A 127,943-nucleotide genomic window follows, 5' to 3' on the forward strand; every position below is an offset into this window, starting at 1 on the left:
AAGGTTTGAGGCTCTTTGGCAGATGTTTGCTGTTCCAGCCACTTCATTAATGTTGGAAACTAAACCCGGGGACTATTCCTGACCAAAGCCTCACTTTGTGATTGACAGCTGGGGTGTGCTTCCTTCTACGGAAGCCCTTTACAGTCTGAGATCAGGAGAAAGGGAGTGAAAAGAGAGAGATGAGAGCAAAATGGGAGCTGGGCTGGATGCCGTTGTTGAAAAATCAAAACTACAAAGGAAGGAGAGATGGATTTAAGGAGAAAGACAAATTCAGTACAACTAGTTATGATCTGAAGTCCTACCAAGTTCTCGAGTCTTACACACATTATATAATGATCCAAACTGTCATGCATTAACATTTTCATGACATGTACTGAGAACCTACTATGTGCCAGGTACTATGCTGGTCTTGGTGATACAAGATGAATTGTTCAGTGGGTGACATTAACACACAGAAGACAGTAATTTGGTAAAGAAACCCCTAAGATAGGAATAGCAACCACACTCTTGAGAAGTGGGGGATATTTTTTCAGAAGAGGTGACATATGAGATGGGCCCTGAATTACTTTTTCAGGCAAAGAAGGAGGGAGGGGATGGGGTGCCTTGGACATTCTCATTGAAGTCAAGAGCTGTAAAAAAAAGGCACGGATCATGAAATGCCAACCTTGTGAAATAGATATTATGACGGTCATGTACAAATGAGAAAACAGGCTTGTCTTTGATTATAAACAACACAGAGCTGGAGGCTCCAGACTCCAAGAATGGGCATCCCTCTCCTCTCCACCTGGAGACTTGTGCGGTCAGACCCCTTCTGAGATTTCTTGCGTCTGTGGTAGAAAATAGAAAAGACGGAAAGTCCAAGAATTATTACTTAATTTATTATGTAGCTATTTGGATACGCTGCAGATTTCCAATGGCAGGACCAGTTGCGAGAGAGTCTGAGCGAACGTTGTGCAGTGGTCGAGGGCACGCCGGGAGGAACGCGGGCTGGAGGGCGCGGCGGGCAGAGGCGAGGCCGGCTCCCCCCAGACCCGGCGGTTGGAGCTTTGGCGCAGTCCAGTCCCGCGAGCCACCCGCAGCCGTCCGGGTGGCAGAGCGGCGATACACGGGCACAGGAGCGCGGCTTCAGAGGAGCCAGGGAAGGAAGAGAGGAAAGAAAGAAAAAGAAATTAGGCTGACAGATGGGGAGAAGGGGAGAAGCGGGAGTTCGCTCGAGCCGAGGAGGCCCGAAGGGCTGGGAACCGTGGGGGAAGGAGAAATGGGCGCAAGCAGGGGAAAGGGGCGGTGGCGGTGGAAGGGCCAGGAAGAGCCGGCCAGGGGACGACGGGGCAAGAGGTGGAGGAAAAGACAGGGTCCAAAGGGCGCGCGTGTTCCGTGAAAGCCCGACAGAGAGTCCAACGCTCGATCCCTCTCCAGGGTCGCTGGGTGCGATGCAGAGCACCCTCCCCGCCCCCCCTCCCCCCAACGCTGAGCCCTCCGCTCCCACCAAACAGTTTCTCGTCACTGCAGACAGCACTGCACTTTCCAGCAGGAAATTTAGCTCCGCACCCAACAACGTCCTCTGTTTTAACGCCGCACCCCTGGGACGGTCCCCAGCTCGTGGCGCAGCGTGTCCTTGCTCCGCCAGCGTTCGGAAGGCGCCCTGCGGCGCTGCCCAGACTGAGCCCGGAGCATCCTCGGCCCGGTTCCCGACAGCGGACAGGCCGTGGAACCCGCCACCACGGCCGGGGGCGCACCGGGGCCCAGCAGGGCGACCTTCAGGCCTTGCGGCGGGACGCGCGCCGCCACCCGGACACGTGGCCTCAGCTCCCACGGGCCCTCGAGCTGTCTCTCTTGAGGGGAGAAGAATGAGCATAAGGAGATATGAGAATGAGAGATACGAGATAAGGAGATATGAGAATAAACGAAAATCGTATTAAATGGAGGGGAGGGGCGGAGGGGAGCCAGGGTGGACGCAAACACTTTGGGAATGAAGTTCCTCAAAGGCGCGTAGCGGGCCACGTCTAATGTAAGGCTATAATTCGGTTTATTACTACTTTTTTCTAAGTGCCTCGTTATTAGTTCTCCAGTCGTGGCGCTTCCCTCGGAGTCGAACCACTCGCCCAGGCGCGCGCGTTCACTTGCTTCGCGGCGACTTGGGCTCCGGGACAAGCAGCTCCGCGGGGAGCCCGCCGCGATCGAGACCGCGAGATGTCACCAGCCACAAACTCGGTTTCGGCGAAGGCCATCCGCATCTGTAATTCTTAATACCCCTTCCGGCCCCGCACAACCCTTTTCCCAGACAAAATCGCGCGGAACTGGCAGCACCGACAGTTTCTGCAGAGCGCGGGCGCGCGGGGAGGATGCCGGCAGAAGGACTGTCAGTCTGGGTGCCTAGGCTGGGTGGGGTCCCCTCGCCCAACAATTTCAACTGAAAACAAAAGTTCGTTCAGCTAATAACTGTAACAGACTCGGAAGTTAGGCATCCAGGAGGCAAAAGACAAAACACTTCATGAACGCGTGTCCTCGAGACTCCCCGAACACTGCGCGTCGCCAGGGACCTGGGGGAGGAACGCCGCGGTGTCCGAGTATTCGGTTCCAGGAGCCACCACCCGGCCGGCTGCCCGAGGACCGGCCGCACCCGCAGTCGCGCTCCGCTGGCCCTCCTGGAGGCGAAAAAAGGTTTATAAACAGAGTTAAAGAATAAAAAAAGAACACATGTTTTTACTGATTCCTCTTTTTTTTTTTTTTAAGTTTACTGGTGGGATAACGGACAGCGCTAGGGTCATTGCTGGCTTGGGATCTCCGTGGAACCATTAACTTCGCGATTCCAGCGCACACTCCGGGTGCTGGAGCGCGCGGGCTGCGAGCCTAAGGAACGCGAGGGATGCCCTGGTCCTCGGGAAACGGCCTCCGGAAGTCCAGATGGGGAGGGAAGAAGGCAACCAGATGCTGGGGGGCGCGCGGTTCAGGGGTCCGCAGTCTCGGGAGCCACGGCGAGGTCTCCACTTCTTTCTACTAACAGACCAGGACGTGCCGGCCGGCTGGGTGCTGGCGATGGGAGCCGGATCGGGAGCGCGGCATGCCCGGAGCGCCGGGCTCGGCGAGGGCAGCGGCCAGCCGAGGCCGGGCCGGCAGGCGGGGGCGGCGCGCGCTCCCCGCACCGCGCGCACACACAGGCGCGCACACTGCACACACGCACCTGGAGCTCGTCCCGGGAGGGGGGCGGGGAGGACAGCCAAAGCAAGTGTCTTAAAATAGGCAGGCAGAAGAGCGCTAGACGCTGAGAGGCGGGAGGAGGCGATCGCGAGCGGCAGGCACTAGGCGCGCAGGTCCGCGCCGGGTTGCACAGGCGGGCTGGGCGGGGTGGGCGCCGACGCCCCTCGGCGGCCAGCCCTCGGCGCAGCTCCGCACCCGGCCCCGCAGGAAGCGCGCGCTGATTGACAGCTGCGATGTCCCCAAAAGGCTCCGCGAAGATGCTGATCCGCGGGTGGGTCTAGACGCGCGGCCGGCGCGCCGGGTGCCGCCTCCCCTCCGCACCCCTCCTGAACCCCGCCGCCTCCCGGACGCGGAGTAGCCGGGCCGAGGCCCCCGCCGGCGCGCCAGCCCCACGGCCCCGGCTGGCGGGCGCTCGCCCGGGCTCACCATGCACTGCCACGCGGAGCTGAGGCTGAGCTCGCCCGGCCAACTCAAAGCAGCCAGGCGGCGCTACAAGACTTTCATGATCGACGAGATCCTCTCCAAGGAGACCTGCGATTACTTTGAGAAACTTTCCCTGTATTCCGTGTGCCCGTCGCTGGTCGTGCGACCCAAGCCCCTGCATTCCTGTACCGGTAAGACGGCCCGCGGGGGCGCCGTGGGGTGCGGCAGCGTTGGCACCGGGGTCGGGCGCTTGGCCACTCTGTTCTCCCACCCGAGGGCGAGAGGAAGCAAGCCGGGAACTCGGGGCCCCTGCAAGGGAACTAGGCTTCTCCGCGGCTAGCATGGCAGAGGCCTCTGCAGCTGGGGGAAAGGCCCCGCAAGGTGTCGATGGCCAGGTTGGAAACGCAGTCACGGCAGCGCGCCCCGGAGAAACGGCGGCTCCGCAGCGCCTGGGATCCGCCGCGCCTGGGATCCGCCGGCAGGAGAACCTTCCTTCTTTCCCGCGCCGCTGTGGTTTTCCGGCAGAAAAGGCTCGTTTTCAGGCACAAAGGGCTGACCTGGTTCAGCGCCTAAATCATTGTTTCAGGAAGTGGTGGTGTTCTCACCTGAGTTAACTCGTCCAACCGCCTCCTGTCTCCAGTGAGAATTTTACATGTAAATCAGTAGTATCCTGAGGTTCCCAGAAAAATCGTGGATCCACTAAAGTTTGCTTTTAAAAGATCGCCTTCTGGGGAAGTAGTACTGGGGAAGTGTGGCGTTGTGCGGCAAGCTGAGGTCAGCCCCCTGAGTTCTAAGCGAATGGGAAACAATGCTCACAATAAAAACAGCCCTCAGGTCTGGTTTCCTTTCTCCATAAGAGCTAAGACCCTTGGGAAAGATAAACAGCACTTAATAAATATATTTTAGAAGTCGTAGGTTTATGTAGAAAATAAATCCAAAGGTATTAAAAAAAAACTTTACATTAAGAGAAGCTCCAAGTTTCATAGTGCCCTGGTATTATAATTATAAAATCATTATAATTTGGATTTAGACTATCCAAACGTGGGTATAGCAAAAAAAAAAATTTTTTTTTAATCAAAAAAACCTGTTGACTGTGCCTTCAACTGAAGGTAAAAAGTTCAGTATTTCCAAACTGAAAGACCCTTTGAGGTTATGTTTGTTGCATGGGTGATATGAAATAAATGAATTTAATTGTACTAACATTGAAAAAGTAAAGGGAAGTGTCAGCAGTGGTTTTTAAAGACAATTTTGTAATATTCGGACCAACTGCTGGTACACAATGCTTGGAATACTACATTTTCTGTTGGCTCCATTGATAGGCTCTTTAGGGAAATCAGTAAATAAGTGTGTGAATAAATACAGTAAAGTTCTTTCACAACCAAGTTGTTCCTACATGTGTTTGGTAATAAATGAATATTCTATTCAGTTACTCCTTTGTAAAATACAATTTGTGTGTTAGGTGGAGTTAGGTCTGATAGCCCAGAGCAAGACTTGAAATACTGAATTTCAAAAGCCAAGAAATTTGTGAAACAAGAAATGAAGAAGAAATTTTAGAAACAAGACAGATATGGTTGATGTTGTTTTTACTTTTGTGTGTCTGTTGTGCGTTAACCCTGGGATGAATTGTCCACATAGATCTTGAAGAGAGGAGGTAGGCTGAACCTTGTTTTGAGTGTGTGGAATCATTTCCTGAAAAAACTCAAATCCCTTAAAGGAAAAAGAGAGAATCTGTTTTAATCATAAATCTCCATGAACCCTGCAAAGACTTTGCATACCTGGGGGTCCCTAGGACAAAGCAGAACAGCTTCTCCTAAGCACCTTGGCATAGGCTGATGCCTGCAAACTTTTTAGTCACTTTGTACCATGCGTTGACTTGAAGGCAGCTTTTCCTGGCTTTTAGCAGTCACAGAGTTGGACCAGAGAAGAAATCATGCCAGAAAAAGAGTAATAAATAGCCTCCAAAAACAATGATCCAGTCATCAGTTGAGGCTGAGTAAGTTCTTCATTTTATTGAACCTTGTGCGGGACATAAATCAGAGAAAAATACAGTGATTCATATGTACTTTTGTGAGTGTTAAGAGTGAATTGCACATATTTCACAAACTAAAAGTTTTGCTCAGTCTTGTGCTCTTGAAGTTCTTTGATGGTTTGTCCGGAAGCATGGTTGTTGGCACTGACGTTCTTTCCCTATCATTCCCGCTCTTGATTTTTTTAGGTTGTTCTTTTGAAAAGTGTGTTATGATTTTGCTCTAGTTGAGATTTAAAATATAGAAACTGGGTTTGGCCAGTGGAATTAAACTCAAGAAAACTGGCTACAGTAGTCCATCCTTTCAGATCATAAGCTTTCAGTGGGTTTACGATTACAGTTAAAGCCTTACATGTATTAGATCATGGGAATACCATTAACGACTTCTCAAAGGCTTTGCAAATACCATGCTTTGAAAGTTTTGCTTTTAACAGTAATATTCAGGTTCACAAATCTTAGATTGGATGAACTTAATTTTTTTTTGAACTTAATTTTTATTGAAAAAAACAGCAATAAGTTGCTGGCATCCATAATGAAACTATATATATGTATATATAGGATAGAAATAAATACCTTAGCACTTTTGGTGGAACCAATGAATAAAATGTTCAAATCAAGTGAAAGGCATAAATTGGAATTAAAGCTACTGAACTGTCTCATCCTTTGGTTTTGCTGTTTTAAGATTTAAATAACTAAGAGAAGTGAACTTTGTCAGATAAAATAATGAAAACTAAGATAGTAAAGTGACCACCCTCCACAGTAAGTACATAAAATTGTAGAGAAAAAGCTACAGCATTTTAAAAGCCTCTACATAATTAAGCAATATGTGTTGTTTAGATTTAGCAGTCCAGATGTCAATTTATGATACCGATCTCCTCAGGCAGAAGAGCATGTATTCAAGTAAAATGAGAAATGGAAATGTTTTTCATCAGGCAGATAATCGCTTGACAGTAATTTATTATTAGATACCCTAACCTTGACGGAATACTCATCTTCAAAAAAACTGTTTGAACAGGTCTTTTCTTATTAAAATATAGTAAGGTTAGTTTTAGAAAGCAATTTCTAAATGGATTTAAGTTTCCTAATAGATCTCTTACATCATATAATAGATACTGAGTGAAGCAATCCTTTTCTTAAAGCCAAACTAAAGGAACATTTGTCACTAAATTTAAAATGAAATAACTCAGTCTCCATTTGAAAAAAAAAATTGTTATTCCGACCATTGATGAATGTGGAACATGTTTAGAATTGAGTTTATAGCATGTTGTTCATATTTTAAAATCTGATAACAGTAATCTTTATTCAGAGGGGAACGATATTGTCATTTAGAAACCAGTGATATCTCTTATGAATATTAGAATGTTGACAGTGATTGAAGTGAAATATGACTTGTAGTGTATGATATCATATTTAACTCTCTGGTGCATTGTTTTATTTTTCTGGTTGTGATGACTGTTTCTTGGTGGGAGAGTCGCTTGAACTGGCTTCTCAGGACAGAACATTGCAGAGGTATCGTCACGGTTCCTTTGGAAGAATCTCTGTTTCAGTTTGATCTTTAGAAATGGGCAGAGTTTCTAAATTTGAGGAGTGTTTGGAAAAAATGAGTAACTTGCATCACAAAAATGAGTTGTTGCAATTTACCCTAAGAGTTTTCATACGAGGATACTGAGAAACCAGGGTACTGTGCATAATTACATATAGCATTATAATTATTGATATTTATAACCTAGAATTACCCTAGGTCTTGGACACTCACATTTAGGGGGAGCTGACTATGATATTTGAACATTTTACAACTCGTGACCACTATATGACTTTTAGTGATCTTACTGAAACCTATAGTTAATTGCCTTTCTCTTCTCTGGGTTCTGTTGACTGTCTCCGGGACCTTCAGTGGCCAGTCTTATAGAGCTGACTGGTGAGTTTTAGAGCTGGAAGGAAACATATCAATAACAGACCAAGCTTCCCAAGGAGACATACTTTTATTTTTTGCAAAGTCCCCAAACTCCCCTCCCATCCAGGCTGCCACACAATATGAAGAAGAGTTTCATGTATTATATGGCGGAGACCCTTCATTTCACCTGAAGCTAGCACAACATTGTCTGCTAATTGACTATACCCAGTACAAAATTAAAAGTTAAAAAAAAAGTGCTGTGATCACATCAGTGACATATGACAACTTAAACGTACTTTCAGCCTGCACTGTACACTGCTGTCTTTCATATTAGGGTACTCAGAACTCAGGAAGATTTTTCCAACTCAGTTACACACCCGGGATAAATCCGCACAGTCGCACCCAAGAGACAATCAACCAGTCAATTAAAAGGGGCATGTGGGGAAGGGTGTTTATCTTAGGAGGTGGCTTTGAGAACATTTTATTCTTTGGTGGGTCTAAGAGAAACAAGTTCTTTTGGGTGGTGTCCTTGGGTTCATTTTTTTATCATAAAGATTGAGTGTCATCCTGGTTAAGAATGAAATGAGGTGTGGACATGTGTGATGACTTCTTTGGGAGTTAGGGAGCTGGCTGCTGCTTCGTGAGTTGGCTCTAATGAGTCCCCAAATTGTAGCTCAGTTTTTTAAAATTAGAGCCCAAGCCCGTTGGATCTTGGGAGCCTGGCTGCTGGGCCCTGAGATGTTGATGGAGAAATTTAAGCTGTGGGTTTGGAAAATAGTCTTTATCAACAGGCATTTGTATTTCTGCCAGAGGCAAATGGGCTTTTATTAGAAATTACTCATCTCTGTCTTTCCTGTGCCCATTCTCAGGGTAAATAAACTGAGGAATGCGTGTGGTAGAGGACTCAGGGTCAGAATATATTTGGAGCGGAGCTCTTTTGGGATCCTCAGCTGTCGTCTCTTTTCTCTTTAAATTTTATAATGCCTCTGCTAAATAGAGAGGCTAAGGGGATTCCTTAGGAGTCAGTTTTAAGGAGTTTATTAGCAGTTTCTTCTCTGGTTCTGCTTTTTCTAATAGGAAATGGGAAAGTGATTCCAAATTTAGCAAGTTAAAAATGCCTTTCCAAAAGTCTATAATCTTCAGTATCATTTAACTCAGTAATTTAATTCAACAAATATTTACACTTGGTTGATGACGGCAGTTCCATTATTTTTATTTTAAGTCTTGACTAACAGTGGGGATATTTTAAACCTTTCTCTGAAGCACCTGTAGAGCCACTGCCTACCTTTCTTCGTGGTCCTCTGAAGTCTGTTTGGGCACTTTCGAGTTGTGGACATGAAGGGCATGGTAACCCACTCCAGTATTCTTGCCTGGAGAATCTCATGGACAGGGGAGCCCGGCAGGGTTGCAGAGAGTCGGAGATGACTGAACTTCATGACTGAAGCGACTGAGCACGCACGCATGACAGTTAAATCCTTTTGCTTACCATCAGGAATTTTCTCTCTGAGCTCCACCTGAAGGGTATTATCAGCACCAAAATTGTCATATTAACCTCCTTAAATGCAGCTCAACTGACCCTGTATGTATAATAAATCTTTTATGAAACCAGTTTCCTGCAGTGTCAGTTGTACCTCTGGATTGAAAATAGAATTTGTGATCCCAGCATAGCCCGTATACAGTTGCTAGTTTTAACATACCTCGGAAATCTAAATGAAAAGATTGTTACTTTTTTACATCCAAGAAATCTATGTAAAAAGCAGTAAGGATGGTAAGATGTTGTTGAGATTGTAAAGAGAGATGAAAATGAGAAAAGAGATGGAATAGGGAAAAAGAAAAAGAGTAGGTTTCTTTGAAACTCTTGAAGCCACTTGATTCTACCTTGTATGTAGCACAGTGTCCTTCAGGATGACCGTAGGGGTGACCCAAAGGTGGCTTCTAAGATTCTTCTGTTCCTGTGTGGAGAGGAAATGACCAACGCGGATTTTACTTAGACACCTCCCTGGAGACCCGTTGGGGAAGAGCTTGGCGACAGTGCCCTGCCTGGCATTTAGGCCTTACAGTGCAGGACTGAGCCCGTGTGAACCCAGGGCATTTTAGGTGCTGTTTGCACTTTGTTTTGAGGTCAGAAGGAAGAGGATCGGGGGTGGCAGCTAGGCAGGGCACGGACCAGAAGCGCCCTTCTTTGTAGGAGCTTGGGGGCTTTGGTGTTGGTGCCTACAGGCCGCACTCACCACTCATCCATCCAGAGTGAAGACGCTTTGGGTCCCCTGGTGACACCGTTGCTGACCTCTTAGCTGGAATATGATTAGAGGCCTTGGGGCTTTGGTTAGATGGCTAGATAGAGGCCTCATTCTGCGTTCTCTTGGGGAGTGTCAGTGTCCATTCTGATCTTGAGATGGTGGAGTTTTTCTCATGGACCCCCGACTCTGCTAGATTCACCCCCTTCTAACCCAGAACTTGCCAAAACCAACAGGTGCTCTCTGGCCTGTTGCGAATCTCTGGGCTGCAGGTCTTTTGGGAACAGTACAACAAAGAGGAGGAAAGAGAGAAAGAAAAATAGAGAACCTTCGGGTATAGACTTCCCATGTGAGGCAAAGGCCCTCCGTCCCACCCGGCATGCCTGCCTCCGTTTCAGCTGCTGTGATGTTGGAATGGTTGTTTCTCCTTCTGTAACACAGATGACAGGATTAGAACTGGCCTTAGGATTGATCAAGAGTGGGGTACAGACCAGGATCATGCACCAACTTAGTGACATTAATAAAATCAGAAATACTCTTGGTCCAGGAGGAGAGCTGTTTGTTTTTCACCAGAAATGCCTTGCACACCCTCAGAATTTGATTTATTTTTATTGCAGTTTAATAACAGTTAGAAAAAGAAATGTCTTGTTAAAATGAATGCTCTAAATAAAAACACAGTTAATTTTCCATTACAGTGTCTAATTACTTATCATCACCAGGGCATTTTTATATGGCGATTTAACTTCTTGGAAGCGGAAACTTGGCACACATTTAAGGAAGAAAGCAGTACACCCAGATAGATATCAGAAGAGGGTCTAATTATATTTGGGCTGGAGTTGACGCTTACACATAATTGCTCTGCAGAAGGCAGGAGTAGGGTCACTGAGGAAAGTCTCTGGTTTCTTGAGTGCCGGTGGAAACTGAATCTGGAGGGAGATATGAGGTGCCAGTCACCGGTTGAAGCTGATGTCAGGACTTCTTGATCGGCCTGGAGATCAGCTGTAAATGCTCCCTGAATCCCCTGGCAGCGTTCATGAAGATGAACATGGCCCTTCTTCAAGGAGAAGCCAAGATGCAACTGAGTAGAAGCCAACCTGGGCACAAAATTAAATATGTTAAGAGTCTGAGCAGAGAGGCTTACGTGATTCCTTTTTATTGCATCTCTCTAGCTCACCACCATGCCCTTAGAAACATGTGCTTCTGGATAGTAGGGATAGATAAGTATTTTCACAGAGTGCTTGCCAACCGAGGTAATGTCAGTGTAGTTTTGGTCACTATTGAAAAAAAAACACTTGTGTGTTTGATACGTGATAGGATGATTGTCTTTTTGCTGTTCTTATGTGAGGGACATGCAGAGGTCTTGGGCTTGGTGGCATCTCATGAAGTCAAGGTGTGCTTCCATCCCAAGAACACCAACACGTCTCTAGCACTGCCTTACCTTCCAGCTTCTACCACCTCCTGCCCTCCTCCCTTTTCATGCAGGTACTTGAAATTCAGGATCATGGTCCTTTTGCAGACAAGATCACTGTCACTTGTAGATTGGAGGATGTGTCACTTTGATGTTTCATTTAAGCTCTGTCTGGGAGAATCAGCACGGCACACGTTCCTCACAGAAACTTGTAAACAACAGAATCCAGATATGTTCTTGTATCTAGGGGAAGTTGGAGTAAGAGATGCTCAGAGTCCCCTTCCTGAGTCCTACAGCATTTATCCCAAAGGAGCTGTGAACTGGGGAGGAAGGCTACAAATGCACACTCTAAACCTCATTCTTCATCTTCATCACAATAATGGAAATAGTGACTTGTTTTGAGGCTCTACGTGTAATAGGCACTGGACTCAGTGCAACAAGAGAAGCCACTGCAATGAGAAGCTCTTGCACAACTAGAAAGTAGCCCCTGCTCGCTGCGCCTAAAGAAAAGCCCACCAAAAGTAACAAAGACCCAGCTCAGCCCAAAATAAATTTAAAAAGACAGCTTAAAAAAAAGGAAAAAATGCAAGTAGAAAAATTGGCAATTCATAGAAATGAAGATCTATGTCCAGTGAACATGAAAAGGACTTTTCTTCCTGGTAATCAAGAAAACACAAATGAAAACGAGGTACCGTGTCATACCCATCAGACAAACAAGTCTGATGCTATCGCTTGATGACAAGGGTGCAAACAGTAGGCACTCGTGTCCCCTGATGGTGGGAGTGTTGTTTGGTACAATTACTTTGGGAGCCATGTGGCAGCACTTGAAACTGCGCATACACACAGAAGCCCTCGATCTGGCGCTTCCACCTCTGTTTATGCCCCGAGAAATCACTGCATGTGGGCAACGGGATACTGGGAGAGGAGTGTTCATGTCTCTGTTGTTTATGCTAGTGAAAAATATCAAAAAGTCTAACTGCCTTCAGAGGAAAAAATCATGTGTATTATAGTCATGCAGTTAAATTCATGCAATAATGAAAATGAACGTGTGTGTGTGTGCACGTGTGTGCTCAGTTGTGTCCAGCTCCTTGCGACCCCATGGACTGTGGCCCACCAGGCTCCTCTGTCCATGGAATTTTCCAGGCAAGAATACTGGAGTGGGTTGCCATTTCCTTCTCCAGGGTATCTTCCTGACCTAGGGATCAAAACCTCGTCTCCTGTCTCCTGCGTTTCTGGGCAGATTTTTTCCTACTGCGCCACTAAGGAATCCTGAAAATGGATGTCCCAGATCTAACTGTATTAAGATAGATAAGATTTAGAAATACAAGGCTGAGGAAAAACAAGTTGTAGATTGATACCATGTGTATAATGCTGGAGAACATGCAGACTGATACTGTTATATTGTTTAGGAAAGCAGGTGCATGGAATTGGGAGGGCTGCACAGAGATTTTTTTACTTTCCTGTGTAGTTATTTATTCATCAAGGAAAATAAAAGGCCTAATGTCGGTATAGCCAGGCATAAATATTGGACAAAGCTTGGTCACGGGCACAAAAATGTTCCTTACATTATTTTCTGGACTTTTCTGCATGTTTGAAATTTTCTATAGTATAAACTTTGAAAATGATAGTATAGGAGACTCCACATATTCATACACCTCTTGATCTTGGGGACTTTTGATGGTTTTCTTAATAGCTTTCTATCCTGAAACAGAAACTTTTAAATACAAGCTTCCTGTATTCAGACTCATAGTAGGGAAAGAAGAACTTTATAATTAGACATGTATGTACCGCTCATCCTGAAACAACCAAAGTGGCTTCTGAAATTGGGTTTTGGATCTCACTCACCTACCCTGGCTGGATGGGGATGTCGTTTATCACCAAGATAACTGCTGTTCCCCCAAGTAATGCATTGGCATCTGAATAAATGGGCTCTGAGTTGGGCTTGGAGGCAGGAGGGAATTGCTGATAAACTGTGTGTTTATTTTCTCTAAATACCCGTCATTGATCATGCAAGCAAGAGTCGTGAGGTTCTTTCCCCTCTTAATGATGTTTTCAAAATCCCAGTAAATTGCCTTTGATTGCATCCTGCTTTGCTATTTATCTGCTCAAATGATATGCCACCCTTGGCTTTTGACCAGTGGTCATTGCTATTAACAGTTTAACTTAAAATTTATCTAGGGACATTGGTGAATGTCCAAAGAACCCAAAACTGTTTTAAAAAATGTAGCTTCTTAGCTGGGAAGAGTTATGTGGATGTTGGCACATAAGCTGGTGAGTTCTCTTTATGATTTGATTTTAAACCATTTTTAACCATGATTTGATTTTAAAACTTTGATGTGTGGTGTCAGGGATTGTTAGGAAGGAATGAGAACTATTACCATGGTAATCACACAGTGCGCTGTCTGTTAGGGGTGATGGATGGTCGTCCTGTGGTTTGGAGAGGTTAACCTGAACCACATTACTCTCCAGTGACAACTGTGGTGGCAGGTGCTTTGTTCAGCCTTTCTTAACAGCCCACACATTCTTCGTTTCTCTGCAGAATAGTTGCAGTGTATAAATGTTGCTTTCAGGTACTGTGACAAAAACCTGACACTTTGGGAGCTCTATCTTTCTATGTCCCTTCAGAGGGATTGCACTCCTTGGTGTGAATGAAACAGTCTGTACAGTCAAGAGTTTGCCAAAGCATTTCTCCTTCCGAAACTACCCCTCTGTCCAAAGGAAGGTACAGGGTGCATGAGTGCTCAGTCATTTTTGACTCTTTGCGACCCATGGACTGTAGCTGGCCAGGCTCCTCTGTCCATGGGATTCTTCAGGCAATAATACTGGAGTGGGTTGCCATTTCCTCCTCCAGGAGATCTTCCAGCCCCAGGGATCATACCTGGGTTTCCCTACATCTCCTCCATTGGCAGGCAGATTCTTTACCAACTGCACCAGCTGGGAAGCCTCTCTCCAAAATCCATATATAAACAGAGAAGCAAATAGATTAAAGCACCCAGAGCCCACATCCCATCCCTACCGTCCATAGCCAGGGTTGCTGTGCTATCTTTGGTTCTTGGCAGTGTGGCGAGGTCTGCAGGAATTAGTGACCGCATCTGGAGGGTGGTGGCCAAATGGGACATGATTGAAAGGCCGATGGATCTAGCAGACCTGCTGCCAGTAGACAGACTTTCAGGGCTACAGAAGCGAGGCCTTCTGCATTTGACCTTATCTGTATGGAAGCACAGAACAGCCGCAGTGAGAAGAATAGATTGAAACTTCATTTGTGCCACACTCTATCCCCTTCCTGGGTCTCTCCAGTGAAATCTTATTCTTTTAAGATGGACTTTCCAGGCTCAGGCTCTGACTGGAATGAATACTATCGAGAAACACACTCCACGGGCTGTGTGGGGCTGTCCAAGGAAGATAAAATGCAAGTCTTCCTCCTGCTGCCCTGACTGCCCACTTAGTGGCAGCAAATCTAATGGCTCCACCTTTGATCTTCTCTTTGGAATGACTTGGGAAAGGATGAACAAGGATTTGGGGTATTTATGGTAACTTTGAACAAGTTTCACTAACAGAAGGGGATGTATCTTACTAAGGTTCCAACCCAAGTCCTTTCTTTGTCACCACTGAACATTTGATTGAAATAATTGGTAACTCACCCCAGAGATGTTTTTGGGAGAGAATGTTGTTAATTTTGTTATCCCTGGATATCATGGCAACTCATTATTGCTCTTAGCATGTTAGACAGCTGTGTGTCTTGGAAGCATGCTCTCAACCCTCAATTTGAAGGACGGCAGAAAAGAATGTCCTACTGGAGGGCTGGATTTTTACTTTTTTTTTTTTTTTAAATGGGACATTGAGCCCGGGCAGTTAGCTGCATAAACAAAATGTGTTTCACTTTTCAGAGAATGGGAAAGTAAAAATAATAACAATTATAAATGGTAACTGTGAGCCATTTGTAGAGGAGCCAATGGTGCTCCTCTATACTGAGGAATTTAAACTTATATGGAGACCCTATAGGAAGTAGTTATGGTTATCACTGTTTTTCAGAGGAGGACAGTATTAATAAAACTTAGAGAGGTTAAGAAAATCATAACACGATCCCGTGAGGAAGTGGCAGAGTTGAGACTGGAACTCAGGTCTGTCTCTTTCAATATCAAGTTTCATCCTGTGATCATATGTTGTTGTTGTTCAGTCACTAAGTTGTTTCTGACTCTTTGAGACCCCATGGACTGCAGCATGCCAGGCTTACCTGTCCTTCACTATTTCTTGGAGTTTGCTCAGACTCATGTTCACTGAATCGGTGATGCTATCTAACCATCTCGCTGTCTGTCGCCCCCTTCCTCTTTTGCCTTCAATCTCTCTCAGCATCAGGGTCTTTTCCAATGAGTCTGCTCTTTGTATCAGGTGGCCAGCTTTAGCATCAGTCCTTCCAGTGAATATTCAGGGTTGATTTCCTTTAGGACTGACTGGTTTGATCTCCTTGCAGTCCAAGGGACTCTCAAGAATCTTCTCCAGCGCCACAATTCGAAAGCATCAGTTCTTTGGCACTATGCCTTCTTTATGGTCCAACTCTCACATATACACATGACTACTGGAAAAATCGTAGCTTTGCTTATATAGACATTTGTCAGCATAATGATGTCTCTGCTTTTTAATATGCTGTCTAGGTGTGTCATAGCTTTCCTTCCAAGGAGCAAGCGCCTTTTAATTTCTTGGCTACAGTCACTGTCTGCAGTGATTTTGGAGCCCAAGAAAATAAAACCCAACACCTTTTTCATGATCATATGAAGATGTGTCAATTAGGAGTCAAGTATGCCTTCTTGCGTGGAGGCACCATGCTCTGTGTAAGGAAAGGTCCAGTGAGTGCCAACTCCCTAGGGATTTATTTTGAATGCATTAACTCCTTTACACATGTATTATACAAATGTATTTATGATCATGTCACATGTTTCTGAACAATTCCAGATGAGTCTTAAACAGCAGTGCCATCTTTGGAGGAAGTGGGTGGTGGGCAGATTTTGGGCCTGCTGCCGTCTGGCTGGGTCACCCTGAACTCATCTCTCACTGTTTCTGGACATCAGTATTCCCTGACCAGGGACCAGACTGACACCCCTGCATCAGAAATGCAGAGTCTTAACCACTGAACACTGGGGAAGCCCCTGGAAGCTTCTTCTTCTGGATAAAGCTTTTCTGTGGGAGTCCAGAGTAGAATTCCCAGGCATGCCTGTGTTCATTCATTTATTCATTCTTGTGAACCAGAGAGAAAGTACTGAACAATGGAATGCTAGCCAGTTGCCTTGAGAGTTAAGATTTGGAATATTTTTCATGAAATACTCATTATTAAGTTCAATGGAAAAAAAAAAGAAATCTGGGACTTCCCTGGTGGTCCAGTGGCATCTGCCTTGGAATTCAGGAGACCTGGGTTTGATCCCTGGTTGGGGAGCTACCATCCCACATGCCAAAGGGCAACTAAGCCTGGGCAGTATTACTGAGCCAAGAGAAATTCAAAGTGAGAGAAAAAAAATCTGGCCATTTTTTTGGCATTGCTGAAAGCAAAAGAATAAGAGATTCATTTCTTTCATATTCTATCCAGTCGGGTTGGGGTGAGTTCTGGGAATCTCTATTTTGAAAAAGAGATTGTAATGAAAAGTCAAGTTTGGGAATCACTGTAGTAGATGGCAGCTTAAGGATGAGATTGAGGTAATTTATATCCATGACTCAAATATATGAAGCTGTTGAGCAGAATGATCCTGCTGGATGGATTTTGAGTCAGATGGTCCTGGATTTGTTTGTGTTTTATTATTGGTGTGACCTTAGGCAAGTCATTTAGCCTTCTGACACTCAATTTCCTCATCTGTAAAAGGAAGATAGTAATAACCACTTAATAGGGTTAGTCATATAGGTTAAATGAGATAATGTGTATAAAGCAGTTAGCATTAGTTCCTGGCACGTAAGTACTTGGTAATTGATAGCTTCTATTACAAATAATTGTCTTATAATAATAACCTCATCTTGGTTGGCTGAAGCACAACCGTTTAGAGAATGATTACTATTCCTGGTGAATGAAACTCAAGAAAAATTAAATATCCTTTAAAAACCACTTCACTCTAGGGCATTCTTGTGGGTTATGTCATTGCACTGGCTGCCTCGTAAGTCCTCTGCAACCTGGGTGGTCTGTGAGCTGTTTAAGTCTTCATGAGTAGGTATGTTTCATTCTCTCCACCATTCTGGTTTATAGTGTGAATTCAGAATTTTGTGAATTCATACATGAGTGGCACAAACAAGTCAAACACTACGGCATCACAAAATGTGCTTTGTTACTTTACTTTTTACAAGAATTGCTTGGGATTCATTTACCCCTAGGAAATGTTTCATCATACAGCTGTGCATCTCAAGAACTGTTTTAGAAAAGTGGCAGAATTTCTCAGCATGTTTTTTTTTTTTTCCTTTGAAGAATAGAGTTAGGAAAAGTCTTTACTTTTGAAAGAGAATATGAGTGTTTTTATTTTCTTATCTCAGAGTACTAAGAGAAAGAAAGAAATGCAATTGATACCTTTCTTTCTAATTGGTGCTTTGGAAAGAGGTGGCAGGTTGGAGGGTAATCCTTGTCTTCCCATATTATTGAGTCTGTGATTCAGGGGGAATTCTAAACGAAACCCCTGTATTTCAGCTTACAGTTGCTAATGGGGATCTTTTATGATTGCCTTCTGATCAGTAGTGATGACCGCTGTATAGAAGGGGCTGAATGCACAGGGTTCTGCATGGATTTTTCCTGGAATTGTGTTTCTTAACTAGTCACTGGTATCTTAGGAAGCCAAGTATCTGCCAATGAAACTAACTGGTGGATCCCCTTCATAGGGTGAGAAAAATCCTTTAGATTAAGAAGGGTGATTGAAGTTCTCCCATGGGCTGAAGAAAGTCACAGTGACCAGGGCAGCAGCTCTGTCCAGCTGTTTATAGTGGTGATTCCTGTAGGCAGTTTCTAGTGACGTCATCCAGGTTCAGCGGGTGGGGGCTGGCTGGCAGCAGGTGGATAGGAAGGGGGAGGTATCCCCCTGGTGCCTTGGGGTGGTATTAATTTGCAGAGAGAATGCCAAAGTGGTCCCTTAAGCTCTTCAGAACCATTGTAGAAATAGGACTCAGTTGGAGATATGGATCTTTCTCCCCCCCCTTTTTTTGTTTACTTTTTAAGACCATTATTTATTTATTTATTTGGCTGCGCTGTGCCTTAGTTGTGGCATGTGGGATGTAGTTCCCCAACCAGGGATCGAACCTATGCCTCCTGCTTTGGGAATGAGGAGTCTTAACCATTGGACTACCAGGGAAGTCCCTATTTTCATTATTCTTTTAAACCTTTTATTTTGTATTGGAGGATAGCCGATCAACAATATTGTGATAGTTTCAGGTGGACACCAAAGAGATATGGATCTGTGGCAGCTTGCTGATAATACCCTGTTCCCGGTGAATTCAGAGAAGCAAAGTGTTTCTACTCTGGCGGGAGGGGAGCAGGTAGGGATGGGTGGGGGGTGAGAAAGAATGAGGGGGGTGGGGAGAGAGGAGTCAGCTGAAGGCTTAAACAGGCTATTCTCCTGACGCGTGGATCCTTATGTGCTTGTTCAGCACTTGTTGTCCAGATTTGAAAATGAGAATGGAACATTTCATTTGGGAAATTGCCCTGTGAGTACGTGCTGCTTCTCAGAGGCGTAACTCAGAACTGACAGCAGTGATGACTTGGGGTTGGGCCAGGACTTGCTCAGCCACATAGGTTGCCTCATTATCATATATATTATGATAATATATATTAATGATGCATTAGAGAGTTTCACCATCCTGGGTCATGGAAGATACTATTATCCCATTAGGATGCAGTAATAGCACTCTTGCAGTGCTCTGTGTGCACTCAAGATAAGCAGGCAACAGGGGCACAGAGTTCGAGATGGAATTGCTCTCAGAAAGCGTCCCCCGGGACTTCCCTGGTGGTTGAGTGGGTAAGCCTCCGCTCCCAACGCAGGAGGCCAGGGTTTGATCCCTGGTCAGGGAACTAGATCCCAAACGCAAAAACTAAGAGTTCACGTGCCGCAACTACAAGATCCTGCATGTTGCAACGAAGACCAAAGAGCCTGCATGCCGTAACTAAGACCCAATAAACATAAAATTTTTTAAAAAAGAAAACTTCCTCTGGGGGCCCCTTTCTCCGGGCTCATTCTGGGTCGGCTCAGTGTCTCAGTTTCTGCATCGATAAGACAGACCTACCTCCCCGGTGTGTGGGCAAGACTGGTTAAGTAAGGATTATTAACTTAATGCCCTGAGAAGATCAAGGTGCAGTGAACAAGCACAGTCTCCACGTGGGGGCAGCTGTTCAGTGTCAGGATCATTCTGTTTTTCTAAATGGCTAGACCCCAGGGAGGCCAAACCTGGACCAACACCTGTCTTCCTGTTGCCATGAGCTCACGATGGCTTTTACATCTGTGCACAGAAGTCAGAACAATATTCCATGATGTGTGAAAGTTTTATCAGGTCCAGCTATCGGTGTCTATGAAGTTTTACTGGGGACAGCCATTCCCCTTTGTGTACATACGGAGTCCTTTCGATGGAGAGAGTGTGGTCCACAGGATCTAAAATATTTACTATCCTGGCCCTTCATGGGAAGAGTTTGCAGACCCTTGAATGAGACTGTTGGAAACACAGTCCCTCGGTTGTGAAATGAGGTTGTTACCCATCCACATGTGGGATGTCCTGCTAGGCTACAATCTGATGCCTCACACACCAGGCTTGTATAGTCATCTTGAAATGTGTGAAGGCCAGAAAGTGGGAGCTTAGTGGGGAATTTTACACAGACTCTCTGAACTTAGGATCAGGCTCTTGGCTCTATGGAGACATTTCCATGCCTTTATAGAAATAACACTAGATTATTTTCTGCGCAGAGACAGGGGTCAAAAATATTTACAGGAAAGTGGTTGGGATTCCACTGAACTGGGGGGACTTTTCTTTATAGTTCTAAAGAGGAAATCTTTAGATTTCCCAGAGGAAATATGAGGATGACAAATGATGAGAGGCTGGGAGCAGCAAAATTACTGGCCTTTTTCCGTTTGAGGTTTGGGTGACTTTTATATGCTTCTTCTCTGACTTTAATTTGTTGCCTGGCCCTTGAAGTAATAGTAATAATAATAAACATTGTGCAATCACGGTAGCACAACCCCACCTGGAAGGGTGTGTATCGCAGGATGATGTGCTTAATTGCTGTGGTCCTTTCTGCTATGGTTTCCGCACACATCTGTGTGTGTCTGTCAGAACCATCAGCTTACCAGGGTCAGGGCCACCAGGCCTCTCTGCAGGGACCAAGGGTGATTCTCTTGGTGCCTTGTCCCATCCTTGCTTTTGTCTGGGCACTTGAGTTCCGGTGAGGCTTCTGGGTTCCAAAGCAGCCATGAAGTGTTAGGGGAATGGGAGACTGAAATTAACCTGATGAGGTGCTAACTTCCTATTTGTGTTGGGTTTCTCTAGCCACCAGCCTGAGAATCTTTTAGGTTTAACCCTTCCCACTGGGATGGAGTGGAGAGTGTGAGGACAAGTGGAAAGCAGAGTAACTTCAGAGGAGGAAGTGGTTGATGTTGCAGGTAAAATTCTACCTGGAAGAGAAGTATGTGTGGGACGCGCTTCATCTGACTTTCTTACACCAAATCATAGGTGAAGTCACAAAGCAACAGTAATAACAATAATAAACAAAAGAACTATAAAAACAAATACACATGATAGCAGACACTTATGTAATTGTTCCTATTTACCAGGCACTGCTCTGGATGACTTACCTGAATTAACTTATTAAATTCCTAATACAATCATATGAGACTTTTTTTTTTATTAAAAAAAATTTTTTTTGAAGTAAAGTTGAATTACAGCGTTGTTTTAATTACTGCTGTAGAGCAAAGTGTTCAGTTATACATACACATATACTGTTTTTCATAGTCTTTTACATCATGGTTTGTCACAGGATATTGAATGTAATTTCCTGTGCAGACTAGTTCTCTTATCATCCCTCTTTCACTTGCAGCTGAGAAATGAAACTTAGAATGTGGGAGAGGGTAGAATCAATGACTCTCCTAATTGCTGTTATCCAGCCTCGTGGCATTTGAAACGCTATTATTCTTCCTATTTAATAGTCGCGTCTGACTCTTGGGACCCCGTGGACTGTAGCCCACCAGGCTTCTCTGTGCTTGGGATTTCCAGGCAAGAGTCCTGAAGTGGGCTGCCATTTCCTTCTCCAGGGGATCTTCCCAACCTGGGGATAGATCCCTTGTCTCCTGCATCGCAGGCAGACTCTTTACCAACTGAACCACCAGGGAAGCACCTAATAGAGGAGGAAGCAGATAGAAAGAAGTAGGGAGATAGACCTCTTCTTGGGTGTGAGATTATGGAGAGAAGAGGAGAGACAGCAGGATTCTAGGTTGTATAGCGATTGACTACATTAAGGGATAATCTCTGAGCTCTATGATGCTAATATAGAAAGACAAAAACTCTACTCAAAAAATATATGAGGGAAGGCAGAGGAGAAATCAAAACCTTATCATGCATAGGGAACTGTGTCGCCTCATTTGGAGCTTAAACACCTGAAGAAGAGCTTATTTTCAAAAGCATGGTGCTGGATACAAAGTCGGTCTTCAGCAATATTTAAATTTATTTTTCTTTTATTACAACTGATTTGACTTTCCTTACCTAGTTCTTTATTTCTGGGCTATAAAAACACCCCTAGAGTGATGAGGACATTCCCCCCCCCCCCCCCCCCCCCGAGGATCAGTAAAGTTCTTACATAGCTGGAGCCCTAGGGAATGTCTAGATGTCCAAATTTGCCAGGTGTGCTAGTGATGGACGAGGTTCACTATTTTGTTCATTATGCTTCACTTCCTTAGGTATTGTTCCAGGGTGGGTATGATTTAAATAAATTTCACCTGACTGTTGGACACCAAGGCGGGAAAGGAGGGGTGGGATGGATTGGGAGATATATACACCACTATGCATAAAGCAGATAACTAGTGAGAACCTGCACTATAGCACAAGGAGCTCTACTCTGTGCTCTGTGGCGACCTTAATGGGAAGGAAATCCAAAAAAAGGAGGCTATATGTGTATGTATAACTGATTCACTTTACTGTCCAGCAGAAAATAACACATTTTAAAGTGACTATACTCCAATAAAATTTTTAAATAAATAAATGTCACCTGATTATTAATATTGTTAATATATATATCAGGTAGATAAAAATATTTATATAAGATATGTAGGATAGAAAAAATAACAATACAGAGGATTAGAAGAGGGAGGGACTGGAAATTTGGGATTAACAGATGCAAATTATTATATAGAGAATGGATAAACAAGGTCCTACTGTATAGCATAGGGAACTCTATTTAGTATCTTGTGGTAAACCATCATGGAAAAGAATATGAAAAAGAATATATATATATATATATATATATATATATATATATACACATAACTGAATCGCTGCTTCACAGCATAAATTAATGCAACATTTAAATCAACTACACTTTGATAAAAAGGTAACAGTGAATAGCTGTGTACCCGCCACTCAGTTTAAGAAAAAGGGCATTTTGTCTCAGGCTGCTTATGCCCTTTCCCTGACTCTGTCCTCAGCCCTTTGCCCATTAAGGAACCCGTATCTCAGCTCTCTATGCACACCTTGTGGTTTTCTGTAGTTTTACCATGTATTTGATGGCTCAGCTAGTAAAGAACCAGCCTGCCAATGCAGGAGATGCCAGAGATGAAAGTTCTCTTTTCTGGATTTGGAAAAGGAGATGGCAACACGATCCAGTATTCTTGCCTGAGAAATCCCATAGACAGAGGAGCCTGGTGGGCTACAGACCATGGGATCCTAAGAGTTGGACACAACTGAGTGTATACACACGCACATCATATATTTATATCTCTTAATCACTTTAGTTTTACTGAATATTTATCTTTTTTTTTTCTTGGACGAATTCCTTCTTCCCTTTTTATTTAAATGTGAACTGCAAAATAAAATCACTGGGTCAGTTGATTGATTATTCATCAGAGACTTATGACAGGTCAAGAAATCAATTACTTATTTTAATTGTGAGAGAATGGTCCATGGAAAGAATAAAATAAAATTGTTAAGAGAAATACTGTTGGGTTTCACACCCACCATTCCCTTTCAAATTACAAGTTTTACAGTTAAACCACAGTGTAATTAAAATGCGAATGAACTGATTGCAGAAAGAGTCATCATCTCTTAATCACATATTGTTTAGCTCTGCTGGTTTTTGAACTTGTTATAAGTGTATTTTTGTGACTTGTTTTCTCACGTAACATCCAAGATTTGGAATCATATAGATTCCAAGAATTACCTATGCTGTGTGTAGCTGCAATTCAGTCGTGTTTGTTACTGTATAGAATCCGGTATATAAATATTATACAATATATTTATCCACTCCATTGACTTTTGCATTGTTTCCAGTTCTTATTACCGATATTGCTACTTGAATATTCTTGCTAAAGTCTTTTTTAAAAAACAATGACCAGGAGGACTCATTTCATTTTTTTTTATTAAAAAAACAGCCTTAGAGCTTAATGAAAATTATAATGTCTGTTCTTTGCACAGATAAATGTAGTTTTCATTTGGGGGCACATATTACATATTACATGGGTTTATTTTTAGTTGCTTTTTGGGTTAATTTTTTTCCCGAATTGACAATGATTTATCTGTGTATTTTATTTGATAAACAAATTGAAGCATTGATTGTAAAAAACTCTCCCCAATTTTAGAGGAAAGGCTTTGTAAATATTTTGATAAACAAGTTTGAAAATAGTAGTTAAATTAGAATGTGAAGGACTTTCTTCTCTAAATTAAACATGAAATAAACTTTTGTCATCCAGAGCAACAAACAAACAATGTTCCATTATGTAGCTCAGAGGGTCATTGCCCCCTTTTTTTATTTGGAGACTAGAAAAGAAATTTTTAACATTTTCCAACTTAAAAAGATAGGACTGAAAAAACTTGTGAAATCACTGGTAGAATTGTGCACAGGCACAGAGATTTAATCAGAGAAGGATTTAGAATTCACTCTGCTTTTTTTTTTTTTCTGACTGGAAGGAAAACCAAAGCTCCGAATAATTAGATGACTTCACCACCGTCACAGCAAGCCCTTCTAGCCTTTTAGACATGATTTCTCTAAAACAGCGTTGTAAGCTATAATTTCATTTCTAAATTAGAAGCCACAGCTTCTTTTTTTTCCTTTTTAAATTTATTAACCCTCTTCTGTGTTTTTTTTTTTTTTAAACTTTTGACTGTGCAGCATGGCACGCGGGCTGTTACTTCCCTCACCAGGGATTGAACCTGCGCCGCCTGGATTGGCAGCAAGATCATCTGAATCAGGCTGCGATCGCAGGCAGTGGATACCGGGTGTTTGGGGCTGGATGTGAGGCTTTTTGTGTTTCTGGAATTGCCTGGCCCTCCTGTCACTCCCTCCAGCGCCCCACGAAGCTCCACCCTGTGCCCCCTGGTGAAATAGCCTAATTCAGTGGGGGGTGGGGGGATTGCCAGTGAGCCCTGCATTTGGTCTGGGGTGGCTTTTGACTTTCTTTTCCTTTCAGGAGAATCTGAAAGCTTAAAATCTGTTTAAAGACCTGATAGGAATGTAACAGAGCGTGGCGGCCCACCACGGAGACCGAGGGGCCAGCCCGGTTCCTCTCTTGGTGACTCTGGACCAGCCACCAGCCTTTCCTGGGTCTCTCCTTTTCGATTGTGAAGCAGGTATAATAGCACCAATCCTGCTTTTTTGAGCTGAATCTCCATCATTTTACACAAATAATTTCACCTCTGAAATACATCTGAGTGGAAAAAAAAAAAAAAACCCTACATATTTCCTTATGTTTCTACATCAAAACCAGGAACACACTTGCAAGAGGCCAGAGGGCTAGTGGTTGGTTGCTGGGCTCACAGCCTGTCCAGCCCCGTCACACAACCGTGCCCTTCTCCTGCATTCCAGCAGCAGTGACTCAGTGGGGATATTATACTGAAACTGTCAGACTGTCCCTCCTCTGGGGCTCTGAGCTTCCATCAGGCAAGGTCTTTGCTTCATTCTTCTTTGTGCTTCTAGCATCTAACATATTAGTGGCTCATGATAGGTACTAAGCTTCCCAGCTAGTGAAAAAGAATTAGCCTGCCAAGTGCAGGAGATGTAAGAATCGAGGGTTCGATCCCTAGGACGGGAAGATCCCCCGGAGAAGGAAATAGCAACCCATTCCAGTATTCTTGCTTGGGAAATCCCATGGACAGAGGAGCTGGACCATGGGGTTGCAAAGAGCCGGACACGACTGGGCAACTGAACAACAGCAACGAACTCTTGAGAATTGTCTGTCCCTGGTGTTTCTTTACAGGAACTTGCTTTTTTCCTTAATATTTTCTTGTCCACACCTTAGGGCATGTGAGATCTTAGTTCCCTGGCCAGGGATCAAATCCATATCCCCTGCACTGGAAGTGCAGAATTCTTAACCACTGAGCTCCCAGGGAAGCCCCTACAGAAATCTTTCTTATGGTACTTAATGGGTTTCTCTCTCACTCAGCCTTCCCTGCTTCCTCCACACAATTGACTTTTTTCCCCAGTCTGGGGACCACCCAGATCCTACACATGCAGTTTTCACACATTACTGCTCCTTTGTACACCTCCTTTTTTTTGGGTGGGGTCTAAAAAAATTTATAATATGTAGCTTGCCACACTTAGCTAATAGGCTTTATTATCTGGAATGGTCTGCTTCAGCGTGAGAATCCTTAAGTTGGAGGCTTTGTTTGTCTATTTCACAGTGTCTGCTGTTTTTTTAATTCTCTTAGTTCACCCTAATTGTACTTCACCATGAGGGCTAACGGTTCATTTCAAGTTAATCTACGAGACTAAACTGTAGCCTATTTGATGGTAGATCAGAGTTAAATGGCAGCTGTTAAACAGTGCATAGCAACTCCTCACAAGGGCTTAAACATGAAAAAGGAATCGGAGTAATGGAATATGCTGGAATTTGATGAGGACACTGCGTGCTACAGGACAGGGGACGTGAACTTGCAGTTGCAGACAATGACCATGCTTCCAAAGTGAGAGCTCCTGAGCCCTGCAGCTCCCCCACCCCGCCCCGCCGTGCCCCCAAGAAGGGCTGCTGGGGTTACCAGCGAGTTTCCGCTGTAGCTCCCTGGTCCTTTAGGCTCTGTCCTCACACACCATCCGTTCCTTTCTTCCTTCAAGTTCCCTGTGATAGAGACATACAGACTTGCTCCCTTCATGAACCGTAAGGCTGATGATCAAACCAACTGCAAAACCTTTTAAAACTTTCAGAGGTGAAAAGTGATAAGAAATGGAAAGAACTCACCCAGTGCACGTAACTGGCATTCAACATTTTTTTCATGAAAGAATCTAGTCTAAGTTAGTGGCTATCGAAAAATGCCCTAAAAATGTTGAAAGCATCATTTTAAGAGGGTGGACGCCCTGGGGGTGGGGGGTGGGAGGGAGACCCAAGAGGGAGGGGATATATATATATACTTATAGCTGATTGACATTGTTGTACAGCAGAAACTAACAGCATTGTAAAGCAGTTATACTCCAGTTTAAAAATAGATTTAAATAAAGAGTGTGGACCTATTTGGAAATAAAAATTATTAATAAGCTTGCTTGCCTGTTTTTCTGTGCACAGGAAATTTTGCCGATGGCTGTTATTTTTTGGATTTTATACAAACTTAGATTCTAAACAAGTTTATCAAAAACTTAGTGTCTACATTGAAAACCTTAGTGAATTCAATCTAACCCTTAATTGATGGAGTGATCCATACTTAACTTTCTGGCTAAAACAAAGAAAATAGCACTTGTTGTTTCAACTAGAGTTCATTAAAAACAAAACAGGTGTTGTGCTAAGACTGTGGTTATGTTGGGGACAGAGCCTCAGAGCTCTGCCCTTGTGGTTGTGGGAGAAATACGCGGAGGAATAAATGTGGAGTCATCTCATCAGCGCAACAAGACATGACACGTTCTGTGATGGGGAAGGACGGTGTGCGGAGGGGCGTCTAACCCAGGCTGGGATGGCGTAGCAGTTACGGAAGGCAGCGTTAAGATCAAACTGCAGGATGAAGAAGCAGGCTGAAAGCAGTGCCCCGACAGAGGCAGAACATTGCTAAACTGAGTTCATGTTCCTGAATGCTGTAATGAATGTAATTGAACTTTTTTTTTGATGGTTGAAGATCTTATGACCTTCAGGGTAATTATTATTATTTTTTTAGTATTTTTAAAATTGAAGTATAGTTGATTTACAATGCTGTGTTAATTTCTGCTGCATAGTAAAGTGATTCAGTTACACATGTTTATACCTTCTTTTTTGTTACAGTTTATCACATGATATTGAGTATAATTTCCTGTGTTGTACAGTAGGATCTTGTTGTTTATCTAAATATACTCATTTGCATCTGCTAAACCCAAGAATAATATTTTTATCATCAGTATTTATATAATATTGCAGATGAAATTGTATCAAATGTAGTAATATTAATGATAACATGGTCTGAAATGCATCTTTAGAAGCTGTATTTTAAAAATAAAATAACTTAATACTAGTGTGGTAAGACAGTGAAAACCATTAGGGTGAATTGTGTGTTTTTGAATTATGACTTATTGTTGCTTCATAAATCTATTTTTTTCCTCCCTTTTCATCATTTTCCCCTTGGAAGGTCAGAATATTTTTCATGTCTCTTGATGAAGTTAGGACTTTGTGTTTTACCAGGAATGAAGGCTCATTGATGTACTGGGTTTACTTTTAATTTTATAGTGAGCCCCTGGAGTGACAGGGGTAAGCTGTTTCACTCCTTTTGAACTCTTTTCCTTTAGAACAGACACAATATGCTCATTAGTCAAGTGCTTGGAGGTTCTTAAATATCAAACAGGAAACTTAGGAAAATGTAAAGTATGATTCTTTACATACAAATGGGTTTGTCTCTTCCAAGCAGATGTATGATAAATATGTCCTGAAGTAAGTCTGATAGAGAATTTAACCATTCATAGTTCATTGTAAAGCTTTGGAATCCTAGTTGCAGCAGGTGAAAAAAAATCTCACTGATATTCCTAATGGACTTTGAGAGCATCTTGTGAGAGTATTTCTTGGGCATACCACACAGCTTGTGGGATATTAGTTCCCCGACCAAGGATTGAACCCCGGCCCTTGGCAGTGAAAGCATAGATGTGTGAATATTTTTTATTCTGGTCCATTCATCATTTGGTTAGCTCAGTTCATCAGAATCTGCAATGGGAGGTCAGGAAATATGTTAGCTCGGTTTGTGCAGGACACAGCTCAGCACCATTTGCAAAAGTTAAGTTTGAGTTCTAATACTTGCTTTATGGAACCTCAAGAGATCCCAGTGACCATGCTGGGGTTTGTGAGAGAAGGGGCTGTGTAGCTACGAGTTTCCTTATCCTCAGAGGCTTAGGATAACTGTTTTGTTCCTTGGCAATATAGTGGCTCGGAGAAAACCATTTCTGACTACCTCCCTAACTTACTTTGGGAATTACAGTTCAACTCTTGGGATATTTTCAGAAAGAGAAAACATATAGCCACCTTTCCCCATAGCTCTTCTTTTTTTTTTTTAAATCATTTTGAAAGTATAGTTACATTTCCTCATACTCATTTCAAGCTATTACCAACTGCTCTTTATATTCTGTCCTTTTAAAAAAAATTATCTTTTTGGAGTATAGTTGCTTTACAGTGTTCAGTAGCTCTTCGAGGAACTTCATACAGACCACTTGGCAGTCTGTGGGTCCGCTCATGTCCACCTAGTGGAGTAGTCCGTCAGTATTGCACTTATAGGGGCTTCCCTGGCAGCTTAGACAGTAAAGAATCTGCCTGCAATTCGGGAGACTTAGGCTCGATCCCAGGGTGGGGAAAATCCCCTGGAGAAGGGAATGACTCTAATAAACTTGCCTGGAGAATTCCAGGGACAGAAGAGCCTGGTGGGCTACCGTCTGTGGGGTCACAAAAGAGTCAGACACGACTGAGTGACTGACACTTTCTCCTTTTTCTTGATTGCATTAATAACACATAGGGCTTTGGCGCTATAGGCTCTCCTGAAGTAGAGTTAATTAGGCAGCTTATTTTTGAGATTACCTTTCTCATGGGAAGACTTGCAGATTGACTGGCGGGGCAGAGTGGGAGGACTGGCTCTAGAAAGCCAGGAGAACAGATTAGACTGTAAGCCAGCTGCTGCTTGTCCCAATCATGGAGAGTCTGTGGCTCTTTGATTAGAACTGTAGACCTATAGACCTGAAAGGTACTGAGGCTGCTCATCTTAAGGACCTTTGTTTGGCGTAGGAGAAACAGGTGTGTGTCAGCTCAGAAAACATTCTTGGAGCGCCCACTCTTTGCCAGGTTGAAGGAGCAGCTACAATGATGAATTATTCCCTCATAGAGCTTCCTGAGCAGTAAAGGGCTGCAAACATAAGTCAATTTAAATGCTCTTTGGAGGCGCCGTGGGAGCACAAAGGAAGAGATTCAGCCCCGTCCATGTAGGAGGCAGCGGGAAGGGCTGGGGGAGGCTTTATGGATGAGAAAACCTAAGCTGAATCTTTAAGGATGAAAAGAATTAGCCAGGGGTATGAGAGTCCTGGGGTGAGGCTAACAGCATCCTGGGAAGAGGGGAAATAGAACCAAAGATGCAGCGTGAGATAGCATGTGTCTGGGAGCTGCGGGCAGCTCAATAGTAATAGGAAGTGAAGTGCAGAGGGCAAGTGCTGAGAGGCGGGGTGGGAAAGGACCACACCGTAGAAGTTTTGTTTTGTAGGCTCTGGGGAGTCCCTGCCTGGCTCTAAGCAAGGGAAGAACAATTGAGTTTGGGTTTGGGGAGAATCACTATGGGAGATGACTTTGCAGGAACAAGACTGAACATAGGAGGACCAGTTAGGAGGTTCTTGCCATCATCCAGGGAAAAGATGATGGACTAGGACAGTGGTGTCTTCCCATTGTCAGGTGGCTCAAGTGGTAAGAAATCTGCCTGCCTATGCAGGAGATGCAGGTTCAGTTCCTTGGTTGGAAAGAGCCCTTGGAGGAGGAAATGGCAATCCACTAGTATTCTTGCCTGGAGAATGCCATGGACAGAGGAGCCTGGTGGGCTGCAGTTCATGGGGTTGCAGAGAGTCAGACACGACTGAGCACACATGAACGCACACAGAACAGTGGTAGGATTGGGCCAAGGGTGGAGCCTTCACAGGCAGGAGAAAATTAGGAGCCTAAGCAAAACCCCAGAGAGATAAAAAAAAATCAGCAAAGAATGTCAAGAAGAGGATTTCAGAAGCAGTGGGTGATTGGAGGTATTAAATGTAGCTGAGAGATCCAGTTGGCTAAAGACTGAGAAGTGTCCAAAGTGGTGGTCTAGGGCCCAGCAGTGCCAGTAGTGTCGGGGGCTGGCTACAAGAGCAAACTCGTGACCCACACTTGAGAGACATAGTGTGGATGTAGAGTTGGCTGTTGATGATCTGGACACATCATCTTCATTGGAGTGGCTGGGACAGGATCAACACTGCAGACAATTTGGGAGTTAATATAAAATGAGAAATGAGGCAAGTGCTCAGGCCTGGTGCACTGGGATGACCCAGAGGGATGGGATGGGGAGGGAGGTGGGAGGGGGGGTTCAGGATGGGGAACACATGTAAATCCATGGCTGATTCATGTCAATGTATGGCAAAAACCACTACAATATTGTAATTAGCATCCAACTAATAAAAATAAATGAAAAAAAAATGAGAAAGTGGAGCTAATATTGTCTTGAAAGAAGCTTGACCTCAACAGGAAAGTGACTTTGTTAGAGATAGATATAAGTCAACAAGGCACATTTCTGGAGCTTCCCTGGTCCAGTGGTCAAGACTGAGCTTTCAGTGTAGGGGGAACGGGTTTGATACCTGGTCAGGGAACTAAGATCCCACATGCCACACAGCATGGCCAAAATAAAATAAAATAAAAATTAGATGTTAAAAAAAAGAAGACACATTTCTTAGCATGGCTAAGTCTTGAGCACCTGTGTTTTTTTGTTTTTTTTTTTTAGTCTAAAGTAGGAAGATTGAGGTTTATGGTAAGGAGGTGGCTAAAGAAAAATAAATATGTAAAAGACATACATATCCTTTCATAGCAGTGTAAAAACAAATGTAAATTACAGTGGGATTGAGAGAAATGGCTGTTGCCTTGGGGTTGTGAGGCATGGGGTTTAATTCTGGCTCTGGTTTTCAAGGTTTCTTTGAGAAATCTTGGGTATGAATAATAGTACGTTGCAGGGCTTCCCTGGCAGTCTAGTGGCTAAGACTCTGAGCTCCAAATTTGTGAGGCCTGGGTTCAATCCCTGCTCAGGGAACTAGATCCCACATGCTGCAGCTAAGAGTTCAAATGCTGCAACTAAGACCTGGTGCAGTCAAAGGAATAAATAGATAAAAATAAATATTTAAAAATCCCATATGTTTAAAAAATAGTACATTGTGTATCAATAATAGCTCATAGCTATTTATGGCACAGACCTGGTTTGAATTCCAAGTCTCTCACCACTAAGTGTGTAAACACGAGCAAATCATCTAGATACTCTTAGCGTTTGTATCCTCATTTCTAGAAAAGGCATAATAATATCCACTGTAGTGAGTTAATGTGGTGATTAAATGAGAAAGTGTGTATGTAAACTCTAGGGTGTCCCGTATTAGCACAGACAGGATAAGAACTCAGCAACTGTTTGAAGGAATGACTAAGAGAATTGATGTAAAAATCAGCACGTGACTAGGCAGGCTGTTTAATATTGGAATGTTGCACTTTCCCCATCTGTGGAAAAGGGCTAATAATAGCACCTTTTCATTTATAGAATTTTATTAAGAGAAAAAGGAGCTATTTATGAAACAGTTGTATGAAATTTAATACTTCGGAAGTTAAAGGAAACGTTTCACAGTACTGACGATTAACTGGTTGGTTATCTTTTTCTGTGTCAGTTTCCTTGTAAAGCCTCCACAGGAGAAATCAGTCAAGCATCAGTCAGTCAGCGATCGTTCAAGCGTATGTGCCTAGTCACTAAGTCGCGTCTGACTCTTTGCAGCCCCGTGGACTGTAGCCCGCCAGGCTCCTCTGTTCATAGGATCTTCCAGGCAGAAATACTGGAGTGGGTTGGCATTTCCTTCTCCAGGCAGCAATGACTCATTGAATGTCTAATGTATGTAAGAGAACATTCTAGACACTGAAGGAGAGCCACAATAAACAAACAACAACAAAAGTCCATGAGGACCTTCAAGTCTAACAAAAAGACATGATGTTCCAGGGTAGACGTGATTCTAGTCATGTCAGGAGCTCCAACAGTTCACGGTCAGGAACTTGTTCAGAAGAGGAGGAGAGCATTTGCATCTTTTTGCAGATGCGCTATGTTTGGAGAAATGGCAGCTGCTAAGACCAGCGGTGCCCTTGGAATAATCCCAGTCCTTGAGCTGCAGTAGTCTCCCTGGCAGCTTTGCAACTTCAAGGAGCTCTGACCCCAGCGGCTTCCTCGGCCTCTTTACGTTTCTTACTCAGGAACGAGCTCGTTTGGAATGGTGGTCACTGATTACTCTGAAATGTCTTCCTTTCCACTGCTTTTTATATACAGACTAGGTGGTGGGAGAAATAGAAGAGGATGTAACAGGATTGTAATAGAAGAGGATGAAATAGAACAGGATGTAACAGAATGTGAACTTCATTTTTTTTTTTTTTTTGTGAACTTCATTTTCATCATGGAAACTGGGTGATTGCTGCTTTGTCTTCTTGGACACCCTTGAAGGCTGTGTGAAATTTGCATCTGCCTGGAGATGTTGTGCACAGTTCATCTGTGAGGCTGCTCCTGCTTTCTCAAGCGTCGGCTTCCCAGTGGCAGCCTCCACTCTTGGACCACCCTTTCTCAGTATACCCCCCACCCTGCACCTTGGGTCACGGTGCTCGCTCAGCATGCGTATTTCCCAAGCTGGTGGTGACTGTGGAGGGCACAGTACTACTACCACATGAGGTTCCATTGTATGTTTCCTGTATGACCAGTTGCCATGTTGTGTTGTAGAGTTGATGTGGAGTGGTGGGTGCCTGGATGTGAAAGCAGTAATAGAGCCTCCACACATTTGTTGCTGAGATCTATCTTGATTGCTTCCATTGCAAGTGGATTTGGATCCAATGGAACTTTGTACTTTTCTGTAGGCAAAGAAAGGTCAGTAGGAGTAAGGACTGCATCAGAACAAGTGACAGGATGCTGTACCAAGGATCATTGCTTTTTTGGAGGTTTCCCTTGTGACTGAGTGGTAAAGAATCTACCTGCAATGCAGGAGACTCGGGTTTGACCCCTGGGTCCTGAAGATCTCCTGGAGAAGGGAATGGTAACCCACTCCAGTATTCTTGCCTGGGAAATCCCATGGACAGAAGAGCCTGGTGGGCTGCAGTCCATGGGATTGCAAAGAGCTGGACACGACTAAGTGACAAACGCTGATTTACAATGTGTTAATTTCTTCTGTACAGCAAAGTGACTCAGTTATACACGTATATACATTATTTTTCAAATTCTTTTCCATTATGATTTATCACAAGATATTGAATATAGTTCCCCTACTATATGGTAGGACTTTGTTGTTTATCCATCCTATGTATACTAGTTTGCACCTGCTAATCCCAAACTCCCACTCCATCCTTGGCAGCTACATATCTGCAGGAACCTGTTCTAAATAAGGATTTGATCCAGACTTCCGTGAGAGAGAATCCAGTGTCCATTTCACCCTGAGATTTTCCAGAAGGAGCATTATTGAGACCCACAGGCACACCTGCCAACACAGCCATTTTTGTTACAGTTCTGACTGCTCTTGCCACATCCTTAAGTAAACCCAGATCGGAGAGGTCATCGTGAGAGGCTGCAGGCTGATGTGGGGGAACAATGCCCCATTCACAGGTTACAAGGGCGGGCCTGTCTCCTGCGCCAAGCAAAATGGTGCCCGGGATAGATGTCACTCTTCTGATCTTGCTTCAGGTGATTAGAACCAATTAAGAGGGTGACACATAGCAGAGATGGAGAAGGAAAACAGAGAGAGTGTCAGTTGGTTTCTCTTGGCCCAAGAAAGAGAGCAAGCATTTGCATCTGCCCGCTTCACAAGTGCCCTTGTAAACTGTTGGACACCTTTAGCTTGTCTGCTGACCTTTCTGGGCTCTTCTCCCCCTTGGTTCTTGAAAGAGCAGAGTTACTACTTGCTCAGTGAGAGTCATTTAGTCCTAAAGAATCTGGTGGGAAATGCTTTTCTCTTTGGAGAGACTACTGTTATTGCATGCTTCCCTCCCAGGAGCACACAGAGCCTGTCCATTTGGTGCGAGCAGTGGAGGGAGGAGGCCAACAGGTGCCATTGAGGGAGCATTCTGGTCCATTCGGGGGGCACCAGGCTTGTTTTGATCTTCACTCAGATGGGAGGCTTTAGTGGGATCCCCTCTTGGGCTGGGAAGGGGACTCTTTGATCTCGCTTCGCCTAATAGGCAGAACCCTCTTCTCTCTTTCCTCTAAGGACAAAAATAAACAGAGAAGCTGAGTTTGTGGACAGCTGCATAAACAATGCAATTTGGAAGTATGCAAAAAATATGTGGGTTATATATACATTCGTACACATATCCTCTTGATCTGGTCTTGCATCCCTGTGACCATCACTGGATCTGAGAGAGATTTCCATCGGATGCAGTAAAATCCAGTCCCTTAATGCTTTGAGGAGTTTAAGGACTCAGAGCACTTGGGCAGAAGCATTTCTCTCCCTTGGACATGCAGCAGTTCTGAGACATTCCAACTGTAATCATTTCAAGTGTAATAAGACAGCCTTCCTTAATATGCCAAAAGCAGGCTACTCACACTGTAGACGGCAGGTAACTTGATTGAGTAGCAGAGGTGATGAGTTTACACTTAGACAACAGAGCCTGCAAGTCTGAGGCCAAATTCATCTTCTTTTCTGTGCCCCTCCCTCCCAAGGAGATCTTTCTTCTGACACTTATCACTTTTTTAATGGGACCACCATTTGCCTGCTCACAGGCACAAAACCCTGGGTGACCTAGTCTCCTTTGCTCTCAACCTCCAATCAGTCTCCATAAATGTTCTCTATTAGTCTCTCTCTTCATTGACCCTGAGTTCAGGCCATTGACCTGATCAGAACTAATGCAACAGTTTCCTAACTGATAGTATAACTTTATGTTTAACGACATACATAAGATATTTTGGATAATAATATGATAGGATGTGGAAAGCTCATACACTTTAGACGCTCGGGAGAACAGAGAAGAGACAATGACATTCAAAAGACGGCAGTGGTTAAATGTTCAGAAGCGTTTCACTACTTAATGCTGGTCTCTAGTTATTTTCCATGGCTTTTCTTCCCTGACCAGTCCTGCAAGTTTTTGTCTTTGTACCTGTGTCACAATGCTCCCTCTGCCTAGAATGCTGGCATTCATTGGTCCCTTCTGCTGATCAAAATCCTCTCTGTTAATCAGAGTGGCTCATAGCGTGTCCTTCCTGAACATTCCAGGCAGAAATCTTCACTCCCTTGACTGAATTTCCAGAACTCTTATATGCTTTATTCCACATTTAATTGAATACCTTGCTTTCTAGTTTCTTGTGTATATTTCTTACCTGTCTCCTTACTAGATTATGGATTCCTGGACCAAAGTGGGGGTTTATTTTATTTACTGTGTTTTTTCTTAATTGAAGTTTAGTTGATCTGCAACATTGTGTTAGTTTCAGGCATAGGGCAAAGTAATTTGATATTTTTTCAAGTTATTTTCCACTATAGGCTATTATAAGATACTGAATATAGTTCCCTGTGCTATACAGTATATCCTTGTTGCTTATCTATTTTTTGTATAGCAGTGTGTATTAGTGGTATTCCATATTCCTAATATATGCCTCCTCTCCCTCCCTTTTCCCTTTGGTAACTATGTTTGTTTTGTATATCTGTGAGTCCCTTTCTGTTTCATATAATGTATAGGCTCATTTATATTATTTTTTTAGATTCCACATGTAAGTGATATTACATAATATTTATCTTTCTCTTTCTGGCTTACTTCACTTAGAATGATAATCTCTAGGTCCATCCATGTTGCTGCAGATGGCATTACTTCATTCTCTCTATGGCTCAGTAATATCCCATTGTACCACACCTTAAACTAGTCATCCGTTGTTGGATATTTTTTCCCCTTAAACATATTTGTTACCTGCAGAGCATAGCTTGGTGCCCTGCATAAGGTAACCCCTAAACAAATACTTTAAAAAGCAGATGGATGGTACCAACCATGATATTCACACATTTATCTAATATTCCTTGGGAGGGGGGAAGGGATAAATTAGGAGACTGGGGTTGACATATACACAGTACTATATATAAAATAGATAACTGTTAATAATAGGACCTACTGTATTCACAGAGAACTCTGCTCAGTATTCTGTAATGACCTATGTGGGGAAAGGATCTAAAAAAGAATGGTTATATGTATATGTATAACTGATTCACTTTTCTATATAGCAGAAACTCACACAAAGTTGTAAACCAACTATAATCCAATAAGAAGTAATTTAAAGTTAAAATAAAAAATAATATTTTTTTTAAAATAATATTTTTATGCCCATCATTTTGTGCCTTTGTGCCCATGATTTCTTTTCCTAACCTTATTGAGACCAGGCTTTTTCTCCAGGAGCTCATAACCTGATTCAATTAGCAATTCTTGACAGAACATTATTTCTAATTACCCTGATCCCATCACCCTCTCCTGGAGAGTCAAGTCTCATTTAAAGGATGCTTTCAACAATTGGGCCCAGTGCTCTGTGAGATCGGTCTTTAGCGATTCAAACTGTGATTAACTCACACCCCCCCTTTCACCCATACCTGCTCCACAGACAGCTGTTAACTCATGTTTTCTGTGTTATATCTGTTTAATTCATTTATTCATTCAGTAAACTTTGCTCCTGCTCAGTTGCTTCAGTCGTGTCAAATTCTTTGCGACCCCGTGGACTGTAGCCTACCAGGTTCCTCTGTCCGTGGGATTCTCCAGGCAAGAATACTGGAGTAGGTTGCCATGCCCTCCTCCAGGAGATCTTCCCGACCCAGGGATCGAACCGTCGAATTTTTGTCTCCTGCACTGGCAGGTGATTTTTTTACCCGCTGAGTCACCGGGAAGCCCAGTAAACTTTGAGTATCTAGTAAATGCTCAGTACTCTACCAGATGCTGTCTCTAAGATTTAATTCTGGACTAAGATGCAGTTTTGAAATTGAGCTCAGGGACTTCCCTGTGTGGCTCAGTGGTGAAGAATCCGCCTCCCGATGCAGGGGACACAGGTTTGATCCCTGATCTGAGAAGAGCTCACATGCTGCAAGACCTTCAGCCCATGTGCCACAGCTCCTGAAGCCCTCGCCCTAGATCCATCCCGTGCTCTGCAACAGGAGAAACCACTGCAGCAAGAAGCCTGTGCATTGCAGCTCGAGAGTAGCCCCCCTGCACCGCAGCTAGGGAAAAAAAGCCTGCATGCACCTATGAAGACCCGGAGCAGCCAAAAATACAAAATAAAAATATTAATAAATACATAAAATTTCTTTACAAAGAAATTGAACGCAGTCTAGTAGGAAAGACATAGATAAATAGAAATTACCCACAGAGTGTGACAGTGCTGTGACAGAAATGTGTTTGGAAGGTGTTATATAGTCACAAGCCTTTTCCCTGGTGGTTCAGTGGTAAATAAAGACTCTGCCTGCAGTGCAGGAATCTTGGGTTCGATCTCTGAGTTGGGAAGATCCCCTGCAGGAGGGCATGGCGATCCACTCCAGTATTCTTGCCTGGAGAATTCCATGGACAGGGCAGCCTGGTGGGCTGTAGTTCATGGGGTTGCAAAGAGTTGGACACAACTGAGTGACTAACACACACACATACAGTCACAGAGGAGGGATATTCCCTGGAAGGGAAGGAGGTGGGGAGAGTGCAGAGAAGGCTTCCTGGGGATTTGGTAATTCTGTGAAAGCTTAGAGCAGTAAAAGAGAAAAAAAGTAACTTAACCAGGGGAAGGAGGAGAACAGGGCAAATAGGACAATCTTTGTAAGAGTGTGTGTGGGGGTGGCTGAGAAAGCCTGAGGGTGTTTGGAGGACTGACCAGAACAGGTTCTGTGATGAGTGAAGACGCTGCAGAGGTGGGCAGGTTTTGCATGCCTCGCTAGAGAGATTGGATTTTGTCTGAAAAGCTACTGAAGGATTTATTTATGTCTGTGGAATTTAGCCCATGTCAAGCTTTACAAATTCTGATAATATCATGCAGCGTGTTACTTTTTTGTGGCATGAGAGGATGGTTTAGTAAGAATACCTTTTCTGTTTCCAGATAAATTTTGGATAAAAATATTGGAAAAGGAATAATAAAACATGGACAGAGGCCCCTGACATGAAGGTAGCCTTTCAACAGCACTGAATATGGGTGGTCAGCGAGCAGCTGCAGGTCTTACAAAACCTGCTCATTCTCCTGACCTGGCCCTTCCTGTCTCCCGACACCTGCTCTGCTTCATACACATCCTCTCAGCTGTCCCTGGGACGTGCTAAGCTTTTCCCTGTTTCTGGTCCTGTTCCTCAGTCATTCCACATCCTGATACACTCATTCTTTCTATGGTTGGTTCTCCTCAACCTTGAAATTTCTTCTAAAAGGTCTTTCAAACACTATCTCAGACTTCTTAATCCCAAACCCCACCTAGATATTCTCCATCATTCCACCTGAACATTTCTTGCGTATACTTATTATGAGTATGCTTATATATTTGTTAACTTTCTACCGTATTATTTATTCCTCTTCTGTCTCTTTCTCTAGACTGTAAGCTTTCTTTTAAAATTTATTTATTTTTAATGGGAGGATAATTGCTTTGCAATATTGTGCTGGTTCCTGCCATTCATCAACATGAATCAGACATAGGTGTACATATGTCCCCTCCCTCCTGAGGCTCCTTCCCACCTCCCACGCCTTCCCGCCCCTCTTGTTTGTTACAGAGCCCCAATTTGAGTTCCCTGAGTCATGCAGCAAATAGGCTGTAAACTTTCTGAGAGGAGAGACCAGGTCTCTCTGTCTACCACTGGTGCTCAGGAAATATGTAGGTGCTATTAAATGTGGAGGTTTCTACGTGAACACCCATCAAATATGGTGGAACATGAACCCTAGCATATGGGCAGTGACCTTTGCTGACCTCAGGCTGACCAAAGGAGAGTCTAATCTCTATCCAAAATCCAGAGTGATGGCCATATTATAGATGAGGCTAAATTATAGCAAGGTTCTTTCCAAGTATATTCTTGGACAGTCTTGAAGTAGGTCTGTGATTCAGGGGATGCCACAACCTTTCTGGTTATGTTATGGTGACCCTCCCTGTAAAAGTGAGTCTATAAAGAAAGGCAGGGGGACTTCCCTAGTGGTTCAGTGGTAAAGAATCCTTCTGCCAATGCAGGAGACAAGGGTTCAATCCCTGGTCTGGGAAGATCCCACATGCTGCTGGAGCAACTAAGTCCATGCACTACAACTATTGAGCCTGTGCTCTGGAGTCCACAAATTGCAACTACAGAAGCCTGTGCACCCTAAAGCCCATGCTTCTTAACAAAGAGAAGCCACTGCAGTAAGCCCATAAGCCACAATTAGAGAATAGGCGCTGCTCACTGCAACTACAGAAAGTGCAAAGCAAAAAGCCAGTGCAAAGCCAGTGCAGCCAAAATAAATAAATATGATTTTAAAAAAAAAGCAGAGAGTAGATATAAATGAGAATAATATGGACATGATGGAATTATGCTCAATAACTTGCCCTTTAAATATGGCAGAGCCATGTTTACATGGAGATTCAGTAATGGAATCGTGGGGTGATGAGCTACGTGAAATCAGGAGTGGAATTGCCATGAGGCTCCTGTAAGGCAGAATTCAGAGAAAAGAGGTTTATTAACTTAGAGACGGGAAGACTGGGAGGCTTCATGATAGTTTGTAAGCGTGTCAATCAGTAAATCAACAAGCATTTGTTGACTTACAGTTTGAACTTGGTGATAAGTTGCTTTTCAACCCTGGCTGTACAACAGACTCCTCAGGACCCACCTCAGGCCATTTAAATCGGAACCTCTAGGGGTGGGGCCTGGGAATGGGTATTTTTAAAAGCTCCCAAGATCGTTTTAATTTGCAGCTGGGATTGAGACTTTCAGGCATGGAGTCTTTGGAAGATAATCAGATGTGTAACAGGACTCCTTTACTTAAGGGGCTTGATTGGAGCTTGAAATTTAACAATGACAACTCAAGTGATAACACCAAGCTTGTGCCAAGTGAGCAGTTTGTAACATGCATAGATGAGGTTACAGTAGGGACATATTTTTGTCCTTGGGATACTTAGGGACAATTAAATGTCAGTTATGTACCCAGCCTTGGCATAAATTCTGAAGGAGCTACAGAGGAGAATAACACACAAGAAACATCTGTTTTATATAGAGGAAAACAGAATTAACAACTTTGAAAAAACCAGAATGTTATTTGCTATGCTAAATTATGGTTGGGAATTTAAGTGCATTAAGATATTGAAAAGGAATTCCCTGGTGGTTCAGCGGTTAGGACTTGGTGCCTTCACTGTGTGATGCAGGTTCAATCCCTGGTTAGGGAACTAAGATCGTGCAAGTTGTGCCTTGTACCCCACTGACCACCCCACCCCCCCTGGAAAAGTACTGAAGAGATACCATTAAATATATTTGGAGAAAGTTTCTAGTTGGAGGTAGAATTTGAGTTTTGCCTTAGAGAACTGCAAATAATTTAATTTTACAGTTTAAAGAGCAAACAGGGAGGACATACTTCTTCCCAGGCAGCATGCTAACCACTTTGCAGGAATTATCTCATTCAGTGATCACAGTATACTTATGAGCTATGTTATTATTATCTCTCTTTTCTGGGTGGCAAAACCAAGGCTTATTGAGGAAGACATTTGTCAAAGGCCTCACAAGGTATCAAGAGTTAAATTCAAAACCAGGGCTATGTGGCCCTTGGACTGGGCTTGAACTCATGTCTATAGGACCAGCATGAGCAGAGAGGGGAGGCCAGGGTAGGCAAAGTACATTTCTTGCATGTTGAGTAAGTAGCAGGTGAGGTTGAGTAGACCTTTGATTGGAAAAGTGAGTTGGGGCCCAGTTCAGTTTATCAGGGATTTTGATGTCCATTTCATGGAATGTAACTGTATATAGATCTCTCAGCAGGTGAATGGATAAAGAAGATGAGGTACATTTACACAATGGAGTACTACTCAGTCATAAAAAAGAATGAAATAGGAATTGCCCTGGTGATCCAGTGGTTGACTCTGCCTCCCAATATAGGGTGTGTGCGTTTAAACTCTGGTTGGGGAGCCACATGCCTCATGGCTAAAAAACCAAAACCATAAATCAGAAGTAATACCGTAACAAATTCAATAAAGAGTTTAAAAATCGTCCACGTCAAAAAATATCTTGTAAAAAAAAGAATGAAATAATTCCATTTGCAATAATGTGGTTGAACCTAGAGATTATTATACTAAGTGAAGTAAGTCAGAAGGAGAACGGCAAATACCATATGATATCACTTATATGTAGAATCTAAAATATGATGCAGATGAACTGTTTTACAAAACAGAAACTGACTCACAGACAGAGAAAACTGACTTGTGGTTGCCTGGGAGAAGGGGGCAGGAGAGGGTTGGATTGGGAATTTGAGATCAGCAGATGCAACTATTATATACAGGATAGACAAAAAACAAGGTCCTACTATACAACACGGAACTATTTTCAGTACTTTATATATATTATATATATATATAACTATTTTCATATATATATTTATATCTAATCACTTTGCTATACAACAGAAATTAACACCGCATTTTAAATCAACTATACTTCAATAAGGGCTTCCCAGGTGGCACAGTGGAGAAGAATCCACCTGCCAATGCAGGAGACACAGGAGATGCTGGCTCAGTTCCTGGATTGGGAATATTCCCTAGAGTAGGAAATGGCAACCCACTCCAATATTCTTATCTGGGAAATCCCGTGGACAGAGGAGCCTAGTAATCTACAGTCCATGGGGTTGCAAAAGAGTTGAACATGATTGAGCTACTGAGCACACACACACATACATACTTCAATAAAATAAATTTTAAAAAATGTCTCAGAAGTCAAGGCATGAAGGCCAAAGGGCCTGAACAAGGTCAGTGACAGAGGGACAAGGAAGCATTTGATTTGGGGCACCTTGGAGAAGAATATCTGTTCTTCATGTCCAAAGATGGCAGGGCATGTGGGATTGGACAGTAAGTACCTTGGGGCTTATTTTGGTTTGATTTGAGTTTGAATTTCCTTACATTACATTAAGGAAAGGTGGGATTCCCCGGTGGCTCAGATAGTAAAGCATCTGCCCGCAATGCGGGAGACCCGGGTTCGATCTTCGAGTTGGGAAGATGCCCTGAGGAGGAAATGGCAACCCACACCAGTACTCTTGCCTAGAAAATTCCATGGATGGAGGAGCCTGGTGGGCTACAGTTCATGGGGTCACGAAGAGTTGGACACGACTGAATGACTTCACTTTAAGGAAAGGGAGATTTTGGAGTTGAGCACGTCTCTCCTTTTAAGAAAAAGGCCAATGGCAATTTTTCTGAAATTGTTTAACTTTTATCTAAATTAGCTCTAGGCTTGTAAGGATTGAATGACCTTTGATTCAATTCAGTCCTGGATATTATTTAATTTAGGCCCTGAGACTAAGCTACTTCACATGGCTTATCTTAGAGTTTCTGAGATAAAGGGATTACATAAATTCAACCTTTCATTCTGATGTAGAACTGGTAGTATTTTCTCAGCGAGCCAATAAGCCTTAGTTCTCATTTCCCCTGTTTTCTTTAGTATTAATTACACCTCTGGGTTGTGTACAGATCTTTCCTTAATAGCCTAAGACTTTACCAAATAAGATCTTCTCCAAGTCTTGGATGGGAAGCCTTTCCAGGTCTTATCTTGGGCTTCCTAATGCTGTGCTGACACCTGTGTCTTCAAGTGTTGTGCTCATACTCCCTGGGGTGACAGCAGGGAGAAGCAGGGGACAGTTCAGAGTCTGCCTGGAGCTGTCTGCTGTTGCTGCCCTGTGCTGGCGTAAGAAAGACCCTGTGCCTTGATTACTGGGATCCTGGTTGTGAGAAAAGACTAGGTGAGCCAGGAGCATTATTACTAATGATTTTCACAAGGGCCGAAGTGTTTGGGCCAAAAATAATTAGAGTGAACAATAGAGCTACCAGAAGAGCAACCAGATATTGAGATGGCAGTTAATGAACCGGCTCATTCTTCTTTTTGGCTCCAGGGCATTAAGCCTTTCATTTTGTCATGATAACTAGTAGTAATATTGCTCACTTATACCTTTATTTAATAATTATTGTATACCTTTATTTGATAGTTATTTTACTTTTCATTTCTTTTAGTTTTACTTTTAATTTAATATCAAGTCTTTTATTTTATTAACTTATTTGGCTGCACCGGGTCTTAGTTGCAGTATTCGGATTCTTACTTGGACCATGTGGGATTGAGTTCCCTGACCAGGGATCGAACCCAGGCCCCCTGCATTGGGAGCATGGAGTCTTAACCACTGGACTACCAGGGAAGTCCCAAGTCTTTTATTTTAATTAAAAAATTAGATTCCATCCCTCATACCCACCCCATCACACACCTTATAAGCAAGAATGCTTTTGGTACTTTGTAACTTTCTGATTTCCTTCCCTGTGATAGGCCCCCATAATGAAGGTCCTATAAGAGTTTTAGTGTGTTGATGATGATCCAGTCCAGTATCCTTGCTTGGGCAAGAGATCCCATGGGCATTGAAGCCTGGTGGGCTACAGTCCATGGAATCACAAACGAGTCAGGCAGGACTCAGCAACTGAGCATGCTGTATGCTGGACCTTCCTTTATTTATTTATTTATTTATTTATTTATTTATTTATTTTTGGACCTGCCTTTAGATATCCATTTCCTCCTCCCTTTAGATCCAGAAGCATCGGGAAAAGCCTTTCACCTTACTTTCATAGCCAGCCCTCCAGGATGTCGTGGGAACTGCGGGCACACAACTGACCCAGGCAGCAAGCTTCCCTTCCTGCAACTAACCAGAGATTCCAGACAAGCAATGCTGGTTGCTCCCTGGAGCCCATTTCTCCTAATTTGTATATTAAGTGCCTCTCCCTTCACCTTCGGCATCTATCCTTTCTCCTCAAGAAAGACCAGATTGCTTGCAAACCATTTCTCAGGCCACAGAGCAGAGTCCTGGAAACTTTGGGCTCCTTTCCATAACTAAAGTGTTCAAAGAGTCGTAAGCTGAGGACTGATCGTGTCCTTTATTGCACAAGATATGTTTGCACAAGACATTTATCAAGATTTGGTTGAACAAATTCCTTTCCCCCCACCCTAACTTTTTTTTGTTCTCCTCCTTCTGAAGAAAAGAGGTTAATAGGCCAGTTTAGGTCTTCTCTGAAGCCTTAGCTGACCTTCACTGATTCTGAAGTAAACGTGTGGCTGAAGACCCACTAATTTCCCTGAATCTTTCAAAGATTCTGTTTCTGGAGCCCCCTTCTACCAAGGTCCAGCCTCCCCTGGGCTCTTCTCTCCTTTTTTGGCTTCTCAGAATTCACACCCAGAGAGACCCTTTGGTTTCAGAGATGGGGATTTTTTTTAGAAATCTCCTGTCTCTCCCCCTTTAAAAAAAAGATTTATTTATTTAGCTAGATCCCCTGGAGGAGGGCATGACAACCCACTCCAGTATTCTTGCCTGGAGAATCCAACGGAAAGAGGAGTCTGGCGGGCTATAGTCCATGGGGTTGCAAAGAATTGGACCCCATTGAGCGACTAAGCATGCACATCTATTTATTTATTGGCTGTGCTGGGTTTTCGTTGCCGTGCAGGCTTTTCTCTAGTTGCAGATAGTAGGGGCTACTGTCTAGTTGTGGTTCGTGAGCTTCTCATTGTGGTGGTTTCTTTTGTTGCAGAGCATGGGCTTTAGGGCATGTGGCCTTCAGTAGTTGTGGCTCCTAGGCTCTAGAGCACAGGCTCAGTGACTGGCACATGGGCTTAGTTCCTGAGGAATGTGGGATCTTCCTGGACCCAGGGATTGAACGTGTGTCCCCTGCGTTGGCAGACAGATTCTTTACCACCGAGCCACCAGGGAAGCCCAGAAATCTCCTGTCCTCTGTTTCATCTTTGTTTTGTGTGGGAAACGTTGGATTAGATGGCTGGCTGACCTCCATGTAGACACTCTGTTTGGTCTGCAGGTGGGTTCAGGGCCGAGGCTGGCATGGAGGGTAAGGCTGGGGCGTGCTTTTTTGAAATTTCATTTGTTTTTTATTTTTTGGCCACAGCTGTCATCATGTGGGAATCTTAGTTCCCCTACCAGGGATCAAACCCTCATCCCCTGTACTGGAAGCAGAGAGCCTTAACTGCTGGACCACCAGGAAAGTCCTGGAGCTGCTTTTTTGATCCTATGCCTGACTCTGAGTTGGGTATCTTGTCTCTTATGCTTGGGATCATGCTGTGTGTGGATTCTGAGATTGCTTACCGGCCTTGATGAGAGGTGACACTGGTGGTGGCTGTGGGGAGAGTAGGGGATGGCTGGGGTGGAGGTGGAAATGCTGGTTATGAAAGACGAGCAAACATTAGTGTGTGGACAGTGGAGGAGCCACGTAGGGGATGGAGAAGTTTGGCAGGACAGGCTCTTCCCGCATGAACTTTCTCAGAAATTCCTTAGTAGAAACGAGCTGGCTTGGTGCTTCTGAAGGAAGCTATGATAGCTATATATCTTTGACTGTAATGCCCAGAGTTTTGAAACTCAGAATTATAGCGATCCTTGCTGGTTGTGGCGCCCATGACCTGTACTGGAGTTGGTGTGTTCGCACTGATTATTTCCCCTGTGAACTCTGACGAGCCAGGCGCTCTCATCAGTTAAGTGAGCAGGATAACAGATGTCACCACGAGTCTGTATTTAATTGCTACCTTAGAAAAGTGACAGCCTGAGCGTGACTCTAATAACTTCACTATAGGCCTAAAAATATAAAAGACTAACTGCGGTTCTTCATCTTCTCTGTGAATGGATGTTTGCCACTGAGATCCTGGTGGGGTGTAGGTTGGCATGAGGCTATTTTGGGAGGCTTTTGCAGTGTCCAAGGAGTTCATCCAACCAGGGTCTTTATCTGTACTTTAAACGACATGACCACACTCCTGCCTCTGCCAGCCCTCTAATGAGCTGTGGGGTAATGATATGGATGCAACAGACCAGCGAGGGACCCCGCTGTGTTCTGACTCTCTCAGCTCCGTTCCCAGGACTGAGAAGATGCTTCCTGGGGCAGCTCTCAGCATAGCTCTCAGATGTGTGATGAGAGAGGGGAGACGGGTTCTGGCCTGAAATAAGGACCCAGGGATGCTGGGCGCAGGGCCTGCGGGGCTGGGCCACTGAAGAGAGTGCGTGTCTGCAGGACACACGGTGTGTTCGGCTCTTCTCACTGGGGCCGGAGTTGCTTTGGTCAAAAACTCTCTTTTCTGTGTTGAATCTAAAGAGTGGAGATGAATCTTTTTTGACTGTTGAACCCACTGCAGAGTCCCGTTGAGTCTGAGCTAGTAGTTAGTTATGCTTCATGTGGGAACTGGTTTCTGTCATGTTGACGGCAAGAAGGGAGAAGTTCTGGGGAGGACTGTGCCTGTCTGGGGGTCCCTGTCAGATGATAACTCTCAGTCTATAGGTGTATTGCCTTTTCAGTTTAGAATAGTATATATGGTAGTATAATAGTATAAATAGTATATGTAAATGAAGTACATCAATTATTACATTGACATTTGTATGATTTTCCATTTTCTGATTAAATTTCAAAATCTTATACTAATATTCATCTTATAGGCAGAAGAGATCCTCAATTAGTATATATATAGCCTTATTTTATTAATTTATTTTGTTGAAATATAGTGAATTTGCAATGTTGTATTAATTTCTGCTCTACAACAAAGTGATTCAGTTATACATACATACATATGTGTATATATATAGCCATTCTTTTTAAAAAATATTCTTTTCCATTATGGTTTATCTCAGGATATTGAATTATATATCTTGATTTTAAAAATTTGTGCCCTTGTAAATCAACTCTACTTCAATTTAAAAAATTCTGTGCTTTGAGATATCTTGGTAGAATTCTACACTGCAGTTTATTGACCTTATTTTTTTTCTGTTAATAATTGACAATTTTTGAACCAGTAGTCCTGAGCTTAGAATCTAGTGAGAAGTAGTGTTTATCTGTGCTTGTACAACTTTTCTACAGCAATTGTTAACTCGTTCCCAGCTCTGGAAATAAATTTGACTAATTGGGAGAGGCAGTGTTGATGTATATCTCTAGGAATAAGAGTTGCACGTTCTATAAAAATGCCCCTCTGCTTCTCACATGGTCAGTGGAGAAATGGCTCATGGAAAATGAGAAAATACCTGGGCATCTGACTACAAATCTGAGTTCCTTGCCATGTGTGTGGCTTGGCTCAGTTCTTTGGTCTCGGTAATAGGCTCATTATTGCTATGTTAGATGGATTTCAGAATGTCATACTTTGTTTCCATCCAAACCGTTTCCCGGGAAACACAACTGTTTGTCCTCTTTTTCTTGTTGGACTAAAACCATGGCACCATCTTTCTTCCAGGCAGAACAGAGTCTATCCAAATAGGACCTCCTGTGTCTTTCAGAAATCTGTGAGCTTTGCTGGTTTTTCTGTATGAGGGAATGTACACAGCTTTCTTTTGGTGTCTGTGTTTCTGTAGATTTAAATGTTCTACAGTGAAACATGTTGCTTCCTACTGGGAAAAAATTAATGTGATTTAAGACGAAACAAAAGATATCCTTTGCCTGTTTCTTTTGGAGAAGGGTAATAGGACACTGAGTCATGAAAATTATGGAGCCTTAAGATAAGAATTAACTATTTTGATGTCATGTGAGCCAACATGTGTGCCCCATGCTAAGTTGCTTCAGTTGTTTCTGACCCTTTGAGACCTGATGGACTGTAGCCCTCCAGGCTCCTCTGGCTATGCAGTTTTCCAGGCAAGAATACTGGATTGGGTGGCCATGCCCTTCTCCAGGGGATTTTCCCCATTCAGGGATCAAACCCATGTCTCTTCCGTCTTCTGCATTGGCAGGTGTGTTCTTTACCATAGTGTTACCTGAGAAGCCCATGTGAGTCAATATTAGTGCCTTACTCACAAGCACACCCTAGAAGAGTCAGAGGTTTAACTGTGCTAGAATGTGCATCAACTGTGTGGAACAATAGAATACCATAAGGGAAAGTCCCTGGTAAGAAGTATTTTAGGATTTTGAAAGGTAGCATGATATAATAATGAGCATGGCCATGTATCAAACAAATTTATGTACAGATTGCAGATATTTGCCTTCATCATCAGATAATCTTTGTGAGAAGTAAAAGAGATATGTATCTGCAAAGTTTAGCCCGTGGTAGTGGTGCCAATAAACTCTCCTCCCTTTGCCCCCTCCTCCCTTTGTCCCCTCCATCTGTCCATCACCTTGAGGTTATGGGTGGGATTTAAGGGATGTGGGGTTAACTTAGCATCTGTTGGGCCTCTCTTCTTTTGGAGAGATTGGGTTATTATTTTTTTCTTATGAACAAATCAATGTCAATGTTTCAGGCCATTGAGCTGTAATATAGTCAGAGATCTACACTTATTTACACCTTTCTCCTAAACATCTACTAGCCCAATTTAGGAAAAATTTCCAAGCAGAAGTCTTTCAGACTGGCTGATAAAAATATCAGATTATTAGCTGTTAATCTCTAATATGTTCAAACTTCCTAAAAACTGGACCACATGATTATAGCCATTACAGAAAATAGTATGAAAGTTCCTAAAAAATGAAAGATAGATCATATGATGTGATAATTTCACTTCTGGATGTGTATCCAAAGAAAGTAAAATCACTATCTTAAGGAGACAACTGTACCCTCATGTTCAGTGCCACGTTATTCACGACAGCCAAGACATGGAAACAACCTAAGTGTTCGTTGACACATAAATAAAGAAAATGTGAGATAAACATTCTCTATGCAGTGAAATATTAGTCTTGAAAAAGGAGGAAATCCTGCCATTGTGACAACATAGATGAATCTGGAGGACATCATGCTAAGTGAAATGTCAGACAAAGGCAAGTACAGCATGATCTCCTTTATAGGTGAAGTCTAAAATAGTAGGACTGAGAATTCCCTGGTGGTCTAGTTGTTAGTTTCCACTGCAGGGGTACAGTTTCCATCCCTGCTCTGGGAGCTAAGATCCCACCCACATGCTGCACTGTGTGGCCCCCAATTTTTTTTTTTTAAACACTGTATAACTCATTGAAACAGAGAAAAAAGAGTGGTTGTAGGGAGCTAATGGGTGGGGGAAATGGGGAGATGTTGGTCCAAGGGTACAAACTTCAGTTATGAGATGAATACCTTCTGGAGACCTAATGTGCAGCAAGGTGACTAAGGTAATCATAATGTATTATATACTTGACATTTGTTAACAGAGTAGCTCTTAGGGATTCTTACCACGCACCTGAAAGAAAACAGTATGAGGTGATGGATGTGTTAATTTGCTAGATTGCAGTGATCATTTCATAATGTGTACATATACAAAACTATATAAAATCATGTCATATGCTTTCAGTAGATACAGTTTTTATCTGTCAATCATAATTCAGTAAAGCTTGAGAAAAAGAAGTGAAATTGCAAAACCTTAGTAACTTCCAAGGTAATATTTACCATGTCTTCTCAGATTATTAAAACCATAGTGCTCTTAACACTAGATTGCAGAATAAAAGCGTTAACTGTTAAAATAAATAGACTACATGAATGAGGAAGAATAAGTATCTGAAGCCAAACAGTACTCAGCACTTTGGCAGGCTCTTGGCTAGAAAGGCAATACGTGATGTGAAAAAAGTGGCGTTAACCAAACATTTGTCTCTTCCATGCACATGAATCTGAGGAAACTCCGGGAGATAGTGAAGGACAGGGAAGCCTGGCGTGCTACAGTCCATGGAGTCACATAGAGTCAGACACACTTAGCGACTAGACAACAATAACAAACTGGAGGTCTGGGCTCTGGTCCTAGTTCAGACATCGACTTTGTGTGACTTTATCCTGTCAAAGGCCGGGTTAGAAAAAACTACTCTCTGTGTTTTGTTATTCAGCGTGTCATTCCCTATAAATCAAATAGCGTCGAAGTCTTAATTGTGCGTGGTGAGATTTATTCAAAGATAGTCTCTTGCCTTTATAGTTAAAATCTGGATCACCTATGAGGATATCAGATGAGTAAATAGTTCATCACTCCACTCCCTTGTGAACTGACAAGCTTTAGTGGTTCTGGGGAAGTTTACAGGCATTAATACTCTGGCTCTTAGCTCACTCATTAATTGCAGCTAATATTTATTTAGTTGATGCCATTTGCAAAGCTTGGGAAGTACATCGTGGGAAAGGAAGTATAAGACAAAGACTTTACAATCGAGTTGACAAATGTAAGAGACTCCGTGTGTCTGAGTGTGGTTATTGCTCATAAAGTCATTGTATCTTGGTACCGAAAAGGACCCTAGAAACCAATCAACTCCCCCAACTACTGATGAGGAAAACTCAGAGAAAGAGAGACCTCATCACGGACTGAGGCTAAGGCAAGGGGAATGGCATTGTTGCCAGTAGAGTTGGATCTTAGACAGGATGGGGCTCAGTGCAGGGAGCATCTTGCTGTAGGAAACAACTCTCTTTGGTCCCAGTTGACCAGTTAGTCACCGTGGTCCACATGATTCACATTCAGTGTGTTGCAGAATTTTATTACTGTTTTCCCTTATTACCTGCAAGAGCAGGACTCAAGCATGAGTAAATATTGATATCTGTTGTATAATTTTCCCACTACTGTTTGGGGGTACGCTGGCTGCCATTTGATCTGAACTCCTTGAACAGAAGAGAAAAGGAGAGGAATTATTTCATTCTAACAAGAGCCTTCCACTAAATAACAGAACTCTATCCCTCTCTTTTCAATTAGTAGATTCCTCCAAAGTTTGAGTGCATTTTGCAACACAGTTCTGTATCTGCATAAACTTCAAGATTACACTTTTATCAGAAAATAATGGGGCACCAGGAAGAGGAGATTTAACCATTGAAATCACATGACTATCTACAGGACATCAAAGATTCTTGATGGAAATGCCTGCATTATGCTGGTTATCACAGCAGAGAGAGATGTGCTGGTCATTGACTGTATTGGAGGCTTACCGGGCACTGGATTGAGAGGCCTCCAGTTTAATGATTTGCCTTCATGTTCCAGGGTTTCCCAGGTGACACAATGGTAAAGTATTCACCTGCCAATGTAGGAGACGTGGGTTCGATCCCTGGGTCGGGAAGATCCCTTGGGGTAGGAAATGGCAACCCACTCCAATATTCTTGCCTGGAGAATCCCATGGATAGAGGAGCCCGGTGGGCTACACAGTCCAGGGGGTTGAAAAGAGTCAGATAGAACTGAGTACACACACAGAGAATGTATAAGGAGAGGAGGAAAACTAAATTGGACTAAGAAAATTACATTTTGGCATGAGATGCTCAGTGTTTGGCGGCTGCTTCTCCTCCTGGGTAATCAAGAGCTTGCCTGGGCCCCACGGGACCCCTGACGGAAAGCAATCTTCAGTGGCTTCTCCTTGACACTGCTCAGGGTCCTAGCACAACGCGTCTTTTCCCAGTCTGCCGGGAGATTTCTATACCATGAAGATAGGTCTGAAGTATCAGAGAAGGGGAGAAATTTTAAGGTCAAAAAATTTCCTAGTGAGTAACCTTATTGAAAGTAGATCCTTCTTGAAATTCTCTGGCCATTTCCACTGACCCTGTCTTCCTGCTTGTGCTGCTTGCTTCTTACGCTACAGTGTCTGTCTGATTTATCGGTCCTATTTCCTTTCCCAGCTCCATTGATGAAGATGTACCCCAAGGCCCAGTCCTTCATCCCCTGCTAGTCTTAAAGCTTTCTTCTTGGGGAGATGAATTCTACTTTAACCCTTCAGTTATGTGCTGACCAAAGGTCAATGACTTGTTGAGGAAAAAACTCAGGGTCTTTGAGGAACTGACTGAAAACTAGTGAGACCAAAGCACAGGAGTGAGAAGAATGTCCCACGATTCAGAAAGCAGGCAAGGTCCAGATTCTGCAGGGCCCTTATGGGCCTTTGTGAGTAGTTTGGGTTTAGTTTTAAATTCAGTGGAAATCTGCGGAACAGTTTTAACCATGAAAGTAACATGTTTAAATTTGCATTTTACATCATTCTGGCAGTTGCTAGCACAATGGCCCAGGTACAGCAGCTTGGGTTATAGCTTGGTAATAACAGAGGTGGAAAGAGTTGCTGTCATTCACTTGCTAAGCCATGTCTGACTCTTTGTGACCTCATGGACTGCAACCTGCCAGGCTTCCCTGCCCTTCACAACCTCCTGGAGTTTGCTCAGATTCATGTCTGTTGTGTTGGTGATGCTATCTAAACCATTTCATCCTCTGCCACTCCGTTCTCCTTTTGCCTTCATTGCTTCCCTGTATCAGGGTCTTTTCCAGTGAGTCAGCTCTTCAACTCTTATTCTATGTAAAATCCACAGACTCATCTCTGAGTCCTTCAGCAAAAATGAGTTTGTGACCATGCACGCCTGCCAGGAATCATATGTCAAAATCAGTGTATGATTTTACCACAAACTAAATAAACCTCTGCAAGCCATATCTCTTCTAATGAAACACTGTCACGTGACAGAGGTGGAAGCTCTCTGATCCCAGCAGTTCTGCTGCAGTATTGAATCTTCCAGCATCTTCTCTGTTTGCCCTCCTCTCTCTTCCCAATCCAGTGCTTCTCCAGGTCCTGTGGGTTCTTTGTAGACAGTGACTCTGGAATCTGTTCCTTCCTTCTCAGAACCCTAGCTCCTTCTTTTTTCATGACCAGCCACGGTACACTCTGGAGCACAGAGATCCATCCTGAATTCCCATGAGTCTTCTGCCATCCAGCATTTACCATACACTTCTTTGTCTACTTATTAACTTTTATTGTAATGCTTCATGTCTCCAGTGGGATAATTAGCTTCTGGAGGCAGAGCTGTTCGGTGGGGTTCACGGATGATGGTGACAGTGAACCAGAGGGCCCCTCCTGGTCAGTTTTGTGTAGCCTCTATCCCTGTGGCAATAGGGCCTTAACTGGAAATGACAGCGTACAAGAGACAAGACAAAGGGGGGATTAGGTTGGCACCGAAAGCCGGATTAACATTTGTTTTTTTGATTGTTTTCTGGGCCACATCACAAGGCCTGTGGGATTCTAGTTCCTTTACCAGGGATTGAACTAATGCTCCCCGCAGTGGAAGCACAGAGTCTTAACCACTGGACTGCCTGTGAAGTCCCAGGATTATGATTTCTTTGGAAATAGAGGCATCTCTGAAATTTGGAAAGCTGGTGCTTTTTTGACTGTTGGGGAAAAAAAACTGCCTTTTTTTGGTATAGTTCTTCATTGTTTACAAAATTGTTTTATACTCATTATCCATTGCTATCTTTCAACAAGCTTGGGAGAAGTATTATTAGTGTCATTTTTAGGAAAGAAAGCTGAAGGTTGGAAGGATGGTTTGACCAAGACCACAGACCCCAAATGTGTAAGAACCATGTCTCCAGCCCCAGTCTTCTGATACCAGGCAAAATCAGTTCAAGTCAGGCATGGAATTTTCACTGGGAAGATGCACTTTAAAAAATTATTTTTATTTGAAGGATAATTGCTGTACAATATTGTTTTGGTTTTTGTCATACATCAACCTGAATTAGCCACAGGTATACCTATGTCCCACCCTCTTAATCCTCCCGCCTATCTCTCACCGTTTCCCACTCCTCTTGGTTGTTACAGAACCTCGGTTTGAGTTTCCTGAGTACATTTCCATTGGTTGTCTATTTTACATATAGCAGTGTATATGCTTCCATGCTACTGTCTCCTTCATCTTACCCTCTCCTTCCTTCCCCCGCCCCAACCCATGTCCATAAAAGGATGCACTTTTTAATTCTGTCCTGAAGAAGTTTGCAATCTAGTGAGCAATGGATGGGTAAACACATTAACTCTTGCTCCAAGGTTTGAATTAAGTGAGGGTGAATAAGGACACATACAAAAAGCTGGGGTGGGGGTGCCTGGAGGTGGGAGTGATGAATTCAATCTCTGTACTAAACAACAGCTGCTCTGGGAAGCTTTCCATCCGTGAGTGGTTACGAGGAATGGCTGAAAGCAGGTGTGGGTGTACGGAGATAGCAGAATGGCCAGGAGGAGAAAGACAGTGTCATTTCTTATGTACGCTTTGGTGCTGGAGGATGTAGAGCAGTGACAGCTAGAGGGTGGTTGATGACCACATCTGGGTGGGTCACTTTAGGCAGGATGGGAAGGTCCACACACCTATCTTCCAGCTTAATTGATTTCATGGAGCTCCCTGTGAAGCCCTGTGTTTTTGTGGGCGTCTGTCGTTTTGATAATGCTGGAGGTTGAATGTGGTAAGACCGAGCTTGTCTCTTTGTGAAATCAAGAATCTGAAAAGATGGCATGATGCAGTCCAGCCTGCTAGGGTTGCTCTCATGTCTCCTCTTTGTTTCCCAAATCTTCATTGCTCTAAATACCCAAAATGTCTTCTCCTCACTCCATCCCTTTGTCAATCTTTGTGAACCTTCTTCAGTTTTTAATTTAACTAGATGCTTATTCCAGAATCGACATTATGGCAGTTGCATGTGGATGGTGGAATAAATTTATTCCACATGTTTCTAATTCATTTACACTTAACTCATCAAAATGCCCACACGCTTTTTTTTTTTTATGAGGTAGTTAATGGCTAAGATGTTTTGTTAGCCTTTGAGTTGGGCTCTTAAAACATTTTCTTTTTTCTTTAGTAATACAAAGCCATAACCTGTAAAGGGAGCGTGTATTCCATTAACTCTTACTGGGCTAAAAACTTAGTGTGTCAAAGAGTTAAATGGGCATTCAGCCTCATTATATCCCATTTCCTCCCTTCCTTGCCATTCTTTCTCTACAGTCAAAGAAATAGATAAGCACATATTTAAATAAAATTCACATGCCGTTTGGTCCAGAAACTTACATTTTAAAATGTACCCAGCAGGGACAGATTTTCATTGCAGTGTTACATGTAGTAGCAAAAACAACTATCCTAAATGTCCACAAAGGGAGGAATGACTGAATAAGCATCAGGTGCAATCACAGTGTAGACGGCTGCATTTAAAATGTTTACATAAGCGTATCTTTAGGTATTGGGATGAATTACATCAATTATCAACAGAGAACGATTTTTAACATATGATACTATTTTAATAGATATAAACTCACTTTCACCCACTGTAAACAATTAGAAAATCTTCTTTCTTTATGTGTGTTTTTATTAAGAAAAATAATTTAAAAAATTATTTATTGGCGGCATGGGCTCTTCTCTAGTTGCAGTGAGCAGGGGCTACTCTTTAGTTGAGGTGCATGGGATTCTTATTGCAGTGGCTTCTCTTGTGGAGCTCAGGCTGTAGTTGCCCGGGCTTCAGTAGTTGTGGTGCATGGGCTCAGTTGCCCCACGGCATGTGGGATCCTCTCAGGCCAGGGGTCTAACCTGTGTCCCCTTCGGTGTCAGGCAGACTCATAACCACTGGAACACCAAGGAAGTCCCTATATGGATAATCTTCAAGAATGGTAAGGGAGGAGGCTTCCCTGGTGGTCCAGTGGTTAAGACTTCACCTTCCAACACAGGGGATTTGGTTTGATCCCTGGTTAGGGAGCTAAGATTCCATATGCCTCAGGGCCAAAAAGCTAAAGCTTGAAACAGAAGCAAAATTTGTAACAAACTCAATTAAGACTTTAAATAATGGTCCACATTAAAAAGAATCTTAAGATTATTCTTATAGACAAACAAGCACTGAACTTTCAAGTCTGGTTGCCACTTACCCTCAGCTCAGCCTTTTCAACATAAGACGAGGCACATTAATTTTAACCATGCATCTCTGTTTGCTCTGCAGTTTTTAGAAATTGGTACAGTCCTGTGTGCTACCACCTTCATCCTTCTTTGCCTGCAACTGATCTTGGAAAGGGCTGTGAATTGTTTATCCAGGTGTGCAAAACCACAGTAGTTATTCCTTGATGGTTTTAGGGGGATGTCAGTGGTACTAGTGGTAAAGAACCCACTTGCCAATGCAGGAGACATAGGAGACCTTGGTTCAGTCCCTGGGTTGGGAAGATCCCCTGGAGGAGGGCCGGGCAACCTGCTCCAGTATCCTTGCTTGGAGAACTGCATGGACAGAGGAGCCTGGTGGGCTACAGTCCACGGGGTCACAAAGGGTTGGACATGACTGAAGCAACTTAGCACGCATGCACTGGCTAGATTAGCCCTCTCACTGATTTACTCTAGCTGCCTTGTTTTGCTGTTAGGGCATTTGAAGACCACCATTTGGCAAAGAGAAGCTGACATATTGTTGCTGAATCTTGCTTTTCATGTAAATGTGCAGAGGATAAGAAGATAACACATGGGTAGCTCACAAGTAAGTCTGCTTTCTTGATTAAGTCCAACTTCCACTGAGCTCATTCATGGAGCATCAAACCACTGAAGCAAAAAGAGGAAAGAAAGCAAGCTAATGGCAATTAAATGCATTTCATCTTTACAGTAATCTACATGGAGAAACTATTATTAGTCCTGCTTTACAGAAGAGGAAATTGAAACTAAGTTTTGCTGACCTGTTCAAGGTCACTCCAGGAATCAATGAGGTCCCCTTCTTTCCATTGTCCTAGATTACCAACCAATGTGTAGGTATGTGAGTCCATGGAAGCCATTTGGTGTGGGTGGTTTTATGATTTTTCCCAGGAAACTCAGCCAGAGCTTCCCAGTTGTTCCATCAAGTCTGTCTTTTAGGTTAATTGAATACGTCTCTACCCATGCCTCTGTGTATGCTGCCTCTGTTCCTCGGAAGCTTTCTGCGGGTATATAGGTCACACATTCCCAGGACATAAATCAATCAAGCAGGCAGCTTAGAGATCCTTATCCACTCAGACCTTTGACCTTCGCGGCTTGTGTCAACCAGAATGTGGGTGAAGAGAGCCAATGTGGGGACTTGGTGTCTTGGAGGAACGGAAGAAGAGCCCCCAGGAGGTGTATGGATGCTGGCACGGTGCTCTGGGGTTCAAGTCCTGCTGTAGCTAGGGGTAGACTAGTCTTTGTGGGGAAGGAGGAATTATGGGGAGCTGTACCTGGAATTGGCCATTCTGGACTGTGCCCACACTTCGCCTAGTTGCATTCACATGCGTCACTTCCTCTTAGTTTGCAGAATCCACCTGGGCTTCCCAGGTGGCTCAGCAGTAAAGAATTCAACTGCCAGTGCAGGAGACGAGGGTTCGATCCCTGGGTGGAGAAGATCCCCTGGAGGAGGAAATGGAAACGCACTGCAGTATTCTTGCCTGGGCAATCCCACAGACAGAAAAGCCTCAGCTACAGTCTGTGGGGTCACAAAAGAGCTGGCCAGGACTGAGCAGCTAAACAACCACTTGTGGAATCCATGCGATGGAACATTCTGTTTAGCCTCCTGAATGTTCCACTTCTCCCCAGGCTGCCGGGGATGTCCCTGAGCATCGACCTATCACAAATGTGCTCAGGTTTTCTAATCCCAAAGCAGATTCTCAAAACAGTCCAACATTTGGCAGGCAGCTATTTCTAGGTCGACAGTACACGCAGTTACGTGATACCCATCTTACAGCCTTATTGGTCAGAGAGCTGGGTTGAAGAAAACAGCTATTAGAAGATGCATTCACTGTGGCCATGTTTATACTCCTTTTGTCAACTAAAATGTGTTTGTTTAAACAAAGTCTTTGGTTTATGACAGTCATTACTCCCTCTCAGTAGCAGATAATGTGCTCGAATTTCGCAAGTGTATGTAAATGATCCAGAGTGGCTGGGCAGCTGTCTTCCGTCAACATTTTCACATAGCGATAATTCTCAGGAAAAGAGAAAGGCATACTTAATACATAGTGTTATACATTATCTGCCTTCTCAGTAACCCAGGTGACCCCCCTCCATTGTATGTGCTCATTTATTATTTCCCCTCTATTTTTAAAACCTAAATTTGATTTTTTAGCCAAAATATAAATAGGGGACTGGATGATTTCACAGAACTTCTGTGAGAATGTGAAATGGGAGTGTGTAAATGCTTTGTGGAATGAAAGCTCTGGGTACTGTTTTGTTGGAAATCAGGTCATATATTAAAACAAGGAAAGACAGGGAGCAGCTGGCTGGAGTATATATGGTCTCACTTTTCTGCTCCCATTGGTTTGCCTCTCAGGAGACGCACCACTTTGCTGCACACACAGAACCCACCCTGTGTCCTGGTGCAGCCACGCTGTTCTTTCCTTAGGGACACACATCAAATACTAAAAACACAACGTGGTGCCTCACTGCGATTGTGTTTATTTACAATGACGGCTTCCTTGAACCCTCCAAACATTTATCAGCATCCCAGAGGCCTTGTGGGTATCTCCAACATCAGAAGGTGCTCTTTCCACTGAGTGAAACTGTTAGTTGCTCAGTCATGTCTGGCTCTTTGCAACCTCATGGACTGTAGCCCCCCAGTCTTCTTTGTCCATGGAATTCTCCAGGCCAGAATCCTGGAGTGGGTAGCTGTTCCCTTCTCCAGGGGATCTTTCCAACCCAGGGATCGAACCTGCATCTCCTGTGTCTCCTGCATTGGCAGGGGGTTCCTTTACTCTCTGAACCACCAGGGAAGCCTAGTGGGGGAGTACAATTTTGTCACTGAATCTGCATCAGAGTATTGGGTAAAGATTCCTGAAATTATAAACTTTGGTGATTAGAATGTTGCCTGAAAAAACAACAACAAAAAAAGAACGTTGCCTTAAATACCTACTATTCTTCTGAAGTTTTTTATTTTGTTTGTGTTTTTTAATGTGAGGTTTTCATTGGGTTTAAGCTTTGTGGAACCAAATATTATAAATCCCCAAAAGCCATTTTTAAATACCCACAATTGCTTTCAGCCTACCAGAGACCAGGATTGTCAAAAGAATCATTCTTCCCTATAGTAATCTATAAGATCAGTGGAAGTCTAATACATTTTTAGTAGGATTTGCTTTTTTAGAGACTAACAAGTTGATTCTAAAATTCAACTGAAAAAATTAATTAATGACAATAGCCAAAAAGTTTTGTAGAAAGAATAAAAAGGGGAAATTTGTTATAGAATAAAACTCCCCAACACCCCACAATAATAAAAGTGGAATGGTCTTATAACAGGATCATATATTAGTTCAGTAGATAGAGTCCAGAAACAGATACATGTATATATAAAGTAATCCACCTATTTCTAAGGCCCCATATGACCCAATGTATCTGCAGAATTCTACTCAATGACAATTGAAATCTGATTACAGAAGCCTTGAACATGAAGATCTTTAGTTTTTTTTTTAAAGGAATATATTCAAGGATTTTACCCAGTGCACCTCTAAAATGTTTTTCAGAAATCCTCTCCAAGTAGTCTTCACTCTCCCCAAATTGCAGACTCTTGGCAGCCCCCTCAAAATCTGCCCCTTTCTGCTCCACCTGGTTTCCTAACTCTAACCTCCCCAAGCCCTTCTCCTACACACCCACCGCCCTCATGTAGCAGCTCTACACCTATTTGTAACCATACTAATAGAGGGCAGCCCTCTAGAAGGGTGGTTCTTGTCCTAGTTTGGCTGCTTTTCTACAAAGCAGGAAGTTCTCATACTTATGGTGACTAAAATTCCCCAGTAGACTCTCAGAATTCTGATAAACAGAAATTCCCAACTTCATTTCTTTAGGAAATTAATGTCTCAAAGCTGACATTTTAAGTAATGAACTAGTCAGTAAAGGATTTGGGAAACTGTTGGCTATCTGCTTGGAAAAAATAAAGTGACATGTCTATATTTTACCAAATAAACACTTTGTAACTATGAGTTTCAGTAGATTAGAATATACATGATTAGATTTGGAACTTATGTATGTTTGTGAATATGTGCGTGCTAAGTTGCTTCAGTCATTACTGACTCTCTGCAGCCCTATCTATGGACTGTAGCCTGCCAGACTTCGCTGTCCATGGAATTCTCCAGGCAAGAATAATGGAGTGTCAGGCCTTCCTTCACAGGATCTTCCTGACTCAGGCATGGAACCCGTCTCTCTTAAAGTCTCCTGCATTGGCAGATGGGTGTTTACCACCAGCGCCACCTGGGAAGCCCATGTTTGTGTATATACAGGGGCAGTTATGGAAGTTTACCTCTAAGATTTGGGGTTGAAAAGTGAGAGAGGAGACTTCTATTTTATATATTTCCGATTGTTTTGAAGTTCTTTTATAATAAATTGTGTTACATTGGTAATGAGAAACAAAGTAGTGGATTTTGCTGGTGGTCCAGTGGTTAAGAATCCTCTTGTCAATGCAGGGGACACTGGTTTCATCCTTGGTCCAGGAAGATTCCACATGCCTCGAAGCGACTAAGCCCATGTGCCATAGCTATTGAAGTCCATGCATCTAGAGCTTTTGTTTAGCAATAGGAGAAGCCGCTGCAATGAGAAGCCTGCCCGCTACCAGGAAAAGTAGCCCCTGCTCACTGCAACGAGAAGAAGTCTTCGCAGTAACAAAGACTCAGTGCAGCCATAAATAAATAAAAGAAATAATTAAAAAAATAATAGTATAAGAAGCTTTTAGATAGTTTCTTTTTGAAAAAGCATCATTTCATAATGTATACAGATGCAAAACCACTGTACTAGGTATCCTACTTTTATTATAAAATATCATTCCCAGATTTTTTTTTCCATTAAAAGAAAAAAGAAAACCTTAAGTGTTAGCCTTGCTGGATAGTTATTGAAAGTAGTAGCCCTTGATGATTTATTGTTTAACAACTTTGTGGTTTCTACTGGGTCTTAGATCAGACATGTGGTCAAAGAATAGGAGAAGTTACCTGTTTTCATAGCTGTGACTGGGGTCCAAAACAGGAGCATGGAAACGAGTAAGAAGAGAAATGCCAGCCTAGAGGAGAGAGTATACACATAACACCCGGGAGCTTTTGTGATGTTCGTTTTTAACCCTAAATGAGTATGAGTGTTATCTGGCTCAGATATTCGCCTTGCTCTTATAGTGAGTTGTCGGGGCTGGGCTGAGTCCCAAAGGGCACCCCAGAACTTCCTCTGTTTTCATCATATATCAAGATTGGCTTGGGATGAAAGGTGCTTTCATGACATCAGTATGAAAGTGTAAAAGTGAAAGTATTAGTCGCTCAGTCTTGTATCCTCTCTCCATGGGATTCTCCAGGCAAGAATACTGGAGTGGGTAACCATTCCCTTCTCCAGCGGATCTTCCCAACCCAGGGATCGAACCTGGGTCTCCTGCACTGCAGGCAGATATTTTACCATTTGAGCCGTCGAGGAAGTCCCATGGAGGGACTTCCATGGAGGAAGAGTTTGAAGAATTCTTTGAAATTATCTCCTTTTACTCACTTGTACAGCTGATAAAACTGAGGCCCAGAGGGATAAAATGATTGCCATAGGTAATGATAGTGACATTTTAAACGCAATTCTATGGAATAATGGAAAGGAAGAACTTTTTCACTTGAGTCTTAAAAGTATCAGCAAACAAAAAAAGGTGCAGCCCTCCAGCCACTCAGCCCTCAGCCACTAATCCCACCCCTTGGCGAGCCTGAGGGAACTCAAGAGGGGGACCAACAGGCTGCAGGCTGCCCATGGTCCCTGACCATTGCAGCTGCCCCCAAAGGTGCACCCCGAGGGGACTCAGGAGAAGAAGGAACCAGATACTGGTCCCAGATAGCTAAGGTGCATATCAAAGGAATGACTTTAGTGAGTCCAGATTTGTTTTTTCCTTGTGTGGAAAAGTGCTAAATCCATTACCTTGAGATGTCTGTGTTTTCTCTCTCCCTCTCTTTTTAAAAACTTTTATATAGTATAGTTGCTTTACAATGTTGTGTTAGTTTTGGCTGTATAGCAAAAAGAATCACCCATACGTATACATATATTCCCTCTTTTTTGGATTTCCTTCCCCTTTAGGGCGTCATGAAGGACTGAGTGGAGTTCCCTGTAGTATACAGTCAGTTCTCATTAGTTACGTATTTTATACATAGAAGTGTACGTATATCAATCCCAGTATCCCAGTACATTCCACCAACCCTTCCCCTTTGTCGTCCATACATTTATTCTCTATGTCTGTGTCTCTATTCATACTCTGGAAATTTAAGTTCATCTGTACCATTTTTCAAGATTCCACATATAAGTGATCTTATAGGATATTTGTTTCTCTCTTTCTGACTTACTTCACACTCTATGACAGTCTCTAGGTCTGTCCATGGTTTTCTTTAGTTAATAGTAATCCTTTGATGTTGTGACCACCTTGACTTTGTTGCAAAAATTCCTGTATATCCTGGTTTCTCCCTTCCCTCTTCAGAGCAGTCCCTTGGAGCTATCTGCAAGGATGCTCCTGTGCTTCATGTTTTAAGAAAGTCCCTAAAATATAAAACATAACTCTCAACTTTTAGGTTGTGCAATTCATTTCAGTCAACAAAAGAGAGAACATATTTTTGGACAGGAAAGGTCTCCTCTCTTAAAATTCAGAAGAGGCACAGAACTGTTGTGGGAACTACCACGCCCCCTACCCCTGCCCACCCCGGGCCAGACATTGCTAATCAACCCCAGCTCGCTTCCATCAGCTGGACTCTGACCCAGCCTGAGATTCCTAGGCATCCACTATAACAGATCTGAATTGTCATGTAAATTAAAATATTTTGGGCCCCTCTTCTAAATGATGCATCTGTGTGATTCATGGTGTGGTAAATGCACCGTAGTTCAAGTCAGAAGAACCTAGTTTGACTCCTAAATGTGCTTGTTTCTAGCTCTGTGACACCATCTAAGTCCTTTAGTCTTTCTGGCTGGAACGGTTTTCTTGTCTCTGAAATGAGGGAGTTGAAGTAACTTTTAAGCATTTTTCTACCTCTGAAAAATGTTCTGATTCAAGGTTTGCAGACTTCCCAGGAAGAATTTATACTTACAACCATGTATTTTTTATAAAGACCGGAGGTGGTTCTCAGGTACTTTGTATATTACGAATCTATTTCGGATTCCTTAAGTCTTCAGTTCCTTGCTTTATCTGACTACTTCCTTCCATCTGCTGTGTCACTGACCCATATCTGTGAAACCAGAATTTAGATATTCAACTGGAAGAGATGAGGAAAGAGTCATTTAAAACCAGAGGAATTTCGGGACCCTCTTTGTCGTGGAAGACTTGAATGTTTTCACTCATCAGGCTGATCTAACCTGCATGTGTCCTGCCCACCCAGCCTCCCCCATTTATACCCGCTTGTGAACAGGAGGCTCTGCCAGGCAGACGGGTCTCAGTGTGGGTCCTCTGAGATCTCTGGCCCCCTTTCTCTCCCCTGCCCCTATGTGACCCACCTCCCTGTTTGTCTTCCAGGCCCCGCTTCCCTCCGGGCATATCCTCTCCTCTCGGTGATCACCCGACAGCCCACGGTCATCTCCCATCTGGTCCCCACCACCCCGGGAATTGCCCAGGCTCTGTCCCGCCACCCGGCCGCTGAAGCTGCCTCTGCGGAGGCCCCAGGCGAGAACCACGGCAGCAGTGAGTCTGAGACGGAGCAGCCCACGCCCCGGCAGAAAAAGCCCCGCCGGAGTCGCACCATCTTCACCGAGCTGCAGCTCATGGGCCTGGAGAAGAAGTTTCAGAAGCAGAAGTACTTGTCCACCCCAGACAGGTGAGGACACGGGGAAGGGACTGTTCCAGGTGAGGCCCTTGAGAAGGGAGACTCTTTTTGCTCTCACTGTGGCACAGAGAGCCACAAGGACTGTTCTAGGGTTTGTGCAGGGCACAAGGGCAGGAGTCTGTCCCTGTCTTGGCTCATGTAATTTCAGCCTTGGTTAAACAAAATCCAGCCCACCTGAGGGCTTCCCAGGTGGTGCAGTGGTAAAGAATCCGCCTGCCAATGCAGGAGATGCAAGAGACCCAGGTTTGATCCCTGGGTGGGGGAAATCCCCTCGAGCAGGAAATGGTCAATTCGTTCCAATATTCTTGCCTGGAAAATTCCACAGACCAAGGAGCCTGGTGGGCTACTTACAGTCCATGGGGTTGCAGAAGAGTCAGACACGACTGCGCCATTAAGCACACACATAGCTCACCTGAATTCCATCATACTTAGCCCCGGAAGCCTGCCTGATGTGAAGTTTTACTCCTCACTGCATCTCTGTATGTTAACTACTACAGTACAACAAGCATGATGAAAGTGAAAGTCTCTCAGTTGTGTCCGACTCTTTGTGACCCCATGGACTATACAGTCCATGGAACTCTCCAGGCCTGAATACCGGAGTGGGTAGTCCTTCCCTTCTCCAGGGGATCTTCCTAACCCAGGGATCGAACCCAGGTCTTCCACATTGCAGGCAGATTCTTTACCAGCTGAGCCACAGGGGAAGCCCAGCAAGCTTGTTTACCATACAACAAGCATGGTAGAGCTTAGCAAATGGTTGCCCAGGCACTCAGCGGGGAAACAGGTTTGGCGTTTAAAACCACTGACACTTAGGATCAGATGCACTGGGACTAGACCTGGAGTTGAGGTCCATGATCTTCCTAGGCTTCTCCCCACCCACTAACCCCCAACTGGCTCAGCAGGCACACCTGGCTCCTGCATGGCAGCCTGGATTAATGGGGCCGTGGAGCTGTCAGATGTCCTGATGGACTTGACAGGTAGCGAGTCAGAACCATTTGGCTGAGACCAAGGAGGACCTGGATGAAGGTCTCTTCTTTAAGCCCTTTTGAGATCTCAGTGAAGGTTGCTGTGACCCCTGCTTTACTCAGAGGCTTCTGTACCTCCCCACTTTCTTTAATTTAGCATCTTGGCAAAGAAATATGCTGCAAGAGTGTGTGTTCTACCTTGTTCTTTCAAACTCACTCTGGAATGACTGGCCTAATGTGTGACCCTGTTTATTGGAAGGATTTTCCAGGTACTTTTTTCTTTCTTTGCTTACTGCTTTGTCCATTTCAGGTCTGACCCTATTAAAGAGAAGGAAAGGAAACTCAAAGGCATCTCAAGCTGTTTATTAGCTGCTCAATAAAAATTTGAGAGAGGAGCCTGCAAGTCATTGACTAAAAGGGAATTTGTTTACTGATTCAGTTAGTGGAGCTCCCAGCAGCTGTGTGTAAGGCACTGTGGCAGGGATTATGGGTCCAGAAGATAGCAGAAAAGAGACCTGCTCTAAAGGAGGTCACAGGGAAGTATGTGGCTGCGGTAACCACATCATGACTTGGGGTGTGGATGCCAACATGTTCCCAAAGGCTCCAGGAGCACAAAGGTATTGCTGATTGTGTCCGGTGGCAGCCGGGAAGCCTTCTCAGAGGAGGCAGCACTTCAGAAGCACTTTGATCCCAGGAGGGAGAGGGCATCCCACAGAGGGAAACAACATGCAAAAGGCACAGAGGTGCTGCTGGGCATGCTGAGGGCCCTGCAGGTGGTCGGGCATCTCCAGCTTCAGGGGGGAGGGGGGTGTGGGGGGAGATGAGGCTGCAGAGATGGGAAGGACCCTGTATGTCTGACCAAAAGATGTGAACTTTGTCGTGCAGGCTGTGCGTCAGCAGCCGTGAAGAGCTGCAAGTGCTGTGGCCAGATTTATGTTTTATTTTTTTTAATTTTTGTTTATTAAAAAAATTTAGGCCATGCCCTATAGCATGTGGGATTTTAGTTCCTTGATCAGGAAGCAAACTTGGGCCCCCTCCATTGGGAGCATGAAGTCTTAACCACTGGACTAGCAGGGAAGTTCTGAGATTTACATCTCGGAATCCTCATATTGGTAGCCCCATAAGCAACAGAGAGAGAAGAGTGAGAAGAGATGGAGCAGGGAAAGCAGGTGGACAGAGTCCAGGGAGGGTCATTGAAGACTTGAATTAAGGTGGAGACAGAACAGAGATGAGAGAATAGATCGGAGATCTGTTCTGAAGCCGGAACAGACAGAATTTCCATTGGCATGAGGCAGAGAGTGGAGAATTCTGTGGCTTCTACATGGGCCACCAGGAAAAGAGGGAGAAGCATTAACTGAAGCTGGAAGGCAGAGGGCAGAGTGAGTTTGGTGAGGAAAGAGCACGTTGTTTTGGACATGTGTAATTTGGGGCACCTTCAGGCAGAGGATGGAGGCAGTTCTGTGATTTGGGGGTTAATAGATGAGATCTCTGGGCTTCCCTGGTGGCTCAGATGGTCAAGAATCCACCTGCAATGAAGGAGACCTGGATTCTATCCCTGGGTTGAGAAGATGCCCTGGAGAAGGGAATGGGTACCCACTCCAGTATTCTTGCCTGGAAAATCCCATGGACAGAGGGGCCTGGCGGGCTACAGTCCATAGGGTTGCAAGGAGTCAGATACAATTAAGTGACTAAGCACACACGTGCGCGCGCACACACACACGGTGTTCTGCTATTCTGATGCCCCCAGTGTAAGGAAGCGCCTCCTGTGCTCAGCACACATGGAGTAGAGGAGGTGGAGTGGGCATCTGGATTTATGAATCAGCACACTCAAGATGACATTCTAGGCTTATTTTAGAAGTCAGAGAATTTTTTTTTTAGCAGAAATGTTACTTCCAAATCAGCCTCCCGGGGCTTCCTGCTACCTGCCCAGGCACCTCTCAGGTGAGCTTGATTTACTTGCCTGCAGAGGAGGACCACCTGGCTGGCGTGGAGGCTGCCGCCCGAGCTGCCCCGCCAGCTGTTCCTCACCTCGTACGTGACCGGGGCCATGAGCACGCCTCCTCCCACGGCGCACACCCTCTTCCCCTGTGTTTGTTTCTCCAGTCTCCTAGGTGACCCCATTGAAGCGAATTTGCGCAGGGAAGTGAGAATCTGTAACCGCGGCAGGTAATGAGAGAGAGCTGATGACAGCGAAGTGTGTTTCTGGGGCCAGCATGAGTCAGGAGTGCATTTTTCCCAAGTGAGCTCATCCTGGTTGGCCAGTGCCGTGGCAGAGCTGTGAACTGATCCTTCCATTCACTGATGCACCTGACGGCCTTAGGTGAACTGGCCGGGAAGGCTGTGGGGAGGGGGAAGCCCTCTGCCTCCAGGGAGGTCTGGGAGACCCATGGGATGGCCTTCCCGGGCTCTTGGTGTTTAAATGAATAGCTATCTGGGATGCCAAATTATGGCCAGAAAGGTTATGGTGCAGAATTTACCTATGCCCCCCAAAGAGCTATCCAGAGATACCATGAACTGCTATATGGTTGTTAAAAACACTATTGCTTATGCTGTACCCACTGGGTGACAGACACTGTTAGGTGCTTTACATTAGCAGTTCTCAAAGGGTTTGGTCTTGGGACCCTTTTACGTTCCTAAAAATTTTTGAGCCCCACCCCCCCCAGAGAACTTTTGTTGGTTAAACTATTGATATTTACCAAATTAAGTATTAAAGTTGAGAAAGTTCAAAAATATTTAGTTATTCATTATGGGGTAACAATATTAGGCCTATCACATTAACATAAGTGTCAGTTTTTAAATTAAAAAACATTTCCAAAAGAGTGAGAAAAAATGGTCTTATTTTCACTTTTTCAATTTTATGTCTACCTTAATAGGAAAAGTTTAGATTCTCATATGTGCTTCTTGGGCTTCCCAAGTTGTGCCAGTGGTAAAGAATCTACCTGCTAATGCAGGGGACACAAAGGGTGCAGGTTCAATCCCTGGATCAGGAAGATCCCCCGGAGAAGGAAATGGCAACCCACTCCAGTACTTCTTGCCTGGAAAATTCTATGGACAGAGGAGCTTGGTGGGCTACAGTCCATGGGGTCTCTGAGTCGGACACGACTGAGCACGCACACACACCTGGGATGCAGGGCTTCATTAGTGGGGAGGGTGAGGACTGCTAGCACCAGGAATTTATTGGCTTCAGTCTGTTAATGACTTTCAATAAAACTGTCAGCTTACAGTAGCCCTTTTACGGGCAGCAGATAGGTGTGAATGGGGATTGAAGCCAGGAGCTGAAGTCCTTGACGGAAAATGGTTTTTATTATTGGAGATTGAATTGGGCACTCTGGTCCAAGCGGGGGGTCTGAGAAGTGCGCCTGGCACTCCAGGAGCCACACCTGGAACCTTCACTCCTGTCCCACTGGTCTCCCTGATGGTGAGGTGTCGCTTGTTACTCCTCAGGTAGAGAAAGTTGAAGCTGAGGTGCTGAGCTTAGTCACTCAATCGTGTCTGACCCTTTGTGACCCGTGGACTGTAGCCGGCCAGGCTCCTCTGTCCATGGGCATTCTCCAGGCAAGAATACTGGAGTGGGTTGCCATTCCCTCCTCCATGGGATCTTCCAACCCAGGGATCGAACCCAGGTCTCCCGCATTGTAGGCCGATTCTTTACCAGATGAGCTACCAGGGAAGTCTCAGGGAAGCTTGGGTGCAGCTGCGGATGTGTACCCAAGTCCCCGTGGCCCAGGCTGGTGGCTCTGCAGGCTACAGAGAAATGTCAGACCATCCTTAGCCGTGGAATGGGGAGCAGGAGGGGTACGGATGTAATGTTCCTTTTGGAATCTGGCATCATAACAGTTGAGGGCAGGGATGGAGGATGAGTCAACCTGTCAAAACGTATTTTTGAGTCTTTGTTCTTGATGTAGAATGCGGTAAGCACGTTGGTGATTGTGAAAGAAGCAAGCAGTGAAGTTAGGGAGGCAGAAATAACCCATGAGAAGCAGAGACCAGCGAGAACTCAGAGCCCCTGGGGTGAGAAGTGACCTGTGCAGAGGAAGCAACCTTCAAGGGGGTGTGGCGAGATAGCAGGGCCGGGGGAGGGAGTGGCGGGGGGCTCACCCCCCTGAAAAATGCGACTTTACCTTTCCTCCCTAGTTTGGATTTGGGGTCAGAGTGTTCATTTTATGCAGGTTCAGAGAAAAGAGTCTGTCGGGTCAAGGAGAGGACTTTGCAGTGAAGGCTCAGAAATTCTTTTCAGGTTCAATGTAGACAGTTCTTAGGTTTGGGCATCTGTTTCTTAGCTTCACAGAGTTTCCTCCACAGGACTCTGGGAAGGAAAGCAGAGCTCCTTGGGAGAAAATGTTTTAAGGGGGAGGTCCACGTGTTGGTAACAGGCCCCCACCTCTGCTGCCCCTTCCCCTCGTCCTCATCCTCCCCCTGTCTCTCGTGCCTTCTAGGTTGGACTTGGCCCAGTCTCTGGGACTCACTCAACTGCAGGTGAAGACCTGGTACCAGAACCGCAGGATGAAATGGAAAAAAATGGTAAGAAGGAGAGTAAGTCCTAACCACAGGCCCATCATGATGGGAAAAATTCTTACTACAGGGCTGGTGAAGAAGGCAGGAAGGACCCTTTGGGGAGTTGAACTCCAGAGATTGGAAGGCCTTTTATGATGCTGGCTGGGAGGGAGGCCGTTTGAACAAAAGGATAAGCAATTCTTTCTGACTCGGATTTCCTGACCAGAAGGATATTCTTTTTCACAGTTTCATTGGAAATAAAAGAAAAAGAAAGGCTCCAGGCTTGTCAGTTGCTGCTTTTAACCCCACCTGCTAGCCTTTTCAAAGAACTTCCTTCCCACTCCCACCAATAGCTAAGAATAGAAGTCAGTCCTCTGTATTTTTAGAGGACATGCAGGGTGCACCTGCTCTTGTAGCTGTGTGTCTTCTGACACAGGGATTCTCGACTCCAGTGGGCATCAGAGGAACCTGGGTGGCAGGTATGAATGCAGAACTCAAGGCCCTTCCTAAGATTCTGCTTTGCTAGCCCAGGGCGTGTTAACTAGCACCCAGGTTCCTCTGATGCACATGGTATAGTGACTCTGGTTTCCCAAATACCACTCTAGTGCCTTACAGATGAGCCGTTCCCTATTTAGTTTTTAAATGAACTTATATAGCAATAGAAGGGGGAAACGTGGAAGCAGTGACAGATTTTATTTTCTTGGGCTCCAAAATCACTGTGGACAGTGGCTATAGCCATGAAATTAAAAGACGCTTGCTCCTTGGAAGAAAGCTATGGAAAACCTAGACAGCATATTAAAAAACAGAGATAACACTTTGTTGATAAAAGTCAAAGCTATGGTTTTTTCAGTAGTCATGTACGGATATAAGAGCTGAACCATAAAGAAGGTAGAGCGCCGAAGAACTGATGCTTTAGAATTGTGGTATTGGAGAAGACTCTTGAAAGTCCCTTGAACTGCAAGGGGATCAAACCAGTCAGTCCTAAAGGAAATCAGTCTTGAATATTCACTGGAAGGACTGATGCTGAAGCTGAAACTCCAGTACTTTGGCCACCTGATGTGAAGAGTCGGCTCTTTGGGAAAGACCCTGATGCTGGGAAAGACTGAAGGCAAACGGAGAAAGGGCAGCTGAAGATGAGATAGTTACATAGCATCACCGACTCAATGGATATGCATTTGATCAAACTCTGTGAGATGCTGAAGGAAAGAGAAGCCTGGCATGCTGCAGTCCTTGGGGTTGCACAAAGTTGGACACAACTTAGTGACTGAACAACAACAACAAATTAGTGTAAACATCTCTTTAAAAAAGAAACATCTCTACATTTTAAGGAACTCATTTCATAATGGTTTAGCCCGCTCTCTTTTTCTTATTAAAAAAAAAAAAGCAACAGTTAAATCCAGATTTTTCAAAGCAGTTGTCTCACTTCCAGTTTTGAAAACTCCAAGGGTCAAAGTCAAAGCCCAGAGAAAATAGGAGGGTTGAGAAGAGAGTGGGAAGAAACCTTTGACCCAGGCCTTTCCATGTTCTCGCTGGGTTTCTGGGCCCCTCTCCTGTCCTGTGGACCGAACATCTTGGGCCTGCCTGCATGATGTCCTATTTGCTAAGCTATCTGGTCACAAGCCTTGGTGTCTCAAGGGCTGGTGTATGAATTTTCTACAATGACCAAATAACTAAGACCCCCTTCCCCTGCACCAGCCACCTAGTTTTCAGAAACAAAAAAAGTTAATAGGCACTTTTTGATAATGGGTAATAGATTTTGAGTTTTCTCCATTTTGTGTTTTTATCCAATGTATCTATTTTGTTCTCTGAAAACTTTGGTTCTTGCTATTGCCTGCTAATAGGCTTCCAGATGGCGCTAGTGGTATAGAACCAGCCTGCCAGTGCAGCAGACATAAGAGATGTAGGTTTGATCCCAGGGTCAGGAAGATACCCTGGAGGAGGAAATGGAAACCAAGTCCAGTATTCTTGCCTGGAAAATTCCATGGACAGAGGAGCCTGATGGGCTGCGGTTCATGGGGTCGCAAAGAGTCAGACATGACTGAGCGCCCACAAGCAAGAGGCTGGAGGAGAAGTGAAATATTGGGACAGCTTGCAGGGAGAAGTTGAAATGGAAAGATAAGATTCAATTAAACGTGTTGCTTCTCCACAACTTCTAGAATGCTCAGACACCCATGGAGCCTTTCAGGGGACTGATCTCTAAGGGAACCAGATCTGGGACCTGGAAACACTGGGCTGTGTTTCCAGGCGTGCCCCTCCCTGGTTGGCTTTGGGCAAGTCTCTTCTCTGCTTTCTGTGCAAGTTCCACCACCCACCTCCTTCCCCGTCCCATCATCGTCATCAAAATTGATGTCTCCTGAGTGGCAGAGGCATTGTTTGAGTTGGTTATCAGCGATCTTTTCGTGAGTCACACGATGGAGGCACTGACAGCCCGCTGGCTCTGCCAGCACCGCCCAGTGCCCGTGGGGAACACATGTGCCCCTGCCGCTGACGTCAGCTGTTTTCCACCAGCCTCTGCGCTGCTGGCACAGCCGCAGGCCGCGTGTTGATGGTTATCAGTGTCATAGAAAACAAAATGGAAGTAACTGCACAGATTTAAATCTCCAAGCAGTCCACAAGTCAGCTGAATGCAGGCCCCTTCCGGAAATTCGAGTCCACTTCATTTCACCTTATGAGCAGTTACTTTTCACCAGGCAGTAGAGATGTGGCTATAAGACACCAGTTGTTGTTGTTCAGTTGCTAAGTTGTGTCCTACTCTTTGCGACCCTGTGGACTGCAGCACACCAGGCTTCCCTGTCCTTCAGTATCTCCCGTAGTTTGCTCAAATTCATGCCCATTGTGTTGGTGATACCATTCAACCATCTCATCCTCTGTTGCCCCCTTCTGTTGCCTCCTACCCTCAATCTTTCCCAGCATTAAGGTCTTTTCCAATGAGTAAGATACCAGGCCATCCATTAAAAAAAATTCAAAAAAGGTACTCAGTCAGTGGGGGTAGCTGACCTGTAAGTCACTCATTATTCAGATTGATCAGGGCAACAGTGGAAGGAAATAAAAGGTTCAGCATCAGTAGGAGAAGGGAGGGCTTCCTGGAAGAGGTGCCATCTAAGTTGGGTTTAATGGATGAATAGACACCTGCCAGATGAAGTTGAAAGGGCGTCACAGGCTGAAGGAAGGAGCAGAAGCATGTAGGGGCACTGCAAGGACCTCAGAACAGCTGGAGTCAAGAGCAGAACAAGTAGCTCAGGCGTGGGTCACGTTCTGACTCTCCCAAAACAGCGAGGCATTGTTGGGATCCTGATTGCTTCATAGTTTCCCCTGGTAAAACTTTCAAGGCTGTCTCCTCAAGGACTGGGGAAGAAAAGAATAATTGAGCAATAAAGATGTCTCAAGGCAAGTAACCTCAGTGGAACTGGAAAAAGATTAGCATTCGCTTCTCAGAGTTACTCGCATGCTGCCAGAACCGAGATAGCATCTCTGACTAGTTTTTACCAGTCAGCGTGTAGAAGCTTTAGCAGGTTGGGTAAATGTGGTCTCCCACATTCGGTGGGATGCTCACCCTCCCTTCTGTGTCTGCTTGGCTTGGGTTCCAGTGGGGTCCAGTGGGCTTCGTAGTGGGCCAGAAGTCCCTCATCATTCAGGGGTACTTTTCATCTCCAAAGTAGGGTTCTGTTCTGTGAGAGGGTCCAAATGGTTGGTATCTTCCTCTCCCAGGCACAGAACTGGGTGGGCCACATACCACGCACAGCGGTCATCTTGTGCACTGGAAGTCTCCAGCTGGTCAACAATTCTGTGAAACTGCTACCTGTTTCTACCTATGTAATTGTGGGCAAGCGCCTGTTTCCTCATCAGTAAATGTCTGATGTCCACCTTACAGGGATGCAGATGAGGTCAGTGAGCCAATCTGAGCCAGTCCCTGTAGGACTTAGAACGGTGTCTGCCCCATAGGATACAGTCAGGAAGTGTTAGCTGCTGTTTGTCTCGGTGTTTTTGTTTTTGTTTTTTTTTTAAATTTCTTTACCCGTCCACAAAATTCATGTCTCTGGAAAATCTAAACTTTTGGTGGCCAGGAGAGATAATCTGAAAATGAATTCTGCAAGCTTCTGGGATGCTGGTTAAGACAGTCAGGTGTTTTTCTGCATCCTCCCCACTTTCAAGCCTTCCCCAGTCTGTTGGTGCTTTAGCATTCAGGCTTGAGTTGAGTGGAACATCCCATCTTCTGGCAGAAAATCTGCTTAACAGTGAGCTGGGGAAATATCTGTGCTGGAGATGGTGAACGCCTCAGTTTCAGAGAAATAGCATCAGGTACATGGCTCTCCGGACTTCCTTGGTGGCTCCATGGTAAAGAATTCACCTGCCAATGCAAGAGATGCAGGTTCGATCCTTGGTTCAGGAATATCCCCTGGAGAAGGAAATGGCAACCCACACCAGTATTCTTGCCTGGGAAATCCCATGGACAGAGGCGCCTGGTGGGTTGCAATCCATGGGGTTGCAAAGAGTCAGACACGACTGAAGAAACTGACCAACAACATGGCTCTCATCATTCCCATAGAGCTGCAGGTAGAGAGAGGGAGCAAAGAGGCAGTGGGTTCATGAGTCCATGGTCTAGGATCTCTTGGGAGGTTAGGAGGTCGGTAAGATAAATGTGGTAGAAATATCAGTTGAACCCTTCCCTTGTACATTACGTGCAATGAAATACTAATATGAGTGTTAGATTCAGACAATTGAGGTTTTGTGTTCAAATCCCAGCTCTGCCTTGGGTTGCTTTTTCACAATGACAAACCACTTCTGCCTGAAAAGTGAGGGAGGTAGAAGGTTCCTCTCTGCACTGACAGCTGGGCCCTCCCGTCAATGTGCCCATCACCCGCCCACCTGTGCAGGTTGAGAAGGAAGGTCCTGACATCCCCAGCAGGAGGGCACGGGAGAATCTAGTTTTAGAGTTTGGAGGAAGGCTGCCAGCGGGCCAGGTTAATAAAAGTAGGTGGTGTGCTGGGTGTTTTTACCAGAGGCATGTGACCTCACGTGCAACCGATTGCCTGGCCTCTCTGGATGAAGGAAAGTAAATTGGCTCCAGAGATGCCTAGGGAGGAGGGGTCCTGAGAGAAGGGCTGCAGAGTGCATGTGAGTGTGTAGTCCTAGCGTGGGGTGGTTGCGAGACAATTGCATGTCTCAGGTGTGCTGGGAGGCAGGGGCCAGAGGTCAGGTGCAGAAAGCAGCCAAGAGTGTAGTTATATCCTAATTATTGCTTGTGCTGGAATGTTTTATTCCATTTAGAAAATGGTCTGATTGTTTTGATTTTTTTTTTCTTCATGCTGTAGGAAAACGGCCAGGTGGGGTCTAGCCAAGCTGTGTGGGTGGTGTTCCCTAATTGCTGGGCTGGACTTTCTTTTGCCAATTAGGTGGCTTCCTTAGACCTGCTCTTTTATAACTTGATTACTACATGGGGCAACTCGATTTTGTATAACCTCTTTCATACCGAGTGGAGCTGCTTTCAACATGTCAATTTCATCTTGGCACGTTTGGGTGCTTTCAACAGCCTGTGTTCACATTGAAACAAAAATCAGAAAAGGAATATGAAAAGGAATATAGAGATGTCTTTTCCCCAGAGATTGATTCTGTCAGCATCTCTATCTTTTTAGAAGTCCCCTTCACATCTCTGTGTTAGCTGTTTAGGTTGAAAGTACAGTGGCTGAGTAGATGCCCAGCTAAATGGAGGTGTTTAGTGCAAATTTATGGTTTTCCTTATACCGTAAGCAAAAGTTAACTCAAAAAGAATCATAAGCCTAACTGTAAACATTAAAACTGTGAAACTCCTATGGCTGATTCATGATGAGGTTTGACAGAAAACAACAAAATTCTGTAAAGCAATTATCCTTCAATTAAAAAATAGATTAAAAAAAGTTATGAAACTCAGAGGGAGGGGACATATATATACCTGTTGCTGATTTATGCTGATATATGGCAGAAACAACACAATATTCTAAAGCAATTTTCCTCCAATTAAATTTAAATATTAAAAAAGGAAAAAGGAACTATGAAATCCTTAGAAGAAAATATTTTCTTTTAGAGTAAATGCTTATGACCCTGGGTTAGGCAAAACCTTTTTAGATAAGATACCAAAAGCACAAGCAATAGCAACAAAATTGGACTTCATGAAAACTAAAAACTTTTGTTCTGTTGAAGGACATCATCAACAAAGTGAAAAGGTAGGACTTCACTTCTTATTTTCCAGGGGTTAAGAATCTGCCATGCAGCGTAGGGGATATGGGTTCAATCCTTAGTCAGGGAACTAAGATCCCACATGCCAAGGAGCAATGCAGCCAATAAATAAATAAACATTTTTAGAAAGGACGTGAAAAGGCAACACAGAACTAGAGAATATATTTGTAAATCTTCTACCGGATAAGGGGCTTTCATCCAACTATTAGTATTAATAGAGAACTTATAACTCAGTAATTAAAAAAGACAACCCCATTTTTAAATAGACAAAGGATTTGAATAGACACTTATGCAAGGAAAATATACAACTGGCCCATAAACACATGAGAAGATGCTCAACTTAAGTAATTATCAGGGATGTACAAATCAAAACCACAGTGAAATACAACTTTACAACTGTTAGGATGGCTGGAATCAAAAAGACAGGTAATGACAAGTATTGGGACTTCCCTCTGGTCCAGTGGTTAAGATTTAACCTTCCAATGCAAGGAGTGCAGGTTCCATCCCTGGCTGGAGAACTAAAATCCTACATGCCTTGAGGCCAAACCAAAACAAAACATAAAACAAAAGCAATATTGTAACAAATTCAATGGAGACTTAAAAAATGGTCCACATCAAAACAGCCCTTAAAAAAATGAGTTTTGCAGAGGATGTGGAGCACTGGAGCCCTCACATACTGCTGATTGGAATGTAACATGGTGCTCCTGCTTTAAGGGAACAGTCTGGAAATTCCTCAGTCTTGGACTTCCCCTGTGGTTCAGATGGTAAAGAATCTGCCAGCAATGCGGGAGACCCAGTTTCTATCCCTGGGTCTGGAAGATTCCCTGGAGAAGGGAATGGCAACCCACTCCAGTATTCTTGCCTGGAGAATCCCAAGGACAGAGGAGCTGCTGGGCTACTGTCCATAGGATTGCAAACAGCTGGACACAGCTAAAGTGACTTACCACACACGTGTGCATTGCTGTTTTATAGAATAGGAAACTGAGTCCCAGAGTCTTCAAAGGACTGTCCCAAAAACAAAGTAGACAAGGGACACAGTTGGTATTTAATCTAGTTATTCTACTTTCAAAATAAGAATACACTCTCTCCTATGCGTTACTGCTTCTTCAAACAACATAAAACTGTATGTTTCATGATATCTCCTTTTCTGATTACAAAAATACTTATACATGATCATTATTGAAAAATTAAAAAATACATAAAAAAAGAAAAAGAATTGAAATTATCCTTGATCTGGAGACTACAAGAAGGGTAGTGTGTAGCTGTCTAGCCACCAAATTAAATTATGCTGGTTTAGAACCCATTTTCACAAAAAATGTATTAATATTTCCCATGTTATTATATGTTCTCCTATATAACGATTATAATGGTTGTTAAGTTTTCTCTCTTTGCCGTATACTATAATTATGGACTCCGTTATATGGTGGAAACTTTAGAGTATGTTTTTTTTGCTGTTTGTTGTCAATTTTGTGATGAACATTTTTGCACATCAATCATTGTCCCAATCTTTGATGACTTCCTTAGGCTAAATTGTTAGAAGTAGAATTTCTGTGTCAAACATTATGCACATTTTTTAAAGACTTTTAATTTGCATCCCCAGGTTGTCTTTTGAAAAAGCTGTACCAATTACACCTTTACACAGACATATGAGTGTATTTTCCTGTTTGTGACAAATAATGTTTTTTTTCTTTTAACTTATCAACTTGCTGTCACATTCATATTTTAATTTTCATTTATTTCCCTATTTTTGAAGTTGGATTTTTAATGTATTTATGATCATTGTATTTAATAGAAATGATATTGACTAAAAGTGCATCGAACCTTTCATGAATGAAGCTGTCTTTGTAGACTGCAGGTGACTCATGGAGAATATTTTTTGCCAAACTTTGCAACTTCACTGCTGGGAAGGAATGATTTAGAGCAGGGGTTCCCAACCTCTGGGGTCTAATGCTTGATGATCTGAAGTGAAGCTGATGCAATAAAAATAGAAATAAAGTACACAATAAAATGTAATGTGCTTTTATCATCCTGAAACCCTCCCCTCCCCAGTCTGTGGAAAAACCATCTTCCACAAAACCAATCCCTGGTGCCAAAATGTTGGAGACCACTGGTTTAGAGGTGGGGGAGTGGGAAAGTGGAGGGAAGAAGTTATTTTTTAGATTTGATCTCGTTTGTCTCCAACGTAGGTTCTTAAAGGTGGACAGGAAGCACCCACAAAACCCAAAGGTCGTCCCAAGAAGAACTCCATCCCCACATCAGAAGAGATCGAAGCTGAAGAGAAGCTGAACAGCCAGGTTCAGAGCCAGGAGCTCCGGGAGCCCTCCCAGGGCCTGGAGGGGCTCTGTGATACACAGGAACCAAAGGCACGCGGTGTCCCCGTGGAGGTGGCCGAGTCCCCAGGCCAGGCCCAGGAGTTGCCAGTAGCCTCTCCGGAACCCCCACCATCAAGCTAAAATAAAACTCTTGGTGGGGGGGAAGGGGGAGACTGGGAAGAAGGGAAAGAGAGAGGGCAGGGAGACCAGGGAGAAGAAAGCTGCCGAGAGCCCAAGACCTGGGGGAGAAGACCACGGCCGGCTCCCTCCCTCCTGCCCGTGGCTCTCAGCTCCAGCTTTTGAGGAAGACTTGCTCACCTTGGCCTGCTCTTCCTGAAAGGCTGCCTAAGCCACACAAGCCCCGACTAAGGGACACAGTGCCTTGGAACTGCCGGCCCCAGTGGGGGTGACGCCGTGGAGCTCTCCGGGTCCAAGCTCCCCCTGGCATGATGGGGGACACTGCGACCAGCCTCGGAGCAGCTAGCCATCAAAGCAGAGAGAGATGGAGGAGTGGGCAGCATGCCCAGGTTCCTTGCTGACTCAGCACTTATTTCTGTAGTTTTAAAAGAGAATTTAATGTTTTTGATTGTTGTTTTTTTTGGGGGGGAGGGGTGGTCGGTGAGGGCAGGCAGATAAGAGTTGGGGGAAGGGAGTTTTGAGTTAATAGAATAAAGTTTGTTTGTTTGAAGACATGTGTGCCTTTATGCCCATTATATGGTAGTCAGGTGACCCAGGAACTGATAAACCTTGTTTTTCTCGCTTCATTCAGTTGCCATCCCTGAAGCTGCAATGCAGATATGTTAAGATAACTTTTATTTTTTAATTAAAAATAAATCTTTCAAAAAGGATGGGGTGTGTTGTTTCTTCCAGGGAGTGTATTTAGATATTCTTGAATACATCCTATGGAAAGAGGGTGGTGCTAGTAATAAAGAACCCACCTGCCAGTGCAGGAGACACAAGAGACTTGGGTTCGATCCCAGGTCTGGGAAGATCCCACATGCCAAGGGACAGCTCAGCCCGTGTGTCACAACTGCGGAGCCTGAGCTCCCTAGAGCCCGTGCTCCACAGCAAGTGAAGCCAGTGGAGTGAGAAACCCGTGCACCATGACTCGAGAAAGCCCACACACAGCACCAGAGCCTCGGCACAGCCAAAAATAAAGTTAAGAAAAAAAAACTCGTAAGCCTGAGAGCTTGTAGTACACAACTCCTTCGACAGGACTGGATTCAAGCGTCGTGATGGCCAGTTTGACTTTGCTAAGGCCGTGCCTTCCCTTGGCCTTTGAGATCAACAAAGAGAAAGCAGTCTCTCTCTTAACGCGGAGGTAAGGACTTGGCCTCCGAAAACCAGTTCGTGCAGCCCACACCCAGCTGTCGGCCACTGCCTCCCTTACCTGAGCTCCCCCTTGCCCCCGCCGCCACCACCCAGGGCTTTAGGATCTGCCCACCAGGCGGCGTCCCCACGGCCACAGTAAGCAGGTGAGTCCTGCCAGCTGGGTGTCCTGCTTGAGGAATCCTTCTGTCCCGTTCTCCTGCCCCGGGAAGGCCCTCATTAGGACGCAGCTTTCTTAGGCTGGTTTTCGGTCTCTGGTCTGGGCTCTCACGCTGGCCTTCTCATAGGTGTCTGACAGTGACCACCAGAGTTCAGGGAGAGATGGTTTCCCCCAGCCTGGCTCTGGGCACTGTTTCTGACTTCCAGCCCTGGGTTCCTGGCCCGTCATCTTTGGTATTGTTTCTTGGCCCTATGTAAGGGGTTTGATCCCTGTATTGGGAAGATTCCCTGGAGGAGGAAATGGCAACCCACTCCAGTATTCTTGCCTGGAGAATCCCATGGACAGAGGAGCCTGGTGGGCTATAGTCCATGGGGTCACAAAGAGTTGGACATGACTGAAGCCACTTAGCACAGCACAGCACTTTGCCCTGCAGGTTGGAGGGGGTGAGTGGACAGTCTTAAGAGCGTGGGTTATCTTCCCTCCTGTTTTCGAGGCCCCGAGCTCAATGTCACCTCCACTGACCAGCCTTGAGCTTGTCTTCCAGCCTTTAGCTTGTCCTCCAGCCTCAGCTCTGGAGTTCAGCCCCATGGTCCAGAGGTGGGTCTGGGCTGGGCCTTTCCAAAGCCGGTGGGCACAGATTCAGGGGCCAAGTCAAGCTCCTTCTCCACATCCATCCTTCCCTTTTCCTTCCAGGTCTCGAGCCTCATGACTGGCACCCAGAAACCAGCTCCACAAGTCCCTGTGGGGGACTGCCTCCTCTCTTTATCAGCAGCCACTGGATGTCTACATTTGAGGACGCTGCTGAACAAAAGCATTCTCCCCTCCAACATCCAGGGTGGTGACCCCTGAGGGTTCAGGGTCTTATTTCGGGGCTTGCTCACCTGCTGCCTTTTGTTTTTCAAAGGATGGAAGAGAGCTGAGTAAACTGACCACGGAGGGAAGCTGACCACACGAGATTCCTGCATCCCTGTGAGGATGGAGGAGTCTCTTACAAGCACTTGTAGCTGATGCTGCCCCTTGGGCTGCAGTGTGGAGTGTTTTTTCCAGTTTTACAGGAAGCTTATTCATTGGAGTGAGGTTGATCGTCTAACCCTGGTTATGCAGCTGGTGGGGAGCCACACTGAGAACCAAGCCTGGTGGGCTTCGTCCTTGCAGAGGGTCTCCATGGCTGGCCTGCCCCCTCTTCCCGCTTGGAAACCGCCTGCGCCTTCTCGGGGTGGTGGTGGGGAAATTGCTTCCAGCAGCAGTCCTCTCCTGCACACAGCTTCGTCCTAATGCAGGGTTGGGAGGCGGCCTCCCTGCCTCTGCTCCCACCACCTGGATTCCCAGGGCAGGTCTCAGCCTCCCAGGGTGCCCAGGCCTGCTTGCCGAGCTCTGCATTCATGTTCTGGGGCATGGCACCCCTGTGGCTTCTCCACGGTCTACAAAGGTCTCACCCAGCTTGACTCACACAGTCTCCCAATGGGTCACGCTGTGAGCTTTGAGCCCTAACACTAGCCCAGGCAGATCTATCAGAAACCAGCCTTAACTGGGCTGGAATCCAGTCTGTCTCAGAGACTGGTCAGTTCTAAAGCCATCTTAGAGAAGGGAGTCTGTAGACCTCAGTGATCTGCCCTTCAATCTGAGTATAGATTCCCCTGCACTTCTCACATATTTCAACTTCATCGCCCGGCCTTGCCCCATGGCCTGAGCCGGGCTGGGGCTGGAACTGGACTGCAGCGCAGGAAGCTCTTTCCTCAAGAAACCGTGATCTGTCAGCCTGCTTGCATGTTGTCCACTCAGCAGAAAATAACCAGGGACTTTACAGGACTGGGTTAAAGACTATCCCTGGGGGCTCACCCTAGAGAGCTCCTGCCTGAGTCACCCGCTGGATGATTGCCTGAGCCCCTGGTCATTTTCTGTAGGTGCCACAGAAATCTTACCCCATCATAGTTGAAGACCAGAAAGTACTGGGGTTAGACAGCTGAAATGTGCTTTACACCCCCCCACACACACACCCCACACCTGTTTCTCAGGATTTCTATATGCTGAATGCCTGTTTGTCTAAAGCGCGGGGGGCTGCTTCTCTGTGTCCACACAGACTCCCTGGTGGTCCTCTCTCTGCTACCTTCGTGGAGGGAGGCGCTGCGTCATCCAGGCTTCTCCAGAGGCTTCTCCCTCCTCTTTGGACCCTTCCAGTCCCGCTCCGCGAGGCTGCACCCCTCCCTACCCAGGAGACAATGTCCTCCTCCCCGCTGGCTCCCTCTCCCTTCCCCTCCTCCAGCACAAGAGTTTGAAGCCACGTCTTCGCGTTCTTTCATTAAGCTCTCCTCTACGCCAGTCTAACCTGTTCCTTCCCTCTCCCTGCTTCCTTTTAATGCATCTTTTGTCACTATCGTTGTGGTCCTGCCATTCTTCCAAAGAGCACACGGATTTGTTTGGTTTCCCTGTTAGAGCATGAATTCCTCCAGGCTGTTTTCCAGTTGATACATTCAGAGTTTCTGCACAGAGGCTCCCAAGAACCACACACAGGCGCTGGAAGATCAGGACCTGCTGACACCGCTCCTGGCCCAGGGCTTCTGTGTTCTCAGCAGGAGGGTCGGTCTGGCTTTGTGCCATGCACTGCCTCTCCCATCACTGACCCCTGTTAGCACCTAGCTCGCTGGCGGCAGGGCAGGGGGCTGCCAGCACTTTTCAGAGACGAGAGAGAAGGCCGAGCAAAACATCTGTTGTCTGCAGAAAGAGTCCCACCAGCCAAGGGACATGGTGCTCGGCTGCTCCTCCAGGGACAGAGGCACTGGGTAGGGTGATGGGGAGCCCACTTGCTGGCCTGCAGGGCCAAGGGTCAACTCACCTCCATTTGGCTAACCTTTTGAGGGGAAGAGCATTGAAGCGGCTTTGAAGAAGAAACTCTTGGAAGATTCTCCAGATCACAGGCTAGGATGCAGCCGGCAGCCTGCGAAAAAGATGCATACAGAGGTATTTGTCTAAAGCAAAATTAAAATCCTATTTAGGGCTTCCCTGGTGGCTCAGTGGTAAAGAATCTGCCTGCCAGTCCTGGAGACACAGGTTTGATCCCTAGTTGGGGAAGATCACACAGGCTGAGAAGCAACTTAGCCCGTGAGCCACAAATACAGAACCCACATGCCGCCAACTACCAAAGCCCACATGCCGCCCTAGAGCCTGTGCTCCACAACCAGAGAAGCTCCTGCAATGAGAAGCTAAAGCACTGCAACTAGAGAGTAGCCCCCATTCACCGCAACTCAAGAAAAGTCCATGCAGCATTGAAGACCCAGTACAAGCCAAAAATAAATAAATAAATAAATAAATTTTTTAATCTCCTGATGCTGCTAAATCACTTCAGTCATGTCTGACTCTGTGCAACCCCACATACGGCAGGCTCCCCCGTCCCTGGGATTCTCCAGGCAAGAAGAACACTGGAGTGGGTTGCCATTTCCTTCTCCAATGAGTGAAAGTGAAGTCGCTCAGTCGTATCCGACTTTTAGCAACCCCATAGACCACAGCCTACTCCATCCGTGGAGTGGGCTCCTCCATCCATGGGATTTTCCAGGCAACAGTACTGGAGGGGTTCCATAGCCTTCTCCCTTTAATCTCCTATTTAGACGCAAATCGTATTTGTAGCTGGTGGCGGGTGGGTGAGGCAGTCTGATCTGGCTCCGGAGGTGATGTGGGAGGTGGCTGAAGGGAAGACATTGGTCCTGGAGGATTGGGGGGACAGGGAAGGGGGAGATGGCAGCTGCGCCTAGGGCTCAAGTCTAAAGCCTTGGGGCTGGCAGCACTTGCAGGTTGTGGGGAGGGAGAGCTGGGGGAGACAGCAGAGAGAGGCCTGACACTCAGGCGGGAAGCCAGCAGCGATCTCTGCCCTCAGAAAGCGGGGTGTCCCGGCCTCTGGGCCCAGCAGCAGTGTCAGCCCCATTGGAGTCAGCAGGCGCTTCCCGTGCCTGCCCAGGGCTGGTGCCAAGGGCAGGGGAGCTGCGAGGGGGCCAAGGAACATGTCTCTGTCCTCGGTAAGCTTGCCGGAGACACACCTGAGTGAGTGTTGGAGCAAAGGTGGGGATTCCAGCTAGATCTCTGTGTTTCTGCCCTGCCCCTACCCAGGAACTGGTGTTCTTTGTGGACAAGGAAGGTGATTCATGGAGGGCACATCCCCACCATGTCCTTACCAGGCTAGGTCGCTAAGGTAGCATTGAATCCTTAGGTTGGACCCTTGTGCACCTGGGAGGGTGATTAACACTGGAACAACAGGTGTGTGATAAGTCACCTGAACCTGCCTCTAATCCCAGATTGTTGCCCAAATCCTGGGTGGAGGATGGTTTGGGAGGCAGAAAGGTCCTGGTAACACTGCCTCTAATCCGGGTGCAGATGCTGAAAAGAACGGAGCTCTGCACCAGCCTGCTTCGGCCTCCCTGCCTCCTGTGAACAGGAGGATGCCTGGTCCTCCCCGCCTCCTCCCCCATCCAGCTGTGTGTGCCCCTGCAGATGTGTGAGTCCATCTAGGTGTGTGTGCTCATCCAGGTGTGTGTGCCCGTGCAAGTATGTGTGCCCCTGCAGTTTTGTGCCCCAGTCATCCCCACCTCCTCCCTTATCCAGCTGTGTGTCCCTGCAGATGTGTGAGCCCAACTAGGTGTGTGTGCTTATCCAAGTGTGTGTGCCTGTGCAGGTGTGTGCTCATCCAGCCATGCACACTCTCGGCCCCTGGCCGCTCCAGGTCAGTGGTGGCCAGGAGGGCACAGGTGGATGCTGTGGTTGCTGAGGGCTGGTAAGTCACCGTGACAGGCCCTTTTCATACTGACCTCCTTTCCTTCCCAAACCCTCTTCCCTCTGTTTACTCTGGCTGCAGATTTATTAGACACGCAGTTAAGTGCCCATTTAGCTCTGCAAACTGTCAGCACCCCTGCTTTATGAATAAGATTATTCACTGACAAAACCTTTTAACATTTTTTTAAACAAGAAGGTGGGGAGAGGAGAGGAGCAGGAAGTAACGCCCCGGGTCAGTGAGGAGGCCAGGAGGGACCGAAACCAGAGTGCGGCCTCTCAGCTCAAGAATGCAGCCAGCGCCTGGAGCCGCCTCACACTCACACTGTCCATCAAGACAGGTGTCACTGCGCCGGCGGTACTGCGAGGTCTAGAGCTCACTCCTTTGTCTCGGCTGTGTGTGCCTGCTCTGAGTGGTCCCGAGAACCCCAAGGCCTGCTGGGTGAGTCGGTACCCCTTGGGCGTCCTCGGTGGATGGGCCAGTTCTGCCAGGGCTCCCTTCTTCCATTCAGTTGGCATCTCTTCTCAAGCACCCGCTCCTTAAACACACAGAGGGTAGCAGACCCTGGTCTGTGTCTCTCGATGCCCTCTGACCAGATGCCAGGCCCTGCAGTGGGGACCACTTACATCATCACACCTAACATCTCAGCAACCCTGTGATAGAGACATTATCAGCATCTCGGCTCAGAGACGGGGAACCGAGGCCAACATGGTAAGCTCTCCCCAACACAACTGTGGGTCTGCCTCCCCCACAAACCACGCCTGGGCTTACTTCTAGGAAGGCTGAGGTTACCAAGTCTGATCTGAGGGCAGTAGCACCCTGCAGATGCCCTTGCCCAGCTTGCATAGCTGTCACTGGGGTTCCCATCATGGCATGCTGTTACAGTGTGGGGTACAGAGAACAGACCACAGTTTTCCCCTCCGGTGTGAATGATCAAGTCCTCCATCTACCCACCTGTGATGGAGAAAACCCGGTTTCCTCTCCCACTTCTTCTATTGTGTTTTCAGAGGCTTGGAAAGAGTCAGAGTTCGAGGGTGTGTTGTCCTTGGCAGTGACCTTGGAAAGGGGTGCTGGCATCTGGAGGAAGCTCGGTGGAAGGGATCACGTCTGAAGCACAGAGACAGCATAAGTCCTCGCTACCGAGTGGCAGGCAGTTCCCCGGGGACACCGGCTTCCACCCGGAAGTGGGAGGGGCACAGAGAAGCTGGGAGACCCCCGGGAGGATCTGCGTGGAGTCCCGAGACTTCTATTCTGGCTCCGGACGTGGACGCTGTGCCTTCTTGGCGGTCTTGGGTGCCCTCTGAGGTCTAGGTCAGCCTTGGAGATTGCCTTCTGGACCCAGAAATCCCAAAGCTAGTGTTCCTTTTCTTGCTCCTCCCTGTCCTCCTCCTCTTGGTTTCTCCCTCAGCCATTTATTTCTCTTTATTTGTAGTATGTGTTTAAGACAAACAAATTCCCTAATATGAGAAAGTCACTGAATCAGAGCATCGTTACACAGATACAAGGATGATCCAAGCAGATGTTCCACATGCGAATATAAAGCAACAAGAGGAGTATTCACGAGGCATACAAAAGCTTGAGATGTGCTGGAGATGCTTGTTTCATACTGTTTTCTAAGAATGGCAAATATTTGCTTTTGTTATCAAGGCTATACGCCTGTCTGGACCCTGGAACACCAGAGTATGGTCAAGGTAACCGAAGAATTCAATGAGTGCATATTTCTAAAAACAGGCTGCTGCACACACAGGCTTTCCAGAATCAAGCTGGTTTTAGACCGGGTGTCAGGTTCTAACCATTTAAAACACTGGCTGACACAGTGTGCTTCAAAGCTAGCCTTATTCATAAAGGTGGAAAAAGTATTTATAAAAATAGTGTAAAAGAATTTTTATGAACTCAATTCACGTAAGTTTCCAATGTTCAATTTACCTCAGTTTTTTTTTTTAAATTTCTTTCAAGATTTACAAAAAGTGCTCACTGGATGTTTTAAATTTTTATATATACTGAAACAAAAGGCACTAATTTAAAGTTATTTGGGACTTCCCTGGTGGTTCACTGGTAAAGACTTCACTTTCAGTTCGAGGGGTGTGGGTTTGATTCCTGGTCAGGGAGCTAAGCTTCCATAAGCCTCAGGGCCAAAAGACATAAAACAGAAGCAACATTGTAACAAATTCAATAAAGTCTTTAAAAATAGTCAAAAAATTCTTAAAAATAAATAAATTTATTTGGGGTCATATTCTCTCAGCCAAAAGAATCTGACTCTTTTGGTGAATGGGAATATGTGAAGGGAAATGCCCAGTTTTCAACCTTTTTGGCTTAAAAGCAAGATTTAGTAATTATCTTCCATTTGGGGTAGTTTCCAATCTATAACTACTCTGGCACACGCCAGTTACTTTCAGCAAGTCAAGTGCAAAACCCTGGAGGAAACAATTTAGTTCCCAAGAGAACAGTGAAGGCTTATCAATGGAAACCTTTATCCAGAGTAAGTCAGCATTAAATCAGTGCTGCTGAAATAATACAAAGACGCTTCAAGGTAGAACCTGGAGGTTCCCTCCACTCTGCACAGACATAAGAACCTGGAAGTTTTCATACTACCTAGTTACTTTACATCTGTATCGATTTCACCAAACTGAAAACTGAGTCTCCATTCTACATACCATTCTTTAATTCTAGATCAAGGTAGTCTTTTCATTTCCAATGTGGGGTTTTGGGTATCCACATTTTCTAAGCTATATTATTATACTTGCTTCTCTCTTTGATTTTGTATGAGAAATCACATTTTCCAGGTTTTTAGCATTAGCGTCTACCATAAAATTAAATCCCTCAGATGTTCTTCAAACCAATCACATTTAGAAGTCTCAATAACTAAGTCACTGCTCTATAGCAGAAATTAATACAACATTGTAAATCAATTATTCTCAGTAATTTTTTTTTAAAAGCCCCCAAACACCCCCAACCTACCCTCCAAAAGGGAAAGTAAGTGCTAAATAATGTTTGATATGTGGGACATGGACAACAGTGAGACCCTGTAATGATTAACTGTGTGTGTCAAAATTAGCTAAGCTATGGCTCTGTTGTGTGGTCAAACATCAGTTTAAATTCAGCTGTGCAGATAGACATGATTGCCATTTATAATCACTAGAAAACTGTATGAAGTTTCCTCAAAAAAATAAAAATAGAACTACCATAGGATCCAGAAACTCTATTTCTGGTATTTATCTGAAGAAACCAAAACAACAAAAATGATAGCTATACCCCCATATTCATTGCAGCATTATACATGCTAACCAAGACATGGAAGCAACCTAAGTGAATACTGATGGATGGATGAATAAAGAAAATGTGGTATGTATATATATGTATAATACATATAATGAAATATGATTCAACCATAAAAAAGAATGAGAGATTGCCATTTGTGACAACATGGATGAACCTTGAGAGCATTGCGTTAAGTGAAATAAATCAGACAAAAATCAAGTATCATATAACCTCACTTATGTATGAAATCTAAAAAAAAAATAATAACCACACATACACCCCCTTCAAAAAAGAAAAAAGAAAAACAAACTGAGCTCATGGATACAAAGAACAAATTGGTGGTTTCCAGAGGTAGAAGTGAGCAAAATGGATGAAGGTAACCAAAAGGTACAAATATCCAATTATAAGATAAATAAGTCCTGGGGGTGTAGTGTGCAGTATGGTGACTACAGTTAACAATTCTGTGTTGCATATTTCAAAGTTGCTATAAGCAGAGTACATCATGAGAAATGCTGGTCTGGAGGAAGCACAAGGTGGAATCAAGATTGCCGGGAGAAATACCAATAACCTCAGATATACAGATGATACCACCCTTATGGCAGAAAGTGAAGAAGAACTAAAGGGCCTCTTGATGAAAGTGAAAAAGGAGAGTGAAAAAATTGGCTTAAAGATCAACATTCAGAAAACTAATATCATGGCATCTGGTCCCATCACTTCATGGGAAATAGATGGGGAAACAGTGGGAACAGTGACAAACTTTATTTTTTTGGGCTCCAAAATCACTGCAGATGGTGATTGCAGCCATGAAATTAAAAGACACTTACTCCTTGGAAGGAAAATTATGACAAATCTAGATAGCATATTAAAAAGCAGAGACATTACTTTGTCAACAAAGGTCCGTCTAGTCAAGGCTATGGTTTTTCCTGTGGTCATGTATAGATGTGAGAGTTGGACTATAAAGAAAACTGAGTGCCGAAGAATTGATGCTTTTGAACTGTGGTGTTGGAGAAGACTCTTGAGAGTCCCTTGGACTGCAAGGAGATCCAACCAGTCCATCCTAAAGGAGATCAGTCCTGGGTGTTCATTGGAAGGACTGATGTTGAAGCTGAAACTCCAATACTTTGGCCACTTGATGCTAAAAGCTGACTCATTTAAAAAGACCCTGATGCTGGGAAAGATTGAGGGCAGGAGGAGAAGGGGACACAGAGGATGAGATGGTTGGATGGCATCACCGACTCAATGGACATGGGTCTGGGTGGACTCCGGGAGTTGGTGATGGACAGGGAGGCCTGGCGTGCTGTGGTTCATGGGGTCACGAAGGGTCACGGATGTGACTGAATGACTGAACTGAACTGCAAAAGAGTAGATCTAAAATGTTCTCATTACAAGAAAAATAGTTTGTGACTATATATGATGACAGATGTTAAGAAGACTTTCGAGAGTGATCATTTTGCAGTATACACAAATATCAGATCATTATGCTTTACACCCGAAACCAATACAATGTTACATGTCAGTTCTATCTGAAAAAAAAATTGTAAAAATAGTCAAACTAAAAAAAGTTTTACAATCAGCAGCAGACTTTGAGTGAGGCAGATAATATTCCATGATATGGGTGGGCTTCTTTTAATCATTTGAAAGCTGCAAGTAAAAACATTGAGGCTGTCAAAAGAAAGAAATTCTGCCTCCATGCTTCCTGACGACTCAAAACTGCAATCAACTCCTGCTGGAATTTTCAGCCCACCAGTCTGCCTCACAGATTTAAGACTTGCCAGTCTCACAATTGCATAAGCCCATACATATCTATCTTTTTCCTTTTTTTTTTTTTTTTTCAGTTCTACCACTTTATTGCTACCAACCCATCTCCTTCCACCCTCATTGCACACATGCTCAGTCATGTAACCCCATGGACTGCAGCCCGCCAGCCTCCTCTGTCTATGGACTTTTCCAGGCAAGAATACTGGAGTAGGTTGCCATTTCTTTCTCCTATCTTTTTCTTTATCATGTCTATCCATAGATGATCTCTATCTTCCACTGGCTCTATTTCTTTGGAGATCCTCGAGTAACTCCCACCCCAAGTCCCAAGTGCAGTTCCTAATTCAGAGGCTGCAGAGGAAGAACTTTCTTTCCTGCCCCTCGCTATCTCTTCCCTCTGCCTTCTTTTCTTTGGCTTATCTGTTTTTCATATTGGCAGCTTTTCTCATCCATGATCCTTGCCCAACTCTATAAATGATGCATGAAGTAGTTGATGGAGACTGCAGGTAGAATTATCAATTGGTGGGCTTTATTTACCATAGGGCTTTCAGGCTTGGACCTGGCCTCTTTTGGGGGCAGGGGGTACCTATGTTTGTAAGTTGTTTGCACTGAAGGCATTTATCAAAGAAATAAATGTGATAATAGTTCCAAGAATTTGAGTGTGTTCATTTCTAGATGAAGAAAGTCTACTTTATGCTTAGTGCGAATGAGTAAAGACCCACATCAAGGCAACTGTCATGAAAATTTGGAACACGAGGAATATGAGAGAGATGCTTATATACATCTCCTGGGGCATGTTTGCAAGCATCTCTAGAATAGACACCTAATTCTTCTAGCGTCTGCTAGGGTGCACATGGCCAACATAATAGATGTTGCCAAATCACTCTCCTACATGTCCCAACTGAAAGCAGTGAATGACAGTGTGATCAGATGTAATGTTTTGCAATCTCATTGGGGTGAAATGGTATTTAATTATCATTTTAATTTGCATTTTCTGTTTATTAGAGAGGTGTGGCATATTTCCACATATTTATTGTTCAGATCTATTCCTCTGTGAATTGTGTATATATATCCTTCATTCATTTTACTTACTAATTTGAGTAGTTGTTTATGTATTATAGATATTAATTCTTTTTCAGTTATAACGCGTTACAAAAATATTTTCCCATTTTGTACTTTTCACTTTGTGTTTTTAATGTTTTCTTCTATAAATTTGGAATGTTTCTTTTCAAAAAATTAACATCTTTAGACTATATATTTTTTATATATCATGTAGGGTGTTGTTATTTTTGTTTAGTTGTTAAGTCATCTCTGACTCTTTGCGATGCCATGGACTGTAGTCTGCCAGGCTCCTCTGTCCATGGAATTCTCCAGGCAAGAATACTGGAGTGGGTTGCCATTTCCTTCTCCAAGAGATCTTCCCGACCAGGGATTAAACTCGAGTCTTCTGCATTGCAGGCAGATTCTTTTACCGCTGAGTCACTGTAGGGTAGGGACACATTTTTCCTCCCATATGGACAGGTATCATGCCTTAAATAGCCATCTTCCACTGACTTGTAATGACACCAAACTTATGGATATATTGATATATTCTTAGATCTGTGTCTAGGGGGTCTCTTTTCTCTCAATTTGCCTTTTGTCTATCCATGTTATAATACCATGCTCATTTTATTTTACTTTCAAGTGAGTTACTTTAATTTCTAGTGAGTCTTACTGGTAAGTTTAATTCATCTCCATAGACTCTTCATCTACACAATTGTTTCGCCTATTTTTAAATGTTAAATTTAGAATTAGATGATCAATTAGGTGGGAAAAACTCTATCAGTAGTTTTATATTTTGCACTGAATTTGTACTTTAATTTGGAAGATATATTGTCTATTTAAAGTTGTTTTTTAAGTCCTTTAAGTTCCTTTTCATAATTAAAAAATAATTTTCTCCACAAAAGTCTTATGCATCATTGTTAGAATTATTCCTAGGTACTTTATAGTTTTTGTTGGTATTGCAAATGGTGTGTCTGCGTTAGTCACTCAGTCATGTCCAGCTCTTTGTGATTCCATGGACTGGAGCCTGTCAGGCTCCTCTGTCCATGGGATTCTCCAGGCAAGAATACTAGAGTGGGTAGCCATTCCCTTCTCCAGGGGATCTTCCTGCCCCAGGGTTCAAACCCAGGTCTACCAAATTGCAGACAGATTCTTTACTGTCTGAGCCACCAGGGAAGCCCCATTGCAAATAACATCATTTTTCAAAATTTATACTTTCCATTTGATAACTGTTGGTCTGTAAGAACACTGATGATTTGATATACTCATTTTATGTAGAACTTTGTTAAAATTCTAATATTAGGATTATAGACATTCTCAAGTATTCTAAATAATTATATCCTCTGAGAACAATAGCAGTTTCATTTTATACTTTTCAATCTCCTTTCTTCCTACTCAATCAATTTTAATGACTCTAGGTTGATTCATGTTCTCTTTTTTCTTGAATTAGTTTTAAAAATTATTTTCCTGGAAAATTGCCTATTTGGCCAACCTTTTAAAATTATTTCATTTGTTTATTTATTTAGGTATAATTGACATATATTATATTGGTTTCAGGCGTACAACATAATGATTAGATATGTGTATACACTTTCAAATGATCACCCCATAAGTCTTGTTAACAACATTCATCACCATACATAGTTAAGAGATTTTTTTCTTATGATGAGAACTTTTAAGATCAATTTTCTTAACAGCTTTCAAATGTTCAATATAGTATTGTTACCTATAGTCACCATGTTATACATTATGTTCCCAGGACTTATTTATTTTATAACTGGGAGTTTGTACGTTTTGACCATTTTCACCTATTTTGCCCCTCCCCCCCACCTCCCCACTCTGGGAATCAGCAATCTGTCTCCCATATCTGTTAATATTTATAAGGTTGTTTGTTGTGTGGTTTTGTTTTGTTGGCTATTACTTATGAGATCATACAGCATTTGTCTTTGTCTGACTTATTCCACTTTAGCCTGATGCCCTCAAGTCATATGACAAGACTTCATTTTGTTTTACGGCTGGATAATATTTCATTGCATGTATATAAACCACACCTTATTTATCCATTCATCCATCAACGGGCACCTAAGTTGTTTTCATATCTTGGTTATTGTAAAGAGTGCTGCAATGAACAGGGTGACACATATATCTTTTTTTTCCCCTTACCATAGTAATCTACCGGAATCTACCTTTTTTTTTTTTTTACTTTAAAAAGCATATATTTTAAAAAGCATTTATCTTTTGGAGTTGGTGTTTTCATTTTCTTTGGATAAATACCCAAAAAAGGAATTTCTGGTTCACATGTTAGCTCTATTTTTATTTATTTATTTTTATTTTCTATTTTTAAGTTTTTGAGGACCCTCCATACTGTTTTCCATAGTAGTTGAGCCAAGTGACATTCCCATCAATACTGCACAAGGGTTCCCTTTTCTCACATCCTCAACAGTTCCTGTTATTTCTTGTATTTTTGATAGTAACAGGGATGAGGTGATACTTCATTGAGACTTTGATTTGCATTTCCCTGATGATTAAAGATGCTGAGCCCCTTTTTGAGTACCTGCAGGTCACCTGTATGTCTTCTCTGGAAAAAAAATGTCTGTTCAGATACTCTGTCCACATTTTGTTTGGATTACTTTTTTTGCTATTGAGTTGTATTGTTCTTTGTGTATTTTGTGTATTAACTCCTTGTCAGATAGATGATTTGCGAACATAGTCTCCCATTCAGTAGGTTGCCTTTTCATTTCATTGGTGGTTTCCTTTGCCTTTTAGCTTGATGTTGTTTCATTTGTTTAGGCTTCCTTTTTGTTGCCTTTAGTTTTGATGTCAGATCCCAAAAGTCTTCACCAATGTCAAGAATGACTGGTTTAAAAAAACTGGTTGGCCTATTGCTTCCATAGAATTTTCCTAAATTTAAAAAGAAATCTTATTTTATTTGTATTTATTTCACTTTTAAAATTCCTGGTATTCCTTACTGTATTTAAACTTTTTTTCAAGTTTTGCTCTTTCTTTTATTATACTTTCTTCTTTTTTCCCCTCTATATGCCTATGTGTGTATGTTTAGTCCCCTGCATTATTTCTAACTTGTCTATTTATCTTATTAATGTTTAGACTATCTTTCACTATTTTATACATACATGTATACAAATATATAAGTTAGGTAATGGGTTTTCCTGTTCTTATCCTGTTTTTCTTATGATTTACTTTAATTATTTTATAATTTCAATCTTTACTTTTTCTTTGACATGTGAAACAAAAACATATTTTAAATATTAAGAAGTACTTTTACTACTGTCAGAGAACATGGCTTGTGATATCAGTTCTTTTGATATTGGTTAAGATTTATTCAGGAATACAGAAGTAGTCAATTTTTATAAATATTATATGTGTAATTAATAAGAAAGTATTTATCTAATATAGATTTTTCAGTCAAATGTTAATTTCACTTTTTTGTGTCCTTATAATTCTGGTGTGTTTTTATGATGACTACATAATAATTTTAAATTTATATATATATATAAGTAATTTAAAAGCATTATTCAGTGGTTTTTCTTTAACATCAACATATCTCTGATTATCAGACTAATTTAAGAAGTTCCCCCGGGAAGAATTTGCTTTATTTTTTATCTGATGCTAGAACTTCAGGTTGATATTACTCAACAGAACACAATTAGGGCAGTGTGGGAAAATGTCGAATTTTTCATTCAATAAAACAAAGCTGGTTATTTCTGTGGGCTTGGAATTCTAAAGATGTTTATGATTGTGCCATAAGGTTAGTTTAAAATTTTGAGCATAAATAGTTAAATATGAGAGCTTCTATAATTGTATGTTAGATATTATTCATTTATTATGATATTTATTTTTATGATAGGCTTTATGTTATTGCATCTAAAGTAGGAATACTTGCTCTGTGTACTGCAGAAATGTTCGCGGAGGGTAGTTAGCAAGTAGATGTGGTGTTTTGGTCATCAATATCATCTAACACAATAAGTTGGACTATTAACGTTCAAGAACAGTTTTCTAGGTAGTAGAAGTATAGACTGTGAACTTTCAGATGTTCAAGCTGGTTTTAGAAAAGGCAGAGGAACCAGTGATCAAATTGCCAACATCCGTTGGTTTATCGAAAAAGCAACAGAGTTCCAGAAAAACATCTATTTCTGCTTTATTGACTACGCCAAAGTCTTTGACTGTGTGGATCACCTCAAACTATGGAAAATTCTTAAAGAGATGGAAATACAAGATCACCTGATCTGCCTCTTGAGAAATCTGTATGCAGGTCAGAAAGCAACAGTTAAAACTGGATGTGGAACAACACACTGGTTCCAAACAGGGAAAAAAGTATGTCAAGGCTCTGTATTGTCACCCTGCTTGTTTAACTTATATGCTGAGTACATCATGAGAAACAGATGGGCTGGATGAAGCACAAGGTGGAATCAAGATTGCCAGGAGAAATATCAATAACCTCAGATATGTAGATGATACAACCCTTATGGCAGAAAGTGAAGAACTAAAGAGGCTCTTAATGAGAGTGAAAGAGGAGAGTGAAAAAGTTGGCTTAAAGCTCAACATTCAGAAAACTAAGATCATGGTAGCTGGTCCCATCACTTCATGGCAAATAGATGGGGAAACAGTGGAAACAGTGAGAGACTTTATTTTTCTGGGCTTCAAAATCACTGCAGATGGTGATTGCAGCCATGAAATTAAAAGATGCTTGCTCCTTGGAAGAAAAGTTATGACCAATCTAGATAGCATATTAAAAAACAGAGACAATACTTTGTCAACAAAGGTCTGTTCTAGTCAAGGCTATGGTTTTTACAGTGGTTGTGTATGAATGTGAGAGTTGAACTATAAAGAAAGCTGAGCACTGAAGAATCAATGCTTTTGAACTGTGGTGTTGGAGAAGACTCTTGAGAATCCCTTGGACAGCAAGGAGATCCAACCAGTCCATCCTAAAGAAAAAAATCAGCCCTGAATATTCATTGGAAGGAGTGATGCTGAAGCTGAAACTCCAATACTTTGGCCACCTGATGTGAAGAACTGATGCATTGGAAAAGACCCTGATGTTGGGAAAGATTGAAGGCAGGAGGAGAAGGGGATGACAGAGGATGAGATAGTTGGATGGCATCACTGACTCAATGGACATGAGTTTGAGTAAACTCTGGGAGTTGGTGATGAACAGGGAGGCCTGGCGTGCTGCAGTCCATGGGGTTGCAAAGAGTTGGACATGACTGAGCGACTGAACTGAACTGAAATTATAGATACACAGCAGAGATAGAGCGCAGGTTTGGACTTTAGCTTATACCTGCCTTTAGTTCCCTCCTTACTGAGTTAGCTCTTTGGGGAGACAGCTAGTTAAGTTCACACTTGAGGAGACAGGCTTTGGGGGCTGGTGATGCTTGTCCAGGCTGCTTCCTCACCCTTATATCGCCCTCTCCTCCCAGCTCTGGGGTTCCCATTCAGGGCCTCAGCTGTGAAGTCCTGCTCTGTGACCCTGGCCTGGCAGAGCCTCTTCCTGCTCGGACCTTCCCTGGCACTGAAGTAGACATGAGCTGTTCTTTAGCCAATGACTCTTACCCCGTGCCCCCTACCTTTCCCAGGCTGTTGGCCTCTTCAACAGGGGTTGTCCTGCAGTGCCTGTCACCCCCAGGACCTGGGCTAGGGCTGAGCCCACACTCAAGGCTCCACTAAGTAACATTGATGGATGGGGTGATAGCTTCATCCAAGAGAAAGAAATGACAATGTCCTTTTCTCCTGATGTTTTATAATATCCTTATTGAGCAAAATATATATGACACCAACACTGAGTCCCTTGATTGTGTGTGTTCCTATGTCAACCTTGTTGGCCTGTGAAATCCAAAAGTCTTGGATCTGTAGCTCTAGTGGATGAACCCTAAGTCTGTGGGACTTAAGAATCATTTAGGACAATAAAAAATAGATTCCTGGACCTTGTCGCAGGCCCAAGGAACTGGAAAATGAGAGCTCAGGAAAGCTATTTTTTAAAAAATCATGCAGATTATTCTGATGTGGGTGGTATTTAAATTAGGCCTCAAACACTGGGGAGAGTTTGGACATGGGGTGTTGGAGGTGGGTACTGGCAGGAAGAGGCCTCTAGAGTGAATGTGTGAGCAAAGGTAGAAAAGAGGAGAAGCAAGTTTTGGAGTGGCCAGTGGACCACACAGACCAGATAGATGGCCTGTACAAGGGAGCAGACGAGGTGCTGGCCAAAATGTAGGTGGTGGTTCAATTGTGACAAACTGCACCTTTACCAAGAATACTAGAGCCTTCTCCAAGGGAGAAGAAAGAAAAATTACTGAATTCCTTACATGCAACAATCATTGTCTTTGGGCAGAACAGATAATGTCCCCTGCATTATTTTAAATGGATATTGTTTGGATTAACGAAACATAACTTACTAATATATAGAAAAGCTTTCCTGAATTCTAGGTAATGTTTGGTCATTTTTAGCAGATCTTAGAGTACAATTTTCATGATGTGAGATGCTATGAGTTATTTTAACCAAAAGATTGAGAAGGGCTGTGGATTCAAGGGGACCCCCTGTTTGTTTGTTTGGTGGTAGTTGTTTAGTCACTAAGTCGTGTTTGACTTCTGTGACCCCATGGACTGTAGCCCGCCAAGCTCCTCTACCCATAGGATTTCCCAGGAAGGATACTGGAGTGGGTTGCCATTTCCTTCTCCATTGTTTGGGTGGTATCATTCTTTTATTAATTTTTTGTATTGCAATATATTTTACATATCAATATATGCAACATATTAATTTGATATGTTTATACAATGTAATGTGATTGCCATTGTAGCAATAATTAACACTCTATCAATTTACATAATTAATCTCTCTTTTGATGGTTAGAATAATTAAGTTCTATTCTTAACAAGTTTGATGATTATAGTACATTATTATTGTCTATGTTAACTATACTGTGCACTTGATCTCTAGGGCTTATATCCTAACTTGTTGCAGATTTGTACTCTTAACCTTTATCATATCCCTTCAACCCTCATCTACTGGTAACCATAATCTTACTCTCTGATTTACAAGTTTGGCTTTTTAAGATTCCACATGTAGTGATATCATACAATTCTTGTCTTTCTCTAACTAATCTCACTTAGCATAATGTACTTAAGGTCCATTCATGTTGTGGCAAGTGGCAGGATGTCCTTCTTTCTCAGACTGAGTAGTATTCTGTTTTACATACCAGAATGTACAATACATAATCAAGGGACTCAATATAGATGTTTTATAAATATAAATATATATATATACACATACATATATATAAAATGGGCGTTTAGGTTATTTCCATGTCTTAGCTACTATAGATAATACAGCAAAAAAAAAAAATACAGCCATAAACATGGGGGTACAGATACCTCCTGAATAACCAAAGAAACCCTGAGAAAAAAGAACAAAACTTGAGGTATCCTGCTTCTTGATTTCAAACTATATGCCAAAGCTATAGTAATAAAAACAGTAAGTGCTGACATAAAAACAGACACAGAAACCAATGGAACAGAATATAGAGCCCTCAAATTAAACTTCTATGTATACAGTCAGCTAATGTTCACCAGGAGAAGCAAGAATACCCAGTGGGGAAAGTATATTCTCTTCAAGAAATGGTGTTAGGAAAACTGGATAACCACATGCAGAGCATTGAACTTGGACCTGTACCTTATACCACTCACAAAGAATAAATCAAAATAGATCAAAGACTTAAACCTAAGACCTGATACATTAAAACTCCTAGAAGGAAACAAAGGGAAGAAACTCCTTGCCATTGGTCTTAGCAATGCTTTTTTTGGAGATGAGACCAAAAGCATAAACAAGAAAAGTGAAAAACAACAAATGGGACATCAAACTTAAAAGCTTTGGTACAACAATATGAAACAATGTGAAAAGGCAATCCTGGGGGTTTGAGCAGAAGACTAATGGATGCTCAGGGTGAAGTAAGGAAGGGAACTACTGAAGATGGAAACACCAGGGAGAAGGCCATTCAGATATCCAGAAGGAAGTAATGAGGACCCGCAGGAGGTGAACAGCAGTAGGTTTCAGGACAGCATCATATCTTGTGGCCTGGCTAGGAGTCAGCTGCTCTCTCTTTTTTTTTTTTTTAAGATTGTTTTGATGTGGACTTTTTTCTTTTTTTAGTTTTTATTTAATTTGTTACAATATTGCTTCTATTTTTTTAAATGTTTCTTTTTGGCCATGGGGCATGTGGGATCTTACCTCTGCAACCAGGGATCAAACCTGCACCCCCTGCATTGGAAGAAGAACTCTTCTCCACTGGATCGCCAGGGAAGCTCCTCCCTGCTCTTCTCATCACAGGTCTGTCCTTTACAGACCTGCCCAAGCCCCCGTGTCTGCACCAAGCTATATGTCCCTGAGGCAGGAGATGTGCCTTATGCTTCTCTGTATGCAGAGAGTCCTGGCAGATGAGCTAGTAATAAGGTATTTGATTTATCTTGCTAATAATGATCACTCCACATAACCCTTCTGGCTTGAAAAGACCCTCCTGAACCCAGAAATGTATTTCTCTGGATCAAAGTATAGTCCTGGGTGAATGAGGGTAGGAGAAAATGGGCCAGAGCACAGTCTACTAATAACTCAAAGAGATCAGATTTAAAGAAGCAGCAATCCTTTAATCCCAGGCGATATTGCTTCTGCTACAAACCCTGGAGTCCACATCATCATACAGATGAGCCCTGGCTGCAGTCTTCAGCCACCTGATCCTCAGAAGGGTCAGGGAACATTAGCTGTTCCAGAAGTGGGTACAATGGGCTGGTCCGGTGGGGCTAGACACTGTCATTTAAGCCACAGCATGCCTCTGTCTCTCTAGGAGCAATTGGTGTGATGGAGATGTAGAGAATCTTAACCCTAGCTTGGCACAGAGGCAGCCTGATATTCCCCAAGGCTCTTCTACCCAGAAATTCTGCCTTATAAACAGAGGAACCAGTATGAAAGCCTGTGGTGAGGAAGGGCCACTGAGGCAGTGGCATGGTGACAGAGCAATGGAATTTTCTGGACGAGGGACATTTTTTGCATCAGATCTAGACTTCCTGTCTCAGGAAAGACTGCACTGTGGTCTTATTTCGCCACTTTATGTCACCTGTATTTCCATTGTTCTGGAGGAAAGTAATGCGTGCATGTTCAGTTGCTCAGTCGCATCCAACTCTTTGTGACCCCCCCCCCCCGGACTTCAGCCAGTCAGGCTCCTCTGTCCATGCAACTTTTCAGGCAAGAATACCGAAGTGGGTCACCGTTTCCTCCTCCAAGGGATCTTCCTAGCCCAGGGACCAAACCCGTGTCTCCTGTGATCCCTGCATTGGCAGGCAGATTCTTTACCGCTGAGCCACCTGGGAATCCCATACATAGAAAAGTGCTAAATTCCTTAACTTGGGATATCTGGTTTTCTTTAATTAACAACAATATTTTGACATTCAGACTACCTCCCCTTTGTTGCAAAACTTCTGTATAACCCGGTTCCTCCCCTCACCTCCTTGGAGCCATTCTCTCAGAGTTACTTGAGATGCTGTCTCCCGGGCTTAAAGTCCTAAAAATTTGTACCTAATAAAACATAACTCTCAACTTTTAGGGTGTGAATATTTTTTACGTCAATACAGGGCTAAAGAAGTAACTAGAGTGATCATTAGCAGAGACTAATTGACCATAGGTTCTCAAGAACTGAAATAGTCAGTTCATTCATGTTCTGTTTGAACTCCTGAAGAGAAAACAAATCCTAGGGCTGATGAAAAGAGGTGTGTCTTTATCAATTACCATAAAGTTTTATGGGACCTTAACAAATTCCCTGTTCTCAAAGTTTGAAACACAAGCAATTCTTCAGCTCCAAGGACATCACAGAAATTTGTGTCTCTCTAAAGACTAAAAACGCAGGTGCAGTGATTCCTGTCTGTTCCCATTTCACTCAGCTCTTTGGTTTGTGTAGAGTAGAGATTGTTTTAGCAGCCAGCACTGAAAAAATATCCTTTCACTATTTTGGTACTCTCCTTTATTTTAAGACCTACTATTCTAAGGAAGAAGCCAACTAAGGTACCTGGAGAAATGTGATCCAGATTTTACCAACCAGCTCCACACTGCTGGGACTTTAATTCAGAAGTGAATCCCACGAGGAGACAGCTACATGTAGGGGGATGCTTATCTAAACTGCAAGCTTCATGAAGGCAGGAGATTCCTCACATGGGCAGTGGTAACCTTTCCAGCATTTGGTTCCAGGCATCAGAGGGGCCAAGCAGCATCTGGTTGTAATGGTTTTGCTAGAGAAGCTATTGCATGTGGCTGCTGCCCAGCTCAGATTCTGTCTTTCCAGCTTTCCCGGAAATTTGCTGAGCTCCCTAACATTCTTTGCTGGGAGAAACACCAACAACCTGAGATATACAGATGATACACTGTAATGGCAGAAAGTGAAGAGGAACTAAAGAGTCTCTTGATGAGGGTGAAAGAGGAGAGTGGAAAGTTGGCTTGAAACTCGACATTCATAAAACTAAGATCATGGCATCCAGTCCTATCACTTCACAGCAAATAGAAGGGGAAAAAGTGGAAGCAGTGACAGATTTCATTTTCTTGGGGGCCAAAATCACTGCTGATAGTGACTGCAACCATGAAATTAAAGATCTTGCTCTTTGGAAGGAAAGCTATGATAAACCTAGACAGTGTATTAAAAAGCAGAGATATCATTTTGCTGGCAAGGGTCATATAGTCAAATCTATGGTTTTTCCAGTAGTCATGTACGGATGTGAGAGTTGGACCATAAAGAAGGCTGAGCGCCAAAGAACTGATGCTATAGAACTGTGGTGCTGGAGAAGACTCTTGAGAGTCCCTTGGACTGCAAGGAGATCCAACCAGTCCATCCTAAAGGAATTCAAGCCTGAATATTCACTGGAATGACTGATGCTGAAGCTGAAGCTCCAACACTTTGGCCACCTGATGCTAAGAGCTGACTCACTGGAAAAGACACTCATGCTGGGAAAGACTGAAGGCGAACGGAGAAGGGGCAGCTAAGGATGAGGTAGTTACACAGCGCCAACTCAATGGATATGAATTTGAGCAAACCCTGGGAGACAGCAGAAGACAGAGTAGCCTAGCATTTTGCAGTCAATGGGATCTTAGAGTCAGACATGGCTTAGCAACTGACTGATGACAATGATGACAATTTATGACAAGATAGCTCTGTCCATGGGGTTGCAAAGAGTCGGACACGACTGAGCCAGTAAGCACAGCCTAAAATATACACTGGTGAAAGGATAGTCTCTTCAATAAATGGTGCTGGAAAACTGGACAAATACACGCGAAAGAAAACTGGACTCCTGTCTTACACTATCCACAAAAACAAACTCAAAATAGATTAAAACCTTTAATGTAAAACCTGGAACCATAAGAAAGCCATATTTCTTCTTAGAAGAAAACATAATGAGTAAAATTCCTAAACATCAGTTTTGGAAAAGATTTTTAAAAATTTGACACCAAAAGCAAAGACAACACTAACAAAAAGCAAGCATAAACAAGTGGGACTATATCAAACCAAAAATTTTCTGCCCAACAAAATGAAGACAACCTATGGAATGAAAATATTTTCAAATCATGTATCTGATAAGGGGTTAATATCCAAAACGCAGAAAGAATTCAAACAACCCCCAATAGCAAAAAAAAAAAAAAAAAAGAACAACCTGTTAAAAACTGGGCAGAGAATCTGAACAGACATTTCCCCCCAGAGAACACATAAAGATGGCCAACAGGTTCATGAAAAGGTGCTCAGCATCAGTAATCATCAGGGAAGTACAAATCAAAACCACAGTGAGATATCACCTCATACATGTTAGAGTGGCTGTCATCAAAAAGACAAGAGGAGAGTGTTGGTGAGGATTTGGAGAACAGGTAGCCCTATGTATGCCCCTGATTTCAGTTCATGCTCTAACGCTCCCCTCTGTGCAGCTCCTCTCCCCCAGCTGCCCCTCTGTTACTTCTGACAGTGAGAGCTTGTAAATGATGGAGAACACATGTGGTGACATAAGTGTCCTGTCTTAATGCTTTTCCTAGGGTTGGCTATTTTGTACCCTAACCTGAATGTTACTACGTCAGAGGTCCTTGACAGTGCCTGCTGGGAAAAGCAGAGTGTGTCATGGCCTAGAGCAATGAGGAAAGAAGTGTTAGTCGCTCAGTCATGACTGACCCTTTGTGACCCCATGGGCTGTAGCCCACCAGGCTCCTCTGTCCATGGAATTCTCCAGGCAAGAATACTGACTGGAGTGGGTTGCCATTTCCTTTTCCAGGGGATCTTCCCGACCTAGGGATTGAACCGAGGATTCCTGCATTGCAGGTAGATTCTTGATCATCTGAGCTACTAGGGAAGTCCTAGAACAATGAAGGCCTCCATTCAAATATTCCAAAATACCCCAGGCTTCCAGAAAGACAGAATTCTGAGTGAACACTGCACTTGGACTTGACCTCTCCCTGGGGCATCTGAAACTGAGGTAATTGATCCCAGAGTTTTGTGTGGACCAGATAGCTGAGTGTGGCAGAAAGAGCGCAGGATTTAGCTGAATCTTGGCTTTGAGTTTGTTTCTGCCCCAAGCATGTGTCTTTCCCCCTCCCTTTTAATGGTCTCAAGTTTCCCTTTCGATGGTTCCAAGTGTGTCAAGAGAGGCATTACATGCCCAGCAGCCCAAGAGGAGGCCCAGTGCAGACACAATCAGAGCAGACGAAGAGTAAACCTGGAGACAGAAATGCCCACCCATTCCAGTATTCTCTCCGTGGGAAATCCATGGGCGGAGAAGCTACAGTCCAGAGGGTTGCAAAGAGTCAGACGTGACTGAGGCAACTTAACAGGCAGGCATAGGAGTAATCTGGGAGGGCTTCCTTTAGTAGGTGAGTCTTACCAAGGACTTTGAATGTACTAGACCACGTTCACCCTGGAAAACACACAGATGCCAAGGTTACCCCAGAGGCCACCGGCAAGTCCCCATCCTCCATTTCATCTGGGCTCGGCCTCATTGGCTCCCACTTCAGGCCTCTGGGGAGAGGTTGACATTCACTAACAAAGGGATCCTTTGAGAATCCTGGGAGCCCAGAAATAAAACCACGATCTGGACTCTCCATCTGCCTGGCTGGCTGTTGTGTAAGAGCTGCAAGGGGAAGAGGAGCGGTTGGCTCAGGATGGCTCACAGTGGCTGCAGTCAGTCCCCAGCCGCAGAGAAGCCAGCTCCACTGACAGGCTAGGCCTCTCCCACAGGCCTTCCCTGGGACTAGACAAAGGAGGAACAGAGAACAGGAAAAGGGCGGAGGCGCAAATAAAAATTAATTAACACTATTTTTCTTTCCCTTTCTGAAGATAATCCCTTAATCCCAAGAAGTGGGCTGCATGCCTGCCCCTTGGTCCATAACAAAAAGGGAAGGTCAGAAAGAATCCGTCATGTTCAAGGTTCTCACCTGTTAGATTTACTTTTGTCAATGGCTCTTTGTGTGGCAAGCTCCTGTGGAGTGAAATGGGCCTTCGCGGCTTGGACTAAGATGGGACAATCATGGCCAAGGATGGCCATCACCAGGGAAGTTTTGACTTGGACAGATTGGCAGCTCCAGGGAAACTGCATGTCAGGACTTGAGTTACTGAGGGAAAAAGAGAGACTATGCTTGTTTCTCAAGTGCTTTCCAAATAAATCTTTATTCCATCAACAAGTTTTTCTCTATAGCCCATTACACTCCACTTTTTCTCTGCTTCCATCCAGGGACCTTGTTAGGGATTAAGAAGTTTCTTTTTGAGGTTTTTGTCTCTAGGCTCCAACATAATCAATATAGGAAAGACTTTACCATCCTGGCCTCCACCATTTGGAAGTGGGCAGAAGGAGGAAAAAAAGGGATGACTGGAAAGAAAATACGAAAAGTAATTTGGAACCAATGGGGAAAACTGGGAAACTACTCTCATGCTTAACCTAAGTAAATGGACCACCATTCCCTTGGTTGTTCAAGTCAGACACTTGTGTGAGCATCACTGGTCCCTTTCCCCACCCCCTCTGCATCAATAGTGAGGGATTCAAGCCATTGTGACCTCTTGTCTGGGTTACTGGAATGGTCTTAAATGATCTCCTGATCTAACATCTCATTGTCCTTCAATCTAACTTGCAAATCAGGACCAGAATTTCATTCGACTACACAACTTGATCATATTTCTTTCCTGGTCTAATGGCTCCCTACTGCTTTCAGAACAATTTCCAGACTCCTAAGTATGGCAATACTTTGGTTAACCTGATACAAAGAGCCAACTCATTGGAAAAAACTCTGATTTGGGGAAAGAGTGAAGGCAGGAGGAGACGGGGATGACAAAGTACGAGATGGTTGGATGGTAACACCGAGGACATGAGTTTGAGCAAACTCCGGGAGATGGTAAAGGACAGGGAAGCCTAGCTTGCTGCCCTCCATGGGGTCACAAAGAGTTAGACATGACCTAGTGACTGAACAACTACAAAGTATGGCAATGTCTGTGACTCTAAGGTCCAAGCTCACCAATCATCTGGTCTAATCCCTTCTTATAATAGATGAAGACAGTGAAGCTTTGGAAAATGTAGTGACTTGCCTTTGCCCAAGGATACCAAGATACTCCAGCAAAACTAATCCCAGAAGCACAAAAACCCAGTCAAATATTCCTTCCACGCCGTTCATGGCTTCCTGTCACCATCAGAGAGAAAGTGGGGGGAGGGACTGAAACCCTACAAGGCTCTGAAAAACCCCTTCTCTCATCTGTGTCTGTCATTTCCTTGGCAACCTAGGGAGGACACCAGTGAGATGTCACAGAGCATGTGGAGGTGTTTGGAAAATACAAATCCCTCAGTTAGGAGAGTCCAAGCAATTATTTACTTGTCATCTTGGGAGGATAGGGCAGAATTAATCTGAGCTCAAAGGATCAGGGTAAAAACAAAGGTGTCATTATTACTTTAATAATGATAATCATTTACTAATCTGTGGACTCTATACAGATATTACTCCACCCTCGAGTAGTTTACCTGTTACAATTGGGGCTAAGCCAGTGGTGAAGGTGGGGATGAGAAGGAGCCAGGTAACCGACGCCTTGAGGGTCAGAAGGTAGGAAAACAAATTGGAGAAAGAAAGGATGCTGATGTGCTGCTGATGGAGGGAGAGTGCAGATGGTCTGACAGGCAAGACATTTTATAGTCATAAGAGTCATAAATTATTTCTCTTAGGGAAGACTTTACAGTGGAACTCAAATTTCTCATTTTTCTTTAAAAAACTATAAAAAACACGTTGGGTCTTAGTTATGACTTGCAGGATCCTTCGTTGTGGCACATGGACTCTAGTTGTGGCATGCAGGGGGCTCACAGACTCACTACCTGTGGCTCACAGGCTTTGTTGCTCTGTGGCATATGGGATCTTAGTTTCCTGACCAAGGATTGAACCAGCGACCCCTACCTTGCAAGGCAGATTCTTAACTACTGGATTACCAGGGAAGTCCCTCTCATTTTTCTTGTTGTTGTTTAGTAGCTAAGTCGTGTCTGGCTCTTTGTGACCCCATGGACTGTAGCCCACCAGTTTCCTCTGTCCATGGGATTTGCCAGGCAAGAATATTAGAGTGGGTTGCCATTTCCTTCTCCAGGGGATCTTCCCAACGCAGGGATCAAACTTACATCTCCTATATTGGCAGGAGGATTCTTTACTGCAGGGCCACCTGGGAAGCCCCTCATTTTTTCTTATTAGGAACAAAAAACAAGAATGTTAGGTGAACTGCCTAAGATCCCACAACTTGTCAGTGACAGAACTTGAACTAGAACTTGAGTCTTTTTACAGTTAGTTGTGTGCTGGTCCAAGAAGAGCCCACATGTGTGCTGGAGAATGCAGCACTTTGCAGAAGAGAAGGGCCAGAAGATAAGGTGTTAGGATATAGGTCTAGGGGCTAGTTCACTACCATCAAATGCCCATCTCTGTTTTCCACTAACACCTTCCCCCCTTCCCCCAGTGCATTTCAAAAAATATAAAAGGTCCCAAGTGTGAGGAATGGGCTTCTCTGATAGCTCAGTTGGTCAAGAATCCACCTGCAATGCAGGAGACCCTGCTTTGATTCCTGGGTCGGGAAGATCCTCTGGAGAAGGGATAGGCTCCCCATTCCAGGATTCTTGGGCTTCCCTGGTGGCTCAGCTGGGAAAGAATCTGCCTGCAATGAGGGAGACCTGGGTTCAATTCCTGGGCTGGAAAGATCCCCTGGAGAAGAGAAAGGCTACCCACTCCAGTATTCTGGCCTGGAGAATTCCATGGACTGTATAGTCCATGGGGTCAAAAAGAGTCAGACATGACTGAGCAACTTTCACTTTCACAAGTGTGAGGAATAGCCAAAATCCTCATGTCTGGGTCTGTTCAAATCAAACTGGTGTCCAAAAGTGGGAGAGAAATTGTTGGCTCTCAGTAAGAGAGTGTGGTGCTACCTCTGGAGCTTTTCAATTTTTCCAGGGGTGAGAACCCATATAAAGGAGGAAGAAAATAAAAGACATCATGAAAAACTGCCTTCTAGCAATTGTCCTCTTTCCCTGAATCAAGCATCCTCAGGGCTACATATTCTCTCGATAATGTGCACCTCTTCTTGGCAGCACCTACCCCTGAGGTGACTTTACCTGGAGTCGTGGGGCTTCTTGAGTAACATCTGCCTCCCTTGCTGGACTGTAAGTATGGTCAGGACAGGAATGTCCTTGGCATTTTCTTTGCTGCCTGATATGGAGTTTGGCACTCGTCTGTAGTTAAGATGTGCCACCCAGGGTGTCACCCAGATCTGCTTCAGGGGAGAACTTGCTGCCCACCTGTGGGGAACATAGTCAGCACATAGCCTCCTGCTGTCAGCATCTTTAGGGTCTGGCTCATCTGCAGAACAGCATCTCTGAAGGTCATACCTCCCAGGTGGAGGGCACTCCACAGTGGTGACTGAGTGGAGCAGGGGGTAGTGGATTGAATGGTGACCCCCAAAAGATACATCCGTGTCCTAACCCCCAGAACTTGTAAATGACACCTTATTTGGAGAAAAGGTCTTTGCAGATGGATTTAAGTTAAGGTTCTCAAAATGAGGTCATTTGGGGTTTAGAGGGGTACCTAACTCCAGTGACAGATATCCTTATAAGAAAAAGGCAGGGCTTCCCTGTTGGTTCAGTGAAAAAGAATCCGCCTGCCAGTGCAGGAGACATGGGTTTGATCCCCGATCCAGGAGGATCCCACATGCCGAGGAGCACCTAAGCCCATGTGCCACAACTACTGAGCCTGTGCTCTAGAGCCTGTGCTCTGCAACAAGAGAAGTCACAGCAATGAGAAGCCCATACACCGCAACTAGAGAGTAGCCCGCGCTTGCTGCAACTAGAGAAAAGCTCTTGCAGCAAAGAAGACCCAACACAGCCAAAAAAAAAAAAAAAAAGAGGCAGAGACTGGAGGGATGCTGTTCCGGGACACCTGGAGCCACCAGAAGTTGGAAGAGGCATAGAAGGTTACTCCCCATGAGCTTTAGAGGGAGCACACCGGCCTTGCTGACACCTCATGCTGGACTTCCAGCCTGCAGAACTGAAAGGTAAGGCATTTCTGATGTTGCCATTAGTTACGCATCCCTAAGAAACCAACACACGGGCATAAAGGACTGCATTTGGGCCACCGATGACCAGTTTCTGCTCCAGAGCTCACTGCTGGGTCCCTGGGGTTCTGCCAGGCCTGAATCATGCAGTCTGCTTTCTTCCTTCCTCCTTTCACAGATTTTGATCCCTAATAAACAACTCACACTCCAAGTTGGTCTCACTGACTGTTTCTGGAGAACTCAGCATGGCACGCTATACTAAGATATTTGTTAAATGAGTAAATTAAGTAGACAGTGAGTTCCTGTGAAGCGAGACAGAATGGAATGCTGTGCTCAGTCATGCCCGACTCTTTGAGACACCATGCACTGTAGCCCACCAGGCTCCTCTGTCCACTGTATTCTCCAGGCAAGAGTATTGGAGTGGATTGCCATTTCCTCCTCTAGGGGATCTTCCCAACCCAGGAAATCAAACCCAGGTCTCCTGCATTGCAGGCAGATTCTTTACCAACCAAGCCACCTGGGAAGCCCTTGGTTGGGAGGGGAGAACTATGTCTTATTCATGCTGACAACCTTAAAGTTCAAGACAGTGTCTCACACAGAATATGTGTTCAATAACAACATCTTAAAGAAAGAATGCATGAACATATAAATAGTTTGAATTGAATTGATAGATGGAAATGAGTTTTGGTAAAAATATTTGAGTATATTTCATGTGAGTCTACACTGAAGAAGGGAGGAAGGAGAGAAAGGAGGGAGGTGGAAGGAGGGAGGGTGATCACAACTCCCTGTGTCCTGAACTCAGCCAAGTATTGTCTTCAGGCTCCTGTGAGGGTGAGAACAGAGGACACAACCTCCGTGAAGGACAGCTTTCCCCCTTGAGGGCAACATTTTTGTTCCTGCAGCACCAAGACTCTCCCTATCAACATGCAAAAATCATTTCACCACCGTGCCCCTAGCCACTCTGACATAAATCCTTATGGATAAACATTTATAGTGTAAAGAGCAAAAATAAAACAGAAGGGACATGTTCCAACAAGGCAGTGGAATGTGGGTAAAGGAGAAAGAATTGCCACTATTTTGAACAGTCGAAAAGTCTCTGTGGAGGAAATGGGATTTCAGAATGACTTTCTGTCTCAGCAGGTTTCAGAGGATCAGAACCTCAGAGGTCATGGACCGCAGCGCCTTCTTGTAGAGATGAAGACACTGCAGCCCAGAGACAGCAGGGGGCATGCTACCATGAGCACAGAGAAACGAGGCTAGAACCTCAGAGTGCTTCCCGCCAACTCTGAATGGGGCAGAAGGAAGGAAGGAAGAAGCGCAGGAGGAAGTGGAGGAGAGAAGGGGTTCTGGCAAAATGAACAGGGTTTTATCACATGTAGGACTTTCCATGTGGCTCAGTGGTGAAGAATCCACCTACCAATGCAGGAGACACAGGAGACCTGGGTTCGATCTCTAGGTCGGGAAGATCCCCTAGAGAAGGAAATGGCAATCCACTCCAGTGTTCTTGCCTGGAGAATCCCATGGACAGAGGAGAGCCTGGCAGGCTACAGACCACAGGGTCCAAAGAGTCAGACACAACTGAAGTGACTTAGCACTCATGCAAGGGAAGGAAATCATCCAATTGTGGCTCAGGTCTTCAGACAGACTATAGCATTCATTCCCTGTAACAAGAATGTGCTCTCTTCATTTCATCATCCAGGAAGTGAACTCAGAAACATTGGGTGAGTTTCCGAAGTAAAGTGTGAAGTTAGGATTCAAAGTCTAGTCTGACCCCCCAAACTGTGCTTTCCTAGAACAGCATGTTATAAGGGAGAAGGTGAGAATAATGTGGAAATGAAGGATTGACCGCCATAGATGGGTTACCTGGGGGAAGCCAAGGAAGGAGGAGAACAGGAGTGGGGATTGAGGAACTCAGGAACCACCAGAAAAGAGTCTTAAAGCTCAGAGTGATAGGAAAAGGGCACTAGGAGCCATCTTCTTATCTGCAAATGTCTAAGGAGAGAGGAGATAAGGCGGCAGTTTCTGTGTCTGGAGTTGGAGCTAAAAGTTGGTGTTGAAGGTAGAACACTGGGTGAGCAGAGGGGCCATGATTATCCCCGAGGGGGAGATGTTACTGCCCATCAGTACTGAGGGCATGACTCTGCAAATGGCAAGAAACAAGTTTCTCAGACCTTTGGAAAACAATAGACAGGAAATGGAGCGGGTCTGCTTTGGATCAGAAATAGGAGCTTTCTTAGTAGTAAGGGAGGCCCAGGGGAAGTAAGAAGCTATCCTGCCAACTTTCATTGGGGGCCCTTGTTTTAATGTCCATCTTCCTCCGTAGACTGAACCTCTGGATGAAAGAGAGTATCTGTTTCCCAGTCCTAGTGGAGTAGACACTCAAGAAGCAAAGCCTTGGGTGCCTTTCAGCTCAAACAACCTACACTATCCTTCTGCTATTCTGTTAGCACCATTTTCACTCTAGAAGGAAAAGCGCTCTAGTTGGCCATTATTTTGTCTCTGAAGATGCTCTAAGGAAATAAAAAGTCCTTTCTCTCACCCAGAGAGCTTGTGTCAGGGTAGATAAACACAGACACAAAAACTTCACAAAAGTTATCTGTCCTAAACCCCTATTGTCTGTTTTTCTAGAGTTGTCTGCAACAATAACAATGAGAGTATTGTTGGGACTTCCCTGGCGGTTCAGTGGTTAAGACTCTGCACTTCCACTGCAGGGGGGCATGGGTTTGATCCCTGGTCAGGGAACTAAAAATCCCCCATGCCTCGTGGTGTGGCCAAAATAAAAAGACAGTGTTGATAACTTTCACAGCCACAATTACTGAATGCTTACTCTCTTCCAGGCACAGGACTCAAGGCTGTAATCTGCCAAGGTCACATACCTGGCCAGCAGTGGAGCCAAGGAGAATGGGTGCCTTTGCAAGGGTGATGCTGGATTCAGTTGGCTGCTTCACATGGAGCAAAGTAGCCAAGGCTATTGTGGATAGAGCACAGGTGAGCGGGCTTCTCAGTGGAAGGCAGAGGTGCCAAGTCACAGATGGAGGAAGTCTGAAGAAATGGGAGCTTCCTCTGTGGGACTCAACTCCCCACTAGCTGAGCTGATGGCTTTCCCACTTTCTTGCCATGGGTTTTCCTGTAACGAGACTAATTACTGTATCAATCCTCCCTTTGCCAGCAGCTGAAGATGCCAAGCCTGCCAGACGGGCTCCTGCAGCTTCCCCTGCTGCTCCAGGCCAGTCGCAGGTTAAAGCCCTGTTGGCAAGAGCTACCTATGGAGCTGGACTCCGAGTGTGGGGCCATGGGGTCGGGGAGTCGGGTGTGATAGAAAGAGTGGAGACTGAACGGAGCCCCTTCCCCCATCTGCTGTTTCTCTGCTTCTCCTTCATGCTCCTCTTAATGACATCAAGGAAACGCTTCCAAGCTGAGCTCAGAAAGCACGTGTTAAGCCCAAAGCCCTGTGCGGGGCAGTGTCTGTTCCAGCACAGGGAGAATCACACCGGCTTCTGTATGTCTGCCTCCCCCATTCCCCAGGAGGAGGTGGAACTTCAGTCGCTAAGACGTGTCTGACTCTTTGTGACCCTATGGACTGTGGCCTGCCAGTTTCCTCTGAACACGGAATTCTCCAGGCAAGAGTACAGGAGTGAGTTGCCGTGCCGTCCTCCAGGGGAACTTCCTGACCCAGGGATCGAACGTGCATCTCCTGCATTGCAGGCAGATTCTTTACCGTCTGAGCCACCAGGAACGACCCTCACCTTTCTCAACTCATCCCCAATTGTACAGGACCCTCTGACATCTCAGCGTCCCTGGACAGCCCTCCCTTCCCTGAATTCTCTAACAATTTACCTCTGGCACAGGGTCTAGCAGAGGCTGCACTTTATACGTGAGATTCAGTCCGTCTGTTCAATGTATGCAGGATTGAGCGAGCACCTGATCAGAACTGCGGTGGATGTTGGAGACAGGGCAGGAGGGAAGACCCAGCTCCTGCCCTAGCAGGAAGACAGATTAAACAATAAATGGCAAGTGGAGTGTTAAGACAGGGCAGGTAAGGACTTCTGGGGTGCAAAGAACAAAGGAACTTATTTGAACCAAAGGATTCAAGGGAAGCTAGCCATTTCTGAATTTTCTTTAAAAAAAAATTATTGGGTATAGTTGCTTTACAATGTTATTTTCTGCTAGACACCAAACTGAATTAGCCATATGTATACATATGTCCCCTCTTTTTTGGATTTCCTTCCCATCTAGGTCACCCCAGAGCACTGAGAAGAGTTCCCTGTGCTATATGGTAGGTTCTCATTAGTTATCTATTTTATACTTATAGATATATGTCAGTCCCAATCTCCCAATCCATCTCACCCGCCTCTTTGGTGTCCCTGTCTGTTCTCTGTGTCTGTGTCTCTATTTCTGCTTTGCAAACATGTTTGCCTGTACCATTTTTCTATTTTCTGACTCTTTAGTCATTTGTGCCTGGAAATGTGTGTTCCCTGTAAACCGTATGTGCTTCAAGACCAAGAGTCACACATGATTTAGCCCGAATGTGCTTTGTGATTGCTAGTCCATGAAAAATCATCCAAAAACACTGGTGGGTTGCAACATGGTTAATATGCTTATTAATAAGCATATTAAAATATTAACATGGTTAATAACCCTGGGTTTGGAAGATCTCCTGGAGGAGGAAATGGCAACCCACTCCCGTACTCTTTCCTGGAGAATGCCATGGATGGAGGAGCCTGGTGGGCTATAGTCCGTGGGGTCTTAAAGAGTCAGAAATGAACAATTAAGTGACTGACACTTTCACTTTCACGTGTTGGATTTACAGATTACTTAGGGAATTACTGCCATCTTAACAGTATTGTCTTCCAATCTATGAGGATGGGACGTCTTTCCAAGCTTCATTTCTCTTTACTGATGAATAATATTCCATCGCATGGATATAGAACATGTTATTTATCTATTTAATATCAGGGTTTTTTCCCCTACTTTTTTTGCTATTATGAATAATGTTGCTGTGGGTATTCGTGTACATGTTTTTGTGGGGATTATGTTCTCATTTCTTTGCATTATATACACAGGGTGAAAATGCAGGGTCATATAGTAATCCTATATTTAACGTGTTGAGGAACTACCAGATTGTTTTCCAAAGTGGCTGCATTATTTTACACTCACCATTTACATTCTCAACAATGTATAAATTCCAATTTCTCCACATCTTAACTAACATTTGTTATCATCTAATTTAGGCATCCTGGTTGGTGTGAAGTGGTATCTCATTGTGGTTTTGATCTACATTTTCTTGTTGGCTAACAACATTGAACATCTTTGCATGTATTTATGGGCTATTCTCTTTCCTTGCTTCAGGGTTTTAAAATTAATGAAGAGCTGCAGGCAACTCAGGGTGGTTGACTGGTCACAACTGACTTGAGCGATGGGCATTCAAACACAATGAGCAGTGCCCACCACCCTTCTGGTCAGTTACGAAAAGTGTGGTATGATATAGTGTGGTGTGGTGTGATGTGGTGTGGTATGGTGTTGTGTGGTATGATAGGGTGTGGTATGGTGTGTAATGTGGCATGATGTGGTGTAGTATGGTGTGGTATGGTATGATATGGTGTGATATGATATGGATAGTGTGGTGTAGTGTGGTGTGGTGTAGTATGCTATGGTGTGGTATGATATAGATAGTGTGGTATGGTGTGGTATGATGTGGTGTGGTGTGGTATGGTATGGTGTAGTGTGGTGTGGTGTAGTGTGGTGTGGTGTGGTGTGGTATGGTGTAGTGTGGTGTGGTGTGGTATGGTATGGTGTAGTGTGGTGTGGTGTGGTATGGTGTAGTGTGGTATGGTGTGGTATGATGTGGTGTAGTGTGGTGTGGTGTGGTATGGTATGTGTAGTGTGTGGTGTGGTTGATGTGGTGTAGTGGTGTGGTGGTATGATGTGGTGTAGTGTGGTGTGGTGTGGTGGTGTGGTGTGGTGTGGTTGGTGTGGTATGTGTGTGGTGTGGTGTGGTGTGGTGTATGGTATGGTGTAGTGTGGTTGTGGTAGTGTGGTGTGTATGTGGGTGTAGGTTGTGGTGTGGTGTGGTATGATGTGGTGAGTGTGGTTGGTGTGGTATGGATGGTGTAGTGTGTGTGGTGTGGTATGATGTGGTGTAGTGTGGTGTGGTGTGGTGGATGTGGTTGGTGTGGTGTGTAGTGGTGTGTGTGGTGTGGTATGGTGTGGTGTAGTGTGGTGTGGTGTGGTATGATGTGGTGTAGTGTGGTGTGGTGTGGTTGTGGGTAGGTATGTGGTGTGGTGTGGTGTGGTATGATGTGGTGTAGTGTGGTGTGATGTGGTGTAGTGTGGTGTGGTGTGGTATGGTGTGGTGTGGTGTGGTGTGGTGTGGTATGGTGTGGTGTGGTGTGGTGTGGTGTGGTGTGGTATGATGTGGTGTAGTGTTGTGTGGTGTGGTATGGTGTGGTGTAGTGTAGTTTGGTATGGTATGGTGTGGTGTAGTGTGGTGTGGTGTAGTGTGGTGTGGTGTGGTGTGGTATGGTATGGTGTAGTGTGGTGTGGTGTGGTATGGTATGGTGTGGTGTGGTGTGGTGTGGTGTGGTATGGTATGGTGTAGTGTGGTGTGGTGTGGTATGATGTGGTGTAGTGTGGTGTGGTGTGGTATGATGTGGTGTAGTGTGGTGTGGTGTGGTATGATGTGGTGTAGTGTGGTGTGGTATGGTGTGGTGTAGTGTGGTGTGGTGTGGTATGGTATGGTGTAGTGTGGTGTGGTGTGGTATGATGTGGTGTAGTGTGGTGTGGTGTGGTATGATGTGGTGTAGTGTGGTGTGGTGTGGTATGATGTGGTGTAGTGTGGTGTGGTATGGTATGGTGTGGTGTGGTGTGGTGTGGTGTGGTATGGTGTGGTGTGGTGTAGTGTGGTGTGGTGTGGTGTGGTGTGGTATGATGTGGTGTAGTGTGGTGTGGTGTGGTATGGTGTGGTGTAGTGTAGTGTGGTATGGTATGGTGTGGTGTAGTGTGGTGTGGTGTAGTGTGGTGTGGTGTGGTGTGGTATGGTATGGTGTAGTGTGGTGTGGTGTGGTATGATGTGGTGTAGTGTGGTGTGGTGTGGTATGGTATGGTGTAGTGTGGTGTGGTGTGGTATGATGTGGTGTAGTGTGGTATGGTGTGGTATGGTGTGGTGTAGTGTGGTGTGGTGTGGTATGGTGTGGTGTAGTGTGGTGTGGTGTGGTATGGTATGGTGTAGTGTGGTGTGGTGTGGTATGGTATGGTGTGGTGTAGTGTGGTGTGGTGTGGTATGGTGTGGTGTAGTGTGGTGTGGTGTGGTATGGTATGGTGTAGTGTGGTGTGGTGTGGTATGATGTGGTGTAGTGTGGTGTGGTGTGGTATGATGTGGTGTAGTGTGGTGTGGTGTGGTATGATATGGTATGGTGTAGTGTGGTGTGGTGTGGTATGATGTGGTGTAGTGTGGTGTGGTGTGGTATGGCATGGTGTGGTGTGGTGTGGTATGGTGTAGTGTGGTGTGGTGTGGTATGTCCAGAACAGTTCCCTGCAGCCCCAGTGCAGCTGGTCATCCCAGCATAGTAAGCAGAAATGTTCTGATTTAGGAAGTAGTTCATTCTGAGCCCAGCTAATCACTGAACTGCTTCCAAAGGAATCTGCCTATTTCCTCCAGTCTGAGACAGATAACACACAGAACCACACAGATTCTGGAAACCTGATAAAGTCAAACAAGTGACAAAATGCGGCATCCTGGGAGGTCCTGACAGCAGCAGTTAGCCCATCTGATACAGGCTTTGTCCGAAAAAGGGGAGGGGGTGGTCCAGAGAAATGATACCGCCTCCTGAGCATTAGACGAGCACGGCAGGGAGGCATCTGAATCCGTGGGTGCTTGCTGGGCTGCCCCGGGGGCTAATGACAAGGTCTGCTAATGAAGAGGTCCAGCTCCTTTCTCAGGGCCCGATGATGTGGCAACTCTGAGAAAGTTCCAGTCTTGAAGCCCCTCGGTTATCATTGGTCAGCACTGCATCCCAGTCAAAACCAGCCGTGGGAGGAGGTTCAGAACGAAAATCTAGCTGTGACCTTCCCTGCCTTAGAACGCCGTGAGGCTCAGAGGGAAGCCAGACTTGGGTTGCCACAGTCAACCACAGGCCCTGTGTGCTTGGTTGGCATGCTCCTCGATACATATCATTATTAGGAAGTGAGGGTGGCTGAGTGACTCAGCGGTAAAGAATCCGCCTGCCAGTGCAGGAGACACTGGTTCCATCCCCGGGTCCAGAAGATCTCCTGGAGAAGGAAATGCAACCCACTCCAGTGTTCTTGCCTGGAGAATCCCACGGACAGAGGAGCCTGGAGGGCTACAGTCCATGGGGTTGCAAAGAGCCAGACGTGACTTAGTGACTAACCAACAACAAGGTCATTTCCTGCTCTCAAGTAGGTCTCCAATAAATGCTAAATGAAATAATGGCACAGTCATCTGATGCCCTAGGAAAGTCCAAGGCAGAAATCATGACCAGCAGAGATACCACAAGAGCCCAAAACTGGTTTTTCCCAAAACCTAGAAATCATCACCAAAGCATACCTGAGCTCACAGGCAATGGGGAATTAATTAGCAGGGTGCCCTTGGCAAGCTTTTGGGGCCAATGGAAATGGATGATGGGAAGTGACATAAGTCAATAGGAATCAGAGACAGAGTAGAAGAGATAAGACAGTTTCATACTTCCCAAGGTCTCAACAAACCTTTCTGATGCCGTGGATGACAAACATGAGCCGTTCACATTCAGAACCAGCCACCTCCAACTGAGGTGTGCTCAGTTCTGACACTGGCCTCCCAAATTCCCATTTCTTTTTCCCCGAAGTTCTCTGTTACTTCCTCAACCATTAGAGCACAGCTGCACACTCCTATCAACCCCAGTTACTCTGGCCTCTTACTTCACCCTCCAAGTCCTAACCTGAGCTTCCTGTATCACTGAGCCACATCCTCGAGCAAGACACCATTGTGTGTAGTGGTAGACATGAGGGACCCAGGAGTGGCCACCATATGTAAACGACATCAAAGATGTAAAACCAAGTCAAGTGTCAGCACGCTCTATTCACTAAGCAAACAGGAGAACCTGGTAGTAACTGACAAAAGATCAGTAGACTTCCAAAATTGAAGAGGCCCCGTGATGTGTGTGTGTGTGTGTGTGTGTGTGTGTGTGTAGGAATGAGGGGGAATATTCTTCCACAGCTGACTCAGCTTCCCGGATTTCGCCTGCTCATCCATGGAGCACATAGATTGGACTCTGGGCACCATCTCTTCCAGGGCACCGGCGTGTAGAATGCCGTCCATCACCTGGCTGTCCTTGGTCTTCCGGTCGGCGGTCATCAGTACATGTGCAGCCGCATCCCCGGTTGCTTTCACCTGGCTCAGTCCCTTCCTCTTTCCCTCCCCGCCACTCACCCCAAACAGCCTGACACAGGATTACAGCCCCAGCTCCGGGAGCTCTCATCTCATGAGGAAACAAAAGCGGGGAGCAGGACTCTTTTGCTTAGAGTCTCAGAATAGGACAGAACTGGAAGGAATCTCAGTAATGCCCTGCCAAGGCCCAGGAGGGTGGTGCCACTGACCCAAATTCACACTGTGGACCTAAGACAAGAATTCAGGTCTTTGCTACTCCCTTAAGCCTTGGCTGCTTCTTCCAAGCTGTGGTTGCTTCAATAACAAGAAATTCGCATGAGCCCCCTCCTTGCCAGCCTCTAAGTCTTCTAGTTGACTCAGTACCTCTGTCCATGACTCCAGGGGCCAAAGACTTGAAAACCCTCTGTCACCATCCCCTTTTGCCTCCCCAGGCTGCATCTTTGCTCTTGCTCTCTGGGATCCCCCGCTTCCTATTGTCATGATTGCTTACCTTTTTGACCAAAACTGCTGTAAGGCCTTGGATAAATCCTCTGTAGAGTAAAACCCCAGATAGAGTAAGAAATTATTGAACTAACCAAATGTTGCCATATAGACTTGAAGCGCCCTTTCCACCAGAGCAGCCTACCCAGCCCCCACCCCTCATCCCTCTTCACATCTTTGTTTCCAGGGCCCCCAGCTGCTCTCTTGTTTCAACGAAATGACTGAAATGCCCTACAAGGGACAGCTCAAGATTTGAAATGACTACTATATTGATTCAGGCAAGTTCTTACCTTAGGAATTTTGAACGGATCTGGGCAAAAATGTGTGAACGTTCCAACACACCGACTTTAATCTCATTAGTGCAAATTCAACTGACAGGTACCGAAACAACCCTGGCGGTGGATGGGGGAGTGGGGGCCTGAGACATGCAGACACTTACAAGGGGCAATTTCCTTTGCACCTGGAGATGAGAAATCACAGTTGTCAGCCATCTCTTTGAAAGGCAGAAAGACGGGCGATCAAGTCCGAGCTGCATGCAGAGCTTGGACACCTTTTATTCCCTCCTAGGGAGGGGGCAAGAGCAAAGAGCAGAGGAGGACCAGGAGGCGGCTCGAATAGCTCACACCTCTCATGAGGGAGAGCAGGGATTAAAGCCATCAAAACAGATCAAACTGTCTCTGCCCTTGGCTCCCCTACAGCCTCCACCGTGAGCATCGTTCCATCTGCCATCCTCATCAGTGGAAATTGCCGAGAAGTTCTAAACCTTTCTCTGTCCTCCTAAGAGATTAATCAACATTGTACCTACTCCTTATTTCCATATATCTCAATGACTCTCTTGCAGCAGCTTCAAGAATTTGGACCTGGAAACTTCCCTTCTGGCACAGAATTGCTAGATCTTTATTTTGTTGAGTCAAGATAAATAAAACATTTTGCTAAAACAAAATGAAATGAAAAACAAATACCTCTCATCACCATGATTTCTTTCTTTTTTCTTTTTTTAAGGGCACTTTTGAATAGAGGCAGATGTAGAGAATGGACTTGTGGAAACAACAGGGGAAGAGGGTGGGACAAGCTGGGAAGTAGCATAGACATGTGTACACTACGATGTATAAAACAGCTAGTGGGAAGCTGCCTTATAGTACAGGGAGCTCAGCTCAGTGCTCTGTGACGACCTAGAGGAAGGTGGGAGGGCAGCTCAAGAGGGACGGGATGTGGGTATACTTACAGCTGATTCACACTGTTATACAGCAGAAGCTAACACCACATTGTAGAGCAATTACCCTCCAATTAAAAATTAAAAAGGGGGCACTTTCATGCCAAATAGATAAATAAAGCTTTTTATGTAGCTGTTAATTTTCTCATTTGGACACAGTCCAATGACAGGGGATAAAGACTCCACTGGGGGTCTCTGGATATGCCTTTGGATAACTGAAAACTACATTTCCAACTTTAGTCCCTACTGCTGAAGGCGACCTGCTTCCCTCCCCTAAAGTATACCCTTTAATAAGTCTCAAGAAACCAGAGTGCGTGTGTCTTCCCACTCTCTGTGCCCTCAGAAATGCCCTCCCTGTCCTCGCTGGTGGCTCCTGCTCATCTTTGGGCTCCCCTCCTTCTGCAGGCAGAGGGCCACCCTCCCTGCACCTCTGCAATGCAATTATTCATCCTGCAGCCTGTCGTTTACACCCAGACATCTGCCTCTTCTTCTGCAGCTCCCTGAGGACAGAGGTAATCCCTCCGTCATAAGCATCCTGAACAAAGTCCCCCCACCTCCCGCCAGCAGGCATGCTCAGCCACTGGTTGAGGAAGGAATGGCCAGCACAAGGGCCACTAGTTCACCAAACAGGCAGCCAGAACAGCGCAGGTATTACTGAGGCTACACCAAAGTAGCCAACAAGGGCCGTGCCCTTGGGGAGTTTACTTTTAGGGAATTGAGCAAATCAAACAGACTTAAATGAGACAATATAAACCATTCAAAATCCGTGTGACTCAGACTGTGGGCAGAAGAGCTGAGGGAGTTTTAAGTGAAGGAGAAGTCATCGCAGGGTGGGGTTTGCCAGAGACAGTTTCATGGAAGAGTTGAGTTTTAATCCGGGCCTTGAAAGAAGTGCAGAAGTCAAGTTGGCAGAGGACGGCAAGGAGCATCAGGGAAGGTAAAAGAGTACGACTGGAGGCTGGGAGGAATCAGGCGGTGGCTGAAACCAGCTGGGTGCCAGGCTTCGGGCACATGATAAAGAAATAAGGGACCCCACAGGGGAGTCCAGGTCAGGTGGGAAACCTTGGACCAGCCAATAGGGGAGCCTGAATACCAAGCAGGGTAATCAGATCTTACAGCTGGAAACAAAATTTCAATTTTATTGGATAGATTAGTCATCCTCTTGTCCAACCTACCCACTTCACAGATGAGAAAACCAAGGCACAGAGATGGTGTGCGTGTCTTCCCCAAGATGCAGGAACAGTGGCATCAGTAGTAAAAGTCAACGCAGTGGCAGACGTTTACAGAACTCAGACCTGGGAGCCTTGCTCCAAGCAGCTTAGCTGCACACCTCACTTAATCCACACCATACCTCCAAAGTAGGTAGTCTACTGATGCCCATTTTGCAGACCAGGAAGTCGGAAAGTTCAGCAGCTTGCTCAAGTTCACAAGGGAAAAAGGACAACTGACGCAGTCAGCACTTTGGAACTGATCTCACCAGGTACTAGTGCTAATGGAACGAACACAGGATTTCCAACCAAAGGACACGTATCCAAATTCTGGCTCCACCTCAGTCATCATATGACCTCCGGTGAGTTACCTAACCTTGCTGATCCTCTGTATCCTCACCAGTACAAAGAGGATAATAGTTCCTATCTTACAGGACTTCTGTGGGGATTAAATAAGATTATATGTGTCACATTCCTGGCACCTAGTACATGCTCAGTCAACACTGGTCCCCTCCCCATCTCCTTCCTTGCAGGAGCCTTGATCCCACCTTCTACGGTCCTGCGGCTGCAACTCCTCCCCTCGGCCATGTCTCCTCCCAGGCTCTGCTATCCAGCCCTGGAAGTAACTCCAGGGTAGGTAGAGTGGAGGGGGAGTGTGAGGGGAATTGGGCTTTCTGGGTGGCAGGACAAAGCTGCTCCCCGCCTTAGGCTTCCCAGTGGTTCAGTGGTAAAGAATCCACCTGCCAATGCAGGAGTCCTGGGTTTGATCCCTGGGTCAGGAAGGTCTCCTCGAGGAGGAAATGGCAATCCACTCCAGTATTCTGGCCTGGAGAATTCCATGGACAGAGGAGACTGGTGGGCTACAGTCCATGGGGTCACAAATTGTCAGACACAAGTGACTGATTGAACATGCATGCTTAGGGGGAAATGCAGAAAGATCCACAAATGGACCAACAGAAAGACACAAGCTGAACCTCACTAATGCTCCATGGACTCACCCCTCCGTGGCCCAAGCCCTTGACTTCCTGGGTTTCTGGGTTTCTTGAGGTTCTTATCCTTTGCACACACCGCGCCTCCCCACCCCCTCAACATACATTGCCTTCATTCAAACTGTCTTATACACCAAGTTGTGCTGTTTAATTATTCAATAGGAGGCCTCCAAAAATATGTCTAGGGAGACTGGTTGGGAGGGGCAAGCAATTATATGAAGAACTTTGCTCAAGCAAGGCTGCTTGAGATGGAGAGAGAAGATACATATATTCTTTCCTGGCTAGGAGATGGGATAGGATGAACAATTCCTCCTTGTACATTTTAAGTGTTTAACAGCATCTTGGACTCTCAGTTGCAAAGTACCATCTTCCACCCCCTCAAATGCCAGAAAGTTTGAAATTCATTCGCTGGGTTACCAAGTCCCTCTGAAGGAAAGGTTACTTAAGTGAACCAAAAGGTAATAAATCTGGATGTTATAGACCCTGTTTCCATCGGGTTTAAATGATGATGAAGGCGGACTCAGAGAAGATATCACAGGGATGGGACCGAGCTTTCTGAAAGCACCCACTATGAGACACCAGGCTAGACTTTGGTCTTGCTTTTTCTTACTTTTTCCCACAACCCAGGAAGTCGATGACACTGAAGCACCCAGCCAGTCAGTCCTAGGCTGTGGTCGGTCTCACTTCCCAGCTATGGACCCAAGACACACTAACCTCCCCCAGCCTTGATGTCCACGTTGAAAAGGAGGGATGACAGCACCCATCTTCTGAAGGAGCTCCAGGGATAAAGACTGGAGGGAAGGCACCCTACTGGCCTGGGGCTGGTGCTTGGGACTGGCTGGGGCTCAGCAGAGAGGCCAGGGAAGTCTGGGGAGGGCTCACCTGGGCCCGGCTCTGAAGCTATCGATTGTGTCTTGATGCATCAAGTCGAGTTTCACTCTGCTGAAAACAAATGTGAGCTGTTCAGCTGAGCCTGGAGTGCTTGGGAAAGTGTGAGAGAGCCCTGGGGCCGAGGTTAGGCTGGCCTGTGGCTGCCCGGTCCAGGTCACGGGCCTCATTCTGCACATCTGTAAGTGACACGCTGGACCCAGCGATTGCTACAGTTCCTTCCCCCTCAGCAAAGAACCCTGTGTTCCAAAACGAATTCATTTATAGAATCTTAACAGTCCCGTTCCGGCTTTTCACATATGACAGGCATCTTAGGAGGTACAAGGAAGATCTCTCTCAATTTCAAAACAAAACAAAGCAAGCTGCAGGCGCTGCCTCGGCCAGGGGTGTTTTCCACTTCTTACCCTGTTCACCTGCATGGGGAACAAAAACAAGAAACGTGTTTTTTTTTTCCTCTTAAATAACACACACATTGTCTTTCTACCTGGCTTTCCCTTGGGCTGGGTGCCAGCAAGGTGGATAAGATCTTTCAGGAACTTTTATAATGTCACATACTTATGCAAATTGGCAAAGTGTTTATAGCAACAGGCACCACAACAGCGCCCTGAGGTTTCAATTAGTGAGAACAGCCGGGCAATCTAAGCAGCTCCAGAGCATGGAGGGTGAGGTTGGATCTAGAACACTCGGGACTCTAGCTTGGCTGCTACCCTGCCACACCACTCCATCTCCTGAGCCTGAGTTCCTGTCTGTGTATGGAGATGATGTTGTCATCCCATTTGGTGTGCCCGACAGACCCCGGGCATGCTGGCCACATACACTGGGTTGGTTGTCCACCAATGCGACTCTGACTTCCATCACAAGGATTCAGAGACCAGTAAGCACTCCAGTCCAAAGGCCCACTGGCCACACACCCACATGCACAGTGGCAGGCAGGATGCTGTCCTTCCAGCTAGGGACAGGCAGGACACTGCCCTTTCCTGCTGGACAGACCTGGAGGGAGGCCTGGGCCATGCCCCACTCTATCACTTAGCTTGTTCTGTGACTCTGAGCAAGATATTAGCCTCCCTTGAGTCTTACTTTCCTCATTTATAAAAGAGACAGTAGACCCGTGGTTTGGTCATGCCTACGTGGCGTGCACCCGTCTTGCTGGGCTGCCTGGGAGTTAAATGTGGATAAGGTGGTACTAGTGGTAAAGAACCTGCCTGCCAATGCAGGAGACATAAGAGATGTGGGTTCAATCTCTGGATCGGGAAGATCCTCTGGAGAAGAGCTTGGCCACCCACTCCAGTATTCTTGCCTGAAGAATCCTATGGACAGAGGAGCCTGTCAGGCTATAGTCCATAGGGTTTCAAAGGGTTGGGCACGACTGAAGCAACTTAGTACTCACGCACTCAAAGAACCACCACTGTGCTTGACAAGTCAAAAGCTTCAGTGTATTCTGTCACCATACCAGCATCATCTAGGTTGTATGGAGTCCCAAGTTGTATTTGGGGAGAAGGATTAATAGGCAATATGTAGAAAATGGGTTCTGGGATCAGATTCAGGAGGGAGGTGCCAAGCAATGAAGAAGCAGATGTGGATGAGGTCTCCGGAACTTTCAGAGGGGGTTACAGAGCTCTGTTTCCAAATTGATTTGTCTTCAGAAGGCCCTGTCATTGAGTGCCAGGTGGGGACCAGCAATCCATGAATCACCCCTGGGAAATCCTAATCAAGGCCTGAATGGGAGAAGAGGAATTCCAAAAAGGAGCATCTGCAGACTTCCCTGGTGGTCCAGTGGCTAAGACTTCACACGCTTCCAATGCAGGGGACCTGGGTTCTATCCCTGGTCAGGGAACTAGACCATGCCTGCTGCAATTAAAGATCCCACATGCCGCAACTAGGACCTGGCACAGACAAATAAATATTTATTTATTTCAATATTTAAAAAGGAGAGAGAGGTGAAGAGCAGGGCGTCTGAAGAAGAAGCAAAGATAAAGGATTCGGAGAGAAAAGACAAGGACACCCGTGTACACTGGAGCCATCTGGACCCCCCGTGAGACATGGACACCCAGGGAGTTGCTGTTCACAGTAGCTCATTTTGAGTCTCCACACAAACCTTTTGGGAAGCTGGGCTGGACTGTCCCCACTTCACAGATGCCCACAGTCAGGCACTGACAGGTTCAGCTGCAAGCCCAGGACCATGGGACTAGCAGGCAGTGTATCTGGGATGCAAGCCCAGTGTCTTAAAGACAAGTTCTAGAGTTTCCTGTGTGAGTGAGAGGAAGACTGATGTGATTCTAGCAGGCCAATCATTCAAACTCCACTTAGCCTGAGGTGGTTCGATTGTGAAGATCACTTTGGGCTTCATTTTGGCTTGAGATGTCACCTGGTTGTTCTCACTTTGTAGCCTCTTTCCAATGTTTACATTTGGAATGTTGTAAAACTTTGCTCTGTTGAGAGGCCTAATTGGAACCTTACCAAAAACACTGCAAATGAGTCTTAGATTTAGTTGAATCAAGTCCCCCCCTTCTTGCCTCTCTTTCTCTCTAACCCCAGCCCTACAGTGGACTTGGGTACTGTCTCCTGGACTCAGGTTACCCTCCTAGGGCCCTGTGACCTCACAGCAGAAATTGCTGAAGTCAGCCTGTTCCCTTCACAGTCCTTGAGAAGGGAAAAATCCCAGGGGCCTGTAAATACTGCAAGAAACAGCACCCCACCCAGCACTCTGTTTAGCTTGGATGAAAAATGTATGCGGTGACAATGCAAAGTGCCCTGGGCAGCGACAGGACCCAGCGATGTTCCTGTATCTCATCGCTGGTTGATTAATTACCAGGCTACATACATGGGCTGAGGAATCAGGAGTGGTGCCGTGTGTGCTGTGGGATCATTCTTCTCTCTCCTGCTGTGTGTGCAGAGCCAAGAAACCCTGCCTGCCAAGCGTGAGAGGTGCCAGCGATAAACACTCCAGCCAGGTGGTGGGGACCAATGAGGGGCCGAGTGGGAGGCTGCCTGTCACACCCGACCTTCTCAAAGCCGGCTCTCAGCACCTGGGGTGGCATGTGGAGGAAGGCCTTCCTCTCTTCTCTCTTTTGATGGTTGGCTTTTGGGTTTTGTTTTTGTTTTCCTTGGGAAACCAAAAGGCATGGCCTTCAGCCCCAGACCCCAAGAGTGGGGTCCCTTCCCCTCCTAACTCAGTCCCTCAAAGACCACCTATGAACACTTCGCTGTGTACACAGCATTGCGGGTGAGACCCTGGAAGAAATGAGGTCTGAGAGCTGCTCACCAGGAGCTCACAGGCCAGCTGAGTGATGAGATCCTCCAACCAAGCAGAGTGGGGAAAGATAAGACAGGGTAACATCCCAGGGAGCTATAGTGGACATCTGTCATTTGTGTCAGCTCTGTGGGGGCATCAGCCTCCCACACAGCAGATGGTCCCGGAGGGTCTGGCCACCGCCATCTCCTATGTCCTCACCCCTAGCAGAGGAGTAAATGAGGAAGCTAAGCTTTTCTGCGGAGGATCTGCAGAGTGGGGACACAGAGCAAATAAACTGAGGCTCATAAGGGTTTAACTTCCCCCAGGTTACTGCGTGGGAGGACTGAGCCTTGAAACCAGGTTTGTCTCCCTCTAAGCCTGTGCTCTTCTCCATGGTGTAACTTTAACCTCCAGAAAATGAAAGAAATGAGAACTAAAGAAGCAGAATCCATCTTGTCTATCCACTTATCTGCTGATGGACACTTAAGTTTCTCCCATATCTTAGCAACTGTAAATGATACTACTATGAACACCAGGGTGCATGTTATCTTTTTGAAATAGGGTTTTTTATTCCTCAGATATGTACCCAGGTGTGAAACTGCTGGGTCATATGGTAGTTCTGGACTTCTCAGGTGGCACTAGTGATAAAGAAACCACCTGCCAATGCAGGAGATGTAGGAGACTTGATTTGATCTGTAAGTCAGGAAGATCTCCTGGAGGAGGGCATGGCAACCCACCCCAGTATTCTTGCCTGGAGAATCCTATGGGCAGAGGAGCCTGGCTGGCTACAATATAGGATCCACAAAGAGTTGGACATGACTGAAGCAACTTAGCATGCACACATGCATGGTAGTTCTATTTTTAGTTTTTTGAGAAACCTCCATACTGTTCTCCATAGTGGCTGCATCAGTTTTCATTCCCACCAGCAGTGTATGAGGATTTCCTTTTCTCCACACCCTTCAGTTCAGTTCAGTCACTCAGTTGTGTCTGACTCTTTGCAACCCCATGAATCGCAGCACGCCAGGCTTCCCTGTCCATCACCAACTCCCAGAGTTTACTCAAACTCAAGCCCATCGAGTCGTTGATGCCACCCAGCCATCTCATCCTCTGTCGTCCCCTTCTCCTCCTGCCCCCAATCCCTCCCAGCATCAGGGTCTTTGCCAATGAGTCAACTCTTTGCATGAGGTGGCCAGAGTACTGGAGTTTCAGCTTCAGCATCAGTCCTTCCAATGAACACCCAGGACTGATGTTAGGATGGACAGGTTGGATCTCCTTGCAGACCAAGGGACTCTCAAGACTCTTCTCCAACACCACAGTTCAAAAGCATCAATTTTTCAGCACTCAGCTTTCTTCACAGTCCAACTCTCATATTCATACATGACCACTGGAAAAACCATCCACATCCTTATCAACATTTATTATTTGTGATGTTTTTGATGACAGCCATTCTGAGAGGTGTGTGGTGATATCTCATTGTGGCTTTGATATGCTTTTCCCTGATGATTAGTGATGCTGAACATCGTCTCATGTGCCTGCTGGCTATCTGCATTTTCTCTTTGGAAAAATGTCTATTTTGTTCTTCTACCCATTTTTAATCAAGTGGTCTTCTTGACATTGAGTTGTTTATACATGTTGTATTATTAATCCCTTATCAATCAAGTCAATTTGAAAATATTTTCTCACATTCAATAGGTTGTCATTTCATTTTATCAATTGTTTCCTTGGCTACCAAAAGCTTTTAAGTTTAATTAGGTCCTACTTGTTTGTTTTTGCTTTTATTTCCTTGGTATTTTCATAAGTATTGTATTGAATACACACACACACACACACACAAACACACACAGGAATACTACTCAGCCATAAAAACAATGACATTTTCACATTTGCAGAAACATGGATGGATTTGAGGGCATTATGCTAAGTGCAGTAAGTCAGCCAAAGAAAGACAAATACTCTGTTATCTCACTAATATGCAGAATCTAAACAACACAAGAAGCTAGTGAATATAAAAAAAAGAAGCAGACTCACAGATTTGAGGACAACTAGTGGTTACAATGGGAAGAGGGAAGGAGAGGTAACCTGGGGTAAGGAATTAAGAGGTACAAACTATATTGTACAATATGGGGAATATAGTCAATGTTTATAATAACGATACATGGAGTAAAAATATTTAAAAATGTGAATCATTATGTTGTACATCTGTAACCTATAGTGCATACCAACTATACTTAAATTAAAATATTTAAATTTAATTTAAAAAAGAAATGCAACCCAGAGCTTCCCAGAGGAACTGCTCTGTGGAACTGCCAATGCCAAAAGATGACCTGGAATATGCTATCATGAAACTTACAGGGGCCAGAAATCATTTGAAAAGAAAGATCCAATCCAACCCTCAGCTCCTGATATTGAGCAATAGACTGAGGGTGCCTCAGTTCACTTTTCTCCCCAGTGTCTAACGCTTGCTTATCAAACAGTCTAATACCACACCACTATTTCCTTGGAACAGCAGAGTGATTAAAAGCATGGGCTTTCAAGGTACAAAGGTTTAGGTTTAAATATCCGCTTCACTGAAAAAAGGTAGCTTTTTACACGGAAATCATTGAAAAGGAACCTTATCTCACACCATCAAAAATCAATACCGAATAAATTAAGAA

The 127,943-nt window shown here is 44.5% G+C and overlaps 1 protein-coding gene across 1 annotated transcript; it reads left to right on the top strand.

The window, feature by feature from the left end:
• Window positions 1–3,232: 3,232 nt before the first annotated feature.
• Window positions 3,233–78,876, top strand: BARX2 (BARX homeobox 2). Its single transcript, XM_020887672.2, has 4 exons — window positions 3,233–3,812; window positions 63,741–64,038; window positions 69,446–69,530; window positions 77,903–78,876. Exons 1-4 carry the CDS (start codon window positions 3,626–3,628, stop codon window positions 78,167–78,169), a joined length of 837 nt encoding a protein of 278 aa, XP_020743331.1. The 5' UTR covers window positions 3,233–3,625; the 3' UTR covers window positions 78,170–78,876.
• The last annotated feature ends 49,067 nt before the right edge of the window (window positions 78,877–127,943 follow it).

Source organism: Odocoileus virginianus, chromosome 28 (assembly GCF_023699985.2).
Source record: "Odocoileus virginianus isolate 20LAN1187 ecotype Illinois chromosome 28, Ovbor_1.2, whole genome shotgun sequence".
In the NCBI taxonomy this organism is placed as follows: Eukaryota; Metazoa; Chordata; class Mammalia; order Artiodactyla; family Cervidae; genus Odocoileus; species Odocoileus virginianus.

Bases quoted from the DNA above. Each gene is read 5' to 3' on its own strand.
- BARX2 (XM_020887672.2), top strand. From the start codon at position 3,626: ATGCACTGCCACGCGGAGCTGAGGCTGAGCTCGCCCGGCCAACTCAAA. The intron at 3,813-63,740 runs GTAAGACGGCCC...TTTGTCTTCCAG, and splicing joins GCCCCTGCATTCCTGTACCG to GCCCCGCTTCCCTCCGGGCA. The intron at 69,531-77,902 runs GTAAGAAGGAGA...TCTCCAACGTAG, and splicing joins GGATGAAATGGAAAAAAATG to GTTCTTAAAGGTGGACAGGA.